The sequence below is a fragment of the Gossypium hirsutum genome, chromosome A11 (assembly GCF_007990345.1).
Source record: "Gossypium hirsutum isolate 1008001.06 chromosome A11, Gossypium_hirsutum_v2.1, whole genome shotgun sequence".
NCBI lineage: Eukaryota > Viridiplantae > Streptophyta > Magnoliopsida > Malvales > Malvaceae > Gossypium > Gossypium hirsutum.
The window spans coordinates 45,184,316-45,328,494 of record NC_053434.1 but is presented as its reverse complement, the minus strand read 5'-3'; positions in this window follow the sequence as shown (position 1 = coordinate 45,328,494).

Here is a 144,179-nt window from a genome sequence, read left to right as displayed (position 1 = left end):
CAACTATATCGATTTAGTCCACTATCTTTTTCTTTCCCCGGTCTAACTCCGGATTTTTTTCTTCTTGATCTATAATAAAAAAATTAGCTTATTTAATACTCACATTTATTAAAACAGTCCTTGACCCCAAACTTTGGCAAAATTACATTTTTCCCCTAAACTTTCACATATTTGTACTTTTCCCCTAAGGCTCGTAAATTAAACTTCATCCTATTTTCTTATGTTTTATGACTTGCTGATATTTTTCCCTTCTATGACAACATCAAATTCACACTCTAACATGTACTTATGACTATTAGGTATTTTTACCGATTAAGCCCTTTTACTCGTTTTCACTTAAAACCGAGTAGCACAAGTTGTCTAACATAATTTAAAACCTCATATTCTATCATAAAACAACAAAATACAAAATTTCACCTATGGGTATTTTTCCAAATATGAACCCTAGGTTGAATTATTGCTAGAATAAGCTTAATCAAGTTATCGGGACTCCAAAAACGTAAAGATCATTAAAAACGGGGCTTGGAATCACTTACTATGGAGTTTGAAAGCTTGAAACAAACCCTAGCTATGGAGAACCCTATAAATTTCTTCCTAATGAAGAAGATGGACAAAAATCGGCTTTTAATTTTGTTTTTCATTCATTTTAATAACTAAATGACCAAAATGCCCTTACTACTAAACATTCCAAAATTCCATCCATGTCCAATTTTTGTCCACAGACTTAGAAATTGGTCAAATTCTATTTAAGACCTCCTCATTAATATTCCAAAGCAATTTCATACTAAAAACTTCTAGAATGCAAGTTTTGCAAATTATTCGATTTAGTCCTAATCTCAACTTAAGCACTTTATGCATAGAATTTCATCACGAAATTTTCACACAATCATGCAATCATATCATGAACCTCAAAATAATAATAAAATAAATTTCTACCTCAGATTTGTGGTTTCGCAACCATTGTTTCGTTTAGGCCCTATTTCGGATGTTATATTTCTCCTCCTTTAGGATTTTCGTCCCCGAAAATCTTACTGTGAGAGATTTGGGTACTATTTTCGCATAGCCTCTTCGGGCTCCCATGTAGCCTCGTCTACCCCATGTCTATTCCATAGTACTTTCACAAGTGCAATACTTTGTTCCTTAATGCTTTACCTCTCGAGCTAGAATCTTTACTGGTTCTTCACCGTAAGTCATGTTTGGCTGAATCTCAACCTCTGTCTGAGAATCACATGTGACGGATCTGAACGATAACGACGTAGCATAGACACATGAAATACATTATGAATCTTCTCTAACTTAATGGCAAAGCTAACTGATATGCTAATGGTCTGACTCTCTCAATCACTTCAAACGGTCCAATAAAACGTGGACTTAGTTTGCCTTTCTTGCTAAATCTGAGAACTTTCTTCCACGGGGATACTTTCAAAAACACTTTGTCACCAACTTGATACTCAATCTCTTTTCTCTTCAAATCTGCATATGACTTTTGTCTGTCTGAAGCTGCTTTCAAGCAATCTCTGATGATTTTACTTTCTCTTCTGTTTCCTTAACTAGATCAACCCCGTAAATCTGATTTTCCTTAAGCTCTGTCCAATACAAAGGTGTGCGACATTTACGTCCATACAAAGCTTCATAAGGTGCCATCTTCAAACTCGACTGATAACTATTATTGTAGGCAAACTCTACTAATTGTAAATATTTTTCCCAACTGCCTTGAAATTCTAGTACACACATCTAAGCATATCTTCAAGTACCTGAATAACTCTCTCTGACTGACCGTTGTTTTGAGGATGGAAAGCTGTACTAAAACTCAACTTTATGCCCAAGCCTCCTGTAATTTCTTCTAAAACCATGAAGTAAATCTTGGATCTCTATCTGGAATGATCAATAATGGTACCCCGTGTAGTTTGACTATCTCTGAAATATACAATTCGGCCAACTTGTCAAGTGAATAATCCATACGAACTGGATAAATGAGCTGGCTTCGTTAACTTATCAATCACACCCATATTGCATCTTTCTTTCTTTGTGTCAACGGTAATCCTGTGACAAAATCCATAGTAACTAGATCCCATTTCCACTCAGGGACTAGCATAGGCTGCAATAAACCTGAAGGTACCGATGTTCGGCCTTTACCTACTGACAGATCAAGCATCTAGAAACAAACTCTGAAATGTCCCTTTTCATTCCTACCCACCAGTACATTTTTTCAAATCATTATACATCTTTGTACTACTTGGATGAATAGACAAAGAACTACTATGTGCTTCCTGTAAGATCTTTCAAATAAGGTCATCATTCTTTGGTACGCATACCCTATCTCGGAACATCAAACAACCGTCAGAACTGATCTGAAAATCTTACTCTATATCCGACCCACACTGATCTCTTTTGGCTAACAACTCACTGTCATTTTTTTAGCTTCACAAATTTCTTCAAGAAACATCGGTTTAGCTCTCAACTCAGCTAAGATAAAACCATCATCTGATAAGGCTAGACTAGTGTTCAAAGCTCTTAATGCAAACAAAGATTTCCTACTCAAAGCATTAGCAACAACGTTTGCCTTACCTGGGTGATAATCGATCACTAGCTATAATCTGTAATCAACTTTAACCAGTTTCTTTGCCTCAAATTCAAATCTTTTTGAGTCATCAAATATTTCAAACTTTTGTGATCAGTGAATATGTGGCACTTCTCACCGTACAAATGATGTCTCCAATCTTCAGCGTAAAAACAATGGCAGCTAGCTCTAAATCATGTGTCGGATAGTTCTTCTCATGTGGCTTTAGCTGTCTAGAGGCATAAGCAATTACCTTCCCTTCCTGCATAAGTACACAACCAAGTCCATTCATGGACGTATCACTGTAAATCACAAACTCCTTACTTGGTTCTGGTTGTACTAAACAGGAGCTTTAGTCAACAATGCTTTTAACTTGTCAAAACTCTGTTGACACTTCTCAGTCCATTCAAACTTGATATCCTTTCGCAGCAATCTTGTCAGTGGGGTAGCTATCATGGAAAATCCCTCTACAAATCGTCTATAATATCTGGCAAGACCAAGAAAACTTCTAACTTTTGATACATTTCTACGAGACTTCCAATCAACAATGGCTGAAATCTTGCTCGAATAAACCTTAATACCTTCACCTGAGACAATATGTCCAAGAAAACCAACTTCTCGTAACTAGAACTCATTTTGCTGAACTTGGCATACAACTGATTATCTCTCAGAATCTGTAAAACTGTTCTCAAATGCTCTGCATGCTCAGTCTCATCATGAGAATAATCAAGTTATCATCAATGAGCACAACTACAAACTTGTCCAAGTACGGTCTAAAAATTCGGTTCATTAAGTCCATGAAAATGGCAGGATCATTAGTCAAGCCAAATGGCATCACAAGGAACTCATAATGACCATACCTAGTCCGGAAAGCAGTCTTCAGGACATCTGACTCTTTAACTCGCAACTGATAGTATCCGGATCTCAAATTTATCTTGGAAAACATAGTAGCTCCCTTCAATTGATCAAACAGATCATCAATTATAGGCAATGGATACTTGTTCTTTACTGTTACCTTGTTAAGTTGTCGATAATCTATGCACAATCTCATCGATCCATCTTTCTTTTTCACAAATAGCACTGGTGCACCCCATAGTGAACTACTGGGTCTTACAAAGCCTTTATCTGTTAATTCCTGCAACTGAACTTTCAATTCTTTCAATTCCAGTAGAGCCATTCTATAAGGAGCAATAGAAATGGGCGTGGTACCTGGAATCAACTCAATACCAAACTCAACTTCTCTAACAGGAGGCAAACCTGGTAGTTCTTCTGGAAACACATCGGGAAACTCACATACCACAGGCACTGATTCAATTTTCAATTCTGGATCTTTAGTGTTCAACACAAAAGTAAGATAAGCTTCATACCCTTTTCTCAAACATTTCTGAGCAGACATAACAGAAATTATGGGAAATGAACTAACTGACTCTTCTAAATTAACCCGAAGAATTTCACCATTTTCACACTTCAACTCAATGAATTTCTTTCCACAATTCACTATCACATCATGTGTAGTCAACTAATCCATACCAAGAATCACATCAAACTCATCAAATGGCAATAGCATGAGATCGGCCGAAAAATAGTAGCCTCTAATCATCAAATGACAATTTCTACATACTTTATCTATTAATACATGCTTGCCTAATGGATTCGATACTTTAATCACAAATTCTGTAGATTCTATAGGCATACTTATACTAGGCATAAATTGCATGCAAACATATGAATGGGTTGAACCCAGATCAATCAAAGCAATAACTCTAGTATCATAGAGAGAAAATGTACCCATAATCACATCGGGGGAGGATGCCTCTTCGCGAGTACGGATAGCATAAGTCCTTGCAAGTACTCTAACATCTGGCCTCACTGCTAAATCTCTACATGCACCTCTATTATTTGCCCCAACTCCCAGATTTCTCAGTGGTCTACCTCTGACAAGAGCTTTTCCTGATCTTACATTCAGTATTGCTTCCCTTTTAATCATTTCGAGACACTCCCAAATAAAATGGTCTGGTGCACCACATCGAAAACAACCTGTCTCAGTTGCTCGACACTGACCTGGGTGACATCGACCACATTGGAAACACTCTGGTCTATCAGGCTGAACACTGCCAATGCTTGCAATCGAAGTGGTCTGAGCTTTCAGACTCATAAATCTTCTGCCTCTATTTCGGCTAGAATATCCAGCTGAAAAATTAGATCTAGTGGAGAACTCTCTAGGCCTCTTGGATGTAGACTGAAATGACTTGCTCATTAGTCTTTTCTTCGTGTCTTGCGTCTCAATTTCAACTTTGCTCTTTCTTTTTAACAGTTCCTCTGCCTTACAGGCTCTCTCAACTAGGATAACAAACTCTTTTATTTCTAGGATACCAACAGACAATCGGATATCATCATTAAGCCCATCCTCAAATCTTTTGCACATAATAGCCTCTGTAGACACACACTCTCGAGCATAATTGCTGAGTCTAACAAACTCGCGTTCATATTCAGTCACTGTCATATTTCCCTGTTTCAACTCTAGAAACTCTTTTCTTTTCTAGTCAACAACCTTTGACTGATGTACTTTTTACGGAATTCCTCCTGAAAGAAATCCCAAGTGACTCTCTCTTTCGGTACAACTGATACAAGTGTCTTCCACCAATGGTAGGCCGAATCTCTAAGGAGTGATACAACACATTTCATACATTCCTCAGGTGTGCAGGATAACTCATCAAAGACTCTGATAGTATTCTCGAGCCAAAATTCTGCCTTTTCTGCATCATCATCTTTTGTAGCTTAAAACTCTTCGGCTCCTTGTTTTTTGATTTTATCAACTGGTGATTTTTCTCTTATAACCGAACCTATGATTGGGGGAGCTACATGGGTGGTCTGATGATCATGAGGAGGTGGAGGTCTAACAGCCGGATTCGTTCAAACGAACTCGGCAAACCATTCATTCATAGCTTGGAAGAAGGCTTCTCGAGCCCCTCCTCCTTGAGCCTTTCACTACTATTTGGTGGCACCGTCCCTTCTGCGGGAGCGGGCACGTTACTCTGTACATCATCTACACCAGCTTGTTCGGGATCCATAACTATAAAAGAAAACATTTTAAATCATCAGGAGTCGTCACACTATCAACACATAAGTATGCAATGTATAGCTAGACTTTACTCATACTAAATATTCTAAGAACCAACTAAACCTTTGCTCTGATACCAATAAATGTAACACCCGTACCTGAGACTATCACCGGAGTCGAACACGAGGTGTTAACGGACTTAATTCATTACTTAACAGCTCAAACAATTTATTTTTAAAACTCCAGAGAATTTGGCAATTTGCGTCATAGTCGCTTAAAATTCATATCTTGAGTTACGAAACTAAAAATCCAATTCTGTAAATTTTCCCTGAAACTAGACTCATATATCTATCAAATAATTGTTTTCTAGAATTTTTGGTTGGGCCAACTGCTACAGTTTATTAGTTAAAGTCTCCCCTGTTTCAGTGTTTGACTGCTCTGACCTCTGTGTATTACGAATCAAATATCTCCCTATACAAAGTTCAATTACTATGAAGTTTATTTATCATAAAACTATACTCAATAAGGAATCTTTACATGTAAATAATGACTTCTAATTATCTTTGTACAATTTTTGGTGAATTTCCAAAGTCAAAATAGGGGATCCAAAAATCACTCTGGCCCTGTTTCACAAAAAAATTAAATATCTCATAAAATATATCTCATTTACCTATTTTGTTTCTTCCATTTGAAAATAGACATAATAATATTTGATTTCATAACTTATTCATCATTTAATTCCATTTCTACTATTTTTAGTGATTTTTCAGATTCACGTCACTGCTACTGCCTGATTCTGTTTTGTGCTAATTTCATATTTTTCATGATTTCCATGGAATAACTAGCATTTAGGCATAGATAACACCAAACATGTCTTTGATTAGCCATTCCAACAGCTAATCATTACCAAGAATTTACATACCAATCATTAGTCATATCATAAGATCATACAAACAAAATGGCTACGATGCTATACATGCCATACTCAAAATGAAACGTCTAGCTATACCAAAATAATCCTCGTGATAGTGTGCCTAGACCTCCGACGTACTTTACAATCCCCGAGTTAGCTTGACAAAACTATAAAAAGAAGGAAAATAAAAGGGGTAAGCATTAAGCTTAGTAAGTTTGCATGCAAATAAATAACAACATTCATAAGAATTATCTTACTACTTTGCATGATACTACTTAATGCAACTTCATTAATTGTCATAGACATATTTAAAGCTTCTTCACTTACTCACTTACTTAAATACTTACTTACTTAATCAAATTTATTAATACATTTTACTTACCTTTTTCCTTATCAAGCATACATGGACATTATGTACTTACCTTTACTCTTCTAGCATGAACTTGTCTTACCTTTTTAGTATAACTCGTCTTACCTTACCTTACCTTGATATTCTCTTTAAATTTTCCCGTTGAACCACTTGGAATATTAAGGATACGCGGGTACCTTACCATTACCATGACTTGTCATGGTCTTACGTGGTATCATTTTGAAACTTACCATTGCCATGTCTTGACATGGTCTTACATGGTAGCCTTGCCTTATGAACTCACCAATGCCATGCCTTGGCATGGTCTTACATGGGACCTTTGTCTTATAGTAACTTATCAATGCCATGTCTTGACATGTTCTTACATGATTTCCTTGCCTTAGAAACCTTACCAATTGCCATGCCATGGCATGGCTTACACGTATCCTTAAACCCTAATGTCATGACATTTGTATCCTACACATTCCTAAGGTTCAACCAGGACTTTCTGAAATTTCTTCTCCGTCAATTCATGCTTAAGTCTTCTTTGAGTAATTTCATAAAATAAATATACACATGCTGGAAATTAACAAAATTAACATAAAATAATAGAATATTGCATTTATTTACCGCAAACTTACCTCGAAACAAAATACAATCAACTATATCGATTTAGTCCACTATCTTTTTCTTTCCCCGGTCTAACTCCGGATTTTGTTCTTCTTGATCTATAATAAAAAATTAGCTTATTTAATACTCACATTTATTAAAACAGTCCTTGACCTAAAATTTGGAAAAATTACATTTTTGCCCCTAAACTTTCACATATTTGCACTTTTTCCCTAAGGCTCGTAAATTAAACTTCATCCTATTTTCTTATGTTTTATGACATGCTGATCAATTTTCCCTTCTATGACAACAATAAATTCATACTCTAACATGTACTTATGACTATTAGGTATTTTTACCGATTAAACCCTTTTACTCGTTTTCACTTAAAACCGAGTAGCACAAGTTTTCTAACATAATTTAAAACCTCATATTCTATCATAAAACACCAAAATACACAAATTTCACCTATGGGTATTTTTCCAAATATGAACCCTAGGTTGAATTATTGCTAGGATAAGCTTAATCAAGTTATCGGGACTCCAAAAACGTAAAGATCATTAAAAACGGGGCTTGGAATCACTTACTATGGAGTTTGAAAGCTTGAAACAAACCCTATGTAACACCCCGAACCCGAGACCGACACCGGAGTCGAACACGAGGTGTTAACAGACTTTAAACCCCTTATAAAAAAATTTCCCAGACACTGCCAATCTGCGTACTAGTCGCTTTAAAAATCATATCTTGAGTTTCACAACTCGAAAATCAGTTTCGTGATTTTTCACTGAAACTAGACTCATATGTCCATCTACATATTTTTTTCTAGAATTTTTGGTTTGGCCAATTAGTACAGTTTATTAGTCAAAGTCTCCCATGTTACAGGGATCGACTACACTGACCTTTGTGCATTACGACCTGGATATCTCCCTGCATAGAGCTTCAATACTGATGCCGTTTGTTTCTATAGAAACTAGACTCAGAGAGGAATCTATACATATATGGTATGACTCCTAATTATCTCTGGTTAATTTATAGTAAATTTCCAAATTCGGAACAGGGAATCCAGAAACCGTTCTGGCCCTGTCTCACGAGAACCTGAATATCTCTTAACATACTGTCCGTATGATTGTTTCGTTACTTTCCTATGAAAGTAGATTCATCAAGGTTTGTTTACATAATTTATTCACTATTTAATTCCATTCCTACTATTTTTAGTTATTTTCCAAATCTACATCACTGCTGCTGTCAGCATCTTCCTTTAAGGTAGACTTTACCTATTTCATGGTTTCCATGATTCAACTAGCCCTTTTTGCATAAATAGCACAATTTATGATAGTGATTAACCATTCCTATGGCTAATCCTTGTCAAGCATATCCACACCGAATGATTATAACATTATACTCAAACACATATAAGCCATTTTGCATGGCTATCCAAAATTATACAAGTCCAAAGGGTCCACGACCCACAACATACGGGTAGTCCTATACATGCCATTTCGATGTTCAACCAAAATTGTACCAAAAGGGGGCTTTGATAGTTTGGGCGACTTCGACTTCAAGATCCCGAGTCCGATAGCTGGAGAACCAAATCTATAAAACAGAGGAGCAATGAAACGGAGTAAGCAATTTATGCTTAGTAAGTTTTGAGCAAGGAATTCCAGCACAACAAAAGTATAGCATTCATATAGCTAAACGGATAATTTCATATGCACAAATTTACGATATCGTACTTGCTTCACATTATCAACCCTTATGTACATACACAAAAGATCAACTCAGCCAAAGGCCGGTAGCTCGTTTATCAACTGAGCGAATACTTATTTGTAAGGGCTCAACTAAATTCAAGCACATACGAAACATACCTCAATGTTGGGATGTTTCGAGAGTATTAACTGGAATTTTACAGCAAGTTCATTCATTCCCAAATCACGTACCTTCGGAATTTAACCGGATATAGCTCCTCGTTCAAATGCCTTCGGACATAGCCCGGTTTAGTAATTCGCACAAATGCCTTCGGGACTTAACCCGGATTTAGTAACTCGCACAAATGCCTTCGGGCTTAGCCCGGAATTAGTATCTCGCACAAATGCCTTCGGGCTTAGCCCGGAATTAGTATCTCGCACAAATGCCTTCGGGCTTAGCCCGGAATTAGTATCTCGCACAAATGCCTTCGGATCTTAGTCCGGATATTGTCACTTAGCACAAGCCTTCGGGACTTAGCCCGGACATCATTCAAATAACCATGCACATTTAACAATAAATCATGGCCCATTCGTATTTCATTTTCGTTAGCAAAACTCAAACACAAGACATTTATCATTCTCGCAAATTCGGCTCAATAGCCACACAAAGAGCATGATTTTAATTTGCTTAAAACATGATCTAATCACATCATAATTTAAGCTCTTTACTCAAGAACTTACCTCGGATGTTGTCGAACGATTCCGATGGCTATTCGACCACTTTTTCTTTCCTTTATCGATTTAGTCCCCTTTGCTCTTGAGCTTAATTAAACAAATAAATTGATTTAATCATTTGAGCATCGAAAAGAGGAACAAAGGCACTTAGCCCATATTTATACATTGACTTTAAAGTCACATACATGTGAAATCATGCATCAACTCAACATATTAACCCACACCCCCTTTAGCCGATTGTCCTAACCAAGATATAGGCATCAATATGTTTGCCTCTAACCGAATTCATGCAACGCCAATCCATCTCATGTGGCCGAATATGCATGTCTACTTTGAGGCCAAATTATATTCTTAGTACCACATATAAATGACATACATTTTACTAACTAATGCATTACATATTATAACTCAATATGCATCCATCATTTAGTCCATAACTAAACCACCACCATATATAAACATATACTTTGGGGTGATATATATTTGTATCATACCAATACATCATGTGCATATATATATATATACAAGAGCCGAATCACAAGGCTAATTATAGCCATCTCATATATTTTCATCCCATACCCGAATGTACAAGTACATTATAATAGCTTCCAACTTAATTCATCATAAATTTCCCCCTTTTTTTTTTTCTTCATGGCCGAATGCTCCTTCTACTCCTTTTACCTTCACAAAGCATGAATTTCATCATCCAACTTACAAGCTTACAATCTCATGAAGTTTAACCTCATGGTACCTATCAAACTCTCACTCATTAGCTTCTATCATAAACCTCCAACAACACCCAATAAACATATACTTTGGGGGTCTATGGTAGAACCAAGAAAGGAACTCATAGATATCAAGATGTGAGCAACTACCATTATTCATCTAAGTTTAGCATGAAACACAATCATCACCCTTATTAATCTTTTATAGCCGAAAACCATACTCACCCCCAAAATCGAAATTTCAACATGGTTTACAAAAATCACTTGATAACTCACTCAATATCAACTAAAATTTCAAAAGCTAGTACAAACTTCCTTACCTTAATAGTGACCTAAGATGACCGATTGCTTCACTCCCTTCTTCTTCCTTTCAATTCGGCCAAGAAGAACCAAAGAACACAACTTGTTTTTCTTTCTTCCTTAGAACATTCGGCCAAGGGGAAATGAAGAAAGATGGACACTTTTTTTTCTTTGTTTTCTTTCTTACTTTCACGGCAATGGGGAGGGGAAGAAACAATTACACACATCCTTTCCTTTTTCCATTTCTTTATTCCCCATACTTCTTATTATATTTTATCCTACATACCTCACTAGGCCAACATGTTCCCAACATGTTTCCACCCATAGCATGGCCGGCCACTACTTATTAGGGGGGAATTTGACATGCAAGTCCCCCCTTTTTTCCACATGCACTAATAGGTCCTTACGCATTGACCTATCACATTTTAAAATTTTCTCACATAAGTCCTATTGACTTAATTCACATGCAATCGACTAAATCGAAGCTTGAAATTTCACACATTCATAATTACATATTCTAGACAATAAATATCACATTCAAACATTTCGGTGACTCGTTTAACGGTCCCGAAACCACTTCCCGACTAGGGTCAATTTTGGGCTGTCACAACTCTCCCCCACTTAAGAAATTTTCGTCCCCGAAAATCTTACCGGTAAATAGGTTTGGGTATCGTTCTTTCATCGAGCTCTCGGTTTCCCAAGTAGCTTCCTCGATCCCGTGTTTGAGCCATAACACCTTCACTAACGGAACCCTTTTGTTCCGCAACTCCTTTACTTCACGAGCTAGGATACGCATCGGTTCTTCTTCATAACTCATATCGGCTTGAATTTCAACCTCTGATGGGCTAATTATGTACGATGGATCAGATCGATAGCGTCGAAGCATCGAAACATGAAAGACGTCGTGAATCTTTTCAAGCTCAGGGGGCAAAATCAATCTATACGCAACCGGACCAACTCGTTCGGAGATTTCGTACGGCCCAATGAATCTCGGTCAACTTGCCCTTACGGCCAAACTGAGTACCTTTTCCAAGGCGAAACTTTAAGAACACTTTATCTCCCACTGATATTCAATGTCCTTTCGTTTCAAATCCGCATACGATTTTTGACGATCTGTGGCTGCTTTCAGACTTTCACGGATTACCTTTACTTTCTGTTCGGCATCCTTAATCAAATCAACTCCGAAAATTTTACTTTCACCGAGCTCGGTCCAAAACAATGGTGTACGGCATTTACGACCGTACAAAGCCTCGTAAGGTGCCATCTTAATACTTGATTGAAAACTATTGTTGTAAGCGAATTCAATCAAAGGTAAATACCGTTCCCATGAACTACTGAACTCGAGGATGCAACATCTCAACATATCCTCAAGTATCTGAATTATCCGCTCGGATTGACCATCGGTTTGGGGGTGAAAAGCAGTGCTTAAATGCAGCTTGGTACCCAAGCTTCTTGCAATTTCTTCCAAAATCGTGAGGTGAATCTCGGATCTCTATCCGACACGATAGAAATAGGTACCCCGTGTAATCTCACGGGGATAAGGTGAGCCGACTTAGTCAGTCTATCAACAACAACCCAAATCGCATCCTTCTTACTTGTTGACCATGGCAGTCCGGACACAGAGTCCATTGTGACTCGATCCCATTTCCACTCGGGTATCATGATCGGCGAAGTAATCCTGAAGGCACTTGATGTTCCGCTTTCACTTGTTGACATATTAAACATCTCGAAACAAAGTCGGAGATGTCTCGTTTCATACCATGCCACCTAAAACCAACGTTTCAAATCGTTGTACATTTTCGTACTCCCCGGGTGAATTGACATTCGGCTACAATGGGCTTCGTTCAGAATCATCGAAATGAGTTCCAATTCCTTGGAACACACAAACGACTTCTGAACCTCAAACAATCATCATCATCAATTTGAAACTCCGATTCCTTGTTCAGAGCACACTCAGCCCGTTTTGCAACCAATTCATCATCAACTTTCTGGGCTTCACGAATTTGATGAATCAATAATGGTTTGGCTTTTAATTCAGCTATTAACACATTGTCGGGTAGAACAGACAAGTGCACATTCATCGCTCGTAAAGCAAACAATGATTTCCGGCTTAAGGCGTCCGCAACCATATCAGCCTTTCCCGGGTGGTAATCAATGACAAGCTCGTAATCTTTCAACAACTCAAGCCAACGTCTTTGTCGCAGATTTAAGTCTCTTTGAGTCATCAAATTTTTGAGACTTTTGTGATCCGAAAATACATGGCACTTCTCACCAAATAAGTAATGTCGCCATATTTTAAAGCAAATACGATGGCAGCTAGTTCAAGATCATGGGTCGGATAATTTTTCTCATGTGGCTTTAATTGTCTCGACGCATAGGCCACCACTCGACCTTCTTGCATCAATATGCAACCCAACCCAAGTAGGGATGCGTCACTATAAATGACAAACTCTTTGCCTGATTCGGGTTGCACTAAAATTGGAGCTTCAGTCAAATAAGTTTTTAGTTGATCAAAACTTTTCTGACATTTCTCCGTCCATTCGAACTTAACATCCTTTTGAAGTAGCTTCGTCATTGGTGTGGCTATCATCGAGAAACCTTTGACAAATCGTCGGTAATAACCGGCGAGTCCCAGGAAGCTCCGAACTTCGGTAATATTTCTTGGAGGCTTCCAGTTAAGTATGGCTGAAATTTTGCTCGGGTCAGCTCGAATACCCGATGCGGATACGACATGACCCAAGAAGCTAACCTCTCTTAACCAGAACTCACACTTACTGAACTTGGCATATAACTGCTTATCCCGCAAAATTTGCAATACTAGCCTCAGATGCTCAGCATGTTCGGTCTCATCTCTTGAATAGACCAAGATGTCATCAATGAACACAACTACGAACCGATCCAAATATGGTCTGAAGATCCGATTCATCAAATCCATAAATACCGCAGGGGCATTTGTGAGCCCAAACGGCATCACTAAGAACTCGTAGTGACCATATCCCGTTCCGAAAGCAGTTTTGGGTATGTCCGAATCTCGAATTCGCAACTGATAATACCCGATCTCAAATCTATTTTTGAGAACATTGAGGCTCCCTTCAGTTGGTCGAACAAATCATCGATACACACGGTAACGGATATTTGTTCTTTATGTCACTTTATTCAGTTGACGATAGTCAATGCACAACCTCATGGTTCCGTCCTTCTTTTTCACGAACAATACTGGTGCACCCCAAGGTGAGAAACTTGGTCGAGCAAAACCTCTATCCGTCAATTCTTGCAACTGAGCTTTCAACTCTTTTAACTCGGTTGGTGCCATACGATACGGAGCTATCGAAATCGGCGTAGTCCCAGGTACAAGCTCAATACCAAACTCTACCTCTCGAACAGGTGGTAAACCCGGTAATCCTTTAGGAAAAACATCCGGGTATTCACAAACCACCGGCACAGATTCGGGTTTCTTGTCTAATTCTTTGTCATCCAGTACATACGCAAGGTATGCTTCGCACCCTTTTCTTACATATTTCTGGGCCAACATTGCTGATATTACAGCTGGCATCCCCTCCAAGTCCGTAGACTCAACTCGGATTACTTCGTTATTTGCGCACCTCGAATCAATAGTCTTACTTTTGCAATTCACAACCGCATCATGCGCGGTCAACCAATCCAAACCAAGAATAACATCAAATTCATCAAACGGCAAAAGCATCAATCCGCCGGAAAACAGGAACCTCGAATTTCTAGGGGACATTTCTTACACACTTTGTCGACAAGCACGTAACGACCCAAGGGATTTGACACTCGAATTACGAACTCAGTAGACTCAATAGGTAAAGTCTTACTAGATGCTAAGGTTTCACATATGTAAGAATGAGTAGAACTGGGGTAATCAAAGCAATTACATTAGTATCAAAGAGAGTAAAAGTACCGGTAATAACATCAGGCGAAGAAGCATCCTCGCGGGCACGTATAGCATAAGCTCTAGCAGGCGCACGAGCCTCGGATCTGGTCGTAGCATCTCTAGATCCTCTCTGACCACTACCAGCATTGCCCGTATTTCCAGATGGTCTACCTCGAGTAGTGGTAGCACCCGGTTTCCCACTCTGATTTTCATTCTGTTCAGACAACCTCGGGCAATCTTTAATGAAGTGGTCAACTGATCCGCACTTGTAACAGGAGCGGTCAGGGAATCTACAACTCCCCGAATGCCATTTACTGCAATATCGACATTTCGTTCTATCTCGATGTTCATTCCCAACACTGGCGACCGAAGTGCCTCGTGTACCCACAGGGGGTCGATCACGATCTCGTCTAAAAAGGCCCGAAGTGCCTCTCGACCAGCCCACATCATCTCGAAATTTCTTCGATGCCTGTTGAAGAGACTTTCCCGAAGATCTTTTACGAAACTCTCCAGTTCCCTCATCAACTTTTTGTTTTTCTTTTCTAAGCTCTTCGGCTTTACAAGCTCGCTCGACAAGTACTACAAACTCTCGTATTTCAAGAATGCCAACGAACATTTTTATATCTTCATTCAGCCCATCCTCGAAGCGTTTACACATGATAGCCTCGGACGAAACACATTCCCGAGCGTATTTGCTAAGTCTAACAAATTTTCGCTCGTAATCAGTAACCGACATGGAACCTTGCTTAAGCTCAAGAAATTCCTTCAGTTTTTTATCAACAAATCTGTGACTGATATACTTTTTCCGAAACTCAGTTTGGGAAAACTCCCAAGTTACTTGCTCTCGGGGCACAACAGAAGTCAGAGTACTCCACCAATAGTAGGCAGAATCACGTAGCAAGGAGATAGTACACTTTAGGCATTCATCGGGTGTACAAGATAGCTCATCGAGTACCCGGATAGTGTTGTCCAACCAAAATTCAGCTTGCTCGGCATCGTCGCTATCCGTAGCCTTAAATTCAGTAGCCCCATGTTTTCGGATTCTGTCAACTGGGGGCTTATTTGACCTTATTTGGTCAGTTACCGGAGGTATTGTAGGTGCGGGGGTGGTATTAGTCGGGAATGGAGGTTGTGGAACAGCCGTATTAGTTCGAATGTATTGGTTGAACCAATCATTCATCACGCTATAGAAAGCTTGTCTAGCTTCATCATTCGGGTTACTAGCATTAGGTTGAGAGTCCGCCGGCGCTGTCCCTTGTGCGGGAGCAGGCGCTACACTCTCAAGATCATCAGCTACCTCTCGGTTGGGATCGGGATCCATTACTATAAATAAACACATTTACAGTTGTCAGAAATCACCACACTATCAAGTAATCACATAAAATGGCATGTATAGCTAGACCCAACGCATTACGGTAGTCCTAGAATCGACTAAACCGTAGCTCTGATACCAATCAAATGTAACACCCCGAACCCGAGACCGACACCGGAATCGAACACGAGGTGTTAACAGACTTTAAACCCCTTATAAAAAATAAATTCCCAGACACTGCCAATCTGCATACTAGTCGGTTTAAAAATCATATCTTGAGTTTCACAACTCGAAAATCAGTTTCGTGATTTTTCCCTGAAACTAGACTCATATGCCCATCTACATATTTTTTTCTAGAATTTTTGGTCGGACCAATTAGTACAGTTTATTAGTCAAAGTCTCCCATGTTACAGGGATCGACTACACTGACCTTTGCGCATTACGACCTGGATATCTCCCTGCACAGAGCTTCAATACTGATGCCGTTTGTTTCTATAGAAACTAGACTCAGAGAGGAATCTATACATATATGGTATGACTCCTAATTATCTCTGGTTAATTTATAGTGAATTTCCAAAGTCGGAACAGGGAATCCAGAAACCGTTCTGGCCCTGTCTCACGAGAAGCTGAATATCTCTTAACATACTGTACGTATGATTGTTTCATTACTTTCCTTTGAAAGTAGATTCATCAAGGTTTGTTTACATAATTTATTCACTATTTAATTCCCTTCCTACTATTTTTAGTGATTTTCCAAATCTACATCACTGCTGCTGTTAGCATCTGCCTTTAAGGTAAACTTTACCTATTTCATGGTTTCCAGGATTCAACTAGCCCTTTTTGCATAAATAGCACAATTTATGATAGTGGTTAACCATTCCTATGGCTAATCCTTTGTCAAGCATATCCACACCGAATGATTATAACATTATGCTCAAACAGATATAAGCCATTTTCGCATGGCTATCCAAAATTATACAAGTCCAAAGGGCCACGACCCACAACAAACGGGTAGTCCTATACATGCCATTTCGAAGTTCAACCAAAATTGTACCAAAAGGGGACTTTGATAGTGTGGGCGACTTTGACCTCAAGATCCCGAGTCCGATAGCTGGAGAACCAAATCTATAAAACAGAGGAGCAATGAAACGGAGTAAGCAATTTATGCTTAGTAAGTTTTGAGCAATGAATTCCAGCACAACAAAAGTATAGCATTCATATAGCTAAACGGATAATTTCATATGCACAAATTTACGATATCGTACTTGCTTCACATTATCAACCCTTATGTACATACACAAAAGATCAACTCAGCCAAAGGCCGGTAGCTCGTTTATCAACTGAGCGAATACTTATTTGTAAGGGCTCAACTAAATTCAAGCACATACGAAACATACCTCAATGTTGGGATGTTTCGAGTGTATTAACTGGAATTTTACAGCAAGTTCATTCATTCCCAAATCACGTACCTTCGGAATTTAACCGGATATAGCTCCTCGTTCAAATGCCTTTGGGACATAGCCCGGTTATAGTAATTCGCACAAATGCCTTCGGGACTTAACCCGGATTTAGTAACTCGCACAAATGCCTTCGGGCTTAGCCCGGAATTAGTATCTCGCACAAATGCCTTCGAGCTTAGCCCGGAATTAGTATCTCGCACAAATGCCTTCGGGCTTAGCCCGGAATTAGTATCTCGCACAAATGCCTTCGGATCTTAGTCCGGATATTGTCACTTAGCACAAGCCTTCGGGACTTAGCCCGGACATCATTCAAATAACCATGCACATTTAACAATAAATCATGGCCCATTCGTATTTCATTTTCGTTAGCAAAACTCAAACACAAGACATTTATCATTCTTGCAAATTCGGCTCAATAGCCACACAAAGAGCATGATTTTAATTTGCTTAAAACATGATCTAATCACATCATAATTTAAGCTCTCTTACTCAAGAACTTACCTCGGATGTCGTCGAACGATTCCGATGGCTATTCGACCACTTTTTCCTTCCCTTTATCGGATTTATTTCCCCTTTGCTCTTGAGCTTAATTAAACAAATAAATTGATTTAATCATTTGAGCATCGAAAAGAGGAACATAAGGCACTTAGCCCATATTTATACATTAGACTTTAAAGTCACATACATGTGAAATCATGCATCAACTCAACATATTAACCCACACTCCCCTTTAGCCGATTGTCCTAACCAAGATATAGGCATCAATATGTTTGCCTCTAACCGAATTCATGCAACGCCAATCCATCTCATGTGGCCGAATATGCATGTCTACTTTGAGGCCAAATTATATTCCTAGTACCACATATAAATGACATACATTTTACTAACTAATGCATTACATATTATAACTCAATATGCATCCATCATTTAGTCCATAACTAAACCACCACCATATATAAACATATACTTTGGGGTGATATATATTTGTATCATACCAATACATCATGTGCATATATATATATATACAAGAGCCGAATCACAAGGCTAATTATAGCCATCTCATATATTTTCATCCCATACCCGAATGTACAAGTACATTATAATAGCTTCCAACTTAATTCATCACAAATTTCCCCCTTTGCTCTCTTTTTTTCTTCATGGCCGAATGCTCCTTCTACTCCTTTTACCTTCACAAAGCATGAATTTCATCATCCAACTTACAAGCTTACAATCTCATGAAGTTTAACCTCATGGTACCTATCAAACTCTCACTCATTAGCTTCTATCATAAACCTCCAACAACACCCAATAAACATATACTTTGGGGGTCTATGGTAGAACCAAGAAAGGAACTCATAGATATCAAGATGTGAGCAACTACCATTACTCATCTAAGTTTAGCATGAAACACAATCATCACCCTTATTAATCTTTTATAGCCGAAAACCATACTCACCCCCAAAATCGAAATTTCAACATGGTTTACAAAAATCACTTGATAACTCACTCAATATCAACTAAAATTTCAAAAGCTAGTACAAACTTCCTTACCTTAATAGTGACCTAAGATGACCGATTGCTTCACTCCCTTCTTCTTCCGTTCAATTCGGCCAAGAAGAACCAAAGAACACAACTTGTTTTTCTTTCTTCCTTAGAACATTCGGCCAAGGGGAAATGAAGAAAGATGGACACTTTTTTTTTCTTTGCTTTCTTTCTTACTTTCACGGCAATGGGGAGGGGAAGAAACAATTACACACATCCTTTCCTTTTTCCATTTCTTTATTCCCCATACTTCTTATTATATTTTATCCTACATACCTCACTAGGCCAACATGTTCCCAACATGTTTCCACCCATAGCATGGCCGGCCACTACTTATTAGGGGGGGAATTTGACATGCAAGTCCCCCCTTTTTTCCACATGCACTAATAGGTCCTTACGCATTGACCTATCACATTTTAAAATTTTCTCACATAAGTCCTATTGACTTAATTCACATGCAATCGACTAAATCGAAGCTTGAAATTTTCACACATTCATAATTACATATTCTAGACAATAAATATCACATTCAAACATTTCGGTGACTCGGTTTAACGGTCCCGAAACCACTTCTCGACTAGGGTCAATTTTGGGCTGTCACAACTCTCCCCCACTTAAGAAATTTTCGTCCCCGAAAATCTTACCGGTAAATAGGTTTGGGTATCGTTCTTTCATCGAGCTCTCGGTTTCCCAAGTAGCTTCCTCGATCCCGTGTTTGAGCCATAACACCTTCACTAACGGAACCCTTTTGTTCCGCAACTCCTTTACTTCACGAGCTAGGATACGCATCGGTTCTTCTTCATAACTCAAATCGGCTTGAATTTCAACCTCTGATGGGCTAATTATGTACGATGGATCAGATCGATAGCGTCGAAGCATCAAAACATGAAAGACGTCGTGAATCTTTTCAAGCTCAGGGGGCAAAATCAATCTATACGCAACGGACCAACTCGTTCGGAGATTTCGTACGGCCCAATGAATCTCGGGGTCAACTTGCCCTTACGGCCAAACCTGAGTACCTTTTTCCAAGGCGAAACTTTAAGGAACACTTTATCTCCCACCTGATATTCAATGTCCTTTCGTTTCAAATCCGCATACGATTTTTGACGATCTGTGGCTGCTTTCAGACTTTCACGGATTACCTTTACTTTCTGTTCGGCATCCTTAATCAAATCAACTCCGAAAATTTTACTTTCACCGAGCTCGGTCCAAAACAATGGTGTACGACATTTACGACCGTACAAAGCCTCGTAAGGTGCCATCTTAATACTTGATTGAAAACTATTGTTGTAAGCGAACTCAATCAAAGGTAAGTACCGTTCCCATGAACTACTGAACTCGAGGATGCAACATCTCAACATATCATCAAGTATCTGAATTATCCGCTCGGATTGACCATCGGTTTGGGGGTGAAAAGCAGTACTTAAATGCCGCTTGGTACCCAAAGCTTCTTGCAATTTCTTCCAAAATCGTGAGGTGAATCTCGGATCTCTATCCGACACGATAGAAATAGGTACCCCGTGTAATCTCACGGGGATAAGGTGAGCCGACTTAGTCAGTCTATCAACAACAACCCAAATTACTTTACCTGTTAAGTCTACTCTCTTTTCGTTTTTGATCAATGAACCTCTGGCTGATGTACTTTTTTCGAAACTCTGTCTGGAAAAACTCCCAAGTTACTTGCTCTCTGGGCACAACAGAAATCAACGTATTCCACCAATAGTAGGCAGAATCACGTAGCAAGGAGATCGTACACTTTAGGCATTCATCAGGTGTGCAAGATAGTTCATCAAGTACCCGAATAGTGTTGTCCAACCAAAATTTAGCTTGCTCGGCATCGTCGCTATCTGTAGCTTTAAATTCAGTAGCCCCGTGTTTTCGGATTCTGTCAACTGGGGGCTTATTTAACCTCAGCTGGTCAGTTACCGGAGGTATCGCAGGTGTGGGGGTTGTATTAGTCGGGAATGGAGATTGTGGAATAGCCGTATTAGTTCGAATATACTGATTGAACTAATCGTTTATCACGCTATAAAAAGCTTGTCTAGCTTCATCATTCTGATTAGTAGCAATAGGTTGAGAGTCCCCCAGCGCTATCCCTTGTGCGGGAGCAGGCGCTACACTCTCAAGATCATCAGCTACCGCTCGGTTGGGATCGGGATCCATTACTATAAATAAACAAATTTTTAACTGTCAGAAATCTCCACACTATCAAATAAACACATAATGGCATGTATAGATAGACCCGGATGTATTACGGTAGTCCTAGAATTGACTAAACCGTAGCTCTGATACCAATAAAATTGTAACGCCCCGAGCCCGAGACCATTGCCGGAGTCGAACACGAGGTGTTAAAGGACTTAATTCATTTACTTACACAGTTCATTTTAAAATTTCCAGACAAGCTAGCTAACTGCATCACAGTCACTTTAAAAATCATATCTCGAGTTCCAAAACTCGGAAACTGATTCCGTAAATTTTTCCAGAAAATAGACTCATATATCCATCTATAAATATTTTTCTAGAATTTTTGGTCAGGCCAATTAGTACAGTTTATTAGTTAAATTATCCCCTGATTCAGGGTTCGACTACTCTGACCTTCATGCAATACGACTTAGATATCTCCCTGTACAGGGCTTCAATACTTATGCAGTTTGATTCTAATGAAACTAGACTCAGAAAGGAATTGTACATATGAAGAATGACTTCTAATTATCTCTGGTTAATTTATGGCGAATTTCCAAAGTCAGAACAGGGGATCCAGAAATCGCTCTGGCCCTATTTCACAAAAACATAAACATCTCATAAAATACGGCTCATATGGTCATTTCGTTTCTTCCATGTGAAACTAGACTCATCAAGATTCGATTACATAATTTATTCATTATTTAATTACATTTCTACTATTTTTAGTGATTTTTCAAACTCACACCACTACTGCTGTCAGCATCTACTTTAAGGTAAATCTCTCCTATTTCATAGTTTCCATGATTCAACTAGCCATTTGACATACATAGCACCAAATATGATCGTGATTAACCATTCCAATGGCTAATCATTGCCAAGCATTTCCACACCTCTCATTAACCATATATATATACACAAAATGATTATAACGCTACGCTCAAAATATATAAGCCACTTTCGCATGGCCATCCGAATATATATACATTACCAAAAAGGTACTTAATTAACAACAAAGGTCAGTCCCATACATGCCACTATCGAAGTTCAACTAAAAAAAGATACCAAAAGGGCTTAGATAGTGTGGACGACTTTGACTTTGACAATCCCGAGTCCAATAGCTGACGAACAAAATCTATAAAACAGAGAATTAAAGAAACAGAATAAGCATTTAATGCTTAGTAAGTTTGAGTAATGAAATTATTTACGACCAAAGTATAGCGTTCATATGACTAAATGAATAATTGCATATATGCATGTTCTCAAAATCATACTTACTTCACGCTTCAACCATTATATTCATACACAGGGAATCAAACCTAACTAGAGGACGGAAGTTCGTTAATCAATTGAGCGAATACTATTTAAAAGGAATCAATCTTTCCGATGCATATACGAAACATACCTTATCGTTTGGATTTTATGAGCGTATTATTTGAAATTATTACAGCAAGATCGCTCACTTCCAAACCCAAGTACCTTCGGGATTTAGCCGGATATAGCAACTCGCACACATGCCTTCGGGTCTTAGCCCGGATATAGTCACTAGCACAAATGCCTTCGGGACTTAGCCCGGGTATATCAACTACTCGCACAAATGCCTTCGGGACTTCACCCAGATATAGTCACTAGCACAAATGCCTTCGGGACTTAGCCCGGATATGGTCACTAGCACAAATGCCTTCGGAACTTAGCCCGGATATCATCCGAATAATCATGCACATATATCAATAAATCATGACACATCTATATTTCATTTTCATAACTAGAATTCAAACACAAGACACTTATCAACCATTACCATTTTCGGCTCAATAGCCACATACAAAGAGCATGATTTTGATTTGCTTATTAACATGATCTCTATACGTATTCGGCTGCCCGTCATAAGTATAAACTAATCACCTCAATTTATAATTCAAGTAGAATCATTATATCTCCGTTTATTTGTTATGCTATATGTCATGACTTAATCAAATCATAAACTAAGTTCCATTACTCGAAAACTTACCTCGGATGTTGCCGAACGACTTCAACGGCTATTCAATTACTTTTTCCTTTCCTTTATCAGATTTAGTTCCCCTTTGCTCTTGAGCTTAATTTAACAAATAAATTGATTTAATCATCTTGAACATCAAGAGAAATTCAGGGTACTTAGCCCATATATATATTAGACATTAGAGTCATATATATGAAATCATGAATCAAATTCAACATTTTAGCTAATATTCTCCTTTAGCCGATTATCTAAGTCAAGATAGAATCATCAATATGCTTACCTATAGCCGAATATATGCAACACCAATCTATGTATTCATTCATGTGGTCGAGTATACATATTCCAATATGATATCATTTCCATTTCATTTAACACTTAACATTTACTACATATCAATTAACCCATTTTTTTATAATTACAAAACTCTTCATCTATTCATGCTCTCATATTCGGTTATCCATACCTATACTAACCATATAACTAAAAATTCTAAGTTTAAACACAATACAACATTTTAGCACCATGGCCAAACTCTTCGTGAAGTTTCTAAGACCCATCCTTTTCAAATTGTCACACACACTCACATCCAATCCTTTTTATTAAGCACTCAAACTCTATCATCTTCATACCTCATCAACACAACATCAAACACCAACCAAGAAAGACAACATCCATGGCCGAGTATCATCTCCATCAAATAGCAAAGATTTAAACCATGGGCTAGGTAGAATTCAAACTAACAACTAAAAATAGGCATGACTTTCATGGAATAACATCAAACATACCTCTTCCTAATCATCAACCAACCGAACATGAAGTAAGAGAATTCTTTTCTTCTTCCTCCCTCAAGTCACGGCAATGGAGGAGCAAGGATGAAACAACTTTGGTTTCTCCTCCCACTCACCTCATGTTTTATTATTCTTAATTCATTATTTTATTTTGTAACTAAAAAAATGTTAATAGAAAAATACATATTACCATTAATAGCCCATACCATGGTCGGCCACTATCCAAGATTTGGCTAATTTGACATGCAAGTACCCTCTTTTTTGACATCATGCACTATTAGATCCTTATGGATTAACCTATCACATTTCAAAAGTGTCACACCTAAGTCCTATTAACTAAATTCACATGCAATCGACTAAATTGAAGCTTAAAACTTTCACACATTCATATCCACATATTTTAGACAAGAAATATTATATTCAAATACTTCGGTGATTCAGTTTAGCGATCCCGAAACCGCTTTCCGACTAGGGTCAATTTAGGGCTGTCACACCATACCTTTCTTAAATGTATGTTTTAGGTTTCGTAGACCTTCTTAATGGATGAATTGTTGATGAATTCCTAAGTATCATTGTTACATAATATTTTTGATTCTATATTTTTCTGAAATGTTCTGTCCATCCGGTGATGCTCCTTACCTATTCTGGTAACAGTTAGGGATAGGGGTGTTACAATTTTATTGGTATCAGAGCTATGGTTTAGTCGGTTCTAGGACTACCATAGCGTATTTGAGTCTAGCTATACATGCCATATATCTAAATCTGTGATAGTGTGATGTCCCCTGACATTGAAATGTGTTTTTAGATAGCCAAAATGGATCCCAATAGAGTTGTAGCTGACGATGTAGAAAGTAATGCGCCTGCTCCCATGCAAGGGACGGTGCAAGCTAATTTTAGACTAGCTACGAGTAGCCGTGATGGTGAGGCTAAGCAAGCCTTCCATCAGATGATGAATGATTGGTTCACTCAGTATATAAGAACCAATCCAACTGTACAAAAACCTCCACCCTCGGTTAATCCTTCTCAAACTCCTGATATGCCACGAGTGAATCCGGTTCAGTCTAGTAAACCATCAGTTGATAAGATTAGAAAGTATGGGGCCGAAGTGTTCTGAGCTACAACAAATGATGACGCTGAAAGAGCCAATTCTAGTTAGAGAATACAATATGAGTGTTTGATGAAATGTCTCTAAATCCTAAGGAATGTGTGAAATGTGTCGTTTCACTTCTGAAAGATACGGCATACAATTGGTGGAAAACTTTAATATCTATGGTTCCGAGAGAACGAGTTACGTGGGATTTCTTCCAAGCTAAATTCTGAAAGAAATATATCAGTCAAAGATTCATCGATCAGAAACGCAAAGAGTTTCTCGAGTTTAAACAACGTCGTATGTTTGTCACTGAATACAAACGTGAATTTGTGAGATTGAGTCAGTATGCTCGAGAATATGTATCGAATGAAGCAATAATGTGTAAAAGGTTTGAAGATGGACTAAACGAAGATATTCGTTTGTTAGTTGGGATATTGGAGATTAAAGAAATGGTAGGGCTTATTGAGTGAGCTTGTAAAGCTGAAGAATTAAGTAAAGAGAAAAGAAAAGCTGATTTTAAAACTAAAGATGCTAGAAAGAGATCTTCGAGTAAGCCATTTCAGTCTGTGTCAAAGAAATTCTGAGATGATCAAAGCCATCCAAATGCTCAAGTGGGACATTCGAATCGAGATCGAGCTAGATCGCATTCGAACTTTAGAGTCCCTGCTAATTCTGTTCCAAGTGTCGGGAATGTCTGATCTGAGAGACCTGAATGTAAACACTGTGGTAAAAGACATCCGAGAAATTTTAGATTGAATGACCGAGCCTGTTTTCGATGTGGACCTTTGGACCATTTTGTAAGAGATTGTTCTGAACTTGCTGAGCAAGAGAATGTACAGAATCCAAGACCAAGCAACACCTCAATTAGAGGTAGACCATTTAGAAATACGGGAAATGTTAGGAGTGGTCAAAGAGCTACTAGGGATACTGCTGTTAGATCTGAGGCCAGAGCACCTGCCAAAGCTTATGCTATCCGAGCTCGTGAGGAAGCCTCGTTTCCAGACGTGATTACTGGTACTTTTACTCTTTATGATACTTTTGTGATTGCATTGATACACCTGTGGGCCCACTCGAAATTAATCATATAAAACTGTGGTTACTATTGGGCTAGAACAACATGGCTAAGGCCAATTTGGGCTATGTGGGCCATACGAGCGTGTAGGGCCACATGAGCCCGTAATATGGGTCGTGGGCCCATTATCATCAATTGACTATTAAGGTTGCACGGGTCACCCAAGACGACTGTGGACCTACTATTGGGCCGATAAGTGTACTGGACCCTTATTTTTGGTAAGATGATTGTTTTACCCCTATGTGATGTATGACTATTTAAGCATGCCATTTTTACTGTATGTACATTTATATCATGTTTCAGTGCATGCGGTGGGATATATGATTTTGGAGGAAGTGTACTAAAAGGCTATAAGCCTATTACTAGCAGCTCTGCTGCAAATACTATTTTAATAGCGTAACCGGCACGACTTGGTGTGTAGGGTTGGGTGGGTCGATTTTATCCCCACATGGTGTGTAGGGCTGGTACGGAGATGGTGTGTAGTGGATGGATTAGGTAGAATTCTATGTTTTCATACTGTACTGAAATAGGCTATGGCCTAGACTACCACTGTAACACCCCAAACCCGGCCCAGACGTTACGGCCGAATTCGACGTGCCACATTGATGTTAAAAATCCACGTTTCGTTTTAGTGCTTTAAAACCAACTTTTGTTCAGCTTAACCAAGTGAATGGAAGCTGGGCACCAGGTAGGAATCCGTAACAAAGGAGGTGATGCATGAAGGCTGCTTAAGTACCAAGCTCTTTGATTGGATCCAATCCTAGACATGCCCATAACCATTGCCACACTTGGGTATAACGGGTTGAAATCTCAAGAGCCTTGTGTTCCTCTTTTCGATGCTCAAATGATTAAATCAATTTATTTGTTTAATTAAGCTCAAGAGCAAAGGGGAACTAAATCCGATAAAGGGAAGGAAAAAGTGGTCGAATAGCTATCGGAATCGTTCGACAACATCAGAGGTAAGTTCTTGAGTAAAAGAGCTTAAATTATGATTTGATTAGATCATGTTTTAAGCAAATCAAAATCATGCTCTTTGTGTGTGGCTATTGAGCCGAAATTGCAAGAATGATAAGTGTCTTGTGTTCGAGTTTTGCTAATGAAAATGAAATACGAATGTGCCATGATTTATTGTTAAATGTGCATGGTTATTTGAATGATGTCCGGGCTAAGTCCCGAAGGCTTTGTGCTAAGTGACCATATCCGGACTAAGATCCGAAGGCATTTGTGCGAGATACTAATTCCGGGCTAAGCCCGAAGGCATTTGTGCGAGTTACTAAATCCGGGTTAAGCCCCGAAGGCAATTGTGCGAGTTACTATAACTGGGCTATGTCCCGAAGGCATTTGAACGAGTAGCTATATCCGGTTAAATTCCGAAGGTACGTGATTTGGGAATGAATGATCTTGCTGTAAAAATTTCAGTAAATACTCTAGAAACATCCCAACATTGAGGTATGTTTCGTATGTGCTTGAATTTAGTTGAGCCCTTACAAATAAGTATTCGCTCAGTTGATAAACGAGCTACCGGCCTTTGGGTAAGTTGATCTTTTGTGTATGTACATAAGGGTTGGTAATGTGAAGCAAGTATGATATTGAAAAATTGTGCATATGAAATTATCCGTTTAGCTACATGAATGCTATACTTTTGTTGTGCTGGAATTCCTTGCTCAAAACTTACTAAGCATAAATTGCTTACTCCGTTTCTTTGATCCTCTGTTTTATAGATTTTGGTTCTCCAGCTATCGGACTCAGGATTTTGAATACAAAGTCGCCCACACTATCAAAGCCCCCCCTTTTTGGTACAATTTTGGTTGAACTTCGAAATGGCATGTATAGGACTACCCGTTTGTTGTGGGTCATGGACCCTTTGGACTTGTATAATTTTGGATAGCCATGCGAAAATGGCTTATATGTGTTTGAGTATAATGTTATAATCATTTGGTGTGGATATGCTTGACAAGGATTGGCCATGGGAATGGTTAATCACTATCATAAATTGTGCTATTTATGCAAAAAGGGCTAGTTGAATCATGGAAACCATGAAATAGGTAAAGTCTACCTTAAAGGCAGATGCTGACAGCAGCAGTGATGTAGATTTGGAAAATCACTAAAAATAGTAGGAATGGAATTAAATAGTGAATAAATTATGTAAACGAACCTTGATGAATCTATTTTCATAGGAAAGTAACGAAACAATCATACGGACAGTATGTTAAGAGATATTCAGGTTCTCGTGAGACAGGGCCAGAACGGTTTCTGGATTTCCTGTCCCGATTTTGGAAATTCATTATAATTTAACCAGAGACAATTAGGAGTCAAGCCATATATGTATAGATTCCTCTCTGAGTCTAGTTTCTACAGAAACAAACGGCATCAGTATTGAAGCCCTGTACAGGGAAATATCCAAGTCGTAATGAACAAAGGTCAGTGTAGTCGATCCCTGTAACATGGGATACTTTGACTAATAAACTGTACTAATTGGCCCAACCAAAAATTCTAGAAAAAAATATGTAGATGGGCATATGAGTCTAGTTTCAGGGAAATTTTACGGAACTGGATTCCGAGTTTCTGAACTTAAGATATGATTTTTAAATCGACTATTACGCAGATTAGCAGTGTCTGGAAAATTTTTAAAGTCTGTTAACACCTCGTGTTCGACTCCGGTGACGGTCTCGGGTTCGGGGTGTTACATTTGATTGGTATCAGAGCTACGGTTTAGTCGATTCTAGGACTACCGTAATGCGTTGGGTCTAGCTATACATGCCATTTTATGTGATTATTTGATAGTGTGGTGATTTCTGACATTTGCAAATGTGTTTATTTATAGTAATGGATCCTGATCCCGACCGAGCGGTAGCTGATGATCTTGAGAGTGTAGCGCCTGCTCCCGCACAAGGGACAACGCCAGTGAACTCTCAACCTAATGTTAGTAACCCGAATGATGAAGCTAGACAAGCTTTCTATAGCGTGATGAATGATTGGTTCAACCAATACATTCGAACTAATACGGCTGTTCCACAACCTCCCTTCCCGACTAATACAACCCCCGCACCTACAATACCTCCGGTAACTGACCAAATAAGGTCAAATAAGCCCCCAGTTGACAGAATCCGAAAACATGGGGCTACTGAATTTAAAGCTATGGATAGCGACGATGCCGAACAAGCTGAATTTTGGTTGGACAACACTATCCGGGTACTCGATGAGCTATCTTGTACACCCGATGAATGCCTAAAGTGTACTATCTCCTTGCTACGTGATTCTGCCTACTATTGGTGGAGTACTCTGACTTCTGTTGTGCCCCGAGAGCAAGTAACTTGGGAGTTTTTCCAAACTGAGTTTCGGAAAAGAATATCAGTCAGAGATTTGTTGATCAAAAACGGAAGGAATTTCTTGAGCTTAAGCAAGGTTCCATGTCGGTTACTGATTACAAGCGAAAATTTGTTAGACTTAGCAAATATGCTCGGGAATGTGTTTCGTCCGAGGCTATCATGTGTAAACGCTTCGAGGATGGGCTGAATGAAGATATAAAAATGTTCGTTGGCGTTCTTGAAATACGAGAGTTCGTAGTACTTGTCGAGCGAGCTTGTAAAGCCGAAGAGCTTAGAAAAGAAAAACAAAAAGTTGATGTGGGAACTGGAGAGTTTCGTAAAAGATCCTCGGGAAAGTCTCTTCAACAGGCATCGAAGAAATTTCGAGATGATGTGGGCCGGTCTAGAGGCACTTCGGGCCTTTTTAGACGAGATCGTGATCGACCCTCTGTGGGTACACGAGGCACTTCGGTCGCCAGTGTTGGGAATGAACGTCGAGACAGAATGAAATGTCGATATTGCGGTAAATGGCATTCGGGGAGTTGTAGATTCCCTGACCGCTCCTGTTACAAGTGCGGATCAGTTGACCACTTCATTAAAGATTGCTCGAGGTTGTCTGAACAGAATGTAAATCAGAGTGGGAAACCGGGTGCTACCACTGCTCGAGGTAGACCATCTGGAAATACGGGCAACGCTAGTGGTGGTCAGAGAGGATCTAGAGATGCTACGACCAGATCTAAGGCTCGTGCGCCTGCTAGAGCTTATGCTATACGTGCCCGCGAGGATACTTCTTCGCCTGATGTTATTACCGGTACTTTTACTCTCTTTGATACTAATGTAATTGCTTTGATTGACCCCGGTTCTACTTATTCTTACATATGTGAAACCTTAGCATCCAGTAAGACTTTACCTATTGAGTCTACTGAGTTCGTAATTCGGGTGTCAAATCCCTTGGGTCGTTACGTGCTTGTCGACAAAGTGTGTAAGGAATGTCCCCTAGTAATTCGAGGTTCCTGTTTTCCGGCGGACTTGATGCTTTTTCCATTTGATGAATTTGATGTTATTCTCCGGTTAGATTGGTTGACCGTGCATGATGCGGTTGTGAATTGCAAAAGCAAGACTATTGAATTGAGGTGCGCAAATAGCGAAGTAATCCGAGTTGAGTCTACGGACTTGGATGAGTTGCCAGCTGTAATATCCTCAATGTTGGCCCAGAAATATGTAAGAAAAGGGTGCGAAGCATACCTTGCGTATGTCCTGGATGACAAAGAATTAGAAAAGAAACCCGAATCTGTGCCGGTGGTTTGTGAATACTCGGATATTTTTCCTGAAGAATTACCGGGTTTACCACCTGTTCGGGAGATAGAGTTTGGTATTGAGCTTGTACCTGGGACTACGCCAATTTCGATGGCTCCGTATCGTATGGCACCAACCGAGTTAAAAGAGTTGAAAGCTCAGTTGCAAGAATTGACGGATAGAGGTTTTGCTCGACCAAGTTTCTCACCTTGGGGTGCACCAGTATTGTTCGTGAAAAAGGACGGAACCATGAGGTTGTGCATTGACTATCGTCAACTGAATAAAGTGACGATAAAGAACAAATATCCGTTACCGTGTATCGATGATTTGTTCGACCAACTGAAGGGAGCCTCAATGTTCTCAAAAATAGATTTGAGATCGGGCTATTATCAGTTGCGAATTCGAGATTCAGACATACCCAAAACTGCCTTCAGAACGAGATATGGTCACTACGAATTCTTAGTGATGCCGTTTGGGCTCACTAATGCCCCTGCGGTATTTATGGATTTGATGAATCGGATCTTCAGACCATATTTGGATCGGTTCGTAGTTGTGTTCATTGATGACATCTTGGTCTATTCAAGAGATGAGACCGAACATGCTGAGCACCTGAGACTAGTGTTGCAAATTTTGCGGGATAAGCAGTTATATGCTAAGTTCAGTAAGTGTGAGTTCTGGTTAAGAGAGGTTAGCTTCTTGGGTCATGTGGTATCCGCATCGGGTATTCGAGTTGACCCGAGCAAAATTTCAGTCATACTTAACTGGAAGCCTCCAAGAAATATTACCGAAGTTCGGAGCTTCCTGGGGCTCGCCGGTTATTACTGACGATTTGTCAAAGGTTTCTCGATGATAGCCACACCAATGATGAAGCTACTTCAAAAGGATGTTAAGTTCAAATGGACGGAGAAATGTCAGAAAAGTTTTGATCAACTAAAAACTTATTTGACTGAAGCTCCAATTTTAGTGCAACCCGAATCAGACAAAGAGTTTGTCATTTATAGTGACGCATCCCTACTTGGGTTGGGTTGCGTATTGATGCAAGAAGGTCGAGTGGTGGCCTATGCGTCGAGACAATTAAAGCCACATGAGAAAAATTATCCTACCCATGATCTTGAACTAGCTGCCATCGTATTTGCTTTAAAAATATGGCGACATTACTTATTTGGTGAAAAGTGCCATGTATTTTCGGATCACAAAAGTCTCAAATATTTGATGACTCAAAGAGACTTAAATCTACGACAAAGACGTTGGCTTGAGTTGTTGAAAGATTACGAGCTTGTCATTGGTTACCACCCGGGAAAGGCTAATGTGGTTGCGGATGCCTTAAGCCGGAAATCATTGTTTGCTTTACGAGCGATGAATGTGCACTTGTCTGTTCTACCCGACAATGTGTTAGTAGCTGAATTAAAAGCCAAACCATTATTGATTCATCAAATTCGTGAAGCCCAGAAAGTTGATGATGAATTGGTTGCAAAACGGGCTGAGTGTGCTCCGAACAAGGAATCGGAGTTTCAAATTGATGATGATGATTGTTTGAGGTTCAGAAGTCGTTTGTGTGTTCCAAGGAATTCGGAACTCATTTCGATGATTCTGAACGAAGCCCATTGTAGCCGAATGTCAATTCACCCGGGGAGTACGAAAATGTACAACGATTTGAAACGTTGGTTTTGGTGGCATGGTATGAAACGAGACATCTTCGACTTTGTTTCGAGATGTTTAATATGTCAACAAGTGAAAGCAGAACATCAAGTGCCTTCAGGATTACTTCAGCCGATCATGATACCCGAGTGGAAATGGGATCGAGTCACAATGGACTTTGTGTCTGGACTGCCATTGTCAGCAAGTAAGAAGGATGCGATTTGGGTTGTTGTTGATAGACTGACTAAGTCGGCTCACTTTATCCCCGTGCGTACGGATTTTTCATTGGATAAACTAGCCGAATTGTATGTTTCTCAGATTGTGAGATTACACGGGGTACCTATTTCTATCGTGTCGGATAGAGATCTGAGATTCACCTCGCGATTTTGGAGCAAATTGCAAGAAGCTTTGGGTACCAAGCTGCATTTTAGCACTGCTTTTCATCCCCAAACCGATGGTCAATCTGAGCGGATAATTCAGATACCTGAGGATATGTTGAGATGTTGCATCCTCGAGTTCAGTAGTTCATGGGAACGGTATTTACCTTTGATTGAATTCGCTTACAACAATAGTTTTCAACCAAGTATTAGATGGCACCTTACGAGGCTTTGTACGGTCGTAAATGCCGTACACCATTGTTTTGGACTGAGCTCGGTGAAAGTAAAATTTTCGGAGTTGATTTGATTAAGGATGCCGAACAGAAAGTAAAGGTAATCCGTGAAAGTCTGAAAGCAACCACAGATCGTCAAAAATCGTATGCGAATTTGAAACGAAAAGACATTGAATATCAGGTGGGAGATAAAGTGTTTCTTAAAGTTTCACCTTGGAAAAAGGTACTCAGATTTGGCCGTAAGGGCAAGTTGAGCCCGAGATTCATTGGGCCGTACGAAATCTCCGAACGAGTTGGTCCGGTTGCGTATAGATTGATTTTGCCCCCTGAACTTGAAAAGATTCACGATGTCTTTCATGTTTCGATGCTTCGACGTTATAGATCCGATCCGTCACATGTGATTAATCCCTCAGAAGTTGAAATTCAATCTGACTTGAGTTATGAAGAAGAACCGATTCGTATCCTAGCTCGTGAAGTGAAAGAGTTGCGAAACAAAAGGGTTCCGTTAGTTAAGGTGTTATGGCTCAAACACGGGATCGAAGAAGCTACTTGGGAAACCAAGAGCTCGATGAAAGAACGATACCCAAACCTATTTACCAGTAAGATTTTCGAGGACGAAAATTTCTTAAGTGGGGGAGACTTGTGACAGCCCAAAATTGACCCTAGTCGGGAAGTGGTTTCGGGACCGCTAAACCGAGTCACCGAAATGTTTGAATGTGATATTTATTGTTTAGAATATGTAATTATGAATGTGTGAAAATTTCAAGCTTCGATTTAGTTGATTGCATGTGAATTTAGTCAATAGGACTTATGTGCGACATGTTTGAAATGTGATAGGTCGAAGCATAAGGACCTATTAGTGCATGAAATAAAAAGGGGGGACTTGCATGTCAAATTTCCCCCCTAATTAGTAGTGGCCGGCCATGACAAGCATGGTAGACCAAGTGTGATGGGCAAGACATGTCATAGACATGTTGTGTTGGTGCATCATGGGTGGAAAAAAATAAAATAAGGAGAATGGGCATAAAATAATGAAAGGGAATATGATGGAAACAAAAAAAGTGTGTGGTTGTCTTCCCCCCCCCATTTTTCCGAAACTAGAAAGAAAAACAAAAAAAAAAGTGCTCATCCTTTGGTTCATCTTTGGCCAAAAATTTTAAGGAGGAAGGAAGAAGAAAGGTTGAAGAGGTTCGGCCATGCATGTAACTAGGCTAAGGTATGTTTGACGATGTTCCATGAGATGCATGCATGTTTTAGTTGTTAGCTTGAGTTCTACCTAGCCCATGGTCTAAATCTTGCTATGTGATGGAAATGACACTCGGCCATGGATGCATCATTCTTGCTTGGTGTTGATGTTGTGTCGGTGAGATACCAATTTATTTTCGTGACCAAGTTGAGATTTGAATTTTGGAATAAGTAAGGTTTTCGGCTATAGAGATTAATAAGGGTGATGGTTGTGTTTCATGCTAAATCTAGATGAAAAATGGTAGTTACTTACATCTTGATGATTATGAGTTTCTCTCTTGGTTCTACCTTAGATCCATGAAGTATATTTTTATTTGGTGTTGTTGGAAGTATCGGCCATGGTATATCCATGAGTGTGATTTATGCTTATTGCATGGTAGGTAAGATTTATGTTTTGGATATATGTTTAAATTTGGTTATAATCAAAATTTGGGATTCGGCTCTTGCACATATATATATATGATTGCACATGATGGTGCTTCAGTTATGGATTAAATGATGGATGCGTATTGAGTATAATATGGAATGCATTAGTTAGTAAAATGTATGTCATTTATGTGTGGTATTAAGTATATAATCAGCCTCAACATAGACATGCATATTCGGCCATAGGAAGAAGATTGGTGTTGCATGTATTCGGTTAGAGGCAAGCATATTGATGCTTTTGTCTTGGCTTAGAAAATTCGGCCAAGGGGGAAAATTAACTAAAATGTTGAGTTTGATTCATGATTCCATACATATGTGACTTTAATGTCTAATGTATAAATATGGGCTAAGTGCCTTGTGTTCCTCTTTTCGATGCTCAAATGATTAAATCAATTTATTTGTTTAATTAAGCTCAAGAGAAAAGGGGAACTAAATCCGATAAAGGGAAGGAAAAAGTGATCGAATAGCTATCGGAATCGTTCGACAACATCAGAGGTAAGTTCTTGAGTAAAAGAGCTTAAATTATGATTTGATTAGATCATGTTTTAAGCAAATCAAAATCATGCTCTTTGTGTGTGGCTATTGAGCCGAAATTGCAAGAATGATAAGTGTCTTGTGTTCGAGTTTTGCTAATGAAAATGAAATACGAATGTGCCATGATTTATTGTTAAATGTGCATCGTTATTTGAATGATGTCCGGGCTAAGTCCCGAAGGCTTTGTGCTAAGTGACCATATCCGGACTAAGATCCGAAGGCATTTGTGCGAGATACTAATTCCGGGCTAAGCCCGAAGGCATTTGTGCGAGTTACTAAATCCGGGTTAAGTCCCGAAGGCAATTGTGCGAGTTACTATAACCGGGCTATGTCCCGAAGGCATTTGAACGAGTAGCTATATCCGGTTAAATTCCGAAGGTACGTGATTTGGGAATGAATGATCTTGCTGTAAAAATTTCAGTAAATACTCTAGAAACATCCCAACATTGAGGTATGTTTCGTATGTGCTTGAATTTAGTTGAGCCCTTACAAATAAGTATTCGCTCAGTTGATAAACGAGCTACCGGCCTTTGGCTAAGTTGATCTTTTGTGTATGTACATAAGGGTTGGTAATGTGAAGCAAGTATGATATTGAAAAATTGTGCATATGAAATTATCCGTTTAGCTACATGAATGCTATACTTTTGTTGTGCTGGAATTCCTTGCTCAAAACTTACTAAGCATAAATTGCTTAGTTCATTTCTTTGATCCTCTGTTTTATAGATTTTGGTTCTCTAGCTATCGGACTCGGGATTTTGAAGTCGAAGTCGCCCACACTATCAAAGCCCCCCCTTTTTGGTACAATTTTGGTTGAACTTCGAAATGGCATGTATAGGACTACCCGTTTGTTGTGGGTCATGGACCCTTTGGACTTGTATAATTTTGGATAGCCATGCGAAAATGGCTTATATGTGTTTGAGTATAATGTTATAATCATTTGGTGTGGATATGCTTGACAAGGATTGGCCATGGGAATGGTTAATCACTATCATAAATTGTGCTATTTATGCAAAAAGGGCTAGTTGAATCATGGAAACCATGAAATAGGTAAAGTCTACCTTAAAGGCAGATGCTGACAGCAGCAGTGATGTAGATTTGGAAAATCTCTAAAATAGTAGGAATGGAATTAAATAGTGAATAAATTATGTAAACGAACCTTGATGAATCTATTTTCATAGGAAAGTAACGAAACAATCATACGGACAGTATGTTAAGAGATATTCAGGTTCTCGTGAGACAGGGCCAGAACGGTTTCTGGATTTCCTGTTCCGACTTTGGAAATTCATTATAATTTAACCAGAGACAATTAGGAGTCAAGCCATATATGTATAGATTCCTCTCTGAGTCTAGTTTCTATAGAAACAAACGGCATCAGTATTGAAGCCCTGTACAGGGAAATATCCAAGTCGTAATTAGCAAAGGTCAGTGTAGTCGATCCCTGTAACATGGGAGACTTTGACTAATAAACTGTACTAATTGGCCCAACCAAAAATTCTAGAAAAAATATGTAGATGGGCATATGAGTCTAGTTTCAGGGAAATTTTACGGAACTGGATTCCGAGTTTCTGAACTCAAGATATGATTTTTAAATCGACTATTACGCAGATTGGTAGTGTCTGGAAAATTTTTAAAGTCTGTTAACACCTCGTGTTCGACTCCGGTGACGGTCTCGGGTTCGGGGTGTTACAGTAATCAGTTCGGAAAGGTATGAAATGGGCAGATTTTGTGAGCCTATCCACAATTACCCAAACTGAATCCTTCTTGGAAGGTGTCAACGGCAACCCACTTACAAAATCCATAGTTACCCTTTCCCACTTCCAAAGTGGTATCTTTACTGGCTGTAACAATCCTAAAGGTAGTTGATGCTCGGCCTTTACTTGTTGACACGTCAAACATTTCCGCACAAATTCGATCACTTCTCGCTTAAGTCCAGGCCACCAATATAGCTCTCGCAAGTCTCAGTACAACTTACTCCCTCCTGGATGCATAGCATAAGGTTCATTCTGTGACTCTTTTAAAACCATCAATCTCAAGTCAGAATCCTTCGGCATACAAATTCTTCCTTGAAAACAAAGAACCCCATCATTATTTAACCCAAAATCTGGATTTTCCCCCTTCTCAACTTGCTGAAACTGAGAAACCAACGACTCATCCTCCAACTGTTGCTTCTTAATCTGCTCCACTCAAGTCGGTCTCACTTGTAACTCTGCCAATAAGCTTCCATCGTCATACAAATTTAAACGAGCAAACGTTGCCTTCAATTTCGCCACAGTCCTTCGACTTAACGTATTAGCCACGACATTTGCCTTACCTGGATGGTACTCAATCGAACAGTCATAGTCCTTTAACAACTCTATCCACCTTCGCTATCTAAGATTCAACTCCTTTTGAGTTAACAAGTACTTAAGTCTCTTGTGATCCGTATAAATAATGCATCTCTCCCCATCAAGTAGTGCCTCCATATTTTAAGCACAAAGATCACTACTGTCAACTCCAAGTCATGCGTAGGGTAGTTTACCTCGTGAGGCTTAAGCTGTCGTGAAGCATAAGCGACCACTTTACCCTCTTGCATCAACACGTAGCCCAAACCTACATGTGACGCATCACTGTACACAGTGAAATCCTTACCAGATTCTGGTAGAATCAACACTAGCACTTCTGTTAAAACCTTCTTTAGCTTCTCAAAAGCCTATTACTGCTTATTCATCCAAACAAATGGTGCTCCCTTCCTTATAAGTTTCATTAACGGTGCTGCCAACACAGAAAATCCTTCCACAAATCTCCAATAATAACTTGCCAACCCTAGAAAACTTTGAATTTCTATTACTGACCTCGGTGGCTTCCATTCCAGAATTGCCTCAATCTTTCGAGGGTCCACCTTGATTCCCTCAACAAACTCAACATGCCCCAAGAAAGTGACTTCCTTAAGCCAAAACTCGCACTTACTAAACTTTGCATAAAGTTACTTTTCCCTTAGCACTTGCAGCACAATACGAAGATGCTCATCATGCTTCTCTTCCCTTTCCGAATACACCAAGATATCATCGATAAATACGACCACAAACCGATCCAAGTACGACTGAAACACCCGATTCATTAAATCCATGAATGCTGTCGGTGCATTAGTCAAACCAAAGGGCATAACCAGAAACTCGTAATGACCATATCGAGTTTTGAATGTCGTCTTGTAAATATCCACTTCTTTGACTCTCAGCTGATAATATCCTGATCGAAGGTCGATCTTAGAAAATACCGAGGCTCCTCTTAGTTGGTCGAACAGATCGTCGATTCTTGGTAACGGATACTTGTTCTTGATCGTCAGTTTATTCAACTGTTGATAGTCAATACACATTCGCATGGCCTCATCTTTCTTCTTTACGAACAACACTGGTGCGCCCTATGGGGAAACACTCGGTCTTATAAACCCTGTATCCAATAGTTCCTGAATCTGTGCTTTCAATTCTACCAACTCCTTTGGTGCCATCCTATAAGGTGCAATGGACACAGGAGCTGTTCCAGGTAACAAGTCGATTCCGAACTCGACTTCTCTATTTGGATGTAATCCAGGAAGTTCCTCCAGAAATACATCTTGAAATTCTTTAATGGTCCCAACTGACTCCACAGTTATCCCCTCAGGTTCAACTTGACTTACAAATGCCAAGTACGCCTCACAGCCTTTCTGAATCAACTTCTCAGCTCTTAAAGCCGAAACAACATTGGAAAAATAATTCCTTCGTTCCCCTATGACCATTATCTCCTCATCTTTGGCAGTTCTTAGCACCATTCTCTTAGCAGCACAATCCAACGTCGCCCTATGCTTAGCTAGCCAGTCCATTCCTAATATAAGATCAAAATCCCCACATGGCAGCTCCATCAAATCTCCTACAAATATCTTATCTTGTGTCTCTAAAGTCACCGCCCTAAAGAGTTTATCTACCTTAACCGAGTGTCCTAAAGGGCTTATTATCAATACCACACTCACCGTCTCCTCGGGAAGCAAACCCAAAGTCCCAGATACATCACAAGCAACATACGAGTGTGTGGAACCCACATCAATCAAAGTAGTGTAAGGCGTGCTATGAATGAATAACGTACCGGTTATAACATCAGGAGCGTCACCCTCCTCACGACGTCGTGCAGCATAAACCAACACCGACTTTCGAGCTTCAGCATGTCTAGCACCCCTGCCAGGTGCCCCACGTCCTCGTCTATTTCCATTGCCACCTCTACCTTGCCCACGACCTCTCTATGATTGTGCTCCTCCTCGCTGTGGTTGGACATCCCTTTGCTCCGCAGCTAGTTCCTGAGCTGCTTTCCGAGGAAATTCTCTGAACTTATGCTCCTTTGACCCACAACGAAAACATGCTCCAGTACGTTTCCAGCACTCCCCCATATGCACCCTACCACAGTCCCTGCAAGCCTGCGGTCTAAAAGTATTCACTGGAACTGCTCCAATCGGTTCCTCCATTCTAGCTCTTTTAACATACCTATTTGTAGCACTCGAGGGTCCAGAATCCCTCCTAAATCTGGGTCGATCCTTCTCACGATTTTGCCATTCAGTTCTCTTTACTTCCTCGGCTATCTTAGCCTTTTCTACCAACGCAGCGAAATCACGCTCCCTCTCTGGAGCTATCAGTATCCTAAGCCCATTGCGGAGGCCATCCTCAAATCGAGCACTGCGCTCATATTCAGTCGCAACTATCCCGCTGGCATATCGACTCAGCTTCAAAAATTCTGCCTCATACTCCGCAACAGTTTTATTACCTTGAGTCAGATTCAAAAATTCCTTTCGACGGGCATCCACATAACTAGCTCCAATATACCTCCCCTTAAAAATAGTCTTGAACAATTCGCAGGTTACTCGTTCAATCGGGGTACTCTCCCTCACAATGATCCACCACCGATATGCCTCGTCTCGTAGCAACGACACAACCCCCTTCAGCTTTTGCTCCACACAGCAATCTAAATCGTCCATAATCCGCTCTATTGCCTCTAGCCAATATTCAGCCACATTTGGGGCTACTCCAGATACGCCCCTAAAAACTTCTGCTCCATTAGCCTGGAGTCGCTCCGAGATGGATCCCCTATTTACTGTCCCGGTGCTCGCTCCAGCAACCCTTTCCAAAACCCTTAACATTGCTTGGGACAACGCATCATCCCCTGCAACTCGATTTTTAGACCCAGTCTCAGTTGCTTGTGGCACAGATGCCTCCTCAGCTAGCCTATTCCCCGAGGATGAAGATTCCGCTTGCACCCTTTCGCGACCACGTCCATGGGCTCATCCACGAGTTCCTCTTGTACTCATATCAAATTATCTGATTCTGAATTTTATAATATTAGTATAATGTTCAATTGTTTATTATGAGATGTCTTATGGAAATATAGCAGTTCAAGGATTGTTTTCGCAACGTCATAGCCTAGCTACAGTCTCATTCCTACCGTTTTACAGCTCTACCCTATCTAAAGTATCATAGTAGGGTCTCAGTTCTATTCATAGCATCATATCATTATCACGTAAAAGAGAGTATACTTACAGACTTGGTGTCGAGGATTCAGTGTGCCACTTCTTTCTCAAAAAATAAAAAAAACATGCATTTGGTCACAACAAGTAGAAATTTTAATTTTGACTTGACATACCCCTGTTTTGAAACTCTTGATTTTAGCCCCGTTTTAAAAAAAAACCAGAAAAACTTGAATCATGTATACCTTGTAAAACATCTTTGAAAAGAACTTTTCGAAACCATTTCCAAAAATACCCCTCTTAGGCCTAAGTTTCGAAAAGATTTTCGGACCTGATCCACAGCCGAGTTGTTGCAACCAAGGCTCTGAACCACTAAACGTAACACCCCAAACCCGGCCCAAATGTTACGGCCGAATCTGACGTGCCACATTGAAGTTAAAAATCCACGTTTTGTTTTAGCACTTTAAAACCAACTTTTGTTAAGCTTAACCAAGTGAATGGAAGCTGGGCACTAGGTAGGAATCCGTAACAGAGGAGGTGAGCCATGAAGGCTGCTTAAGTACCAAGCTCTTCGATTGGATCCAATCCTAGACATGGCCACAACCATTGCCACACTTGGGTATAACAGGTTGAAATCTCTTTGAGTAGATATCTTTGATAGATCGAATGATTGTGACGTTGTGTTATTTTGAACATAAGTATCGTTTTGAAACCGCATTCTAAGTCTAGCCCATTCAAATTATTATCAACCAGTTTAAAGTTATTAAAAATAAAATGATCCCAGAAAAGGAAAAAAATAAAGTTAAAATGGCCTTATTACAACCCAAAAATAAATAATAAATAAGGTAGACTACAGAAAACCAATCACTTATTTCAAAAGCCCAGAAGCGATCACTGTGGCCACTCTAAATCCCCTCCGGCTCCAAGTCCCCAAATCAAGGCTCCCCTACAAGGTTAAGGAAAGGGGTGAGTTTGGAAACTCAGTGTGCAACAAGCCCCTTTCAGAGCCCAAAACAATATCAGCCTGCTGGGCCTAAGCCCAAATTCAATCTCAATATATACTGGGCCGAAGCCTTTACATTATTCATGTCGCTGGGCCGAAGCCTTTTCATTATTCATATCACTGGGCCGAAGCCTTTACTGTAACAATATGGCCCATAGGCCCTTTTCAATAATACATGCAACATCAATGAACATATGCAAGCCCATTTGAAGAGACTACTCAACCCACCAACCGCTACTCTCCACCCGTACCAACCAAGCTCTCCATGTGGGAAATAACTCAACCCACCCAACCAAACTCTCCACTGGCAGCATAGCTAATTTATCATATAACTGGAGGCGTAACCTCCTTTAATAACTAGGGCAAAAGCCCTTTTCGATAAACTGGGGCAAAAGTCCTTTTCGGTAAACTGGGGCATAGCCCTTTTGCACTTCCTCCATCCATATAAACCCAACCCATGCATAAATGAATACATCATGTACATATCATACATATCATGTGCATATCGTATCAAATCATATATATATCAAAATCTCATGCATCAAACTCATAATTAAACCCTAGGGGTAAAATGGTCATTTTTACCTAGGGACAAAATAGTCATTTTCATATTATAAGGGTAATTTCGTAATTTTACCAAATATTAGGGTTCTCCGTGTTCATTATCAGTTACTAACAATTTCATGTGTTTTGATAGCGATTCTAGCCCATTATTAGCGAAACCGAGTTATTGGGCCAAAAACCCCTAATGGGGCATACCTAGCCGGATTAGTCATCTAGGCCCATTTAGTCCAATTCCATAACGGTCTTAGCCGTATTAATGCACAAACTGACAAGATTCTAATTTCTACCAAATTTACCCAAATGGCTTAGAAGCCCATTGGGCCCGATTTCAACCCCTCGAGACCCAACTTACCATCGTGCCCCAAATCGTGGCCTTACCTGTTCCAATGATCCCGACCATCAAAATTAGTGAATCTAACTAACCTATGAGTGTTCGCATGCTCACGAGTCCTCGAAATGCCAGAATTTTGGCATTTTGGCTTTTCGGCAAATATCGAGTTAAGCTACGAAAGAGGGTTCGTTACACACCTGTTTTGTGACGTTCACTAGCAAAGTCTCCCACGCCAACCTAAAATTAACCATCACCATACTTAGTGTACAAATCATGCTTATCAAACCCAAAATCCACCTTACCATATTCGACCAAAGAAGCCCCTAATGGCCATAGCTCACTTACCTTCACCGAGTCTGACGCTCGATCCAAGTTATCCAAATCGATACCCCAAGCCTTGCTGCTCCACCAAAGTTATCTACTCCACTATACAAACCATAAGAATCAAATGAAAAAGCCCAATAAGGCCTATATTTGAAATCGGCAACCTCCCTAAACTCTAGGGGGCTTTCGGCTTTTGTCAACAGTTACTACTGGATCGATTAGAGTACGAATACTTACCACCCTTTTCCTTTGTACCACTTAAAGTTAGACAAAAGAAGGAATTGGCCACCAAAAAGTGAAGAGAAAAGAATGTTGCTGGTCAACAATGGAATCGGCACAACCAAGCTTCACGGGTTTCGAATTTTGTGGCTTTTTCGGCAAAGGTGAAGATAAGAAAGGGAGTAGTAGATGAAGCGAAAGGGAATAATGGACTGGTTTCAAAAAAGAAAAGAGAGAAAGATGAATGGGAAGGGTGGCGTTTTGGTTAGAGAAGAAAATAAAAAGAAAAGAATGGTTCTACGGTGCTCAAATAGAGGAAAATCGGCACAACTATAGCCTAATGCCGAATATACAACCCTCAAATTCCCCCTAGCCAATTTCTCCTCCCTAATCCCCCCTATTCGGCCAAATCTAATCCCTCTTTCAAATCCCTAAAATCTCTCCCCTTATCACTCCTTAATCCATGCTTTTGACTGATTCAAACTCTCTCCCACAGAGTTCCATTCGGCTACAACTCCTGCATGCTCAAAGCATAAAAATTAACATCACATTTGCCATCACAGGGAATCGAACCCAGGTCTTCCCCCAACCACTTACACGCCACCTTTTTTTCTCCCTAGTGGCGTCACTTAGCCACTTTACCAGAGGATCTTTTGTAATACATTTTACCCACAATTTTTAATCAGACCACCTATCCAAATCCCCTAACTTCTTAGTCCAAAATTCAAAAATACTACCGAGTTTTGGCCAACACATGGGCCTTCCATAAGCCCATTTACACCCTCCAATTATGAATTTCACAACCAAATACCAAATTTAAAAAAAAAACACTTTACCAAAATCTTGAAAATCATGAAAAACCCGAAAATCAGGATATTACAACCACTGATATTAAAATGGGCTTAGGCCCAGACTGTTACTGCTACTGAAAGAGGGGTTAAGGCCCCTAACTGAAACTGAGGACTTAGGCCCAAATTGTGTTACGTTAATGTGACATCGCCAGATTTGGCCATAATGTCTAGGCCGGGTTTGGGGTGTTACATTTAGTGGTATTAGAGCCAGGTTATAAAACTCGGCTGTGGGTTTTGGGCTTCTACAAAAATGTGGAAATTTTAACAGAATTGTTTCAAATGGTTTAAAATGGTTGATAAAATTTGGAAATATTTTATTGAATGAGTGGTACACTGAGTCTCTACATCGATCCTGTAAGTCTTCTGACTATTTATACTGAAACGTTTTTACTGAGACTACTTAGGGTAGTAAAAACTATACTAAAACTCTCTAGTTAGAGTAAACTACAAACTGTAGCAAGACTGCAAACTGCGAAAACAAACTCTGAGATAATATTGTTTATAAGATGTCTGTAATAAATATTGGAACAATAAAATGACTGGCATAAAACTATTACTACAGACTAAGAGCATTTGATAATGAGCACCAGAGGTACTCGTGGAAGAGGCCGCAACAGAGGCCGTGGGAGTGCTCGGGCTAAGTCTTCGTCAGCTGGACACCATCCTAATGAGGAAGCTAGAGAGGCACCAGCTTCACCAATGACAAGGACGGGGTCTCAAAATCAAGTGGTTGGGGACGACTCACTATCCCAAGCGATGTTGAGGATTCTGGAAACGGTCACTATGTAATATCCCGAATTAGGGCCTAATTAGAATAGTGGTTTCGTGACCACAAATCTGAGATAGAAATAATTATTTTATAATTATTTTGAGGTTTATGATATGACTGCATGATTGTGTGAAAATTTCTTGATGAAATTCTATGCATAAAGTGCTTAAGTTAAAATTAGGGACTAAATCGAATAATTTGCAAAACTTGTATTCTAGAAGTTTTTAGTATGAAATTGCTTTGGAATATTAATGAGGATGTCTTAAATAGCAATTTGATCAATTTCTAAAATTTTGGACAAAAATGGGCTTGTACATGAAAATTTTCAAAGAAAGGTATTAAGGGTATTTTGGTCATTTTGTAATTAAAATTAATTAAAAGGGAAATTAAGGCCAAAATGTGTTCATCTTCTTCTTACCTTGGCCGAACCTTACCTCTCTCCATAGCTAGGGTTTCTTCAACTTCCAAGCTTCATAGTAAGTGATTTCAAGCCCTGTTTTTAATGATTTTTATGTTTTTGGAATCCAGTAGCTCGATTTAGCTTATGCTAGTAAGAATTCAACCTAGGGTTCATATTTGGAAAAATACCCAAAGGTGAAATTTGTGTATTTTTGTGTTTCATGATATAATATGAGGTTTTAAATTATGCTAGACAATTTGTGCTACTCGGTTTTAAGTGAAAACAAGTAAAAGGGCTTAATCGATAAAAATACCTAATATTCAAAAGTACATGTTAGAGTGTGAATTTGATGTTGCTATAGAAGGGAAAAATGATCAGCATGTCATAAAACATAAGAATATAGGATGAGGTTTAATTTACGAGCCTTGGGGCAAAAGTGTAAATATGTGAAAGTTTAGGGGCAAAATGGTAATTTTGCCAAAGTTCGTATTAGGGGCTGTTTTGATGAATGTATGTATTAAATAAATCAATTTGGTATTATAGATCAAGAGAAATAAGATTCAAGTTGTGATCGAGGGAAAAACAAAGTTTACAAGGAATAGGCTCGATTGCTAAAATTTTGTATCGAGGTAAGTTCATGTGTAAATAAAGTAACATAATTTTTATTTTAAGTGATTTAATGTTATTTATATGATATGATATTTATTACCATGAAATATTATGCTTTGTGAATTATTGTTTGGTAATATGCAATTTATATGAATAACTTGATAAGTATGAGATGCTAGCAAATATCGGTTTTTATATTTCGAAGAAGGCGATCAAAATGTGTAATTGAGAAGAATCCCGTTTGAACCCTGGGAATAGATTAGGGTACGAGTGACATGTCACTAGGATGGTTGAGTTTTGAGCTCGTTGAGTTAAGTCCAAGTTCGTGAGATGTAACTAGGCATCCGAGCTCGTTGAGTTGAGTCCGAGTTCATTTATGGGTGGGTTACATGGTAGCTTGACTACATAGATTTCAAAATCTATTGAGCTTGTTTAGCTATGAGTATAGCACTTACGTGCACACTATCCGCTTATCCGAAATTATATTCCGATGTGTTCAATGGGAGAATCCTAAGAGAATAGTAAGAGTACTTAAAATGAAAGTGATTCGACGATGAATGTGTTTGAAGAAGTGAAAATGGACAGGTATGAATTTAATCCTTGGTTGAGAATTTAGTAAGACAAATATTTTGGTAAGATAGTAAGTATTCTTATGATATGAGTGTCGTAATGATATTTATGTTGGATTGCATGATCATGTTACTTCTTATTTGCATGTGAACTTACTAAGCATTAATGCTTACTCCCTCCTTTTCATTTATTGTAGTTTTGACCAGCCGGCTTGAGAATCGGGATAGGTCGAAGGCTCATTCACACTATCCGAAGCCCTAAATTGGTAAAATGGCTTGTATATTTTGAGTGTGGCATATATAGCACTATACTCACTTTGTGTAAATGATATTATGATATGGTTATGGTTTGGTAAGAAAGGGGTTTGTAAATGATTAGCCATTTGAATGGCCAATCTAAATCATATTTGATGTCATGTATATTTAAAAGGCTATTTAGTCCATGAAAATCTATAGTAAAGTAAAATTTGCTATAAAATAGAATATTTCCGCAGCAATGACGTGAATTTGAAAAATCATTAAAAATAGTAGAAACGGAATTAAATGATGAATAAGTTATGGAATCGAAGCTTGATGAGTCTATTTTCATATTGATGAAATGAAATAGGTAAATGAGTTATATTTTATAAGATATTTAATTTTTTGTGAAACAGGGCCAGAGTAATTTCTAAATCCCCTGTTCTGACTATGGAAATTTACCAAAAATTCTAGAAAAAAATTCTAGGTAAATGAGTCTAGTTTCAGGGAAAATTTACGGATCTTAATTTCGAGTTTCGAAACTCGAGATATGAATTTTTTTAAGCTACTGTGTCGCAGATTGACAGTTTATTGCAAAAGTTGGAATAAATGATTTAAAATTATTTAAGTGATAAATTAAGTTTAGTAACACCTCAAGCTCAACTCTGGCGACGGTCTCGGGAGTGAGGGAATTACACGCTGGGCCTAGTGCTGGCACAGTCGGCCGTGGGTCGATTACAGAATGACTCAGGTCTAATGGGGCTGAGATATTCAGGGGTATTGCAGGAGTGGCCCCTATTGTGGCTGAATATTGGATCGAGGCCATAAAGAGGATCATGGATGACCTCGACTGCACCCCCGAACAGAAACTAAACGGTGCAGTATCACTACTGAGAGATGAGACTTACCAGTGGTGGCTTACTGTCAAAGAGGGCCCTCAAGCCGATCATTTGACTTGGGAGTCTTTCAAGACTAATTTCTAGGCTAAATATGCGGGTGCCAGCTATACAGAGCTGGCACCCCGTAGGAGTGAATTTTTAAATTTAACTCAGGAAGATAAGACAATGGCTGAATATGAAGCTGAATTTTTGCGACTTAGCCATTATACGCGGGGGATGGTGGGAACTGAATATTAGTGTTGTGTTCATTTCAAAAATGGCCTCAAAGATATTCTACGGGTTTTAATAGCTCCATAGAGGGAGCAAGATTTTGCTACTTTGGTGGAAAAGGTTTTAATAACGCCAGAACCGTGAAAAGGAAAGGGGTAGGAACAAGAGGGATTCAGAGCCCCCGAGTTCATTAATGTTGCTATTACTGGACCACAACCTTGTGCTAATTGTGGGAGGCGTCATCAAGGTGAGTGTTGGCGAAGGATTGGGGCATGTTTTAGGTGTGAATCTTTGGAGCACTGTATTAGAGTGGTTAGGCAAGGGTTGGAATGGTTTGGGCCGTGTCGTGAAGCAGAGGGCAGAGGTGCTATTTATACTGAGGCAAGGCAGCTATCACTGGTTTATGCTGCACGTCGCCGAGAGGATGGAGATGCCCTAAATGTTGATATGGGTATGTTCTTTATCCATAATGTACCTTACTCTGCACAGATTGATGTTGGGCCTATGCATTCCTATATGACATGTATTGTACTTGAAACCTCAGGTTAAATGTCGTAGGTTTTGGAATTAGAGTGCGCAACGAGAGCGTATTAGTGTAGTCTGTGTTATGCGACTAATCTAATAGTTGGAAATTTCGGGGACGAAATTTCTTTTAAGGAGGGATGAATTGTAACGCCTCGAAGTTTGGGCCTAGAAGTATTAGGTCATGAGTGTGGGTGCAGTTAGGCGACTGCACATAAATATTTTGTTGTGCAAGAAAGTGACACAAACGCATGTTTGACTTAATGGTTGTGTGCTCTAGAAGTGTATGGGAAGTCATGGGTTCAGGCCTTGGCTTCCACAAAATTTTACTTTTTAAGGATAAAACCCCTATCTTTGGCCAGTAGGGTCATAAGTTTATTTCGGTAAAAACATGAGAGAATGGGCTTGCCGGTCTAGTGGATAGTAGCGTGTGGAGTATGCTAGTGGTCTGAGGTTCGAATCCCTACTTGTGCAAATGGAGATTATTTTTGCTGGTGGCCTTGGGAGGAAGTTGTGTTTGACCGAAACACCAAGAGTTTAAACAGATTTGAAAGGGGCTGTTGTTAGCCAAATTTGAAGAGATGGATGGGAGGAAATTAAGGAGAAAAGTAAGCAAGTTCGAATTTGGAGAAGAGTCTTGCCGAGTTTGAACTCTGGCACTGAGTGTTTCGATTGTGTAGGGATGTTGTAACACCCCAAACCCGGCTCAGACGTTACGACTGAATCTAGAGTGTCACACTGAAGTGTTATTAGAAAAGTCATGTTTTATCTATAGTCTTTCTTAGTGTTTAAAGAAAATCTTCGTTATAGATTAAAGTGAATGGAAGCTGTGCACCAGGTAGGATGCCAGAAAAGAGGAGGTGAGTCAATTAGACTGCTTAAGTACCTAGCTCTCCATAGACCCAATCCTAGACATGCCCACAACCATTGCCACACTTTAACTGAGTGACTGTTCAAGGGTAAAATCAGTTCGTTTAAAACCATTTGAGTAAGGTTATTAATTTTGAAAAAGTTTTTGTTGCGGAAGCTTTGCTTTGTTATCACGATATTTTCAAATCAAGTTAGCTTTTTAAAACGCGCCCTAGAGCTATTCATTTTCAAACAATTAAAGCAATATCATGCCTAAGATAGCAAAACATACTAAAACAATTAAAAATAATTAAAGTGGCCTTATTAAAACTTAAACCCAAAACAATTAAGGTAAATAAGTGTTGATTAAAACACATGAAGAAAACCGAATTTGCAGAGCATGTGGCCACTCCGAATCCCTCACGGTTCCAAGTCCATTATGGTTGGGGATTACCTGCATGGATGGAGACAAGGGGTGAGTTTGGAAAACTCAGTGTGTAAAATAACCCAACCATAGTCCAGATTAGTTCAAACCACAGAAATAGGTCAAGTTGGGCCTTATCCCTATACAGAGTTCATAATGAAGCCCATAGGCCCATAACAGATACAGAACAGATATATCATGTATGCAGAAAACCAAACCCATATCCATCCGTATACACCCCCGTACCAACCTTACACCATGTGGAGAGACTACTCGACCTACCCATCCGCTACACGCCACAGAATTTGCAGCATGGCTGCCAGAATAGATATTGTGATAGAGTTACCAGATACAAATATTGTGGCAGAGCCACTAGAACAGATATTTGTGGCATAGCCACCAGAAACAGATAATTTTGGCATAGCCACTAGAACACTTCCTCCATCAATATAACCCATATCCCATGCAATAGATATACATGTCATGGCATACCACAAACAGAATCAGAATATCATGCATTTAAGTCAAAATTAACCCTAGGGGTATAACAGTCATTTTACACTTAGGGGTATAATGGTTATTTCATTCTTGGGGGTAGTTTAGTAAATTTACTATTTTAGGGTTTTCATGAATATTACAGCTATTAACGTATTAACAAAAACACTTACCAAGCGTTTTTACTGAATTGGGCCCGTTGGCCTATTAACCCATTTTCGGCCCATTAAACCCAAATATACCGAAGTGCACAAAATTGCGCACTCTGCATCTTATCGCTTGAGATTACTAGGATTTACAAACAAACCATCTCACGAGCGCTCGCACGCTCACACGCTCGCAAGTCCACAAATTACCGGCTCTTTGGCATTTCTGCTTTTATCGAACTAGTCTATGAGTGGTGTTGTTTACACACCTAATCTGTAACGATACGCTGGTGAGATCCACACGCAAGTTGCCTACAATTGAGTTACTAAAACATCAGTCTACATATCAAAAACAAACTACGTACTAGTCCCCTAACCATATTCGGCCAACATTACCTTAGACCCTAAAGTTCTTACCTTTCTGCCGAAATATGGACTAGATCTAGATGTCCAATCGAGTTAGCCTTCAATCACTTCGCTGTACGTCCCCTTGTCCACGCTAGCGCATACAAAACCAAAGAAAGAGGAAAAATTGCCCTTAGTCCCAACGTTAGCCACCCTTAAGGGGTTTCGACTTTTACCTTAAATCCTGAGTAACTAAAGAAAGATTCGAACATTTACCTATATCATTATGACACTACTCCTAATCTACTGTAGATCCATCCACTGTACAAGAAGGGAAAGTTACACTCAAGGATTCGGCTTCTGAAGTACCTCGGTGTAGAAAAGTTTTGGTTCTGAAAGAAAGAATGAGAGGTTCGGCTTTAATAGAGTTTCGGCTAACTAGTTCTTGACAAGGGTTTATGAGGGAAAAGAAGAAGAGAAATATGAACGATTTAGGTTTGGCCAAGAGGTAATCGGCAGCAGGTACTTGTTTTGAGAGGAAAAAAAGATAAAGAAGATAAGAGTCGACAAGAAAAGAAAAGAGAAAAGAAGAGGGGAGGAGATGAGAGAATTCAGTTCTTGAAGAAGAGAAGTCGGCACATGTGTAGGGTGTAGGTTCGGCTTCTAGCAAAAGAAAGAAAAAGAGAAACCCTAGGTACACCACCCTATTTCGGTAAAATAGCAGAATGACCAACCTAGTCCCTAAAATACAAAAAGAATTCGGTAGCCACAAGTCCAAATGCCGAAATTCCCCATACTAAATGACCTAGCCGAATTTACGTTTACTAAAGACCCTTGGCCGGCTAACTCTTGCTCCTCAAGAGTCCAACATTCGACCAACACCAAGCTCCTTGATCAGCTCCTAAATTTCCTCCCTTATCTCTCCCTTACCCAATCCCCTGAACAGCTCAAACTCTTCCTAACATTTTTCCACCTATGTTCTAATACCTACCTTTTCTGTTTACAAAAATAAATACCCTTTTTAACTTACCTTGTGACTTGAACCTTGGCTCCCCTAAACATCCACACGCCACTTCCCAAACAACTATGTGGCGTCACATGCCACTTTACCATGGATCTTCTTGTTTCTTATTTTACCACCTTTAATTTAAAAGCCCACAATGCTAGAACCCTCTCTCTCTAAAATCGAAAATTTAGAAATTGCCTCGAATTAAATTTACTCTTGGGCCTTCTAAAGGCCCACTAACATACTCAGACCTACATGAAACAGTCAAAACATAGAAATTCTGAAATTCATTGAAAATCACAGAAATCCCGAAAATCTCAAAAATTGGGGCATTACAACTCTACCCTTTTTAAAGAAATTTCGTCCTCGAAATTTACCTTACTCAAACAGATGAGGGTGTTGTTGTCGCATCACCTCTTCTGGCTTCCAAGTAGCTTCCTCTCCGCCATGATTACGCCAAAGCACTTTTACCAAGGGAACTAACTTCCTTCTTGGAACCTTAACATCATGATCCAGTATCTGCACAGGCTCTTCCTCGAAAGTTAAATCAGGCTGCACTTCAATCTCTGCAAGCAGCACGACATGAGTACAGTTAGAACGATATTGCCTTAACATGGAGACGTGAAAAACATCGTCAACCCTGTCCAACCCTAGAGGTAATTCTAATTGGTAAGCCACTGAACCTACTCATTTAAGAACCCTACGGCCCAATGAACGGCGGACTAAACTTGCTCTTCTTACCAAACCTTAATATCTTCTTCTAAGGTGAAACCTTCAAGAAGACCATATCATCCACTGAGTACTCAATCTCCTTACACTTCAAATCTGCATACGACTTTTGCCTATCAGATGCTTCTTTTAACCGATCTCTAATTATTCTGACCTTATATTTAGTATTTGCTACCAACTCAGGTCCAAGATCCTGTCATTCTCCCAACTCAGTCCAACAACTAGGTGTACGACACCTACGTCCATACAGAGCTTCATATGGTGCCATTTGGATACTTGCCTGATAACTGTTGTTATACGCAAATTCCGCCAACGGCAAGTAATCTTCCCAACTACCTCGAAAGTCAATAACGCATCCCCTCAATATGTCTTCCAAAATCTGAATAACTATTTCCGACTGACTATCAGTCTGAGGATGAAAAGCCGTGCTAAAGCTCAATCGCATTCCAAATGCCTCATGCAACTTTTCCAGAATCGAGATGTGAACCTAGGATCCCGATCAGAAATAATCGATACTGGCACTCCATAAAGTCGCACAATCTCCGCCATGTACAATTCGGCTAACTTCTGAAGTGAATAATCAGTGCGGATAGGTATGAAATGTGCAGATTTGGTCAACCTATCCACAATCACCCAAACCGAGTCCTTCTTCATCGATGTCAAGGGTAGCCCACTCACAAAGTTCATGGTTACCCTCTCCCACTTCCAAAATGGTATCTTCACTGGTTGGAAAAGTCCGGAAGGTAGTTGATGCTCAGCTTTCACTTGCTGGCATGTCAGACATTTCCCCACAAACTCCGTTACTTCTCGCTTAAGCCCAGGCCATCAATACAATTCTCGCAAGTCGTGATACAACTTATTCCCTCTAGGATCTATAGCACAAAGTCCTCTATGAGCTTCTTTCAGTATCGACTGCCTTCAATCAGAGTCCTTCGGAATGCAAACTCTCCCTTGAAAACACAGAATTCCTTCACTATTCAACCCAAACTCAGAAGTTTCCCCTTTCTTAACTTGTTGGAATCGAGAAACTAAAGGCTCATCCTTCAACTACTTTTCCTTAATCTGATCCACCTAGATTGGCCTTACTTGCAACTCAGCCAACAGACTACCATCATCATATAGACTCAAACGAGCAAACATTGCTCTCAGATTAGATATAGCTCTACGACTTAGGGCATTGGCTACCACATTAGCCTTTCTTGGGTGATACTCAATCGAACAGTCATAATCCTTAAGCAACTCTATCCATCTTCGTTGCCTAAGGTTCAGCTCCTTCTGAGTCAGCAAGTACTTATGGCTCTTATGATCCATGTATATGACACACCTTTCTCCGTACAAGTAGTGTCTCCAACTCTTAAGTGCAAAGATTACTGCTGTCAATTCTAAATCGTGAGTAGGATAGTTCACTTCATGAGGCTTAAGCTATCGCGATGCATAAGCAACCACCTTACCCTCTTGCATCAACACATAGCCCAAACCCATATGCGATGCGTCACTATACACAGTATAATCCTTCCCAGACTCTGGCTGAATTAATACAGGTGCCACGGTCAGAACTTCCTTCAATTTCTCAAAAGCTTCCTGCTGCTTCCCAGTCCAAACAAACGGTGCTCCTTTCCTTATAATTTTTGTCAAAGGTGCTGCCAGCACAGAAAAAACAAACCTTCTGTAGTACCCTGCCAAACCCAAGAAACTCTAAATTTCTGACACCGACCTAGGTTGCTTCTATTCCAGAATCGCTTCAATCTTTTGAGGGTTCACCTTGATCCCCTCAGCAGAGACAACATGACCTAAGAAGGTTACCTCCCTCAACCAGAATTCACACTTACTGAATTTCACATAAAGTTCCCTCTCCTTCAATACTTGCAGCACAATGCGGAGATGTTCATCATGCTTCTCTTCAGTTTTAGAATATACCAGAATATCATCAATAAAAAAACTACGAATCGATCCAAAAATGGTTGGAATATACGATTCATTAAATCCATAAATGATGCAAGAGTGTTCGTCAGTCCAAATGGCATAACCAAAAACACATAATGACCATACCGAGTCCTGAATGTCGTCTTATGAATATCTACCTCCTTGACCTTTAACTGATGATATTCAGATCGAAGATCAATCTTGGAGAATACCGAAGATCCTCTAAGTTGGTCAAATAGATCATTGATTCTTGGCAGAGGGTACTTATTCTTAATCGTTAGTTTGTTCAACTGCCAATAATCGATGCACATCTGCATCGTCCCATCCTTCTTTTTCACAAACAACACCGGTGCTCCTCATGGAGACACACTCGGCCTAATAAAGCCTCTATCCAACAACTCTTGAATCTGTGCTTTCAGCTCCACTAACTCCTTTGGTGCCTTCCTGTATGGTGCGATGGACACTGGTGCCGTTCCAGGCAACAAGTCAATTCCAAACTTGACTTTTCGGTTCGTAGGCAATCCCGGAAGCTCCTCTGGAAAAACATCTTGGAACTCATTAACGGTTCTAACTTTATCCATTGTCAGACCCTCAGTCTCTGACTGACTTACAAATGCCAAATAAGCCTCACAACCCTTACAAATCCACTTTTTGGCTCTCAACGCCAACACCACATTGGACAAATAATCCCTTCGCTCACCTATCATCATAACCTCCTCACCCTTCACGGTCTTTAACACCATTTGCTTAGCTGTACAGTCCAAAGTTGCCCCATGCTTAACAAGCCAGTCCATTCCCAGAATGAGGTTAAATTCTCTGAACGGTAACTCCATCAAGTCTCCAGAGAAAATCTTACCTTGAGTTTCTAAAGGCACGTCTCTATACAATTTGTCTATCCTAACCAAGTGACCTAAAGGTCTCAGTACCGATACCTTACTCACATTCTCCTCAGTGTACATACCCAACGACCCAGATATGGTACATGCAACATACAAATGAGTAGATCTAATATCTATCAAAGCAATGTACGGCATGCTAGAAATCAAAAACGTACCAGTTATGACATCGGGTGCATCACCCTCCTCTCGACGATGAGCTACATACACCAATGTTGACTACCGAGCATCAGTATTTCTGGCCTCCAGCCAAGTGCTCCTCGACCCCGACCATTTCCATTACCGCCCCTACCTTGTCCACGTCCTCTCGGTGGTTGTGGTCCACCTCTCACTGGTTGTGCAACCCTTTGTTCTGCAACTTGCACCTAATTTATTTTCTGAGGGCAGTCCTTGACTTTATGCTCCACAGATCCGCACTGAAAACAAGCATCAGAACGTTTCCTACACTCGCCCAGATGTACCTTACTACAATCCCCACAAACTTGTGGTCTAACAACAGCCACCGAAACTGTTCGAACAGGCTCTTCTACTCTTGCTCTTTTAACATTCCAACTTGCCCCGCCCGAGGGTCCTGAATCCCTCAGAAAGCAGCTTTGATCCTTTTCATGATTCTGCCTTTCAGTACGCTTCACCTCCTCAGCTATCTTAGCTTTCTCCACCAAAGAAGTAAAGTCACGCTCCCTCTGCGGAGCAATTAGCACCCTAAGTTCATCTCTAAGACCATCCTCGAAACGCACACTACGTTCATACTCTGTACTGACTATCCAAACAGTGTATCGGCTCAGCCTCTGAAACTCAGCCTCGTACTCAGCAACTGTCTTACCCCCTTGAACCAGAATGTAACACCTCCTTGAACCAGATTCAAAAATTCTTTCTTGCGGGCGTCCACATAACTCGCCCCAACATACTTTCCCTTGAAGGCCGTTTTAAACAGCTCCCAAGTCACCCTGTCTGCTGGGGTCCTATCTCTCACAGTGAGCCACCACTGATAAGCCTCATCCCGTAGCAATGATATGGCTCCCTTAAGCTTCTGCTCTATGGAACAGTCCAAATCATCCATAATTCGTTCCGTGGCCTCTAACCAATATTCAGCCACATTCGAGGCTACACCAGATACGCCCCCTAAAGATCTCCACTCCATTGGCCCGGAGTCGTTTGAAAATAGATCCTCAAATTTTGTTACCCGTACTTGCCTGGGCAATCATTTTCAGAACACGAAGCATTTCCTGAGATAGAGCGTCATCCCCGGCACCTCGATCATGAGACTCCACTTCTGTTGCCAGTGGTTCCAGTGCATCTGCTGCCGGAGCTGCTCTTGTACTCATGTTGTATTATCTGATTACGAATTTTATGATTCAATTAAATATTTCAGTGTTTATTACAGATGTTTTATGAATAGACAGTAATTCAGAGTTTTGGTTTTCATAGCATCGTAGCCTAGCTACAGTATTTAGTCTACTTATCAAAAATTCCTACAGTTCCATCATCACCCTAACTAGAGTATCATAAGGTTTTAGTACAGGCATATAGCTGATAATTCAGAAACATTCAGAAAAATTCAGAATGATACTTACAGACTTGGGTCGGAAATTCGGCGTGCCACCTTCTCAAAGTCCAAATTAAAAAAAACCCAGATATGCAACCTTTGAAATCATTTATTATAGGAAGAAAATCAAAAGAAAAATAAATTTCCAAAGCAATTTTTGAAAAATTTTTTTAAAGAAAACCCATTCCACAGCAGAGTTGTTGCAACCGGGCTCTAATACCACTAAATGTAACACTCCAAACCCGGCTCAGATGTTACGACCGAATCTGGTGTGTTACATTGAAGCGTTACTAGAAAAGTCATGTTTTATCTAAAGTCTTTCTTAGTGTTTAAAGAAAATCTTCGTTATAGAATAAAGTGAATGGAAGTTGTGCACCAGGTAGGATGCCAGAAAAGAGAAGGTGAGTCAATTAGACTACTTAAGTACCTAGCACTCCACGGATCCAATCCTAGACATGCCCACAACCATTGCCACACTTTAATTGAGTGACTGTTCAGGGGTAAAACCAGTTCGTTTAAAACCATTGGAGTAAGGTTATTAATTTTGAAAACGTTTTCGTTGCGGAAGCTTTGCTTTGTTATCACGATATTTTGAAATCAAGTAATCTTTTTAAAATACGCCCTAGAGCTATTCATTTTCAAACAATTAAAGCAATATTATGCCTAAGCTAGCAAAACATACTAAAACAATTAAAAATAATTAAAGCGGCCTTATTACAACTTAAACCCAAAACAATTAAGGTAAATAAGTGCTGATCAAAACACATGAAGAAAACCAAATTTGTAGAACATGTGGCCACTCTGAATCCTTCACGACTCCAAATCCACTAAGGTTGGGGATTACCTGCGTGGATGGAGACAAAGGGTGAGTTTGGAAAACTCAGTGTGTAAAATAACCCAACCATTGTCCAGATCAGTTCAAACAATAGAAATAGGTCAAGTTGGGCATTAGCCCTATACAGAGTTCAGAATGAAACCCATAGGCCCATAACAGATACAGAACAGATATACCATGTATGTAGAAAACCCAACCCATATCCATCCGTATACACCCCCGTACCAACCTTACACCATGTGGGGCGACTACTCGACCCACCCATCCGCTACACAGCACAGAATTTGCAGCATGGCTGCTAGAACAGATATTGTGACAGAGTTACCAGATACAGATATTGTGGCAGAGCCACCAGAACAGATATTTGTGGCATAGCCACCAGAAACAGATAATTGTGGCATAGCCACCAGAAAGCTTCCTCCATCAATATAACCCATATCCCATGCAACAGATTTACATGTCAGGGCATACCACAAACAGAATCAAAATATCATGCATTTCAGTCAAAATTAACCCTAGGGGTATAACAATCATTTTGCACTTAGGGGTATAATGGTAATTTCATACTTGAGGGTAGTTTAGTAAATTTACTATTATAGGGTTTTCATGCATATTAAAGCCATTAACGTATTAACAGAAACACTTACCGAATGTTTTTACCGAATTGGGCCCGTTGGCCCATTAACCCATTTTCAGCCCATTAAGCCTAAATATACTGAAGTGGATGAAATTTTGCACTCTGCATCTTACCGCTTGAGATCACCAGGATTTACAAACAAACCATCTCATGAGCGCTCGCGTGCTCACAAGTCCACAAAATGCCAGCTCTTCGGCATTTCAGCTTTTCCGCTTTTGCCGATCTACTCTATGAGTGGGTGTCGTTTACACACCTAATCTATAACGATACGCTGGCGAGATCCACACATGATTTTCCTACAATCGTGTTACTAAAACGTCAATCTACATATCAAAAACAAACTACATACTAGTCCCCTAACCATATTCGGGCAACATTCCCTTAGACCCTAAAGTTCTTACCTTTCTGCCGAAATATGGCCTAGATCAAGATGTCCAACTGAGTTAGGCTTCAATCCCATCGCTGTACGCCCCCTTGTCCATGCTAGCGCATACAAAACCAAAGAAAGAGGCAAAAATGTCGTTAGTCCCAATGTTAGCCACCCTTAAGGGGTTTCAGCATTTACCTTAAATCATGAGTAACTAAAGGAAGATTCGAACACTTACCTATATCATTATGACACTACTCCTGATCTACTGTATATCCATCCACCGTACAAGAAGGGAAAGTTACACTCAAGGATTCGGCTTTTGAAGTACCTCGATGTAGAAAAGTTTCAATTCTGAAAGAAAAAATGAGAGGTTCGACTTCAATGGAGTTTCGGCTAACCAGTTCCTGACAAGGGTTTATGAGGGAAAAGAAGAAGAGAAATATGAAGGATTTAGGTTTGGCCAAGGGGTAATTGGCAGCAGGTACTTGGTTTTGAGAGGAAACAAAGATAAAGAAGATGAGAGTCGGCAAAAAAAGAAAAGAGAGAATAAGAGGGGAGGAGATGAGAGAATTTGGTTCTTGAAGAAGAGAAGTTGGCACAGGTGTAGGGTGTAGGTTCGGCTTCTAGCAAAAGAAAGAAAAAGAGAAACCCTAGGTACACCACCCTATTTTGGAAAAATAGCAGAATGACCAACCTAGTCCCCAAAATACAAAAAGAATTCGACAGCCACATGTCCAAATGCCGAAATTCCCCATACTAAATGACCTAGCCGAATTTGCCTATACTAAACACCCTTGGCCGGCCAACTCTTGTTGTTCAAGAGTCCAACATTCAGCCAATGCCAAGCTCCTTGATCAGCTCCAAAATTTCCTCCCTTATCTCTCCTTTACCTAATCCCCTGAACAGCTCAAACTCTTCCTAACAGAGTTCCACCTATGTTCCAATACCTACCTTTTCTGTTCACAAAAATAAATACCCTATTTAACTTACCTTGCGATTTAAACCTTGGCTTCCCCTAAACATCCACACACCACTTCCCAAACACCTATGTGGCGTCACATGCCACTTTACCATAGATCTTCTTGTGTCTTATTTTACCACCTTTAATTTAAAAGCCCACAATGCTAGAACCCTCTCTCTCTAAAATCGAAAATTTAGAAATTGCCTCAAATTAAATTTACTCTTGGGATCTCTAAAGGCCCACTAACATACTCAGACCTACATCAAACAGTCAAAACACAGAAATTCTAAAATTTATTGAAAATCACAGAAATCCCGAAAATCCAAAAAATTAGGGTGTTACAGATGTTCGGAGAGGTGTTTAGTGTGTGGAAGGTTGAATGAAATTGGGGAGTTCTTTTGGGGTAAAATTCAACTATGTATTGGTAATTGGTCATTTAAATTCAGGATTTCGCTAAATTGTGGTTTTGCTCACTCTTTGTTTTCTGAAGCCTATTGCTGGGAAGTCCTTAGGTATCAGTTGTTTCATGCTAGTGCTTTCGGGTACTTTCATTTTGGGACCATATCGATTGTTGTCTTCTCATTCTACTCTTTGACAATTGTCTTCCCTTGATACCTTTTGTAGCCGAATAACCTCCTTTCTTTTCTCTCTCTGATCTTTTCGATTTTTAGCCTTAGTCTTGATTGAATCTCTCCTTCTTCTCCCAAACTCTTTGATTGAATAATTTTTTTCATCCCTCTTTCAAATCTTTTTGTTCTTGCTTTGGCCAATTCTCCTTAATTGATTATTGCCGAAAGTCATTTGAGTTATTGGTAAGGGTAAGTACAATCGCTTCATTATTACTTTTTTAGCTGAATCTCTGTTCGCTCTACTGCCATGTTTCTACTACAAAGGCTGAAAAGCCGAAAAGTCGAAAGGCTGGAAACCCAAAAAAATAGGTTGACGTCACCACATGGGGGTGTGGGCACCCTTGTGGTAGGTCGTGTGACAAAACATGGTCGTGTGGTCGATGAGATGGCTATGAGTGTCTTCATGGGCCAAAACGATACTAGGCCATTTTGGGCTAAATTGGGCCATGTAGGCCCAATGGGCCTGTAAGCCACACACGAAATTAATCACATAAAAATGTGGTTACTATTAGGCTAGGCTATGTAAACCATACGGCTAAGGCTCATTTGGGTTATGTGGGTCATACGAACGTGTGGTCCCACATGGGGCTACAATATGGGCCATAGGCCCATTATCATCGATTGACTGTTAAGGTTGCACGAGTCACCCAAGACGACTGTGGACCTACTATTAGGCCAGTAAGTGTACCTGGACCCTTATTTTTGGTAAGATGACTGTTTTACCCCTGTGTGATGTATGACTATTTAAGCATGTCATTTTTACTATATGTACATTTATATCATGTTGCAGTGCATGGGTTGGGATATGTAATTTTGAAGGAAGTGTACTGAAAGGCTATAAGCCTATTACTGGTAGCTCTACTGCAAATACTGTTTTAATTTCGTAGTCGGTATGACTTGGTATGTAGGGTTGGGTGGGTCAATTTTATCCTCACATGGTGTGTAGGGCTGGTACGGAGATGGTGTGTAGCAGATGAATTGGGTAGGATTCTGTGTTTGCATACTATACTGAAATGGGCTAAGGCCCAGACTACCACTGATACTGAAATGGGCTCAGGCCCAGACTGTTACTGTTACTGAAGGAGGGGCTAAGGCCCCTAACTGAAACTGAGGGCTTAGGCCCAAATTGTGTTTACTCTGATTGCATGCTTTTATAGGATTTCTCACACTGAGTTTTCGTAAACTCACCCATCTATTAACTACGTAGGAAATCCCTAGGCTTAGACAGATTGGGGTGATAAAGGACTCAAAGATGGCCACTCGATGAAGTTTCTTTTAATATTATAATTAAAATTTTATTTTGGGTTTTATTATGTAATAAGGCCTCTATAATTTTTAATTTTTGGGGTTTATTTATTTTTTATTTATATCTGTGAGTAGTACGATACAGGTTTTCAAAAGGTATGCATGATTTAACAATATACCACGAATACGCAAAATCATTTCAAAAGCTTTCGCAATAAACGAGATTTTTGAATTAATAAGTTTTAAAGTGAATACTTTTGATAGTGACATAAATTTTAAAATCATTTTCTAGTTCACACAAAGAGGCTAAATAAACAGTGGGCTTTTCAAACAATTTCACGCTTTACAGAAAACACTTCAACATGACATTGCCAGATTCAGCCATAATGTCCAGGCCGGGTTTGGGGTGTTACATATGGGCTTAGATGAATACTATGAGAATTCAACCTAACATGAGTATATGGAAATTTTGTATATTTTGTGATTTTTATGATTAAGGACTAAAGTGGAAAAATGTGAAAATGTGGGGGCTAATTTGTAAAATCCCATAAATGTGTGTTTGTGGATTGATTTGAATTATTTGGTGAATAAAAGAGTTAAATTTTAATTTATATAGATCAAGAACTAAAGAGAACAGAATTAGATCGGGGAAAGTCTAAAGTCGTCGAGTAGCTGATTTTGTCTATCCGAATCCGTACGAGGTAAGTCGGTATACAAACAAATGTATTTTGAATTGAAATATTAATGTTAATATGACATTTAACATTGATGAATGGTTATATGAGTTGAGCATAAGACATCCGAGAAAGTATCGATAAATTTTCGACGTTCGAAAAGCCCCGTACGAACCTTAGGAATAGTTAGGATACATATGTCATGACATAGGATCTGATATGTGTTATCATGTAAGACCACATCAGGGACGTTGGCATTGACTTATGATTCACTTGTAAGACCACGCCTGGGACGTTGGCATCGTATTTGATTTCGTGTAAGACCCTGTCTAGGACAGTGGCATCAGTATTTGATTACATGTAAGACCACGTCTGGGATGTTGGTATTGTATGAGCTTTCTAAGCTATTCACATATCCTTATGATTTCAAACGGTTCAATGGGCATTTCGAGAAACGAATGAATATATGAGATGTGTATCTGATTCAGGTATGTCTGAAATGTATACTATGTTTGAGAATAAAGGTAAGTATATGTACACGTGATGATATGTGATATAAGTATGAGAAAGTAAGTTATTTGTGCAAATGAATTGAGTATATGGAAATGTACATGAATTATGTGGTTTGTGATAGTGTCTTGGCCATGGAGTATATGTGTTTTTTATGTTTATATGCTTAAGTTTATAAGCTTATTTGTATATGGCTTACTAAGCTTTTGGAAGCTTACTTTGTGTGTGTTTACATTGTTTTATAGATATCGTAGCTATCGGGAGCTCGAGGATCGTCGAAGATCGTCACTACACTATCGAACTATATTATGGTACCTTTTGAAAATGTATATATTGAAGTATGGCATGTATAGGCTAGAAGGTTGTGAATATATTTTGTAATGTGTATATCCAGCCATGTGATATGGCTTGGTTTTGGGTGTGATTATGAATAAATTTTGGTATATGCTTTGTGTTCAAAAATTGTATATTTTGATGTACTCTTGAATGACCAAATGAAATAGTCAATTTTCCTAAGTTTTGGTATGTGCATATTTGAGGAATTGGTAAGTTTATGGCATGAGATTGAATGAAGTAAATTGAGGTTATGAAACATAAGTTCTGGTATGACTTTGAATTATGTTTTGGCATGATTTTGGTATGGTTATAAGCATAAATTTGGTTGTTTATGATATAGCATGAATGGTGTATGTTTTAGTGTATGAATTGGCTGGAAATTGATATGAATATGCTTGGTTTTATGCTTGTAGGGATGACCAAAATGGGGTGGCAAATTGGCCTTTCAAATGGCCTATTTTTGTCCACATGGGCGTGTGTCTCAGCCGTGTGTGACACACGGTCATGTTGAATGGCTGTGTGTCCCTTGGGGTACCTTATTATTTTAAGTCAATCTTGAGCACAACCAAGGCACACGGCCGTGTGGCTAACTGTGTGACCCGAGTTAGTTTTGACCACAGCCAAGGCACACAGGTATGTCTTGTGGCCATGTGATTAAGTCAATATGTATGCCCTGATTTGAGACGGTCCAGACACACGGGCGTGTCTAACCCCGTGTGAGTTACACAGCCTGTTCACACGGGTGTGTGATCTCTGTAACTTAGAAAATTTGCTTAAGTTTCGAAAAGTTTTGTATGTATTTGATTTAATCTTGACCCCTTTCTAAAGCATGATTAAGGTCTTGATGACCTATATAAGGGACTTTATAATGATGTTTGACTATGTTTGTGGATGAAGTTATTGAAATGTTCGTGAAATGTTTCGATTTGTCCGTTAATGCTTTTAACCCTAGTCCGGCGATGGGTATGGGTTAGGGGTGTTACATTTTATTGGTATTAAAGCTACGATTTAATCGATTCTAGGACTAACGTAGCATATGTGAGTCTAGCTATACATGCCATATTTATGAACGATGATAGTGTGATGAGTCCTGACAATGAAAATGTGTTTTTATATAGAAAATGGATCCCGAACGAGCTGTAGCTGATGATATCGAGACTAATACGCCTGCTCCTTCGCAAGGGATGGCGCCATCCGACTGTAGACCGGCTACGAGAATGTAACAGCCTGATTTAGACCCTAATCGAAATGGTATTTTTGGGGCCACAAATCCAAGTCAGAAAAATATTTTTAAATTATTTTATGTGTTTATTATGTGTGAATTTATTTGTGTGAAATTTTTGTGCTTTAATTTTGTTGTTTGAGTGTCCGATTAAATAAAGGACTTAATCGTGTAAAATGAAAATTTTGTGGTTATTTCTAACAAGGGTCGAATTGATGATATTTTTATTTCATGATGTATGTATGTTGTAAATAAACCATATTTATAAGCTAAGGACGGTAGTAACCTTAATGAACATGACTTTATTATTATATGTCAAAGGTTAAATATGTAAATTATGTAATAATATGTATATAATAAAACATATAATTAAAAATCAATGTTCATATTCTTATTTCATGACCGAAACACATAAATAAATAAAAGAAAAAGAAGCTAGGATATTCGACACATTGGAAGTTCAATCAAGGTATGTAACTAGCTCGGTTTTTTATAATTTTTACGTTTTTGAGATCGTTGCTAAGTCATCTATAAAATCATGCTTGAATTTTTGGTATTGATGAATATTTTGTGACAGCCCAAAATTGACCCTAGTCGGGAAGTGGTTTCGGGACCGCTAAACTGAGTCACCGAAATGTTCGAATGTGATATTTATTGTCTAGAATATGTAATTAGGAATGTGTGAAAATTTCAAGCTTCGATTTAGTCGATTGCATGTGAGTTTTAGTAAATAGGACTTATGTGAGAAAATTTTGAAATGTGATAGGTCAAAGCATAAGGACCTATTAGTGCATGTTGAAAAAGGGGGGACTTGCATGTCAATTCCCCCCCTCTATTAGTAGTGGCCGGCCATGACAAGTAAGGTAGACCAAGTGTGATGGGCAAGACATGTCATAGACATGTTGTGTTGGTGCATCATGGGTGGAAACAATAAAATAATGAGCATGGTAATTAAATAATGAAAGGGAGGAGTGATGAAAAAAAATGGTCTCATCCATGCCCCCCCATTGCCGTGAGTAAAAGAAAAGAAAAGAAAAATTTTGTTCATCCTTTTTCATCTTCTTTTGGCCAAAAATTCTAAGGAAGGAGGAAGGAGTTCTTGCTTCATGTTTGGTTTGGAAGAGGATTAGGAGGAGGTTTGGCCATACTTGTATCTAGATCAAGGTATGTTGGAGGTTGTGCCATGAGATTCATGCATGTTTTTAGTTGCTAGCTTGAGTTCTAATTAGCCCACGGTTCAAATCTTTGCTATGTCATGGGGATGATATTCGGCCTAGGTGGATTTTGTGTTAATGCCATTGCATGCTAAATATGAAGCTTGTTAATGATGCATGTGATGGTGGATTGATGATTCTTGAATCTTCTTTTTAGCATTTTTGAGTGAGCACATATGTGCATTAGTTGCTAGATGGAGAAGAATCGGCTAGCAAGTTGTGTGCTAAGGCCGAATATAATTTTTGTATATTAATGAGTAATGCATGTGTTAAATTGATGGAAAGGGAGAGGATGCTTTACTAGTGTATATATGTGTGTATTAGCCAAGTTTTGAACTTGAAACAAAATGGTGTTTAGTCAATACAAGTGACCATACTTGTAGAATGTATTAAGTGTTGCAATCGGCCCCAACATAGACATGCATATTCGGCCATAGGAAGGAGATTGGTGTTGCATGTATTCGGTTAGAGGCAAGCATATTGATGCTTTTGTCTTGGCTTAGAAAATTCGGCCAAGGGGGAAAATTAGCTAAAATGTTGAGTTTGATTCATGATTCCGTACATATGTGACTTTAATGTCTAATGTATAAATATGGGCTAAGTGCCTTGTGTTCCTCTTTTCGATGCTCAAATGATTAAATCAATTTATTTTTTTAATTAAGCTCAAGAGCAAAGGGGAACTAAATCCGATAAAGGGAAGGAAAAAGTGGTCGAATAGCTATCGGAATCGTTCGACAACATCCGAGGTAAGTTCTTGAGTAAAAGAGCTTAAATTATGATTTGATTAGATCATGTTTTAAGCAAATCAAAATCATGCTCTTTGTGTGTGGCTATTGAGCCGAAATTGCAAGAATGATAAGTGTCTTGTGTTCGAGTTTTGCTAACAAAAATGAAATACGAATGTGCCATGATTTATTGTTAAATGTGCATGGTTATTTGAATGATGTGCGGGCTAAGTCCCGAAGGCTTTGTGCTAAGTGACCATATCCGAACTAAGATCCGAAGGCATTTGTGCGAGATACTAATTCCGGGCTAAGCCCGAAGGCATTTGTGTGAGATACTAATTCCGGGCTAAGCCCGAAGGCATTTGTGCGAGTTACTAAATCCGGGTTAAGTCCCGAAGGCATTTGTGCGAGTTACTATAACTGGGCTATGTCCCGAAGGCATTTGAACGAGTAGCTATATCCGGTTAAATTCCGAAGGTACGTGATTTGGGAATGAATGATCTTGCTTTAAAAATTTCAGTTAATACGCTTGAAACATCCCAACATTAAGGTATGTTTCGTATGTGCTTTGAATTAGTTGAGCCCTTACAAATAAGTATTCGCTCAGTTGATAAATGAGCTACCGGCCTTTGGCTAAGTTGATCTTTGTGTATGAATAAAAGGGTTGGTAATGTGAAGTAAGTATGATATTGAAAAATTGTGCATATGAAATTATCCGTTTAGCTACATGAATGCTATACTTTTGTTGTGCTGGAATCCCTTGCTCAAAACTTACTAAGCATAAATTGCTTACTCCGTCTCCTTGATTCTCTGTTTTATAGATTTTGGTTCTCCAGCTATCGGACTCGGGATTTTGAAGTCGAAGTCGCCCACACTGTCAAAGCCCCCCCTTTTGGTACAATTTTGGTTGAACTTCGAAATGGCATGTATAGGACTACCCTTTTTGTTGGGGGTCATGGACCCTTTGGACTTGTATAATTTTGGATAGCCATGCGAAAATGGCTTATATATGTTTGAGTATAATGTTATAATCATTTGGTATGGATATGGTTATTGAGAGGTGTGGAATGCTTAACAAGGATTGGCCATGGGAATGGTTAATCACTATCATAATTTGTGCTATTTATGCTAAAAGGGCTAGTTGAATCATGGAAACTATGAAATAGGTAAAGTCTACCTTAAAGGCAGATGTTGACAGCAGCAGTGATGTAGATTTGGAAAATCACTAAAAATAGTAGGAAGGGAATTAAATAGTGAATAAATTATGAAAATGAACCTTGATGAATCTATTTTCATAGGAAAGTAACAAAACCATCATATGGACAGTATGTTAAGAGATATTCAGGTTCTCGTAAGACAGGGCCAGAACGGTTTCTGGATTCCCTGTTTCGAATTTAGAAATTCATTATAAATTAACCGGAGATAATTAGGAGTCATACCATATATGTATAGATTCCTCTTTGAGTCTAGTTTCTATATAAATAAACGACATCAGTATTGAAGCCCTGTACAGGGAGATATCCAAGTCGTAATGCGCAAAGGTCAGTGTAGTCGATCCCTGTAACATGGGAGACTTTGAATAATAAAATGTACTAATTGGACCAACCAAAAATTCTAGAAAAAAATATTTAGATGGGCATATGAGTCTAGTTTCAGGGAAAATTTACGGAACTGGATTCCGAGTTTCTGAACTCAAGATATGATTTTTTAAGCGACTAGTACACAGATTGGTAGTGTCTAGGAAATTTTTTTTATAAGTGGTTTAAAGTCTGTTAACACCTCGTGTTCGACTCCGGTGACGGTCTCGGGTTCGGGGTGTTACATTTTTTGAGTTATGCCATTGTTGAAAGCTTGTGATTTTTGTTGTTTGATGATGAAATATGAAAGATATGTTTTGGATTAACATGTTTTGTATTGGAGTTTTTGATGATTTTGAGTAATCAAGACTAAATTGCAAAAATAATAATTTAAGAGTCTAAAATGTGAAAAAAATGAAATATATGGACTTGTATGAACACTAGGAACATTTAGCCTAACATTTGTATGTTGAGATTTTGCATGTTTTGTGTTTTGTGCAATTTGGACTAAATTGTAAAAAGTATAAAATGTCAGGGGTAAAATGATAATTTGCCCATTTATGTGTTTTTGGATGAATTTGATTGAATATTTGGTTAAATAAGTTTAATTTATATTAATTTAGATCAAGACAAGAGAAAATCTGATTTGGATCGGGGGAAAACTTAAGTTGTCGACTAGCCGGTCCGTTCCGTTTTACATTGTCCGAGGTAAGTTTATAAGCAAATAGACGTACTTAATTTTAATTAAATGTGAACTATATATGCTGAATTGAAATATGTAAATGTATATATGCAATAGCCGAATGTGATTAAGTGTGGCAGAAATATTTATGAATTTGTTTCAACCAAGTTACGACGTCCGAAAGCCCCATATGAACCTTAGGAATAGCTAGGATACATATGTTATGACATAGGATTCTAATATGTGATGTGCGAGTAAGACCATGGCATTGATATATGTGTGCGATAAGACCCTGTCTCGGACAGTGGCATCGATATGTAATTACATGTAAGACCACGTCTAGAATGTTGGCATTGTACGATATATGTGATTATCCGAGTGTCCTATCTAATTTTGAATGGTTCACCGGGCAACGATAAGTGTGATCGAATGTGTAAATTGAGCTAAAAATGATCAGGTATGAATTAGTTTATTTCCTACTTGAAATAAGGTAAGTAATTTACTTGATATTTGTTGTAAGTCTTGTATGAAGTAAAGGAAAAATGTATGTGAACATGGTAAGCATATTTTGCTTTGTGAATAAATGATATGAAAATTCTGGAATTCATTCTTAAATATGTGTATATATGACCATGTATATTCAACCACATAAGTAGTATATGTACATGATGTTTTATTATGATTATTGAGCTTGTGCATATGGGTATTTGTATATTTGGTTATATAATGACATTTTGGTTTTGAAAGTTGAATAATAATTTGTTACTTTAATTATATGAGCATTCGACCAAGGTAGCATTTGTGTATGAAAATGTATTATTTATGGAATTTGTAAGTTTGAGATTAATTGTGGTAATGATAATATAATTTGGTTTAGTTTATTTGAGTTGATTATATCATTGAGTTGTTTATTCGCTTATGACTTTCTAAGCTATGTTAGCTTATTGTATGTGATTGTGTTTGCCTCTGTTTTATTCTCGGGGATCATCAATAAAGTCTATCACACTATCGACTATCTTTGGTCTTTTATAAGCTAAATTTTCGAAATTATGGCATGTATAGGCTGGATTATACTTTTGAAATGTTGTATTTTGGTCTATGTATAATTTGAACCATGCAAAAATGGCTTAACTTCTATGCTTGAGTTCGGTTTCGGTTTAATTATGGTTTAAGTCCATTTTGGTTATTATGCTATGTGCCATGGTTGATTAGAATTTGTGATATGTGTTTGTGTATTTAGGTTGGTTGATGATTTCGAATGTGGTAAGAATGAATTGGTTATGATCTATATTTGGTCTTGGTTTGAGCTTATATTAGGAGTGTATCCAAGATATATGATGTTTGTGAAGTTTGTTATGTGTTTCGGTTATATGGTATATAATGGTTGTTAATTGAACTAAGATATATCACGTATTAGCTAGATAAAAATCAAGATATATGCGTGGGGTAAATTCAGTGTTCACTTATGGACTATATTAATGATATGTATGATACTTGATTTGTTGTTATGGCAAGTCGAACATATTGGGACTTAGATTTATATAAGAAGATTGGATTAATGACTAAAGGATATGTGTGCTTTGGTATTTGATCATGACACGTTAGTTGAGCTCTTATATGTTTTTACATGCATATATATATGCGCTTAAATTATGGTTGATATGTATATGTGTATGGCTATACAAATTTGTTAGTTATGTGTAAGCTTACGAATATGTACAAATAAATTGTGTTAGCCATATAGATAAGGAAATGAAATTGGTTTTATATATAACCTTTGGTAATGTTGGTTTTGCTTATGAAGTTGGGTTATTAATTTGTACGGGTATGATATGAATTATTTGAGTGTAATGATACTAATTAATTAAATAAGGTAACTTGTGTGATTCATAGTTATAATTTTGAATACCATAGTTATTAAATAACTATATGAGTTGATTGTTGATAATTATGGAGCATGCACAATTTGTTGTTAAAATGTACATGAGTATTAGCTATAAAATTGTTTTGATACTCAGATAATAAGTAAGTTGGTTGATATACGCTCGGTATATGATATGTATTTCAGATTAATAATTTGAAATTTTAAATAAGATGAGAGTATTCATGTGATTGATTTACAAAGTATAAATTTTTTAATTGTCTATTTTGAGCTGCGTTTGATCAGTAATGCCTCGTAACCCTAATCTAGCGACGGATACGGGTTAGGGGTGTTACATTTTATTGATCAGAGCTATGATTTAGTTGATTCTAGGACTAACGTAGCACGTGTGAGTCTAGCTATACATGCCATTTTATATACTGAGATAGTGTGATGACTTCTAACATTTGAATATGTGTTTTCATATAGTAAATGGATCCCGATAGATCTATAGCTGATGATGTCGAGAGTATAGCACCTGCTCTCGCGCAAGGGACAGTACCGGTTGATTCTCGATTGACTTTGAGTAATCAGGAGGGAGAGGCTAAGCAAGCCTTTTACCAAATGATGAATGACTAGTTTACTAAATATATCCGAACTAATCCAGCTGCACAACAACCTCCACCCTCTACTAATCCACTTCAATACCTGCTATACCTCAAGTGAGTGATCCGTTGAGATTGCTTAAGCCTCCTGTTGATAAAATCAAAAAACACGGGGCTGAAGAATTCAGAGCTACTGATGATGATGATCCTAAGCGAGCTGAATTCTGGCTTAATAATACTATTCGTGTGTTTGATGAGTTATCTTGTATCCCGGATGAATGTTTAAAATGTGCCATATCTTTGCTACGAGTAGGGTCAAAAGATATCGCCTTAACATGGAGATGTGAAAAACATCATGAACCCTGTCTAATTCCGGAGGTAATTCCAATTGATAAGCCACTGGACCTACTCGCTTAAGAACTCGATAAGGCCCGATGAATCGCGGACTCAACTTGCCCTTATTACCAAACCTTAATATCTTCTTCCAAGGAGAAACCTTCAAGAAAACCATATCACCTACTGAGTACTCAATCTCCTTACGCCTCAAATCCGCATACGATTTTTGCCTATCCGATGCTTCCTTTAACCGATCTCTGATTATCTTGACCTTATCTTCAGTATCTGCTACAAACTCAGGTCCAAGAACCTGTCGTTCTCCCAACTCAGTCCAACAACTAGGTGTACGACACCTACGTCCATACAGCACTTCATATGGTGCCATTCGGATACTCGCCTGATAACTGTTGTTATACGCAAACTCTGCCAACGGCAAGTAATCTTCCCAACTACCTCGGAAGTCGATAAAGCAACCCCTCAACATGTCTTCCAAAATCTGAATAACCCTTTTCGACTGACCATCCATCTGTGGATGAAAATCCGTGCTAAAGTTCAGTCGCGTTCCTAACTCCTCATGCAACTTTTGCCAGAACCGATATGTGAACCTAGGATCTCGATCAGAAATAATCGATACTGGCACTCCATGAAGTGGCACAATCTTTGCCACGTACAATTTGGCTAACTGCTGAAGTGAATAATAGTGCGGATAGGTATGAAATGAGCAGACTTGGTCAACCTATCCACGATCACCCAAACCGAGTCTTTCTTTGTCGGTGTCAAGGGTAGCCCACTCACAAAGTCAATGGTTACCCTCTCCCACTTCCAAAGTGGTATCTTTACTGGCTGTAAAAGTCCGGAAGGTAGTTGATGCTCAGTTTTCACCTGCTGGCATGTCAGGCATCTCCCAACAAACTCTGTTACTTCTCGCTTAAGCCCAGGCCACCAATACAATTCTCGCAAGTCATGGTACAAATTATTTCCTCTAGGATGCATAGCACAAAGTCCTTCATGAGCTTCTTTCAGAATTGACTGCCTTAAATCAGAGTCCTTCGGAACGCAAATTCTCCATCGGAAACACAGAAATCCTTCACTATTCAACCCAAACTCGGAAGTTTCCCTTTTCTCAACTTGCTGGAACCTACCAACCAAAAACTCATCCTTCAACTACTTTTCCTTAATCTGATCCACCCAGGTTGGCCTTACTTGCAATTTAGCTAACAGACTACCATCATCATACAGACTCAGACGAGCGAGCATTATTCTCAGATCAGATATAGCTCTAAGGCTTAGAGCATCGGCTACCATATTAGCCTTCCATGAGTGATACTCAATCGAACAATCATAGTCCTTAAGCAATTCTATCCATCTTTGTTGCCTCAGATTCAACTCCTTCTGAGTTAGCAGGTACTTGAGACTCTTATGATCCATGTATATGACACACTTTTCTCTATACAGGTAGTGTCTCCAAATCTTAAGTGCAAAGATTGCTGCTATCAATTCTAAATCGTGAGTAGGATAGTTCACTTCGTGAGGCTTAAGCTATCGTGACGCATAAGCAACCACCTTTCCCTCTTTCATCAACACACAGCCCAAACCCATATGTGATTCGTCACTATACACGGTAAAATCCTTCCTAGACTCCGGCTGAATCAAGATAGGTGCCTTGGTCTGAACTTCATTCAACTTCTCAAAAGCTTCCTGTTGTTTCTTGGCCCAAAAAAATGGTGCACCTTTCCTTATAAGCTTTGTCAATGGTGCTGCCAATACAGAAAAACATTCCACAAACCTTCTATAGTACCCTGCCAAACCCAAGAAACTCCAAATTTCTGACACCGACGTAGGTGGCTTCCTTTCCAGAATTGCTTCAATCTTTCGAGGGTCCACCTTGATCCCCTCAGCAGAGACAACATGACCTAAAAAGGTTACCTTCCTCAACCAAAACTCACACTTACTAAATTTTGCATAAAGTTCTCTCTCCATCAAAACTTGCAGCACAATGTGGAGATGTCCATCATGTTTCTCTTCAGTTTCAGAATACACCAGAATATCGTCAATAAAAACGACTACAAATTGGTCCAAGAATGGTTGGAATACCCGATTCATCATATCCATAAATGTTGCAGGAGCGTTTGTCAACCCAAATGGCATAACCAAAAACTCGTAATGACTATACCGAGTCCTGAATGTCGTCTTATGAACATCCACCTCCTTGACCCTTAATTGATGATATCCAGATCGAAGATCAATCTTGGAAAATACCGAAGCTCCTCTAAGTTGGTCGAACAAGTCGTCGATTCTTGGAAAAGGGTACTTATTCTTAATCGTTAGTTTGTTCAACTGTTGATAATCGATGCACATCCGCATCGTCCCATCCTTCTTCTTCACAAACAACACCGGTGCTCCCCATGGGGACACACTCGGCCTAATGAAGCCTCTATCCAATAACTCTTGAATCTGTTCTTTCAGCTCCACTAACTCCTTCAGTGCCATCTTGTATGGTGCGATGGATACTGGTGCTGTTCCAGGGAACAAGTCAATTCCAAACTCAACTTCTCGGTTCGGAGGCAACCCCGGGGGTTCTTCTGGAAAAACATCTTGGAATTCCTTAATAGTTTTGACTTTATCCACCGTCAAACCTCCAGTCTCTGACTGACTTATAAATGCCAAATACGCCTCACAGCCTTTACGAATCCACTTCTCGGCTCTCAACGCCGACACCACATTGGACAAATAATCCCTTCGTTCACCTACCATCATAACCTCCACACCCTCCGCGGTTTTTAACACCATTCGCTTAGCTGCATAGTCCAAAGTTGCCCTATGCTTAACAAGCCAATCCATCCCTAAGATGAGATCGAATTCTCTAAACGGTAACTCCATCAAGTCTCCAACGAATATCCTACCTTGAGTTTCTAGAGGCACATTCCTATACAGTTTGTCTACCCTAATCGAGTGACCCAAAGGACTTACTACTTATACCCCACTCACAGTCTCCTCAGAGTGCACACCCAACGACCCAAATATGGCACATGCAACATACGAATGAGTAGATCCAATATCTATCAAAGCAGTGTACGACATACTAGAAATCAAGAACGTACCAGTTATGACGTCAGGTGCATCACCCTCCTCTCGACAAGGAGCTGTATACACCAATACTGGCTGTCGAGCCTCAGCATTTTCAGCACCCCTGCCAGGTGCTCCTTGTCCCCGACCATTTCTGTTACCGCCCCTACCTTGACCACATCCTCTCGATGGTTGTGGTCCACCTCTTGCTGGTTGGGCAACCCTCTATTCCGCAACCTGAACCTGATCTATTTTCTAAGGACAGTCCTTAACTTTATGCTCCATAGACCCACACCAGAAAAAAGCACCAGAGCATTTCTTACACTTTCCTAGATGTACCTTACCATAGTCCCTACAAACCTGTGGTCTAACAACATTCATCGGAACTGCTCGAACTGGCTCTTCTACTCTTGCCCTTTTAGCACTCCTATTTGCACCACCCAAGGGTCTTGAATCCCTTCAGAAACGGTTCTGATCCTTTTCACGATTCTGTTTTTTGATGCGCTTTACCTCATCTGCTATCTTAGCTTTCTCCACCAAGGCAACAAAGTCACGCTCCCTCTGCAGAGCAATTATGACCCTCAACTCATCTCTAAGACCATCCTCGAAACGTACACTACGTTCATACTCCGTACAGACTATCCCAACAGCATACCAGCTCAGCCTCAGAAACTCAGCCTCGTACTCAGCAACTGTCTTACCTCCTTGAACTAGATTCAGGAATTCTTTCCTGCGGGTGTGCACATAACTTGCCCCAACATACTTTCCCTTGAAGACCGTCTTAAACAGCTCCCAAGTCACCCTGTCAACGGGGGTCCCATCTCTCATAGTGAGCCACCACTGATAAGCCTCATCCCGTAGTAATAAGATGGCTCCCTTCAGCTTCTACTCCACAGAGCAGTCCAAATAATCCATAATCCGTTCCGTGGCCTCCAACCAATAGTCCGCCACATTTGGGGCTACACCAGATACACCCCTAAAGATCTCCGCTCTGTTAGCCTGGAGTCGCTCAGAAATAGATCCTCGAACTCCATTACCTGTGCTTGCCCCGGCAACCCTTTCCAGAACTCGAAGCATTGCCTGTGATAGGGCGTCACCCCCTGCACCTCGATCATGAGATTCCACTTCTGTTGCCGGTGGTACCGGTGCATCTGCCATCAGCATATGCCCTGAAGACGAAGATCCAACTCGTGTACTACCTTGGCCACGTCCACGGCCCCTTCCACGTGCTGCCCTCGTACTCATGTCGTATTATCTGATTACGAATTTTATGCATCGAGTAAATATTTCAGTGTTTATTACAGATGTTTTATGAATAGACAGTAATTCAGGGTTTGTTTTTCGCAGAAACGCAGCCTAGCTACAATCTTTAGTCCACTTATCAAAAGTTCCTACAGTTCACATACCATCCTAACTAAAGTATCTTAGGATTTTAGTACAATTGTATTGCTGATAATTTAGGAATATTCAGAAAAATTTAGAGCAATATTTGCAGACTTGGGCCAGAGATTCGGTGTGCCACCTCTTCGGTTGTCAAATTTCAAAAACCTAGAAAAACTTAAACTATTTTCAGTTTAAACCTTAAAACGTGTACACCTTGTAAAATGTCTTTGAAAAGAACTTTTCAAAACTATTTCCAAAAATACCCTTCTTGGGCCTAAGTTTTTCAAAAAGCTTTTTGGACCCAATCCACAGTGGAGTGATTGCAACCAGGCTCTGATACCACTAAATGTAACACCTCAAACTTGGCCCAGACATTACGGTCGAATCCAGCGTGTCACGTTGAAGCGTTACTGAAAAACTCATGTTTTATCTAAAATCTTTCTTAGCGTTTAGAGAATATTTTCGTTATAGGTTAAAGTGAATGGAAGTTGAGCACCAGGTAGGAAACCGAAAAAGAGGAGGTGAGTCCATCAGACTGCTTAAGTACCAAGCTCCTTTCAGATCCCAATCCTAGACATTCACACCACCATTGCCACACCTTAACTTAGTGTATGTTCTTAGGAAACCAATTCAATTAAGTCCAGTTTAAGGAAAAATGATTAATTTTGGAAAACGTTTTCGTTGCAGAAGTTTTGCTTTGTTGCCGTGATATTTTGAAACCCATTACTATTTTTATTTTGAAAATACGCCCTAAAGCTAATCAGTTTCAGCGATTAAGATAATATCATACCTATTCTAGTAAAACACATTAAAACCATTCAAAATAATTAAAGTGGCCTTATTACAACTTAAAACCCAAATCATAAAAGTAAATGAAAACTAATTAAATTATAAGAAGAAAATCAAGTTTGCAGTACATGTGGCCACTCCGAATCCCTCACAGCTCTAAGTCCACTATGGTTGGAGGTTACCTGCATAGATAAAATTAAGGGGTGAGTTTGGGGAAACTCAGTGTGTAAATTAACCCAACCATAGTCCAGATCAGTTCAAACCACAGAAACAGATTAAGTTGGGCCTTAGCCCTATACAGAATTCAGAATGAAGCCCATAGGCCCATAACAGAAATAGAATAGATATATCAAGCATGCAGAAAACCCAACCCATATCAATCCGTATACACCCCCGTGCCAACCTTACACCATGTGGGGAGACTACTCGACCCACCCATCCGTCTACACGTCACAAGTACGCAGCATGGTTGCCAGAACAGATATTGTGACTGAGTCACCAAATACAGATAATTGTGGTAGGGCCACCAGAAACAGATATTTGTGGGAGAGCCACCAGATCAGATATTTGTGGCAGAGCCACCAGAACGCTTCCTCCATCATTATAACCCATATCCCATGCAACAAATATATATGTCATGGCATACAACAAACAGAATTAGAATATCATACATTTCAGTCAAAATCAACCCTAGGGGTATAATGGTCATTTTGCACCTAGGGGTATAATGGTAATTTTTATACTTAGGGTATTTTAGTAAATTTACCTATTTTAAGGTTTACATACATATTACAGCCATTAACGCATCCACAGAAACACTTACCAAGTGTTCTTACCGAATTGGGCCCGTTGGCCTATTTACCCATTTTTGGCCCATTAAGCCCAAATATACCGAAGTGCACGAAATTGCACACTCTACAATCATATCACTTGATATTATCAGGATTTACAACCAAACCAACTCACGAGCACTCGCACGCTCATAAGTCCACAAAATACTGGCTTTTTTGCATTTTTGCTTTTCGGCTTTTGCCGATCTAGTCCATGAGTGAGTGTCGTTTACACACCTATTCCGTAATGATACATTGGCGAGATCCACACACAAGTTTCCTACAATCGTGTTACTAAAACGTTAGTCTAAATATCAAAATCAATCTATGTACTAGACGCCTTACCATATTCGGCCAACAATGCCTTTAACCCCAAAGTTCTTACCTTTCTACCGAAATATGAGTTAGATCTAGATGTCCAACAGAGTTAATCTTCAAGCCCTTTTTTTTACGCCCCTTGTCCACGCTAGCACATACAAAGCCAAAAGAAAGTGGCAAAAATGCCCTTAGTCCCAACTTAGTCACCCTTAAGGGGTTTCGGCTTTTTTTAAACCATGAATAACTAACGAACTTGATTCGAATACTTACCAATCGTTGTTCTACCCAAGAGAGTGTTCTTATCTATGATTCTAATCCTGATCTACCATAGTCAGAAGCGACAGGTTCAAATAGCCAAAGATTCAGCTTCCTTCACCACAGATATGAAGGTTTTCAGCTTTTGAAAGAAAACGGGAAAAGGGGTTCGGCTATAGAAAGATTCGGCTTTTGAGAAATTATGAAGAAAGGAAAATAAGGGAAGAGATAGAAAGAGAAGGGTATGGGTTCGGCTATGGAGAAAATAAAAGATGAAAGAAGAGAAAAGATGAGAAGGGAAGTAATATTCGGTTATGGAGAAACGGCACAGTGAGGGCTCCAAGTTCGGCTATGGGGGAAAAATGATACAGTTGACCGAAAGAAAGGGAAGAAGATGAGGGAATTCAGTTCTTGAAGAGGAGGAGTCGGCAAAGGTGTAGGGTATAAGTTTGACTTCTAGGAAAAAGAAAAAAAAGACAAAAAGAATTCGGTAGCCACCCTTCCCAAAAGCCGAAATTCCCAACACTAAATGACCTAGCTGAATTTCCTATGCTAAAGGCCCTTGGCCGGCCAACTCTTGCTCCTTGATCAACTCCTAAATTTCCTCCCTTATCTTATCCTTACTCAATCCCCTTACCAGCTTAAACTCTCCCTAACAGAGTTCCCCCTTGAGTTCCATCACATCCCCTTTGTGTTCACAAAAAAATAAATACCCTATTTGCTTACCTTATGGCTCGAACCTTGGCTCCCCCTAAACATCTACACACCACTCCCCCTATACCTTATGTGGCGTCACATGCCAATTTACCAACAGGTCCCTTGTGCCGTATTTTACCATCTTTAATTTAAAAGCCCACGAAGCTAGAACCCTCTTTCTGTAAAATTAGGAATTTAGAAATTGCCTCAAATTGGATTTACTCTTAGGCCTTTTAAAGGCCCACTAACATACTCAGACCCACTACAGACAGTTAAAACACAGAATTCCTAAAATTCATTGAAAATCACAGAACTCTCGAAAATTGGGGCGTTACATGAGCTCTTATATGTTTTTACATGTATATATATATATGCTTAAATTATGGTTGATATGTATATGTGTATGGCTATACAAATTTGTTAGTTATTTGTAAGCTTACGAATATTACTGTTAATATGATATTGAACATTGATGAATGATTATATGAGTTGAGCATGAGACATCCGAGAAAGTATCGACAAAGTTTAGATGTCAGAAAGGCCCCGTACGAACCTTAGGAATAGTTAGGATACATATGTCATGACATAAGATCTGATATGTGTTATCGTGTAAGACCACGTCTGGGATGTTGGAATAAACTTATGATTTACATGTAAGACCACGTCTGAGACGTTGGCATTCATATTTGATTTCGTGTCAGACCCTGTCTGGGACAGTGGCATCGATATTTGATTACATGTAAGACCACGTTTGGGATGTTGGCATTGTACGAGCTTTCTGAGCTATCCGTGTATCCTTATGATTTCAAACTGTTCAACGGGCATTCCAAGAAATGAATGAATATATGAGATGTGTATCTGATTCAAGTACATTTGAAATGTATACTATGTTTGAGAACAAAGGTAAGTATATGTAGAAGTGATGATATGTGATATAAGTATGAGAAAGTAAGTTATTGGTGCTAATTAACTGAGTATATGGGAAATGTTGTAACGCCCTAAATTTTAGGCCTAGATGAAATGGACTTTGGGTCTCATAAAATTTTTAAGTGAGTAAGAAAATGACAAAAGACATGTTGGCTTTAAGAGTCTAAGGAATTTTAAGTGTCAAGGTATGTTAGAGAAGTTCTGGGTTCGAGTTTTGTGGTGGAAAGAATTTTAATTTAATTATTAAAGGAATCAGGGTTGGGAGTAGTTAGGCTTTTAAATAAATATAGGGAAAAATGGCATCAAAAAGCCTTATGGAGGAGTGGCTAAGTGACGCCACTTAGGGTGTAGGGAGGTTGCGTTAGTAGATAGCAAGGAGATCTGAGGTTCGAATCCTAGCTTAGTATTTTTTTTAGGTGTTTAATTTTGGCCTTTTAGAAGGTTGGAAGTGGCGTGAAGATGGACTCTAAGGGGAGTGTTCACAAGAGAAAATTTAGGAAATAGATTAGGGAGTTATAAGGGAGAAAAACGAGGAGATGAGAAGAGGGAAGTGATGGAGCCGAATGGGGAATTAAGGGTCAGGCAATTTGGCTATAGGGGCTATAAATAGGTGTCGAGTGAGAGGTTGTCAGGGTAATGCCAAATTTCCCTTCACCCTGTTGTCGAAAACTCTCTTCCCTAAAAGTCGAAAACCCTCTGTTTCTCTTTTTTCTTCCTTGTGCCGATTTCTATTCTTCCTCTACTTCATTACTGACTTTTCTTTCTTTTTCCTTGGAGCTAAATAACCCCCTTTTTCCATACAAAATCCCAAAGGGCTGTACACCTCTTTGGCCGAATACCCTTGGTGCAACTACTACTCCTTCTACTTCGGTCAAATCTATGTAAGTGTTTGTTCTCCGAATCGATTTTGCTAAGAATCTATTACGTTGTTCTTCCCTCACTCTTTCTAATCAACTTTGGTAGGGAATTAGTATCGGATCTTAGGTTTTAACTCTCTTCCGAATTGTTCATTAGGTGTTTTGCGGTTTGGTAAGTATTCCTCTCTTATTAACTAAGGTTGGCCGAATGATCTTAAGTGAGATAAGGTGGTGAATTATGTTGGATGCTAGTCCCCTAGTATTTGGTTCTAATGAGTAAGATTAATGCAAATCTAAGGAGTACGTGATCAAGGAAAAAGTATTAGGGATTGGTGTTCAAGGTAAAGTTAAGGTGAGGTTTCGATTTTTTTGGGTAAAATATGTGTTAAGCATACGATTAATGGAAGGGCGATATCGTTTGTCGGTTGGTGACTAAGGTAATCGTAGCACGCTTGCTTACCAAGTGTGTACTTACACTGCACACACATGTAGATTGGCAAAAGCTGAAATGCCGAAAAGCCAAAATACCGAAAAGCCGAAAGTATGGCTATGGTAGTCTTGCGAGTGTGAGAACACTCGTAAGGAGGAGACCGATAGGTTTTCTGAGGCCCATGGGCGATTCCATGGACTTGGGTTGTGGATAGGCCAAATAGGCCCGAATGGGCTAAATAGGCCCGAAGGGCTGTTGGGCCCATATTATGCAAAATTTGATAAGTGATGTTATGTTATAGAAAATTTGTATGTGAGCATGAATATAATTTGATATTGGCCGGATGGGCAATTTAAATGAGATTGGGGCTAATGGGCCATATGAATGTGAATTGGGCCTGATGGGCCAAATGAACATGAATTGGGCTAGATGGGCTATATAAATGAGATTGGGCCTAGTGGGCCATATGCATGTATGTAGGGGTTTTGGGATTAGTATTTGATGACTACCTAAAACTTAATTAAATTGTTGAGACCGTGGACAAGTCATAGGGTTAAGGTATGGCAACGGGTATATGCATGTCTAGGATTGGATTTAGGAAGAGCTTGGAACTTAAGCGGTCTTAATGACCCACCTCCTCTTCTCTAGAATCCTACCTGGTGCTTAGTATTTGTTCACCTTAGCTCACCGAATTTGTTACGGGCCAAAGTAAGTGAAAACCGTAATAAGGAAAAAATTACCGAAATGCCCCTAAGGGGCGAAAATGACCAAAATACCCTTATGTGTTAAACGTAAGTTTTATGAATGTGACATGCATATCTGCTGCATACATATAATTTTCTGCTTAGGTTGCATATGGGATGGGAAATATGGAACGAAGGAAGTATATGAGGATCGCATGGTTGCTTGACAATCGTGGATCCACCGACGGCTTTTAAGCCCAATAAGTGAATGAACGTAGTTTTGTGAGCGGGCTACCATGGATGTATATCAGTTGGGTGGGTCGAAAATTATATCCCCACATGATGTGTCGGGGGATGGAGCCGGGGTGTAGCGGATGGAATATTGGGATGGGATCGCATTGCATTGCATTACATGTTTGATGTATGGTGTTTATTGAATTCTTGTTACTCGTCGAGGGTTGTACACACTGAGTTTGCGAAAACTCACCCCCCTCTTTTATTTTATTTTCAGGTGATGCTCAATAGAAGGTTCGATGTTAGGAGGGACTCTGGGTGGCCAGCTAGCAAGACAATATGGACTTGTGTTTTTTTTTATTAGCATACAAGATTCTATTTTATTAAGTACTTCTCAGTCCAGATTGTAATAAGGCTTCCTTTTATTATTATTGGGTTTATTATTTTTATGCGATGTAATTATGAGAGGTTAAACATGGTTTCTTAACTTATAGCATGTTATTCTACGTTTCTGCAACTAAATTTTTAAACGATAGGTTTTCTTAAATCAAATGTTTTAAACTAAGTTTACGCAACTGAAAAGAGTGTTTTCATAAGTTAACTAAGGTTTCATATCTTAAGGAAGGGTTTTCAATGAAAACAAGGTTTTCGCTAAAACACTACAATGTGACGCGCCAGATTCGACCATAGCATCCGGGCTGGGTTTGGGGTGTTACATTTAGTGATATTAGAGTCAGGTTGCAAAACGTGGGCTGTGAAGTAGGCCTTATTACTTGATTTCTTTTAAGTGTTTTAATAAATATATCTTTGATTGAATTACAATGTTTTGGAAAAGGGGAAGTCTTACTGAGCGGCACATCGAGTCTTCGACGTCGAACCAAGTAAGTTCTTCTATTCTTAATCCTGTTTAAAAATGTTATACAGTAGATATTTAGAGGGCTACTTTAGACGATTATGTTAGAATGGAATTGAAGCCCGTAGGATTTGAAACTATAGAGGATTTTCGAAAACAATCTTCTCTTAAATTACTTCCATAAAACATCGGGTTAATTATTGAACTAACTAAAACTTCATAAAATTTTTAATCCAAAAAATACGTGAATCGACGATGAGTGCTAGAAGAGGTACGAGGGGCTACGGTCGAGGCCGCGAAAGTGTTAGGACTGAATCACCGGCATCAGGCCATGTGCCTAATGTTAGAGTAGAAGAGGCTCCGGCCTCAACTGTGGCTGAGGATGGATGGTACGATCAGGCCACGGGGGATGATGCATTGTCGCAGGCAATGCTAAGGATTTTCAAGAGGGTCGCTGGGCCCAATAATGGCACTGGAAATCGGGGGTCCATTCCGGAGTGACTCCGATCAAATGGGGCTGAGGTCTTCAAGGGTGTGGCTGGTGTGGCTCCTAACGTGGCTGAATATTGGTTGGAGGCCACTGAAATGAGAATGGAGGATCTGGACTGTTCACCTGAACAAAAGCTGAAAGGGGCAGTGTCACTGCTAAAGGAAGAAGCTTACCAGTGGTGGCTGACAGTGAAAGAGGGCACTCAACCTGAGGAGGTCACTTGGGAGTTCTACGAAGCTACATACCAAGGGAAGTATGTGGGTGCAAGCTATGTGGATGCTAGAAGGAAGAAGTTCCTGAACTTGACCCAAGGAAACAGATCTATGCCGGAGTATGAGGCGGAATTCTTGCGTCTTAGCAGTTATGCAAGAGTAATGGTGGCAACGGACTATTAGCATTGCGTTAGGTTTGAGAATGGACTTAGAGATAGCCTCAGGGTGCTGATAGCTCCACAAAGGGAGTGAGTTTTCTTGGAGTTGGTGGAGAAGGAAAAGATAGCGGAAGAGGGTAAGCGCACTGAGTGCTTAAATCGGGAAAAAGAAAGGGGTAGGAATAAAAGGGAGGCTAAGAATCCTGGGGTTGGACAGAGGCCTAGGGCTAGGGCCGGAGCTAATGGGCCAGTTAGAGCAGGGTCCCCTGCTGCTAATCTGGGGTGCCACATTGTGCTGATTGTGGGAAAACCCATAGAGGCGAGTGTTGAAAGAGAATGGGAGCTTATTTCGCTTGTGGTTCTATGGAGTATAGGATCAAGGATTGCCCCCGAATGCTAGGTCGGGTGCCAAGAGTGGGTCAAGGTGGTGCTCAGCCACCAAGGGGTGGTTAGCTGCCACCAAGGGGTCGTGGGCAGGCCAGAGGCGGTAATGGCAATGGACGTGGAAATGGAGCACCAGGTAGAAATGCAGGCCATGCTGAGGCGAGACAACCAGCTTTGGTTTATGCTACTCGTCACCGAGAAGACAGGGATAACCCAGATGTGATAATAGGTACGTTCTTTATTTATGAGTTACCTTACACTGCATTGATTGACATTGGATTGATGCATTAGTATGTTGCATGCAATATGACTGAACCTTTGGGTGATATGTTTGTGATTACTGCGAATGGGATGACTGTGATAAGTCTGCTAGGTCAGTTAGTGGGAGTGAACAAGTTGTTTAGGGAGGTGCCCTTAGTAGTCTAAGGGATTACCTTTTTAGCAGATTTGATGGAGCTTCCGTTTAGCAAATTCGAGTTATCTTAGGTATGGATTGGTTGGTGAATAACCGAGTCACCTTGGATTGAACTACAAAGCGAATGATATTAAGAACGGCGGAGGATAAGGAGGAGGTGGTGATTGGTGAACGCAAAAAATTACCTGTCGAATGTGATTTCAATGTTGAAGGCTGAGAAGTTAGTATGAAAGGGACGCGAAGCCTTTTTGGCTTATATTAGTGATACAGAGGCTAAGAGCCCTATTGTTAAGGAGTTGAGAACAGCTAGGGAATTTCCTAATGTCTTTCCGGAGGAGCTGCCTGGGTTTCCACCTAGCAGGGAAGTAGAATTTGGAATCGAATTGTTACCTGGTACGACTTCGGTGTCCATCGCTCCTTATCGGATGGTACCAAAGGAGTTGGTGGAACTTAAGGCACAGATTCAGGAATTGTTGGATCGACGATTCATCCAGCCAAGTGCGTCTCCGTAGGGAGCCCCGGTGTTATTCGTAAAGAAGAAAGATGGGACATTGCGAATGTGCATCGACTATCGATAGTTAAACAGGTTAACTATTAAAAACAAGTAGCCTCTACCGAGAATTGATGATCTTTTTGATCAATTTAGTGGAGCTTTCGTTTTCTCGAAGATTGACTTGCGTTTGGGATATCACCAATTGAGGTTTAAGGAGGCAGATGTTTATAAGACAGCTTTCAGAACTTGTTATGGGTACTACAAGTTATTGGTGATGCCATTCGAGCTGACAAACACACCGACCGCTTTCATGGATCTCATGAATCGGGTTTTCCAATCCTACTTGGATCGGTTCGTGGTAGTCTTTAAAGGTGACATTTTGGTGTACTCAAGAGATGAGGATGAGCATGATGCGCACTTAAGGATTGTGTTGCAGACTTTGAGGGAGAAGCAGCTTTATGCAAAATTCAGTAAGTGCGAATTTTGGCTAAGGGAGGTTACTTTTCTAGGACATGTTGTGTTAACTGAGGGGATTAAGGTGGGTCCGCGAAAAATCGAGGTAGTGTTAGAATGGAAAACACCTAAGTCAGTGTCTGAAATCTGAAGTTTTCTGGGCGTGGCAGGATACCATAAACGGTTTGTTAAGGGCTTTTCAGTAATTGCTGCACCGTTAACTAAGTTGTTAAGGAAGGGGGTACCGTTTGTTTGGACGGATAGGCAGCAAGAGAGTTTTGGAAAACTTAAGGAAGTTTTAACTGAGGCCCCTGTGTTGATTTAGCCGGTGCTTGGGAAGGAGTTTACGGTTTATAGTGACGCGTTGTATGTGGGCTTAGGATGTGTATTGATACAAGAAGGAAAGGTGGTTGCGTATGTGTCACAGCAACTTAAGACTCACGAGGCGAATTACCTAACCTATGATTTAGAGCTAGCTATAGTGGTTTTCGCAGTAAAGATATGGAGGCGTTACTTATACGGGGAGAAGTGTATAATTTATTCGGACCATAAGAGCTTGAAGTACCTCCTTACCCAAAAGGAGCTTAACCTTAGGCAGCGTAGGTAGGTGGAATTATTGAAGGATTATGATTGCACGATTGAATACCACCTTGGGAAAGCAAATGTGGTAGCCGACGTGTTGAGTCGTAGGGTTAAGTCGGACTTAAGGGCCTTGCTCGTCTGATTAAGCTTGTTAATTGATGGTAGCTTGTTAGCTGAGCTTTAAGTAAAACCGGTGTGGATCGAGCAGATAAGGAGTAAGCAGCTAGTGGATGAGACTTTGGGTCTCGTTTTAAAGAAATAGAGAGTGGGGAGACATCAGACTTTGGGATAAATAGTGAAGGAGTATTATGTTTCCGTGAGAGAATGTGTATACCAAAGGACGATGATCTAAGGCAGTCCATTCTGCGGGAAGCACATAGCTGTCTCTATGCAATGCATCCTGGTGGAAACAAGATGTATAGGAATTTTCGTGAGCTTTATTGGTGGTCTAGACTTAAGCGCGAGGTTATGAAGTTCGTAAGCAAATGCTTAGTTTGTCAAAAAGTGAAAGCAGAACATCAGTTGCCTTCAGGGTTACTTCAGCCAGTGAAGATTCCACTCTGGAAGTGAGAAAGGATCACTATGGACTTTGTTAGTGGGCTACCCTTGACGCCTATTAGAAAAGACTCGATATGGGTTATAATGGATCGGCTAACCAAGTCTGCCCATTTTGAACCGGTTCGCACCGATTACTCATTGCAAAAGTTGGGGAGGTTGTTTGTGGCGAAGATTGTAAAATTGCATGGAGTGCCAATCTCTATAGTATCTGATAGGGACCCACGTTTCACTTCGCGATTTTGAAAGAAGCTACATGAGGCGCTAGGTACTGGGTTGAACTTCAGTTCGGCGTTCCACCCTCAAACTGATGGACAGTCAGAAAGGGTGATCCAATTATTGGAGGATATGATGAGGGGATGTGTGATTGAGTTCCGAGGTAGTTGGGAGGACTATTTGCTGTTGGCCAAATTCACGTACAATAATAGCTATCAAACAAGTTTTGGGATGGCTCCGTATAAGGCACTGTATAGGGGAAGGTGTCGAACTCCAACATGTTGGACGGACGAATAGTTTTGGGTTTTGAGTTGGTGGCAGATACTGAGGATAAAGTGAAGTTGATTCGTGATCAATTGAAGGAGGCCTCGGATAGACAGAAATCGTATGCTGACCTTAAGCATCGTGAGATGGAGTATGTAGTAGGGGACTTAGTTTTCCTTAAGGTCTTTCCATAGACAAAGGTGTTAAGGTTTGAACGGAAGGGGAAGCTAAGCCCAAGGTTCATTGGGCCATATCGGGTTGTGAGGCGGCTTGGGCCAGTCGCCTACCAACTAGAGTTACCTCCTGACTTAAGCCAGATCCATGACGTGTTTCATGTTTCCATGCTAAGGTAGTATCGCTCGAATCCTTCACATGACGTAGCGGTTGAAGAAATCGAGGTCAGGCCAGACCTAACTTTCGAGGAAGAGCCCACACAAATAATTGATTGTGATGTTAAGATACTAATAAGGAAGTCTGTTCCATTAGTCAAAGAACTTTGGTGGAATCACAAAGCTGAGGTGGCTACTTGGGAACCTGAGGAAGAGACGAAACGTCAATATCCTCAACTGTTTGAATCAGGTAAAATTTCGAGAATGAAATTTCTTTTAGGGGTAGAGTTGTAATGCCCCGAATTTTGGGCCTAGATGAAAGGGGCTTTGGGTCTCATAAAATTTTTAAGTGAGCAAGAAAATGAAAAATAACAATGTTTGCTTTAAGGGTCTAAGGAATTTTAAGTGTCGAGGTATGTTAGAGGAGTTCAAGGTTCGAGTTTTATGGTGGAGGAATTTTAATTTAATTATTAAAAGAATCAGGGTTGGGAGGAGTTGGGCTTTTAAATAAAGATAGGGGAAAACGAAATAAAAAAGTCTTGTGGAGGAGTGGCTAAGTGACACCACTTAGGGTGTAGAGAGTGGCGTTAGTAGATAGTAAGGAGATCCAAGGTTCGAATCCTAGCTTAGTATTTTTTTAGGAGTTTAATTTTGGCCTTTTAGAAGGTTGGAAGTGGCGTGAAGATGGACTCCAAGGGGAGTATTTAGAAGAGAAAATTTAAGAAATAGATTGAGGAGTTATTAGGGAGAAAAATAAGGAGATCAGAAGGGGGAAGTAATGGAGTCGAATGGGGAATTGAGGGTCATGCAATTCAGCTATAGGGGCTATAAATAGGTGCCGAGTGGGAGGTTGTCTGGCTAATGCCGAATTTCCCTTCACCTTGTTGCCGGAAACCCTCTTCTCCAAAAGCCAAAAACTCTCTGTTTCTCTTTTTTCTTCCTTGTGCCGATTTCCATTCTTCCTTTACTTCATTGCCGACTTTTCTTTCTTTTTCCTTGGAGTCGAACAACCCTCTTTTGCCATTCAAAATCCCAAAGGGTCGTACACCTCTTTGGACGAATACCCTTGGTGCAACTACTACTCCTTCTACTTAGATCAAATCTAGTGTAAGTGTTTGTTCTCCCAATCGATTTTGCTAAGAATCTATTACGCTGTTCTTCCCTCACTCTTTCTAATCAACTTTGGTAGGGAATTAGTATCCGATCTCGGGTTTTAGCTCTCTGCTGAATTGCTCCTTTGGTGTTTTATGGTTTGGTAAGTATTCCCCTCTTATTGACTAAGGTTGGCCGAATGATCTTAAGTGAGATAAGGGGGTGAATTATGTTGGATGCTTGTCCCCTAGTATTTTGTTTTAATGAGTAAGATTAATGCAAATCTAAGGAGTACATGATCAAGGAAAAACTATTAGGGATTGATGTTCAAGGTAAGGTTAAGGTGAGGTTTCAGTTTTTTGGGTAAAATATGTGTTAAGCATACGATTAATGGAAGGGTGATATCGTTTGTAGGTTGGTGACTAAGGAATCGCAGCACGCATGCTTACCAAGTATGTAATTACATTGCACACACAAGTGGATCGGCAAAACCCAAAATGCTGAAAAGCTAAAAGTTTGGCTACAGTAGTCTTGCGAGTGCGCAAACACTCATAAGGAGGAGACCGATAGGTTGCCCGAGGCCCATGGTCAATTCCATGGACTTAGGTTGTGAATAGACAAAATGGGCCGGAATGGGCTAAATGGGCCCGAGGGGCTATTGGGCCCATATTAGGCAAAATTTGGTAAGTGATACTATGTGATAGAAAATTTGTATGTGAGCATGGATATAATGTGATTTGGCTGGATGGGTCATATAAATGAGATTGGGCCTAATGGGCCATATGAATGTGAATTGGGTCTGATGGGCCATATGAACCTGAATTGGGCCAGATGGGCCATATAAATGAGATTGGCCTAGTGGGCCATATGCATGTATGTAGGGGTTTTGGGCTTAGTATTTGATGACTACATAAAACTTAATTAAATTGTTGAGACCATGGACAAGTTATAGGGTTAAGGTGTGGCAACTGGTATATGCATGTCTAGGATTGGATCTAGCGAGAGCTTGGTACTGAAGCAGTCTTAATGAGCCACCTCCTCTTCTCTAGAATCCTACCTGATGCCTAGTATTTGTTCATCTTAGCTCACTGGATTTATTATGGGCCAAGGTAAGTGAAAACCTTAATAAGGAAAAAAGTTACCAAAATGCCCCTAAGGGCGAAAATGACCAAAATACCCCTATGTGTTAAATGTAAGTTTTATGAATGTGACATGCATATCTGTTGCATACATATAATTTTCTACTTAGGTTGCATATGGGATGGGAAATATGGAATGGAGGAAGTATATGAGGATCGCATGGTTGCTTGACAATCGTGGATCCACCGACAGCTTTTAAGCCCAATAAGAGAATGAAGGTAGTTCCGCAACTGGGCTACCATGGATGTGTATCGGTTGCGTGGGTTGATAATTATATCCCCACATGATGTGTCGGGGTATGGAGCCGGTGTGTAGTGGATGGAATATTGGGATGGGATCGTATTGCATTGAATTGCATGTTTGATGTATGGTGTTTATTGAATGCTTGTTACTCGTCGAGGGTTGTACACACTGAGTTTGCGAAAACTCACCCCCCTCTTTTATTTTATTTTCAGGTGATGCTCAGTAGAAGGTTCGATGTTTGGAAGGACTCTAGGTGGCCATCTAGCAAGACATCATGGACTTGTGTTTTGTTTTTTTTAGCATACGAGATCCTATTTTATTAAGTACTTTTCAGTCCGGATTGTAATAAGGCTTCCTTTTTATTATTATTGGGTTTATTATTTTTATGCGATGTAATTATGAGAGTTTAAACATGGTTTCTTAAATTATAGCATGTTATTCTACGTTTCTGCAACTAAATTTTTAAACGATAAGTTTTCTTAAATCAAATGTTTTAAACTAAGTTTACACAACTGAAAAGAGTGTTTTCGTAAGTTAACTAAGGTTTCATATCTTAAGGAACGGTTTTCAATGAAAATAAGGTTTTCACTAAAACACTACAATGTGACGCGCCAGATTCGGCCATAGCGTCCAAGCCAAGTTTGGGGTGTTACAAATGTACATGAATTATGTGGTTTGTGATAGTATCTTGGCCATGAAGTATATGTATTTTTTTATGTTTATATGCTTAAGTTGATAAGTTTATTTGTATATGGCTTACTAAGCTTTTGAAAGCTTCCTTTGTGTGTGTTTTCATTATTTTAAAGATATCATAGTTATCAGAAGCTTGAGGATCGTCGAAAATTGTCACCACACTATCGAACTATATTTTGGTACCATTTGAAAATGTATATATTGAAGTATGGCATGTATAGGCTAGAAGGTTGTGAATATGTTTTGTAATGTGTATATCTAGCCATATGATATGGCTTGGTTTTGGATGTGATTATGAATAAATTTTGGTATATGCTTTGTGTTCAAAAATGGTATGTTTTGATGTACTCTTGAATGACCAAATGAAATAGTCAATTTTGGTAAGTTTTGGTATGTGCCTATTTGAGGAATTGGTAAGTTTATGGCATGAGATTGAAAGAAGTAAATTGAGGTTATGAAACATAAGTTCTGGTATGACTTTGAATTATGTTTTGACATGATTTTGGTATGGTTATAAGCATGAATTTGGTTGTTTATGATATAGCATGAATGATGTATGTTTTAGTGTATGAATTGGCTGGAAATTGATATGAAATATGCTTGGTTTTATGCTTGTAGGGATGACCAAAATGGGGTGGCAAATTGGCATTTCAAATGGCCTATTTTTGTCCATACGGGCGTGTGTCTCAGCCGTGTGTCACACAAGGTCATGTTGCACGACCATGTGTCCCTTGGGGCACCCCACGATTTTAAGTTAGTCTTGAGCACAGCCAAGGCACACGAGCGTATGGCTAGCTATGTGACCCAAGTTAGTTTTGACCACGGCCAAGGCACACGGGAATGTCTTGTGACCGTGTGATTAAGTTAGTATGTATGCCCTAATTTGACACAGTCTAGACACACAAGCGTGTCTAATGCCGTGTGAGGTACACAGCCTGTTCACACGGGCATGTGATGTAACACCCCAAACCCAGCCCGAACGTTATGGCCGGATCTGGTGCATCACATTGAAGTGTTTTAGCGAAAACCTTGTTTTCATTGAAAACCCTTCCTTAAAAAAATATGAAACCATACTATGAAAAACCTATCTATAACATATGATTTTATGAAAAACCTTTCATTTTAAAATCTAGTTGTGGGAACGTGGAAAACATACTATGATTTAGGAAATCTATGTTCAATTTCTCATAGTTACAATGCAGAAAAATAATAATCCAAATAATAACAAAATAGAAGCCTTATTACATTCCGATCTAAAAAGTACTTAATAAAATAGAAACTTATATGCTTCTAAAAGAAAAACAAGTCCTAGTTGTCTTGCTAGCTGGCCACCCAGAGTCCCTCCAAACATCGAACCTTCTACTGAGCATCACTTGAAAATAAAATAAAAGAGGGGGTGAGTTTTCGCAAACTCAGTGTGTACAACCCTCGACGAGTAACAAGCATTCAGTAATCACCATACATCAAACATGCAATACAATGCAGTGCAATCCCATCCCAATAATCCATCCGCTACACACCAACTCCGTCCCTCGATACACATCATGTGGGGATATAAATATCGACCCACCCAACCGATACACATCTATGGTAGCCCGGTTGCGGAACTACCTTCATTTATACATTGGGCTTATAAGCCGTCGGTGGATCCACGGTTGTCAAGCAACCATGCGATCCTCATATACTTCCTCCGTTCCATAATTCCCAACCCATATGCAGCCTAAGCAGAATATCATATGCGTGCAACAGATATGCATGTAACATCCATAACTCTTACATTCAACACTTAGGGGTAATTTGGTCATTTTCGCCCTTAGAGGCATATCAGTAATTTTTCCTTTACCACGGTTTTCACTTACCTTGGCCCTTAACAAATCCCATGAGCTAAGATGAACAAATACTATGCACCAGGTAGGATTCCTGAGAAAAGGAGGTGGGTCATTAAGACTGCTTAAGTACCAAGCTCTCCCTAAATCCAATCCTAGACATGCATATACCCGTTGCCACACCTTAACCCTATGACTTGTCCACGGTCTCAATAAATTAATTAAGTTTTATGCAGTTATCATATACTAGGCCTAAAACCTCTTACAAAGTCTAGACAAACTCAAATACCTGTATATGGCCCACTAGGCCTAATCACATTCCTATGGCCCATTAGGCCCAGATCACATTTATATAGCCCATTAGGCCCAAATCACATTTATATGGCCTATTAGGCCCAAATCACATTATATTCATGCTCACATACGAATTTCTATCACATAGCATCAATTATCAATTTTGGGCCTATTATGGGCCCAACAACCCATCGAGCCTGTTACGCCTATTCTGGCCCGGTTGGCCAATTCACAGCCCAAGTCCATGGAGTCACCCATGGACCCTAGATAACCTATCGGTTTTCTCCTCATGAGTGCTCGGGCACTCGCAAAACTCTTGTAGCCAAACTTTTAGCTTTTCGACATTTCAGCTTTTACCGATCTACTTGTGTGTGCAGTGTATGTACACATCTGGTAAGCAAGGCTACTGCGATTCCCTTAGTCACCAATCCTACAAACGATATCACCCTTCAATTAATCGTATACTTAATACATATTTTACCCAAAAACTGAAACCTCACCTTAACCTTAGCTTGAACACCAATTCCTAATAGCTTTTTCCTTGATAACGTACTCCTTAGATCTGCATTAATCTTACTCATTAAAACCAAATACTAGGGGACTAGCATCCAACATAATTCACCCCCTTATCTCACTTAAGACCATTCGGCCAACCTTAGCCAATAAGAGAGGAATACTTACCAAAACTGCAAAACACCTAAGGAACAATTTTGGCAGAGAGCTAAGATCCGAGATCCGATACTAATTCCCTAGCACAGTTGATTAGAAAGAGTGAGGAAAGAACAGCGTGATAGATTCTTAGCAAAATCGATTGGAAGAACAAACACTTACACTAGATTCGGTCGAAGAGTATTTGGCCCTTGGAAGATTTGGCTTTTCAGCTTTTAAACTTAGTATGGTGAATAATGTTTCTTTGGTGCAGATTAAAGAAGAAGAGTAGAAGAAGAAATCGGCAAAAAGAAAGAAAAACAAAAAGGTTTTCGGCTTTTTGGATCTTGAAACGAAAAGGGTTTCCAGTAGCAAGGTGGAAAAGATTTCGGCATTAGCCTGATACCCTTGCATTCGGCACCTATTTATAACCTTTATGGCCGAATTCCTCAAGCCCAAGTTCCCATTTTGGCTCCACTTGCTCCTCTCTTCTCCTCTCCTTATTTTTCTCCCTGATAACCCCTTGATCCTTTCCTCAAATTTCTCTTCTGATCACTCCCCTTGGAGTCCATCTTCACGCTACTTCCATCATTCTAGAAGGCCAAAATTAAACTTCTAAAAATACTAAACTAGGATTCAAACCTTGGATCTCCTAGATAGCCACTAATGCCACCTCCCTACACTCTAAGTGGCGTCACTTAGCCACTCTTCCATAAGGCTTTTTGATGCCATTTTTCCCTATCTTTATTTAAAAGCCAAACTACTTGCCAACAATGTCCTTTTAATAATTAAACTATAATTTCATTTACCCCTAGGTTCGAACTCAAACCTTAATTAAAACTTACTATAATTATCACATGGCTAGGAACATAAAACACAATTTTTATCAAAACCGAAAACAAAAAAAGTTTGGGATTTTAGGATTTTTGGGTTTCGGGATTTTTAGAGCGTTACATGTGACCTCTGTAACTTAGAAAATTTGTTTAAGTTTCGAAAAATTTTGAATGTGTTCGGTTTAGTCCTGACCCTTTTCTAAAGCATGATTAAGGTCTTGATGACCTATATAAGGGACTCTATAATGATGTTTGACTATGTTTGTGGATGAAGTTATTGAATTGTTCATAAAATGTTTCGATTTATTTGGTAATGCCTTTAACCGTAATTTGGTGACGGATACGAGTTACGGGTGTTACAACTATTCCTAAACAATCTCGATTTCAATCGTTCCATTCCCTTTTGAGTCACACTGAAGGCTCCTCATCAGGAGCTGATCTGTGTCCCTTTCACATCATTTCACCCGTAGGAGACTTAAGTCGCCATAGCTGAAAAGCTTTAAAAGATAGGTTGAAGAATTATACTCCCCAAAAAGCCTCTCCTTTTGTTTCTTTTTTACATGAATATTACTATTTACCAAATAGCATAGGTGTACTTTCATCAAAATTATGCTGCCTCTGTATTTACAAGTTGGTTGTACCTGGCTAGACAACTCACACATTTTTTTTCTTATCCAGAAAGCTATCAAGTGCAGCGACAATTCTAGGTGCAATCTAGAAATACTCATACAGCACATCAGTACCAAAACAAGACAAAATTAAGGATAAATAGGCTAAGATCCACTGAGTTATAAAATGAAATTTACTAAACTGAAAATGCTAAAATATGTGCTACATATAACTAAATGGGGACAAATTAACCAATAAGTAGGGAAAAAATATGTGTTCTTTCTATTACTATCACACACCCCCAAACTTGAGTTTTTACTTGTCCTCAAGTAAAAGAGAAGCTAGCAAGGCTACACAAGAATTCACTAAGACAAATGATCATCCTAGCAACTTGAATCACCTAAAGTTCCAATGAATGAGTCACATTCAGATGACAGAATATTGCATGGCATCGACAATACATAAGTAAGAATGAATAAGATTGCAACTTCATCAAAAGCAGCATCATGCTTTAAATCCTAAATTCTATCTACCAATACAACATTTATTGTACAATGTATTTCTCATTTTTTGTGAATAAGGGATGTCGTTGCATTATTGTACCCTTGTTCCTGAGAAGTAATGACGTAGTGCAGCAAATCCCTAGGAAGTACGTAATTGCCCCAATACACACTCATGCAACGATAGCCTTTGGCCAAATTCATTTTTCTAATGCTTGCATTGGAGTGTTCCCTCTTTAACATTTCAAAATACACCCACTTTGGAGTGTCTCTTATTCATAACTATATATATATAAGCAACTGTAAAAGGCAGATTCATTCAAGATTCAAGGAATGCTACTAGTCATCCATTACTAATGCAACCTAAATCATTCATCAAAGAATTAAAAATACAATATTCAGTCAAATTTATCCAATTCATTCATTGATAATTCACATGATTCAAGAATTAAGCATCGAGTGTAACAAAAATTTTCAAACACACTTGCATTATCCACAAATAAACCTTGCATGCTTCATTAAACTCAATTTTTTTTGAAATGTGGGTGTATTTCCAAACCCTATATGCATTCCCCCCAACTTAAAGTTTGCGTTGTCCTCAATGCACTAAAATTAAAATGCAATGACAATAAAAATGCAATGACAATGTGCACTAACAAAATAAAAATTACAGCTATGTGCAATGCATGAACACTATAGTTTAAAATAAACTGAAAATAAACTAAGCCAGAAATGTGGCTGCACAATGTTTCTTCTTCCTCCTCTTTTTCTCCTCCTTCTTGTGCTTTTTGTCTTTGGAGCGCTTTGTTTTCTTTTCTTTGATCTTCTCACGATCCTCGAATCGCTTCTCAGGTGATATGCCCCCATTCTTGATGAGTCATAAGTGACAGTACAATAGTACAAACTGCGTTGACAATAAAGCCCAAGTGTGTCAACAATGGTACCTAATTATTCTGCAAAAAAAAAAAAGAAGAAGAAGTAAAACAAAATTCAACAAAAAAATAAAATAAAATCACATAATAATAAATTCAATAAAAATTAAAATGTTTTGACTAATTTAATGGTCTCTACTTACTTTTGATTAATATTCCCAAAATTGTGTTTCAACCGCTATCCATTCACTTTGGACTAGTGTTCATCATGTAAATCTCTTATTGTGACTGCACCATGAGGAAATACATCGACAACTTCGAAAGGTCTAGACCGACATGAGTGCAATTTACCCGAGTGCAAATTCAGTTTGGAATTAAATAATAAAACTTGTTGACCCGTGATAAATTGTCCCTACAAAATAATTCTGTCATGCCATCGTTTGGTCCTTTCCCTATAAATTGCAACGTTTTCATAGGCATTTTGTCTAATCTCCTCTAGTTCAATGATATCCAATAGCCTTTTTCTTTCTAGCAGCTTCATAGTCCATGTTCACTTGCTTAATTGCCCATATTGCTTTGTGGTCTAGTTTAACTGGCAAGTGAGATGCTTTCCCAAAAACAATTGATATGGCGACATCCCTAATGGAGTTCTGTATGCTGTCTACAATGCCCATATAACGTCATCCAGTCTGGAAGACCAATCTTTTCTCAAAGTGTTCACAACCTTCTCAAGAATGTTTTTAATTTGTCGATTCGATACTACAGCTTGTCCATTAATTTGTGGATGATAAGTGGTATCCATTCTATGATTAACTCCATATCTCTTCAGGGAGGCTGCCACTTGGTTGCAATGAAAGTGTGTACCCTGATCATTAATCAATGCCTTTGGTGTGCCAAAACGTGTGAGTATATGCTTGTGAAAAAATTTAAGCACTGTCTTTGCATCATCCTTTGGGACTGCAACAGCTTCAACCCACTTCAAGACATAGTCAACAATTACTAATATATAAAGATTTCCAAATGAACTTGGAAATGGTCCCATAAAATCCATACTCAAAACATCGAACAATTCAACCTCCATAATTGGATGCTGCAACATTTCATTGCATCGGGATATAGAACCAATGTACTGACACCTATCGTATTAATTCACAAAATTGTAGGCATATTTGAATAATGAAGGCCAGTAGAATCCTAATTGGAGAACCTTAGAAGTAGTTCGTATACCACCGAAATGACTTCCATAAGAAGAATCATGATAGTGCTTCAGGATTGAAAGCATCTCCTCTTCTGGAACACAATGCCAAATGATGTTGTCATTGCATAACTTGAATAAATACTGCTCGTTCCAATTATACTTCACTACTCCACAAAGAAATCTTTCTTTTTTATGGCCTGTGATACCTAATAGGAGTTTTCCACACACTAGATAATTAACCAAATCCGCAAACCCAGGGGTTGCATCGACAGCAAATAACTTCTCATCTGGGAATGCATTGACAATTTGAAGTATGTTTCTATATTTGCTGATAACTTCCAATTGAGACAGATGGTCTAAAACTTGATTCTCTGAAACTTTGTGGTCTTTTATCTCGATGTCGAATTCTTCCAACAATAAAATCCAGCGTATTAGTCTTGGTTTTGCATCCTTCTTCGCAAAAAGATATCTCAATGTTAAGTGATCAGTAAATACGGTAACCTTTGCGTCGACAATATAAGAACAAAACTTGTTGAAAGCAAAGAATACAACCAAAAATTCTTTAGCAAAGATTACAACCAAAAATTCTTTCTCTGTAGTGGTATAATTGATTTGATCCTCTATAAGAGTTTAGCTAGCATAATAGATGGCGTGAAATATTTTTCCATTGCGTTGTCCTAGAACAACACCCATAGCAAAGTCGCTTGCATTGCACATAACTTTAAAAGGTTGAGACCAATCTGGTGCAAGGAAAATGGGTGCATTTACTAGCTGCTTCTTTAATTGAATAAATACATCCAGAATGCATCGTCAAAGAAGAATTTTTTATTCTGTTCCAGCAATGAGCATAAGGGTTTTGTAATTTTCGATAAATCTCTAATAAATCTTCGGTAAAACCCTGCATGCCTAAGAAAACTATGAATACCTTTCATATTTGTTGGTGGAGGTAGTTTCTCAATGATTTCTACTTTAGCTTTATCTACTTCAATGCCTTGACTAGAGATGTGATGGCCTAACACAATGCCTGCAGTTGCCATGAAATGGCATTTTTCCTAATTTAGAACAAGATGTGTGTCTTCACATCGCTTTAATACTTTATCCAAATTGTTAGCACAATGGCCAAAATCATTCCCATAGACTGAGAAATCATCCATAAAAACCTCTAATGAAACTTCAATCATATTCGAGAATATTGCCATCATGCACCTTTGAAATATGGCTACTGCATTGCGAAGACCGAAAGGCATACGGTGAAAAGCAAAAGTACCAAAGGGATAGGTGAAAGTTGTTTTCTCCTGATCCTCTAATGCAATAGCAATTTGATTGTACCCAGAATAGCTATCTAAGAAGTAGTAGTAGGCTCTTCCAGAAAACTTGTCCAACATTTGGTCAATGAAAGGAAGTGGGAAGTGGTCCTTCCTTGTGGCAGCATTCAGTTTACGATAATCTATACAGCCTCGCCATCCCATAGGAATGTGTGTAGGAATTAATTTGTCTTTGTTGTTGCTAACCACAGTGATGCCACTCTTTTTAGGAATGCATTGCACTGGACTTACCCAATTTCTATAAAAAAAATAATGTAAACAATTCTAGCATCAAGCCATTTTATAATTTCTTTCTTAACAACTTCGTTCATCTTATTGTTTAATCTTTTTTGTTTCTCAATTGATTGCTTGCCTTCATCTTCCAACTTGATCTTGTGCATACAAAAATATGGACTAATGCCTCGAATATCTACAATATTACAAGAAATAGCTCGTTTATGTTGCTTAAGAATATAGGCCAATTTCTCTTATTGAGTTACATCCAGTGTTGCGGAGATAGTAATTGGGACAGTACTATTAGCACCAAGAAAGACGTATTTAAGATAAGTAGGTAGTGGTTTCAATTCTAGAGTAGGAGCTTCATTAATAAATGGCTTGAAAGTTGGAGTTGTTTTGTTGGCTAAGTGTAACACCCCTAATCCATATCCGTCACCGAAACAGGGTTACAAAATATTACCGGAGTTTATAGTACAAACAAATAGAATTTCAATCATTTCATAACTTATCAATATTCATAATAGAACCAAACAAAATCATACATATTTCCCTTATACGAGCCCTCAAGGCCCTAATACACGTTAGAAATAAGTCGGGACTAAATCAAAAACTCGTAGAATTTTTCAGAAAACATTGCAAATTTTTTTAAAGCTATAGGGGTCACACAGCTAAGGGACACGCTTTTGTTTTAAGCTGTAACACCCCGAACCCGAGACCGTCACCGGAGTCGAACACGAGGTGTTAACAGACTTTAAACCACTTATAAAAAAATTTCCCAGACACTGCCAATCTGCGTACTAGTCGCTTTAAAAATCATATCTTGAGTTCAGAAACTCGTAATCTAGTTCCGTAAATTTTCCCTGAAACTAGACTCATATTCCCATCTACATATTTTTTTCTAGAATTTTTGGTTGGGCCAATTAGTACAGTTTATTAGTAAAAGTCTCCCATATTACAGGGATCGACTACACTGACCTTTGCGTATTACGACTTGGATATCTCCCTGTACAGGGCTTCAATACTGATGTCGTTTGTTTCTATAGAAACTAGACTCAAATAGGAATTTATAAATATATGGCATGACTCCTAATTATCTCTGGTTAATTTATAATGAATTTCCAAAGTCGAAACAGAGAATCCAGAAACTGTTCTGGCCCTGTCTTACGAGAACCTGAATATCTCTTAACATACTGTCCATTGGATCATTTCGTTACTTTCCTATGAAAATAGATTCATCAAGGTTCATTTACATAATTTATTCACTATTTAATTCCATTCCTACTATGTTTAGTGATTTTCCAAATCTACATCACTGCTGCTGTCAGCATCTGCCTTTAAGGTAGACTTTACCTATTTCATAGTTTCCATGATTCAACTAGCCCTTTTAGCATAAATAGCACAATTTATGATAGTGATTAACCATTCCCATGGCCAATCCTTGTTAAGCATATCCATACCAAATGATTATAACATTATACTCAAACATATATAAGCCATTTTCGCATGGCTATCCAAAATTATACAAGTCCAAAGGGTCCATGACCCACAACAAAAGGGTAGTCCTATACATGCCATTTCGAAGTTCAACCAAAATTGTACCAAAAAGGGGGGGCTTTGATAGTGTGGGCGACTTCGACTTCAAAATCCCGAGTCTGATAGCTGGAGAACCAAAATCTATAAAACAGAGAATCAAGGAGACGGAGTAAGCAATTTATGCTTAGTAAGTTTTGAGCAAGGGATTCCAGCACAACAAAAGTATAGCATTCATGTAGCTAAACGGATAATTTCATATGCACAATTTTTCAATATCATACTTACTTCACATTACCAACCCTTTTATTCATACACAAAGATCAACTTAGCCAAAGGCCGGTAGCTCATTTATCAACTGAGCGAATACTTATTTGTAAGGGCTCAACTAATTCAAAGCACATACAAAACATACCTCAATGTTGGGATGTTTCAAGCGTATTAACTGAAATTTTTACAGCAAGATCATTCATTCCCAAATCACATACCTTCAGAATTTAACCGGATATAGCTACTCGTTCAAATGCCTTCGGGACATAGCCCGGTTATAGTAACTCGCACAAATGCCTTCGGGACTTAACCCGGATTTAGTAACTCGCACAAATGCCTTCGGGACTTAACCCGGATTTAGTAACTCGAACAAATGCCTTCGGGACTTAACCCGGATTTAGTAACTCGCACAAATGCCTTCGGATCTTAGTCCGGATATGGTCACTTAGCACAAAGCCTTCGGGACTTAGCCCGGACATCATTCAAATAACCATGCACATTTAACAATAAATCATGGCACATTCGTATTTCGTTTTCGTTAGCAAAACTCAAACACAAGACACTTATCATTCTTGCAATTTCGGCTCAATAGCCACACACAAGGAGCATGATTTTGATTTGCTTAAAACATGATCTAATCAAATCATAATTTAAGCTCTTTTACTCAAGAACTTACCTCGGATGTTGTCGAACGATTCCGATAGCTATTCGACCACTTTTTCCTTCCCTTTATCGGATTTAGTTCCCCTTTGCTCTTGAGCTTAATTAAACAAATAAATTGATTTAATCATTTGAGCATCGAAAAGAGGAACACAAGGCACTTAGCCCATATTTATACATTAGACATTAAAGTCACATATGTACGGAATCATGAATCAAACTCAACATTTTAGCTAATTTTCCCCCTTGGCCGAATTTTCTAAGCCAAGACAAAAGCATCAATATGCTTGCCTCTAACCGAATACATGCAACACCAATCTCCTTCCTATGGCCGAATATGCATGTCTATGTTGGGGCCGATTGCAACACTTACTACATTCTACAAGTATGGTCACTTGTATTGACTAAACACCATTTTGTTTCAAGTTCAAAACTTGGCTAATACACACATATATACACTAGTAAAGCATCCTCTCCTTTCCATCAATTTAACACATGCATTACTCATTAATATACAAAAATTATATTCGGCCTTAGCACACAACTTGCTAGCCAATTCTTCTCCATCTAGCAACTAATGCACATATGTGCTCACTCAAAAATGCTAAAAAGAAGATTCAAGAATCATCAATCCACCATCACATGCATCATTAACAAGCTTCATATTTAGCATGCAATGGCATTAACAAAAAATCCACCTAGGCCGAATATCATCCCCATGACATAGCAAAGATTTGAACCATGGGCTAATTAGAACTCAAGCTAGCAACTAAAAACATGCATGAATCTCATGGCACAACCTCAAACATACCTTGATCTAGATACAAGTATGGCCAAACCTCCTCCTAATCCTCTTCCAAACCAAACATGAAGCAAGAACTCCTTCCTCCTTCCTTATAATTTTCGGCCAAAAGAAGATGAAAAAGGATGAACAAAATTTTTCTTTTCTTTTCTTTAACTCACGGCAATGGGGGGGCATGGATGAGACCATTCTTTTTTTTTCATCACTCCTCCCTTTCATTATTTAATTACCATGCTCATTATTTTATTGTTTCCACCCATGATGCACCAACACAACATGTCTATGACATGTCTTGCCCATCACACTTGGTCTACCATACTTGTCATGGCCGGCCACTACTAATAGAGGGGGGAAATTGACATGCAAGTCCCCCTTTTTCAATATGCACTAATAGATCCTTATGCTTTGACCTATCACATTTCAAAATTTTCTCACATAAGTCCTATTTACTAAAACTCACATGCAATCGACTAAATCGAAGCTTGAAATTTTCACACATTCATAATTACATATTCTAGACAATAAATACCACATTCGAACATTTCGGTGACTCAGTTTAGCGGTCCCGAAACCATTTCCCGACTAGGGTCAATTTTGGGCTGTCACATAAGCTGTGTAGGCATTCAAAATAGGGACACATGGCCATTCCTAGCCCATGTCCTTACTTGTGTAACTCACTGACTTGGGTTACACGGCCAAGCCACACGCCTGTGTGCCAGGCCATGTACCCTTCGAAGTAGCCTCACACGCCTGTGTGCCAGGCTGTGTGCTAGGCCGTGTAATAGCCTGACTTGCAACCCTTTGAAAGATACAAGGGATACACGACCGTGTCACCTAGCTGAGTGTCACACACAGCCATGTCACCTGGCTTTGTGTCACACACGGCTGAGACATACGCCCATGTCTCTACCCGTGTGAACGAAAATAAGCCATTTTACAAGCAATATTTCTCACCTAAAATGGTATAACCCTGCACCAAAAATGCACATATACACAATCTATAATAAGGTATCCAAAATAAGCATAATCAAGCCTTATACAAATGGTATGAACAAATACAACCAATATTCCCTTAGGCACCTCAAATGAAAACTATAAACATGTTTAACCATGTAATCAATATAACCAAATGTTCAACTAAATAAAAAAATTTGTGGAATTTTTTGACTTTAGATTTGAACTGGAGTGTCAGGTAACTCTGTCGGGACTAAATCAGAAACTCGTAGAATTTTTCAGAAAACATTGCAATTTTTTTAAAGCTACAAGGGTCACACGGCCAAGGGACATCCCCATGTCTTAGTCCATGTGGGCATTCAAAATAGGGACACACAAGCATGTCCCAGCCCGTGTTCTTATCGGTGTAACTCATTGACTTGGCACATCCGAATCCTTGACTCTCAGCTGATAATAGCCTAATCTCAAGTCTATCTTTGAGAACATTGTTGCCTCTTTCAACTAATCGAACAAATCATCAATTCTTGGTAAAGGATACTTGTTCTTTATCGTAACCTTGTTAAGTTGATGATAATCAATACAAAGTCTCATAGATCCATCTTTCTTCTTGAAGAATAACACTGGTGCACCCCAGGGCGAAAAACTCAGTCTTACAAATCCCTTATCTATCAACTCTTACAATTGAGACTTCAATTCTTTCAATTCAGTCAGAACCATTCTATACGAAGCTATCAATATTGGTGAAGTTCTCGGCACTAAATCAATAGTAAATTCAACCTCTCTGATCGGTAGTAATCCTGACAATTCTTCTAGAAACACATCTGGGAATTCACAAACTACAAGCACAAATTCAATCTTCAACTCAGACACTTTCATATTTAGTACATACATAAGATAAGCTTCACAACCTTTTCTTACATACCTCTGAGCTGACATTGATGATTTCACAATAGGTAACTCACCTGACTCATCTGGTTCAATTCGAAGAATTTCATTATTTTGACATTTTAATTCAATAATGTTTGGTCTACAATTCAGTACATCATCATTTAGAGTCAACCAATCCATTCCAAGAATTACATCGAACTCATCAAATGGTAAAAGCATTAAGTCAACCCAAAAATAGTGACCCCGAATCATTAGAGGACAACCCTTGCAAACTTTATCAACTAGAACATATTTGCCTAAGGGGTTCGACACCTTAATCACATATCCAGTAGACTCAATAGGAAAATTCTTACTAGATAACAAATTCATACAAATATAAGAATGAGTCGATCCCAAATCAATTAATGCAACTACATTAGTATCATCAAGAGAAAATGTATCAGTGATAACACCAGGGGATGATGCATCTTCGCGAGCGCGAATAGCATAGGTTCTAGCAGGTGCTCTAACCTCTAATCTTGAAGTTAACTCTTTAATCACACCTCTGTTACTGTTCCTACTTCCAATATTTCTCGGTGGCCTCCCTTTAGTGGCAGTGTTACTCAGCCTTGCATTCTGAAAATTATCTTTCTTAGTTATTTCAGGGCAATCTCAAATAAAGTGATCTTAGAAGCCACATTTAAAGTAAGCCCGGTTATTCATCCTACATTCACAGGGATATCGTCTACCACAGTGTTGACATTCAGGTCTATTGGACCTAGCCTAAGAAATAAATTGAGTCCATTGCTGGCAGGTGCTCTAGCCTCAAATATCACTGTAGAGTATTCTGTCGCGCCTCAACTTCCACTCACATTTCCAACATTTTTTTGTGGTCTTCCTCTAGTCGACATTTTGCTCGGTCTCACATTCTGAGGTCTATCTTTCTCAACCATCTCAGGATAATCTTTAATAAAATGATCCTATGAGCCACATTTGAAACAAGCTTTATTACTCTTAATCTAACATTCTCCGAAATGTCTAACCTCCCACAATGTTGGCACTTAGGTTTGTTATTTCTAACACTACCCACACTAGAAACAGAAGTAGCTTAAGTTTTAGGACTCACATACTGATTTCCACAATCTCTATTCTGGTATCACACTGATGCATTCAATCGGCTATGTGAATCTCAGGATTTTTTTTGTTGAAGATTGATACGGCTTATTCATCGATCTTTTTCTTGAGTCTCTAGCTTCTGAATCTGTCTTTCTCTTTTCTTTGCTAAGATATTTGGCTTTACAAGCCCTTTCAATCAGAACGACAAATTCTTTTAACTCTAGAATCCCGACTAATAGTTTTATATCTTCATTCAACCCATCAACAAATCGCTTGCACAATATTTCTTCAATAGACACATACTTTCGAGCATACTTGCTTAACCGTACAAATTCTCTTTCATACTCAGCGACAGTTATACGACCCTATTTTAACTTTAGAAACTCTTTATACTTTTGATCAAAGAATCGCTGACTTATATGTTTCTTTCAGAACTCCATCTGAAAGAATTCCCAAGTCACTCGTTCTCTCAGTACTACTATACCAAGGTATTCCACCATTGATATGCAATGTCTCTCAGCAACGATACTGCACATTTAATGCATTCATCAGGAGTACAAGATAATTCATTGAATACTCGAATCTTATTTTTGAGCCAAAACTCAGCTCTCTCAGCATCATCATCTACAGTAGTGCGAAACTCTTCAGCCCCATGTTTACGAATCTTGTCCACAAGCGGTTTGTTCAATTGTATCAGATCCACAACTTGAGGAACAACAGGAATTTGTTGAGGAATAGGTAGGGGTGGGGGTTGTTGAATAGCCAGATTCATCGAGACATACTGAGTGAACCACTCATTCATCACCTGGATAAAAGCTTCTTTAGCCTCACCTCCGTGACTACTTGACACAGGTCTAGATTCAGTAGGCGCTATCCCTTGAGTAAGAGCGGGCACATTAATCTCTACATCATTAGCTACAGCTCGTTCGGGATCCATTACTATACGAAAACACAATTTAACTTGTCGAGAATCATCACCCTATCATAGAGTATATATGGCATGTATAGCTAGACTCTCACACACGCTACGTTAGTTCTAGAATCGACAAAACCTAGCTCTGATACAAAAAATGTAACACCCCTATTATGCATGTTCATCAAGAATCACTTAATAAAACATGTAAAACTATCATCAAGCTTTCATAATCTATCATCAAACATCAAAGAACTCATAGATTCAACAATGGCAACTCTCAAAATCTTTTATAATTTCGATATTAAAGGTACAGGCTAGCTAGATTGAGCTGCAACGATTACAAAAACATAGAAATCATCAAAAATCGATCTAAAATCGTACCTTAATCAAGCTAAGAGTGGGCCGAACATCTCAAGCGCTAAAATGGCTTTCTTCTTCCTTTTGTTTGGGTGGAAAAGATGATAATATGAACAAATTTAGCTTTTTTTATTTAATATTTGTTTATTAACATTTTTACTAAATTAACTTTAGTTAATAAACTTTAAAAACACATAAACCATGTCCATTAATGTCCATTAACACTACCAATGGTCTAATATCATTATAAGGACTTTTAATTTATTAAATCCTAGCAATTAAGCACTTTAACAAATAGTATGCAACTTTTGCATTTTACACGATTAAGTCTTTTTTCTCAAATTAAGCAATAAAATGATAAAATTAGTTCATGAAAGTTTCACACATACATGCTATCATGCTATAAACACATATAATAATATTAAAATAATTTTTGGACATCGAATTTGTGGTCCCAAAACCATTGTTCTGATTTAGCTAAAATCAGACTGTTACAGCTTTGACTTGTTGACAAACCAAGCATCTCAAAACAAATTCTAAAATGTCTCATTTCATGCCTGACCACCAGTACATCTATTTCAGATCACTGTACATCTTAGTACTCCCTGGATGAACAGATAAACAACCACTGTGTCCTTCATGTAGAATTTTCTAAATAAGCTCAAAATTTCTCGGCACACAAACTCTACCACAGAACAATAAACAGTCATCGGATCTGATCCGATACTTTGAATCAGCCGTCGACTCACACTGTACTCTTTTAGCATGCAATTTATTATTACATTTCTGAGCCTCGTAAATTTACTGAAAAACCACCGGTTTAGCTTTTAACTCAGCTAAAATCGAACCGTGATCAAACAATGTCAATCATGTGTTCATCTTTCAAAGCAAACAAAGATTTTCTACTCAAAGCATCGGCAACTACATTTGTTTTCCCTAGATGATAATCAATCACTAACTTATAGTCTTTCAACAGCTCGAGCCATTTTTGTTGTCGCAAATTCAAATCTTTTTGAGACATTAGATACTTCAAGCACTTGTGGTCTGTAAAAATATGGCATTTTTCACTGAAAAAATGATGTTGCCAAATTTTCAATGCGAATACAATAGTGGCCAATTCTATGTTGTGCGTCGGATAATTCTTTTCATGCAGTTTTAATTGTTTTAATTGTCTGGAAGCATAAGCTATCATTTTTCATTTTTCCATTAAAACACATCCCAAACCATTCAACGACACATCACTAAAAATCATGAACTCTTCATCGGACTCAGGCTGAACTAACATTGGTGCTTCAGTTAACAGTGCTTTCAACTGTTCAAAACTCTGTTGGCATTTCTCATACTATTCAAACTTCACATCTTTTTGTAATAATCGAGTTGTAACACCCCGTACCCGAGACCGTTGCCGGAGTCGAACGCGAGGTGCTAACAGACTTAATTACTTTGTTTTCACAGTCCATTTAAAAAAAATTCCAGACAGGCTGGCTAACCTCGTCACTGTCGCCTTAAAAACCATATCTCGAGTTCCAAAACTCGAAAACTGATTCCGTAAATTTTCCCTGAAAATAGACTCATATATCCATCTGTGGATTTATTTCTAGAATTCTTGGTCGGGCCAATTGGTACAGTTTATTAGTTAAAGTCTCCCCTGATTCTGGGTTCGACTACTCTGACCTTCACGTATTACGACTTGGATATCTCCCTGTACAGAGCTTCAATACTCATGCCGTTTATTTATAATGAAACTAGGCTCAAAGGGGAATCTATACATATAAGGAATTACTTCTAATTGTCTCTGGATAATTTATGGTAAATTTTCAAAGTCGAAACAGGGGATCCAGAAACCGTTCTGGCCTTGTTTCACGAGAACTTTAATATCTCTTAATATACTGTTCATATGATCGTTTCGTTACTTTCATATGAAAATAGATTCATCAAGGTTAGATTACATAATTTATTCACTATTTAATTCCATTCCTACAAATTTTAGTGATTTTTCAAATCCACACCACTGCTGCTGTCAGCATCTGTTTTCAAGGTAAACTTTACCTATTTCGTGGTTACCATGGACCAACTAGAGTTTTGTCATACATAGGTCCACATATGATCATATTTAGCCATTCCAATGGCTGATCATTTGCCCAACACTTCCATTCCAGTCCATAGTCACATCATGAAACCATATATATATACATAAACACAAATGGTCTAATGCCATACTCCACTTCTACGAGCCATTTTCGCATGGCTGTACACACATACATCACAAAAAGTACTTAAAAAACAACAAAGGGTAGTCCTATACATGCCATATCCAGAGTTCAACTAAAAGAGTACCAAAAGGGCTTTGATAGTGTGGATGACTTCGACTTCGATGATCCCGAATCCGATAGCTAACGAACAAAATCTATAAAACAGAGAGCCAAAGCAACGGGGTAAGCATTTTAAAGCTTAGTAAGTTTCAAGTAATGAAATCGGCTTTGACTAAAGTATTAAATTCACATAGCTAAATGAATCACTTTATTAATACACATTCTCATAATCATACTTACTTCACACTTCATCAACATATACACACACAAGGCATCAACCTATCTAAAAGCCAAAAGTTCGTTAGTCGATTGAACGAATACTATTTAAAATGAATCGACTTTTCTGATGCACATGCAAACATACCTTATCGTTTGGGTTTTTTGAGCGTATTAATTGAATTTATTACAGCACCAAAACGCTCACCTTCAAACCCAAGTTTCTTCGAAATTTAGCCGGATATAAACACAAGCACAATTGCCTTCGGGTCTTAACCCGGGTATAGCAACTCGCACAAATGCCTTCGGGTCTTAGCCCGGATATATCAACTCGCACAAATGCCTTCGGGTCTTAGCCCAGATAAAATCACTAGCATAAATGCCTTCGGGACTTAGCCCGGATAAAATCACTAGCATAAATGCCTTCGGGACTTAGCCCGGATATCATTCAAATGCTCATGCACACATATATCAATAATCATGACACATCCATATTTCATTTTCGTTACTAAGGCTCAAACACAAAACATTTATTAAACCTTTCCAATTTCGGCTCAATAGCCACACACAAAGAGCATGATTTCAATTGGCTTTATAACATAGTCTCTATGCACATTCAGCTATCCGTCATAGTATGACTAATCATTTCAATATAATTCAAGCAGGGTCATTACTCGAAGACTTACCTCTGATGTTGTCGAACGGTTTCGACGGCTATTCGATCACTTTTTCCTTCCCCTTATCCAACTTTGGTCCTCTAAGCTCTTGAGCTTAATTCAAACAAATAGAGCTTATTTAATAATTTATCAATTTAACTATTCGATTAAATACATTTATATTATACAATTAGGTGCGAATAATTTTATTGACTAGTTATTCAAGCATTATACATGTGCTCTACTCATGCACCACCGAATAATAGGACTAGCTTAATACCTTTCATTTTCGAATTCATATACATCATTTAGTTCCTCATAACATACATTTTGTCCCTAACCAACACAAGAGCCCAAAGCATCACTTACAATGCCGAATTCCAATTAAGTCTACCATCATAGCATTATCATATTTATGCACTTGGTAAGTTGCGTTTGAACACATTCGGCACTAGGTGTCCAAACCAATGTTCCTCGAACACTAAACCCAATTTATAACCAACTCAAAACTCCTTAACAACAAGCATTTAATAACAATGTACTTAACCAATTCCTTAAACATGCATTCGGCAATTACACCAAGACCATCTTAACTCGTTTCTCATCTTGCTAACAAAACATAGTAAAGAAAATCTTCATACACAATGGTTATCAATTCATCCATTCACTAGGGACATGACCTAATGTTCAATAAGAACCCCTCCTTTACCAAGTACACATTCGGCCTTGGTACATAATAAGGTAGCCGATTTCTTTCCCTTTAGCACCCATTGCTCACATATGATTATTTGTATAGTTCAAACACTCATCTATCTTTGCTCATCTAAATTTAACATGGAACAACAAAATTCACCATTGTCAAATACCATAGCCGAAAGCCCTAGTCCATAACACAAATCAAAATTTCTACATGGGTTACAAAAGTAGTTTGATATCTTACTCAAGATTAACCAAAATTTCATGAACTAATATAAACTTCTAACCTTGCTATTAGCCTAGGATGACCGAATGCCTCCCTCCCTACTTCCTCTTCACAATCGGCCAAGAAGAACAAAATGAGAAAGATTTTTTGTTCTTTTTTTTCCCATTTCCCCCTTCTACACGGCTAAAAAGAACTAAAGTATGAAGCCTTTCCCTTCTTTTTTTTTTCGGTCATGCATGAGAATGATGAACACACATTTTTTTTCTTTGTTTTCTTCTTTCAATTTCTTATTAGTTTATTGCCCATGCTTCTTCTTTTATTTTTCCATTAACACAACATGTTTGATGACATGTTTTGCCCATCATCCCTTGTCATGGCCAGCCACTAGTACTTAAATGGGGGGAAATTGACATGCAAGTCCACCCCTTTGATTACATGCACTATTAGGCCACTTGCATTTGCCTAGCACATTTCTAAATTTTCTCACATAAGTCCTATCAACTAAATTCACATGCAATTAACTAAATCGAAGCTTAAAACTTTCACACATTTATATTCACATATTTTAGGCAATAATTATCACATTCAAATAATTTGGTGACTCGGTCTAGCGGTCCCGAGACCGCTTTCCGACTAGGGTCACTTTAGGGCTGTCACACGAGTCATCGGTGTAGCAATCATCGAGAAACTTTTTACAAAATGCCAATATTAGCCAGCTAATCCTAGAAAACTTCTGACTTCAGATACCTTTCTTGGTGGTTTCCAGTCAACAACTGCTAAAATCTTACTTGGATAAACTCGCATTTGCTAAATTTAGCAAATAGTTGCTTATCTCTTAATGTTTGTAACACAACCCTCAAATGATCGGCATGCTCAGATTCATCTCGAGAATAGATCAGAATGTCATCAATGAATACAACTACAAATCTGTTCAAATACGGTCTAAAGATTCAATTCATCAAATCAATGAATACTGCAGGAGCATTAGTTAATCCAAATGGCATAACAAGAAACTCATAATGTCTATACCTGGTTCTGAACGTAGTTGGCAGCACGTCTGAATCTTTAACCCGCAATTGATAATAGCTAAATCACAAATCAATCTTTGAAAATATTGTTGCTTCTTTCAACTAATCGAACAAATCATCAATTCTCAGCAAAGGATACTTAATCTTAATTGTAACCTTGTTAAGCTGACGATAGTCTATACACAGTCTCATAAACTAGGTCGTGAAAAACTCTATCTGTTAACTCTTGCAACTGAGCCTTCAATTCTTTCAATTCTGTTGGAGCCATTCTTTCAACTCTTGCAAAACCTTTAACAGATTCACAATTTAGTCCCCAGGCTAGCTAGATTAAGTTACAACGACTCCAAAAACATAGAAATCATTAAAAACTGAGATCAAAATCACTTACATGCTAAGGAAAAGGCTTGACCTAATGAAGAACCCTAAAAATGGCTTCTTTCTCTTCAATATTTCAGTGGAGAAGATGGACTAGAAGTTAACACATTTGTTTTCTTTATTTTTGTTTTATGTTAATTTTACTAATTACAAAATTAAACTTGGCTTTTAAAATTAAATTTACTTAATCTTATGTCCATCTTTGTCCAGTTACACTATAAATGGTCTAATTACCATCCAAGTCCACTCACATTTAAATTTTATAGCTAATTGATACTTTTAACTAATAAAACTCCACTTTTGCACTTTAACAATTTACTCCTTTTGTAACACCCCTTACCCATATCTGAATTCATGACAGGGTTCGAGGCGTTACTGGACTTAAACATTCACAAACATGTAAAACCGAGCCATAAAATTTTCATCCAATTTAAAACTTTTCAAACACATGTATATCTTCCCTTATACAGGCCTTCGAGGGCTAAAACATACATCGGGGTGGTTTGGGACTAAACTGAGAACTTTCGATAACCTTTGGACAACTTCACAAATTTTTTGCTTTGGAGAGTCACACGCTCGTATGTGTTGAACCGTGTGGTCACAAATGCCCATCTCCTCAGCCCGTGTAACTCTCTGTTTGTGACATCAGTAAAATAATTTGAACTACACGGCCAGGCCACACGCTCGTGTGCTAGCCCGTGTCCTCCACATAGCTGAGACATGTGGCTGTCTCTCTGCTCGAATGGCTAACACTTACGCTATTTTCCAAGCCTTCATGTTTCCCATAAACTCTTACAACCTTCTACACATCAAAATCACAACTCATGGCATCATTTTAGTGATTAAACACCCTTTATAAGAAACATTCAACATTAGCTCGTCATTATACATATGTTCCACCTACTCATGATAAACTAGTCTAGCCACATTATTACACATTCATTTGACCTTGTCATCTCATTAATCACTTATACCATTAAACTACGGTTACTAACTTATACATCAAACATCCATGTTCAAGGCACTATCATCTTATTACCATATTACACGTTTAATTCATGATCATGACCACATTGATTGGTCATAAAACATGCATTCAATACATATGACATATTACCAACCATGCATGGCAAACAAACATATTCATATCATCACATCATATGCATTAAAACGTAACATGATTAGCTAGACTTACAAACCATAATCAATATGAGCCACCTCTCATGGCCATATACAATAGCTCGATATAGGCCAATACATTTAGCCAATTCGTAATAACACATGTCATAGAACTAGGTGCCTAAACATGCCACTCACTTGACATTTCTAACATATGTATCAATACTCCAAAGGTATTGGCTTGATAGTGTGATGGTGCCTCCGACGATCTCCAACACCGAGTAGACCTGACAACACTAAAAGAAATGGAAAGAAGGGAGTAAGCTTTACGCTTAGTATGCTCGCATGAAAAATAATAAGCAACATTTTAACATGTTATTTTTCAATTCCTCTCTATTTATTCAAAGTCCAGTTAAGTTGTTTTCTCAAGTCACGGTCACTAAATTATTTATATCCAGAGCTACGAGACTCCAAATTGAGAACCGCTAATTTTCCTAGAAACTAGGCTCACATATCTTTTTACCATAAAATTTTCAAAATTTTTCGTCATGCCAATAAGTATAGTTTATTCTTTAAAGTTACCACTGTTTCATTGTCTGACAGTTCCGACCTCTCTTCACTACGAATTAATTATCTCATAGTACGAAACTCAGATGATGCTCCTGCCTATTTCCCTTGAAAATAGATTCATTAAGGATTTTAAGCATATAATTTTTTTTACAATTTTTAGTGATTTTCCCAATTCGGAACAGGAGATTCTGAACTCATTTTGACTCTGTCTCACAAGAATTCAAATATCTCATAATATGAAATTCTTTTTCTTACATTGTTTCCTTTATATGAAAATAGACTCAATAAAAATTTATTTCATATCTTATTGAACTTCTAATTCGATTTCCACCATTTTTGGTGACTTTTCAAAGTCACACAACTGCTACTGTCCAAAACTATTTTATTACTAAATTTCACTCTTTCATGTTTTCTTTGTAGTAACTTTCATTGTAACACTTACTCCATATCAATCTTACCAAAGTTCGATCACATACCGAGCACATTGATCATAAGTTTACACACACAAACCTTCACTTATTCATCACATAGTCATGTTCATATGTATTTTCACATAGTAAATTTCTCGTTGAACTCATCGGAGTAATAAAAAATACCCAGTGGCCTGTACATATTACCACCCTTGTAACCGAAGCTCTCTGGTACGCATAGTCACCTGCACTTAGTACTACACATGGAACCGAACAATCTGGTACACGTAGTATCCTGCACTTAGTACTACACATGTGACCTAACCATCGGATACACGTAGTAACCTGCACTTAGTACTACACACGTAGTAGCCGATTTAGTCCATAATCTCATTCATTTCCAATCTATGCCTGAATCTCATTTTCTTTGATCTATAATATCACATTTAGCTTAATAATTAATCACATTATTCATATGGGTCCAAAAATCATATTTTTACAAATTTTCATTTTGACCCCTAAACTTTCACATATTTGCACTTTTTCCCCAAGGCTTGTAAGATGATTTGACAATGGTGAACTTTTTCCCCGAAGTTTGGGCCTAGAAGTATTAGGTCTTGAGTGTGGGTGCAGTTAGGGGACTGCACATAAATATTTAGTTGTGCCAGAAAGTGACACAAATGTATGTTCGGCTTAGTGGTTGTGTGTTTCCGGAAGTGTCTAAGAATTCATGGGTTCAAGCCTTGGCTTTCAAAAAAATTTTCTTTTTAAGGATAAAACCCCTATCTTTGGCCAGTAGGGTTATAAGTTTATTTTGGTAAAAACATAACAGAATGGGCCTACTGGTCTAGTGGATAGTGGCGTGTGGAGTGTGCTAGTGGTTTGAGGTTCGAATCCCTGCTTGTGTAAATGGAAATTATTTTTACTGGTGGCCTTGGGAGGAAATTGTGTTTGACCGAAACACTAAGAGTTTGAATAGATTTGAATGGGGTTGTTGTTAGCCAAATTTGAAGAGATAGATGGGAGGAAATTAAGGAGAAAATCAAACAACTTCAAATTTGGAGAAGAGTCTTGCTGAGTTTGAACATTGGAACTTAGTGTTTCGGTTGTGTAGGGATGTTGGGGCAGGTGTTTAGTGTATGGAAGGCTGAACGAAATTTGGGAGTTCTTTTAGGGTAAAATTTGACTATGTATTGGTAATTGGTCATTTCATTTTGGGATTTTTCCAAATTGTAGTTTTGCTCACTCTTTGTTTTCTGAAGTCGATTTGTGCTAGGAAGTCTTTCAGTATCGATTGTTTCTGGCTAGTGGTTTTGGATACTTTCGTTTTGGGACTATCTCAGTTGCTGTTCTTCTCTTTCTACTCTTTGACAATTGTTTTCCCTTGATACCTTTTGTAGCCAAATAACCTCCTTTCTTTTCGCTCTCTAACCCTTTCGATTTTTAGCCTTAGTCTTGATTGAATCTCTCATTCTTCTCCCTGACTAAATTGATCACCTCTTTGATCGAATACATTTTTCTTCCCTCTCTCAAATCTTTCTGTTCTTCTTGCTTGGGACAAATCTCCTTGATTGACTATTGCCGAAAGTCATTTGAGTTATTGGTAAGGGTAAGGACAATCACTTCATTATTACTTTTCTAGCCGAATCTCTATTAGCTCTACTGCCAAGTTTTGACTTTCCCCTTCTCTTTCTCTTTGGGGTCGAATGTATGCTTTTAGTCTAAACATCTTATGATCTATCTAATCTTGCTAGGAGTGTGAATTCTATTTTGGAAGTTCAGGCCAATTATTCTTCTCATTACAAATGGTCTATTCACTTTTGGGGTAAGCGCTTTAAATGAGATGTGTTTTTATTGGACTTTAAATACTTATGAATTGATTGAAGGTTTCTTATGAAGGTCAAAGTTTTGGAGTGGTACGTGCGTGTTAAGTCAGTAAGGATCTGCGATTGTTGGTTTGGTAAGTGACAGTGGATCGAACGAGTCCTTTTCGATATTGTGGTATGGATTAACGATGGTTTTAGGCTAATGAGGGATTGTTGTTAATCTTAGGTGCATTGATCTCGGAAGCGTTTAGGTTACAACCCCATAACAAGTGTGTGTAACACTGCCATTGGATGTGAAACTGCAAAGGCTGAAAAGCTGAAAAGCCGAAAGGCTGAAAATCAGAAAAAGTGGGTTGACGACACCACACAGGCATGTGGGCGCCCGTGTGGCAGGCCGTGTGACAAAACATGATCGTGTGGTCGACGATATGGCTATAAGCATCTTCATGGGCCGAAACGATACTGGGCCATTTTGGGTCGAACTAGGCCATGTAGGGCCTGTGGGCCCCACACGAAATCAATCACATAAAAGTGTGGTTACTAGTGGGCTAGGCTATGTAAACCACATGGCTAAGGCCAATTTGGGCTATGTGGGCCATAAGAGCATGTGCGCCCACATGGGCCTACAATATGGGTTGTGGGCCTATTATCATCGATTGACTATTAAGGTTGCACGGGTCGTCCAAGACGACTGTGGACCTCCTGTTGGGCCAGTAAGTGTACCTGGACCCTTATTTTTGGTAAGATGATTGTTTTACCCCTATGTGATATATGACTGTTTAAGCATGCCATTTTTACTGTATGTACATTTATATCATGTTGCATTGCATGGGTGGGATATATGATTTTGGAGGAACTGTACTGAAAGGTTTTAAGCCTATTACTGGCAGCTCTGTTGCAAATACTATTTTAGTTTTGTAACCAGTACGACTTGGTGTGTAAGGTTGGGTGGGTCGATTTTATCCCCACATAGTGTGTAGGGCTGGTACTGTAACACCCCCACGCCTGAAACCGTCACCGGAGTCAAGCTTGAGGTGTTACTAAACTTATCTTGCCTTTTAAACAACTCTAAACCACTTATTTTAATATTCACATTTATCAAAATAGTCCTTTACTAAAACTTTTCAAAAATTACATTTTTGCCCCTAAACTTTTGCATATTTACACTTTTGCCCCTATGCTCGGGAATTAAACTTTATCCCTTATTCTTATGTTTTATGACATGCTGATCATTTTTCCCTTCTATGGCAGCATCAAATTCACACTCTAACAAGCACTTATGACTATTAGGTATTTTTACCGATTAAGCCCTTTTACTCGTTTTTACCTAAAATCGAGTAGCACAAGTTGTCTAACATAATCTAAGACTTCATATTATATCGTAAAACATCAAAATAAACACTTTTCATCTATGGGTATTTTTCCAAATATGAACCCTAACTTAAATTATTGCTAGCATAAGCTTTATCGAACTACCGGGACTCCGAAAATGTAAAGAACATTAAAAACAGGGCTTGGAATCACTTACTATGAAGCGTGAAAATTGAAGAAAGCCTAGCTATGGAGAGAGCAAAAATTCGGCAGCAACTAAAGAAGATGATAACAAATTTTGTGTTATTTTCCCTTTTTAATTCATTTAATATCCAAATGACCAAATTGCCCCTCCTTACTAAACTTTAAAAAATTTCCTTCCATGTCCTAATTTTTGTCCATGAACTTAAAATTGGTCAAATTGTTATTTAAACCATCCTAATTAATATTCCAAAGCAATTTCATACTAAAAACTTCTAGAATGCAAGTTTTGCAAATTATTCTATTTAGTCCCTAACCTCAACTTAAGCACTTTATGCATAGAATTTCATCACGAAATTTTCACACAATCATGCAATCATATCATGAACCTCAAAATAATATAAAATAAATTTTTCTACCTCGGATTTCTGGTTTCGCAACCACTATTCTGTTTAGGCCCTATTTCGAGATGTTACATTTCTCCCCCCTTTAGGGATTTTCGTCCCCGAAAATTTTACCTGTGAAGAGATTTGGGTACTGTTTTCGCATAGCCTCTTCGAGTTCCCATGTAGCCTCGTCTACCCCAAGTCTATTCCATAGTACTTTCACAAGTGCAATACTTTTGTTCCTTAATTGCTTTACCTCTCGAGCTAGAATCTTTACCGGTTATTCACCGTTAGTCATGTCTGGTTGAATCTCAACCTCTGTCTGAGAAATCACATATGACGGATCTGAACAATAACGATGTAGCATAGGCACATGAAATACATTATGAATCTTCTCTAACTCAATCGGCAAAGCTAATCGATATGCTAATGGTCCGACTCTCTCAATCACTTCAAACGGTCCAATAAAACGTGGACTTAATTTGCCTTTCTTGTCAAATCTGAGAACTTTCTTCCACGGGGATACTTTCAAAAAAACTTTGTCACCAACTTGATACTCAATCTCTTTTCTCTTCAAATTTGCATACGACTTTTGTCTGTCTGAGGCTGCTTTCAAGCAATCTCTGATGATTTTTACTTTCTCTTCTGTTTCCTTAACTAGATCAACCCCGTAAATCTGATTTTCCTTAAGCTCTGTCCAATACAAAGGTGTGCGACATTTACGTCCATACAAAGCTTCATAAGGTGCCATCTTCAAACTTGACTGATAACTATTATTGTAGGCAAACTCTACTAATGGTAAATATTTTTCCCAACTGCCTTGAAATTCTAGTACACAACATCTAAGCATATCTTCAAGTACCTAAATTGTGACAGCCCAAAATTGACCCTAGTCGGGAAGTGGTTTCGGGACCACTAAACTGAGTCATAAAAATAATTAACCGTCATAATTGATGCTCATTATATGTACATGTGCATGTGTGAAAATTTTGTGTTTGAATTTTGTTAATTGTAAGTGAATTTTATCAAATAGGACTTATGTGAGAAAATTTTGAAATGTGCTAGGCAAATGCAAAGTGGCCTATTAATGCATATTGTGAAAATGATGGGTTTGCATGTCAATTTACCCAAATTAAGGCATAGTGGCCGGCCATGCTATGAGTGGAAACATGTCACAAACATGTTATGTTAGTGAGGTATGTTAGGAAAAATAAAATAAGGAGTATGGGTAATAAAGAAATGGAAACAAAAAAAAATTGTGTGGTTGTTTCCCCCCCATTGCCGTGAGTTAAAGAAAAGAAAAGAAAAATTTTGTTCATCCTTTTTCATCTTCTTTCGGCCGAAAATTCTAAGGAAGGAGGAAGGAGTTCTTGCTTCATGTTTGGTTTGGAAGAGGATTAGGAGGAGGTTTGGCCATACTTGTATCTAGATCAAGGTATGTTTGAGGTTGTGCCATGAGATTCATGCATGTTTTTAGTTGCTAGCTTGAGTTCTAATTAGCCCATGGTTCAAATCTTTGCTATGTCATGGGGATGATATTCGGCCTAGGTGGATTTTGTGTTAATGCCATTGCATGCTAAATATGAAGCTTGCTAATGATGCATGTGATGGTGGATTGATGATTCTTGAATCTTCCTTTTAGCATTTTTGAGTGAGCACATATGTGCATTGGTTGCTAGATGGAGAAGAATCGGCTAGCAAGTTGTGTGCTAAGGCCGAATATAATTTTTGTATATTAATGAGTAATGCATGTGTTAAATTGATGGAAAGGGAGAGGATGCTTTACTAGTGTATATATGTGTGTATTAGCCAAGTTTTGAACTTGAAACAAAATGGTGTTTAGTCAATACAAGTAACCATACTTGTAGAATGTATTAAGTGTTGCAATCGGCCCCAACATAGACATGTATGTTCGGCCACATGAATAAGTACATAAGCTATGTGTATGTTCGGCCATAGGTAGCCTATTGATGGCTTTAGCTTGACTTAGAAAATTCAGCTAAGGGGAAATATTAGCTAGTATGTTGAATTCGATTTGTGATTTCGTACACATGTGACTCTAATGTCTAATGTATATATGGGCTAAGTACCTTGAGCTTCTCTTTTGATGTTCGAATGAATTGTATTAAATTGCTTGATGTGATTAAAAATGCGTATGACCATTGTGTATTTGAGCTAAAAGGGTGGCCATATGACCTATCAAACTCCTTGTCATATTCGGCCATAAGCTAGCAAAATGAGACTTTAATGAGTTAAATTTGTTTGAATTAGCTCAAGAGCTTAGAGGACCCCAGTTGGATAAGGGAAAGGAAAAAGTGGTCGAGTAGCCATCGGAATCGTTCGACAACATCCGAGGTAAGTTCTTGAGTAAAAGAGCTTAAATTATGATTTGATTAGATCATGTTTTAAGCAAATCAAAATCATGCTCCTTGTGTGTGGCTATTGAGCCGAAATTGCAAGAATGATAAGTGTCTTGTGTTTGAGTTTTGCTAACGAAAACGGAATACGAGTGTGCCATGATTTATTGTTAAATGTGCATGGTTATTTGAATGATGTCCGGGCTAAGTCCCGAAGGCTTTGTGCTAAGTGACCATATCCGGACTAAGATCCGAAGGCATTTGTGCGAGTTACTAAATTCGGGTTAAGTCCCGAAGGCATTTGTGCGAGTTACTAAATCCGGGTTAAGTCCCGAAGGCATTTGTGCGAGTTACTATAACCGGGCTATGTCCCGAAGGCATTTGAACGAGTAGCTATATCTGGTTAAATTCCGAAGGTACGTGATTTGGGAATGAATGATCTTGCTGTAAAAATTTCAGTTAATACGCTTGAAACATCCCAACATTGAGGTATGTTTCGTATGTGCTTTGAATTAGTTGAGCCCTTACAAATAAGTATTCGCTCAGTTGATAAATGAGCTACCGGCCTTTGGCTAAGTTGATCTTTGTGTATGAATAAAAGGGTTGGTAATGTGAAGTAAGTATGATATTGAAAAATTGTGCATATGAAATTATCCGTTTAGCTACATGAATGCTATACTTTTGTTGTGCTGGAATCCCATGCTCAAAACTTACTAAGCATAAATTGCTTACTCCGTCTCTTTGATTCTCTGTTTTATAGATTTTGGTTCTCCAGGTATCGGACTCGGGATTTTGAAGTCGAAGTCACCCACACTATCAAAGCCCCCCCCCTTTTGGTACAATTTTGGTTGAGCTTCGAAATGGCATGTATAGGACTACCCTTTTTGTTGGGGTCATGGACCCTTTGGACTTGTATAATTTTGGATAGCCATGCGAAAATGGCCTATATATGTTTGAGTATAATATTATAATCATTTGGTATGGATATGGTTATTGAGAGGTGTGGATATGCTTAACAAGGATTGGCCATGGGAATGGTTAATCACTATCATAATTTGTGCTATTTATGCTAAAAGGGTTAGTTGAATCATGGAAACTATGAAATAGGTAAAGTCTACCTTAAAGGCAGATGCTGACAGCAGCAGTGATGTAGATTTGGAAAATCACTAAAAATAGTATGAAGGGAATTAAATAGTGAATAAATTATGTAAATGAACCTTGATGAATCTATTCTCATAGGGAATTAACGAAACGATCATATGGACAGTATGTTAAGAGATATTCAGGTTCTCGTAAGACAGGGCCAGAACGGTTTCTGGATTCCCTGTTTCGAATGTGGAAATTCATTATAAATTAACCAGAGATAATTAGGAGTCATGCCATATATGTATAGATTCCTCTTTTAGTCTAGTTTCTATAGAAACAAACGACATCAGTATTGAAGCCCTGTACAGGGAGATATCCAAGTCGTAATGCGCAAAGGTCAGTGTAGTCGATCCCTGTAACATGGGAGAATTTGACTAATAAACTGTACTAATTGGCCCAACCAAAAATTCTAGAAACAAATATGTAGATGGGCAAATGAGTCTAGTTTCAGGGAAAATTTACGGAACTGGATTCCGAGTTTCTGAACTCAAGATATGATTTTTAAAGCGACTAGTACGCAGATTGACAGTGTCTGGGAAATTTGTTTATAAGTGGTTAAAGTCTGTTAACACCTCGTGTTCGACTCCGGTGACGGTCTCGGGTTCGGGGTGTTACATTTGATTGGTATCAGAGCTACGGTTTAGTCGATTCTAGGACTACCGTAATGCGTTGGGTCTAGCTATACATGCCATTTTATGTGATTATTTGATAGTGTGGTGATTTCTAACAATTGTAAATGTGTTTATTTATAGTAATGGATCCCGATCCCGACCGAGCGGTAGCTGATGATCTTGAGAGTGTAGCGCCTGCTCCCGCACAAGGGACAGCGCCGCGGACTCTCAACCTAATGCTAGTAACCCAAATGATGAAGCTAGACAAGCTTTCTATAGCGTGATGAATGATTGGTTCAACCAATACATTCGAACTAATACGGCTGTTCCACAACCTCCATTCCCGACTAATACCACCCCCGCACCTACAATACCTCCGGAAACTGACCAAATAAGGTCAAATAAGCCCCCAGTTGACAGAATCCAAAAACATGGGGCTACTGAATTTAAAGCTACGGATAGCGACGATGCCGAGCAAGCTGAATTTTGGTTGGACAACACTATCCGAGTACTCGATGAGCTATCTTGTACACCCGATGAATGCCTAAAGTGTACTATCTCCTTGCTACGCGATTCTGCCTACTATTGGTGGAGTACTCTGACTTCTGTTGTGCCCCGAGAGCAAGTAACTTGGGAGTTTTTCCAAACTGAGTTTTGAAAAAAGTATATCAGTCAGAGATTTGTTGATCAAAAACGGAAGGAATTTCTTGAGCTTAAGCAAGGTTCTATGTCAGTTACTGATTACGAGCGAAAATTTGTTAGACTTAGTAGGTACGCTCGGGAATGTGTTTCGTCCGAGGCTATCATGTGTAAACGCTTCAAGGATGGGATGAATGAAGATATAAAAATGTTCGTGGGCATTCTTGAAATACGAGAGTTCATAGTACTTGTCGAGCGAGCTTGTAAAGCCGAAGAGCTTAGAAAAGAAAAACAAAAAGTTGATGTGGGACTGGAGAGTTTCGTAAAAGATCCTCGGGAAAGTCTCTTCAACAGGCATCGAAGAAATTTCGAGATGATGTGGGCCGGTCTAGAGGCACTTCGGGCCTTTTTAGACGAGATCGTGATCGACCCCCTGTGGGTACATGAGGCACTTCGGTCGCCAGTGTTGGGAATGAACGTCGAGACAGAACGAAATTTTGATATTGCGGTAAATGGCATTCGGGGAGTTGTAGATTCACTGACCGCTCCTGTTACAAGTGCGGATCAGTTGACCACTTCATTAAAGATTGCCCGAGGTTGTCTGAACAGAATGTCAATTAGAGTGGGAAACCGGGTGCTACCACTGCTCGAGGTAGACCATCTGGAAATACGGGCAATGCTAGTGGTGGTCAGAGAGGATCTAGAGATGCTACGACCAGATCCGAGGCTCGTGCGCCTGCTAGAGCTTATGCTATACGTGCCCGCGAGGATGCTTCTTCGCCTGATGTTATTACCGGTACTTTTACTCTCTTTGATACTAATGTAATTGCTTTGATTGACCCCGGTTCTACTCATTCTTACATATGTGAAACCTTAGCATCCAGTAAGACTTTACCTATTGAGTCTACTGAGTTCGTAATTCGGGTGTCAAATCCCTTGGGTCGTTACGTGCTTGTCGACAAAGTGTGTAAGAAATGTCCCCTAGTAATTCGAGGTTCCTGTTTTTCGGCGGACTTGATGCTTTTGCCGTTTGATGAATTTGATGTTATTCTTGGTTTGGATTGGTTGACCGCGCATGATGCGGTTGTGAATTGCAAAAGCAAGACTATTGATTTGAGGTGCGCAAATAACGAGATGATCCGAGTTGAGTCTACGGACTTAAAAGGGTTGTCAGCTGTAATATCCTCAATGTTGGCCCAGAAATATGTAAGAAAAGGGTGCGAAGCATACCTTGCGTATGTACTTGATGACAAAGAATTAGAAAAGAAACCCGAATCTGTGCCGGTGGTTTGTGAATACCCGGATGTTTTTCTTGAAGAATTACCGGGTTTACCACCTATTCGGGAGATAGAGTTTGGTATTGAGCTTGTACCTGGGACTACGCCGATTTCGATAGCTCCGTATCGCATGGCACCAACCGAGTTAAAAGAGTTGAAAGCTCAGTTGCAAGAATTGACGGATAGAAGTTTTGCTCGACCAAGTTTCTCACCTTGGGGTGCACCAGTATTGTTCGTGAAAAAGAAGGACGGAACCATGAGGTTGTGCATTGACTATCGTCAACTGAATAAAGTGACGATAAAGAATAAATATCCGTTACCGCGTATTGATGATTTGTTTGATCAACTAAAAGGAGCCTCAGTGTTCTCAAAAATAGATTTGAGATCAGGCTATTATCAGTTGCGAATTCGAGATTCGGACATACCCAAAACTGCCTTCAGAACGAGATATGGTCACAACGAATTCTTAGTGATGCCGTTTTGGCTCACTAATGCCCCTACGGTATTTATGGATTTGATGAATCGGATCTTCAGACAATATTTGGATCGGTTCGTAGTTGTGTTCATTAATGACATCTTGGTCTATTCAAGAGATGAGACCGAACATGCTGAGCACCTGAGACTAGTGTTGCAAATTTTGCGGGATAAGCAGTTATATGCTAAGTTCAGTAAGTGTGAGTTCTGGTTAAGAGAGGTTAGCTTCTTGGGTCATGTGGTATCCGCATCGGGTATTCGAGTTGACCCGAACAAAATTTCAGCCATACTTAACTGGATACCTCCGAGAAATATTACTGAGGTTCGGAGCTTTTTGGGACTCGCCGGTTATTACCAACGATTTGTCAAAGGTTTCTCGATGATAGCCACACCAATAACGAAGCTACTTCAAAAGGATGTTAAGTTCGAATGGACGGAGAAATGTCAGAAAAGTTTCGATCAACTGAAAACTTATTTGACTGAAGCTCCAATTTTAGTGCAACCCGAATCAGGCAAAGAGTTTGTCATTTATAGTGACGCATCCCTACTTGGGTTGGGTTGCGTATTGATGCAAGAAGGTCGAGTGGTGGCCTATGCGTCGAGACAATTAAAGCCACATGAGAAAAATTATCCGACCCATGATCTTGAACTAGCTGCCATCGTATTTGCTTTAAAAATATGGCGACATTACTTATTTGGTGAAAAGTGCCATGTATTTTTGGATCACAAAAGTCTCAAATATTTGATGACTCAAAGAGACTTAAATCTGCGACAAAGACGTTGGCTTGAGTTGTTGAAAGATTATGAGCTTGTCATTGATTACCACCCGGGAAAGGCTAATGTGGTTGCGGACGCCTTAAGCCGAAAATCATTGTTTGCTTTACGAGCGATGAATGTGTACTTGTCTGTTCTACCCGACAATGTGTTAGTAGCTGAATTAAAAGCCAAACCATTATTGATTCATCAAATTCGTGAAGCCCAGAAAGTTGATGATGAATTGGTTGCAAAACGGGTTGAGTGTGTTCCGAACAAGGAATCGGAGTTTCAAATTGATGATGATGATTGTTTGAGGTTCAGAAGTCGTTTGTGTGTTCCAAGGAATTCAGAACTCATTTCGATGATTCTGAACGAAGCCCATTGTAGCCGAATGTCAATTCACCCGGGGAGTACGAAAATGTACAACGATTTGAAACGTCGGTTTTGGTGGCATGGTATGAAACGAGACATCTCCGACTTTGTTTCGAGATGTTTAATATGTCAACAAGTGAAAGCAGAACATCAAGTGCCTTCAGGATTACTTCAGCCGATCATGATACCCGAGAGGAAATGGGATCGAGTCACAATGGACTTTGTGTCCGGACTGCCATTGTCAGCAAGTAAGAAAGATGCGATTTGGGTTGTTGTCGATAGACTGACTAAGTCGGCTCACTTTATCCCCGTGCGTACGGATTTTTCATTGGATAAACTAGCTGAATTGTACGTTTCTCAGATTGTGAGATTACACGGGGTACCTATTTCTATCGTGTTGGATAGAGATCCGAGATTCACCTCACGATTTTGGAGGAAATTGCAAGAAGCTTTGGGTACCAAGCTGCATTTTAGCACTACTTTTCACCCCCAAACCGATGGTCAATCTGAGCGGATAATTCAGATACTTGAGGATATGTTGAGATGTTGCATCCTCGAGTTCAGTAGTTCATGGGAACGGTATTTACCTTTGATTGAATTCACTTACAACAATAGTTTTCAATCAAGTATTAAGATGGCACCTTACGAGGATTTGTACGGTCGTAAATGCCGTACACCATTGTTTTGGACCGAGCTCGGTGAACGTAAAATTTTCGGAGTTGATTTGATTAAAGATGCCGAACAGAAAGTAAAGGTAATCCGTGAAAGTCTGAAGGCAGCCACAGATCGTCAAAAATCGTATGCGGATTTGAAACGAAAAGACATTGAATATCAGGTGGGAGATAAAGTGTTTCTTAAAGTTTCGCCTTGGAAAAAGGTACTCAGATTTGGCTGTAAGGGCAAGTTGAGCCCAAGATTCATTGGGCCGTATGAAATCTCCGAACGAGTTGGTCCGGTTGCGTATAGATTGATTTTGCCCCCTGAACTTGAAAAGATTCACGATGTCTTTCATGTTTCGATGCTTCGACGTTATAGATCCGATCCGTCACATGTGATTAATCCCTCAGAAGTTGAAATTCAATCTGACTTGAGTTATGAAGAAGAACCGATTCGTATCCTAGCTCGTAAAGTGAAAGAGTTGCGAAACAAAAGGGTTCCGTTAGTTAAGGTGTTATGGCTCAAACACGGGATCGAGGAAGCTACTTGGGAAACCGAGAGCTCGATGAAAGAACGATACCCAAACCTATTTACCGGTAAGATTTTTGGGGACGAAAATTTCTTAAGTGGGGGAGAGTTGTGACAGCCCAAAATTGACCCTAGTCGGGAAGTGGTTTCGGGACCACTAAACCGAGTCATAAAAATAATTAACCATCATAATTGATGCTCATTATATGTACATGTGCATGTGTGAAAATTTCGTGTTTGAATTTTGTTAATTGTAAGTGAATTTTATCAAATAGGACTTATGTGAGAAAATTTTGAAATGTGCTAGGCAAATGCAAAGTGGCCTATTAATGCATATTGTGAAAATGATGGGTTTGCATGTCAATTTACCCAACTTAAGGCATAGTGGCCGGCCATGCTATGAGTGGAAACATGTCACAAACATGTTATGTTAGTGAGGTATGTTAGGAAAAATAAAATAAGGAGTATGGGTAATAAAGAAATGGAAACAAAAAAAAATTTGTGTGGTTGTTTCCCCCCCCCCATTGCCGTGAGTTAAAGAAAAGAAAAGAAAAATTTTGTTCATCCTTTTTCATCTTCTTTTGGCGAAAATTCTAAGGAAGGAGGAAGGAGTTCTTGCTTCATGTTTGGTTTGGAAGAGGATTAGGAGGAGGTTTGGCCATACTTGTATCTAGATCAAGGTATGTTTGAGGTTGTGCCATGAGATTCATGCATGTTTTTAGTTGCTAGCTTGAGTTCTAATTAGCCCATGGTTCAAATCTTTGCTATGTCATGGGGATGATATTCGGCCTAAGTGGATTTTGTGTTAATGCCATTGCATGCTAAATATGAAGCTTGTTAATGATGCATGTGATGGTGGATTGATGATTCTTGAATCTTCTTTTTAGCATTTTTGAGTGAGCACATATGTGCATTGGTTGCTAGATGGAGAAGAATCGGCTAGCAAGTTGTGTGCTAAGGCCGAATATAATTTTTGTATATTAATGAGTAATGCATGTGTTAAATTGATGGAAAGGGAGAGGATGCTTTACTAGTGTATATATGTGTGTATTAGCCAAGTTTTGAACTTGAAACAAAATGGTGTTTAGTCAATACAAGTAACCATACTTGTAGAATGTATTAAGTGTTGCAATCGGCCCCAACATAGACATGTATGTTCGGCCACATGAATAAGTACATAAGCTATGTGTATGTTCGGCCATAGGTAGCCTATTGATAGCTTTAGCTTGACTTAGAAAATTTGGCTAAGGGGAAATATTAGCTAGTATGTCAAATTCGATTCGTGATTTCATACACATGTGACTCTAATGTCTAATGTATATATGGGCTAAGTACCTTGAGCTTCTCTTTTGATGTTCGAATGAATTGTATTAAATTGCTTGATGTGATTAAAAATGCGTATGACCATTGTGTATTTGAGCTAAAAGGGTGGCCATATGACCTATCAAACTTCTTGTCATATTCGGCCATAAGCTAGCAAAATGAGACTTTAATGAGTTAAATTTGTTTGAATTAGCTCAAGAGCTTAGAGGACCCCAGTTGGATAAGGGAAAGGAAAAAGTGGTCGAGTAGCCATCAGAATCGTTCGACAACATCCGAGGTAAGTTCTTGAGTAAAAGAGCTTAAATTATGATTTGATTAGATCATGTTTTAAGCAAATCAAAATCATGCTCCTTGTGTGTGGCTATTGAGCCGAAATTGCAAGAATGATAAGTGTCTTGTGTTTGAGTTTTGCTAACGAAAACGGAATACGAATGTGCCATGATTTATTGTTAAATGTGCATGGTTATTTGAATGATGTCCGGGCTAAGTCCCGAAGGCTTTGTGCTAAGTGACCATATCCGGACTAAGATCCGAAGGCATTTGTGCGAGTTACTAAATCCGGGTTAAGTCCCGATGGCATTTGTGTGAGTTACTAAATCCGGGTTAAGTCCCGAAGGCATTTGTGCGAGTTACTAAATCCGGGTTAAGCCCCGAAGGCATTTGTGCGAGTTACTATAACCGGGCTATGTCCCGAAGGCATTTGAACGAGTAGCTATATCCGGTTAAATTCCGAAGGTACGTGATTTGGGAATGAATGATCTTGCTGTAAAAATTTCAGTTAATACGCTTGAAACATCCCAACATTGAGGTATGTTTCGTATGTGCTTTGAATTAGTTGAGCCCTTACAAATAAGTATTCGCTCAGTTGATAAATGAGCTACCGGCCTTTGGCTAAGTTGATCTTTGTGTATGAATAAAAGGGTTGGTAATGTGAAGTAAGTATGATATTGAAATATTGTGCATATGAAATTATCCGTTTAGCTACATGAATGCTATACTTTTGTTGTGCTGGAATCCCTTGCTCAAAACTTACTAAGCATAAATTGCTTACTCCGTCTCCTTGATTCTCTGTTTTATAGATTTTGGTTCTCCAGCTATCGGACTCAGGATTTTGAAGTCGAAGTCGCCCACACTATCAAAGCCCCCCCCTTTTGGTACAATTTTTGTTGAACTTCGAAATGGCATGTATAGGACTACCCTTTTTGTTGGGGGTCATGGACCCTTTGGACTTGTATAATTTTGGATAGCCATGCGAAAATGGCTTATATATGTTTGAGTATAATGTTATAATCATTTGGTATGGATATGGTTATTGAGAGGTGTGGATATGCTTAACAAGGATTGGCCATGGGAATGGTTAATCACTATCATAATTTGTGCTATTTACGCTAAAAGGGTTAGTTGAATCATGGAAACTATGAAATAGGTAAAGTCTACCTTAAAGGCAGATGCTGACAGCAGCAGTGATGTAGATTTGGAAAATCACTAAAAATATTAGGAAGGGAATTAAATAGTTAATAAATTATGTAAATGAACCTTGATGAATCTTTTTTCATAGTAAAGTAACGAAACGATCATATGGACAGTATGTTAAGAGATATTCAGGTTCTAGTAAGACATGGCCAGAACGGTTTCTGGATTCCCTGTTCCGACTTTGGAAATTCATTATAAATTAACCAGAGATAATTAGGAGTCATGCCATATATTTATAGATTCCTCTTTGAGTCTAGTTTCTATAGAAACAAACGACATCAGTATTGAAGCCCTGTACAGGGAGATATCCAAGTCGTAATGCGCAAAGGTCAGTGTAGTCGATCCCTGTAACATGGGAGAATTTGACTAATAAACTGTACTAATTGGCTCAACCAAAAATTCTAGAAAAAAATATGTAGATGGGCATATGAGTCTAGTTTCAGGGAAAATTTACGGAACTGGATTCCGAGTTTCTGAACTCAAGATATGATTTTTAAAGCGACTAGTACGCAGATTGACAGTGTCTGGGAAATTTGTTTATAAGTGGTTAAAGTCTGTTAACACCTCGTGTTCGACTCCGGTGACGGTCTCGGGTTCGGGGTGTTACATTTGATTGGTATCAGAGCTACGGTTTAGTCGATTCTAGGACTACCGTAATGCGTTGGGTCTAGCTATACATGCCATTTTATGTGATTATTTGATAGTGTGGTGATTTCTGACAATTGTAAATGTGTTTATTTATAGTAATGGATCCCGATCCCGACCGAGCGGTAGCTGATGATCTTGAGAGTGTAGCGCCTACTCCCGCACAAGGGACAGCGCCGGCGGACTCTCAACCTAATGCTAGTAACCCGAATGATGAAGCTAGACAAGCTTTCTATAGCGTGATGAATGATTGGTTCAACCAATACATTCGAACTAATACGGCTGTTCCACAACCTCCATTCCCGACTAATACCACCCCCGCACCTACAATACCTCCGGAAACTGACCAAATAAGGTCAAATAAGCCCCCAGTTGACAGAATCCGAAAACATGGGGCTACTGAATTTACGGAACTGGATTCCGAGTTTCTGAACTCAAGATATGATTTTTAAAGCGACTAGTACGCAGATTGACAGTGTCTGGGAAATTTGTTTATAAGTGGTTAAAGTCTGTTAACACCTCGTGTTCGACTCCGGTGACGGTCTCGGGTTCAGGGTGTTACATGAATAACTCTCTCTGACTAACCGTCGGTTTGAGGATGGAAAGCTGTACTAAAACTCAACTTAGTGCCCAAAGCCTTCTACAATTTCTTCCAAAACCGTGAAGTAAATCTTGAATCTCTGTCTGAAATGATCGATAACGGTACCCCGTGTAGTCTGACTATCTCTGAAATATACAACTCGGCCAACTTGTCAAATGAATAATCCATACAAACTGGGATAAAATGAGCCGACTTCGTTAACTTATCAATCACAACCCATATTGCGTCTTTCTTTCTTGGTGTCAACGGCAATCCTGTCACAAAATCCATAGTAACTCGATCCCATTTCCACTCAGGGACTAGCACAGGCTACAATAAACCTGAAGGTACCTGATGTTCAGCCTTTACCTGCTGACAGATCAAGCACCTAGAAACAAACTCTGAAATATCCCTTTCCATTCCTACCCATCAGTACATTTTCTTCAAATCATTATACATCTTTGTACTACCTGGATGAATAGACAAATAACTACTATGTGCTTACTGTAAGATCTTTCGAATAAGCTCATCATTCTTCGGTACGCATACCCTATCTCTGAACATCAAACAACCGTCAGAACTGATCTGAAAATCTGACTCTATATCTGACTCACACTGATCTCTTTTGGTTAACAACTCACTATCATTTTTTAAGCTTCACAAATTTCTTCAAGAAACATCGGTTTAGCTCTCAACTCAACTAAGATAAAACCATCATCTGATAAGGCTAGACTAGTATTCAAAGCTCTTAATGCAAATAAAGATTTCCTACTCAAAGCATCAGCAACAACGTTTGCCTTACCTGGGTGATAATCGATCACTAACTCATAATCTTTAATCAACTCTAACCATCTTCTTTACCTCAAATTCAAATCTTTTTGAGTCATCAAATATTTCAAACTTTTATGATCAGTGAATATGTGGCACTTCTCACCGTACAAATGATGTCTCCAAATCCTCAATGCAAAAATAATGGCAGCTAGCTCTAAATCATGTGTCGGATAGTTCTTCTCATGTGGCTTTAACTATCTAGAGGCATAAGCAATTACCTTCCTTTCCTGCATAAGTACACAACCAAGTCCATTCATGGATGCATCACTGTAAATCACAAACTCCTTACCTGGTTCTGGTTGTACTAAAACAGGAGCTTTAGTCAACAATGCTTTTAACTTGTCAAAACTCTATTGACACTTCTCAGTCCATTCAAACTTGACATCATTTCGCAGCAATCTTGTCAGCGGGGTAGCTATCATGGAAAATCCTTCTACAAATCATCTATAATATCGGGCAAGACCAAGAAAACTTCTAACTTCTAATACATTTCTAGGAGACTTCCAATCAACAATGGCTGAAATCTTGCTGGGATAAACCTTAATACCTTCACCTGAGACAATATGTCCAAGAAAACCAACTTCTCGTAACCAGAACTCACTTTTGCTGAACTTGGCATATAACTGATTATCTTTCAGAATCTGTAAAACTATTCTCAAATGCTCTACATGCTCAGTCTCATCATGAGAATAAATCAAGATATGATCAATGAACAAAACTACAAACTTATCCAAGCACGGTCTGAAATTTTGGTTCATTAATTCCATGAAAATGGAAGGAGCATTAGTCAAGCCAAATGGCATCACAAGGAACTCATAATGACCATACCTAGTCCGGAAAGTAGTATTCAAGACATCTGACTCTTTAACTCACAACTGATAGTATCCGGATCTCAAATCTATCTTGGAAAACACAGTAGCTCCCTTCAATTGATCAAACAGATCATCAATTCTAGGCAATGGATACTTGTTCTTTACTGTTACTTTGTTAAGTTGCCGATAATCTATGCACAATCTCATCGATCCGTCTTTCTTTTTCACAAATAGCACTGGTGCATCCCATGGTGAACTACTTGGTCTTACAAAGCCTTTATTTGTTAATTCCTGCAACTGAGCTTTCAATTCTTTCAATTCCAATGGAGCCATTCTATAAGGAGCAATAGAATTGGGCGTGGTACCTGGAATCAACTCAATACCAAACTCAACTTCTCTAACAAAAGGCAAACCTGGTAGTTCTTCCGGAAACACATTGGGAAACTCACATACCACAGGTGTGACAGCCCTAATTCGACCCTAGTCGGAATGTGGTTTCGGTACCACAAAATCGAGTCATAAAATTTAGTTAAAATTTTATTTGCATATCTTATATGTGTGATAGTACTTGTACAAAAATTTGATGTTTTAATTTTATATTAGGAATGTGAATTTTGCTTGAAAGGATCTAGTTGAAAGACTTGGAAAATTATGATAGGTAAATAAGTAAGGACCAAATAGTATTAAAGTGGGAAAGTGTTGTCCTTGCATGTCAAATTAGCCAAACTAAAGCATAGTGGTCGGCCATGCTATGGGTGGAAACATGTCTCCTACATGTTATGCTAGTGATGTATGTTAAGAAAAATAAAATAATGAGCATGGTGATTAAATAATGAAAGGAAGGGTGATGAAAAAAAATAAAATAATATGGTCTCATCCATACCCCCTTGCTGCCGTGAATTGAAGAAAGAAAACAAAAAAAAAGTGTTCATTCTTGAACATCCTTGGCCGAATAGAGGAAAGAAAGGAAGGGGAAAAGCTTGAGAAAATCGGCTATGGTGGTTTGCTAGACTAAGGTATGTTTGATGTTGTCCTTGAGATGCATGCATGTTTTAGTAATTGACTTGAGTTCTAAATAGCCCATGTTCAAATCTTGAATCTTGTTGATAACATGAGCAATCGGTCATGAGAAAGTGTTCAAGAAATGGTTGTTGTTCATGTTATTTAGATGAGAAATGGTGAGTTTTGTTGTTTCATGTTAAAGTTAGGTGAATGATGATAGAGGAGTGTTTGAAATGTAAAAAGAATCGGCTACCTTGTTATGAGCTAGGGCCGAATGTGAGTTTGGTTGTGTTTGAATATTACATGCTTGGTAGAATGGTGGATGAAGGTGCCGAATGTATGTTGGATTGATAAAGTCTCCAAATTGATTTTATGTGTGTATGCATGACCGAATATACGTGGTCACATGAGTAAGGAAATGAGTTATTTGATATGTGGTAAAAGTTAAGTACTAAATCGAAGGTTGCTAAAATTGCCATTTCTTTAGCCGAATATGTGTTTGATCAATGAAGGAATTGTTGAAGAACATAGGTGAACTTGGTGAGAGTATTCGGCTTAGTGTATAAATGATATAAAGATTTTAGGAAATTGTTTTGGTTAGGTGTATGTATGATTAAGTATATTCGGCAATATACTTAAAGTGGGTACATGATATTACATTATAATTATTGAGCTTAAGTATATGGATATGTGTATATGTGGTCATATAATGACATTTTGGTTTGAAAATTTAATGATATGTGATTGCCGAATGTGATAAATAAATTCATGTTATTGGGTTAAATATTGAATACTCTTATTTGTATTATTTAAGCTCAAGAACCTAAAGGAGAGGCGTCCAACAAGGGGAAACCGAAGGTCATCGAGTAGTCGACTCGGAATTATTTTACCCAACATAAAGTAAGTCATTAAGCATATAGTTGGTATTAATTCAAATGGTCATAACGTTTATGTAATGATGCTGAATGGAATGAATAAATATATATATGCATGTACGTATGTGATGATGAAAGTGTTGAATGAAAAGAAAAGAGGTGAGATGTATTGAGTTGTTGATCTCGACACTAAATGTGCGGGTATAAACATTTATGACCATGAGATTGGCGCTACGTGTGCGGGTTTAAATTGTGCAGCACTAAGTGTGCGAATTGACTATGTAGCACTAAGTGTGCGAGTTTGACTATGTAGCACTAAGTGTGCGAGTTTGACTATGTAGCACTAAGTGTGCGAGTTGACTATGTAGCACTAAGTGTGCGAGTTTGATTATGTAGCACTAAGTGTGCGAGTTGATTATATAGCACTGAGTGTGCGGACTTAATATATATTCTTGAATCATTATGGACACTAAGTGTGCGACGCTATTGAGTCGATCACGGACAGCGGATCGGGTAAGTATCTTGAGCTCATGGCTAATAGGTGCTATGTCTATATTTGGAGTTGAGCTTGGTAAGTTTGAACCCATGTGACGAATATACTTGAAGTCACGTACATAGGATTTATCGTGGAATGGGTGAAAGGCCGTTTAGTTGTATGATTGTAACGAAAATAAAATGATTTATGAAAATGCCTCGAATATCCTATTGATGAGTATATGGAATGTGAATGCATGATTTGGTATGAGATTGAACCGATAGGTCGGAGGAACTATGGTATGGTTCGGTATGGATGGAGTAACTAGCCTCGTTCCATTTTGTTTCCTCTTGTGATAATGTTATTAATGGATGGTAGTGTATTGCTTATGACTTACTGAGTTATAAACTCACTCGGTGTTTCCTTGTCACCTATTCTAGGTTTCTTGGACTCGTCTCTTTTTGCGTGGTCGGGCCGTCATCGAAGTCATCACACCGGATAGCGAGTTTTGGTACTTTCTTCTTAGTTGGCTTAGGAGAACATTTCGGCATGTACAGGCTATTATGTTGTGTTTGAACTTTGGTATGTAATCTTTTAGCCATGCGAAAATGGCATAAATGTTCGGTTGGGTTTGGATTCATAACGTTAGGTCGCAAATCTTGATAATTCGACCTTTTTATGCCATACGTCATGGTTGATTATTTTGGTGTTAAAATTCATGATATGGCAATAGTGTAGTAGGGGGAAGTTTGACAATGATTAGCCTTTGGCATGGTTAGTCATGATCATAATTTGTGATATGCATGATGAATTATTAGTTAGATCAAGGAGTAAACACGAAGTGGGCATAGTTGCTTTCGTAACAGATGCTGGCAGCAGCAGTGACATGAGATTGAAAAATCACTAAAAATAGTAGGAGTGGAATTAATTGATGAATAAATTATGTAATCGAAGTTCGATGAGTCTATTTTCATATAGAAGTAACGAAAGGATCATATGGACAGTATGTTAAGAGATAATCAGGTTCTCGTGGGACAGGGCCAGAACGGTCTCTGGATTCCCTGCTCCGACTTTGGAAATTCATTATAAATTAACCAGAGATAATTAGGAGTCATACCATATATGTATAGATTCCTATCTGAGTCTAGTTTCTATAGAAACAAACGGCATCAGTATGGAAGTTCTGTACCGGGAGATATCCAGGTCGTAATGCGCAAAGGTCAGTGTAGTCGACCCCAGTAACATGGGAGACTTTGACTAATAAACTGTACTAATTGGCCCAACCAAAAATTCTAGAAAAAAATATGTAGATGGGAATATGAGTCAAGTTTCAGGGAAAATTCACGGAACTGGATTTTGAGTTCCAGAGCTCAAGATATGATTTTTAAAGAGACTAGTACGCAGATTGACAGCTTGTCTGGAAAAATTTTAATAAGTGGTTTGAAGTCTGTTAACACCTCGTGTTCGACTCCGGCGACGGCCTCGGGTTCGGGGTGTTACACTTGATTGGTATCAGAGCCATGGTTTAGTCGGTTCTAGGACTACCATAGCGCGTATGAGTCTAGCTATACATGCCTTAATGTTAATGTTTAAATGTGTGATGACTTCTGACGGTTAAAATGTTTTTGTTTTGATTAGTAAATGGACCCCGGTGTAGAAGGAACCTTAGCGGATGACGTTGAGAGCGTAGCGGCTGCTCCTGCACAAGGGACGCCGCCTGTTGAACCTCAGTCATCTGCGAATAATCAAGGTGAGGGGGCTAAACAAGCCTTCTTTACCATGATGAATGAATGGGTCGCGCAGTATGCCCGAACCAATCCGGCTGTCCAACAATTCTCGAATTTGAATAATCCACTCCCGAAGCCAGTAATGCCATCAGTTACTGATCCTGTGAGGCTGAGTAAGCCACCTGTAGACTTGATTAGGAAGCGCGGGGCTGAGGAGTTCAGGGCCATAGTTACTGATGATGCTGAAAGGGCCGAGTTCTGGCTTGATAACACCATTCGGGTGTTTGATGAACTGTCATGCACACCCGATGAATGTCTAAAGTGTGCTATATCCTTGTTGCGGGACTCAGCCTACTATTGGTGGAGGACCCTGATTTCCATAGTCCCAAACGAACGAGTAACTTGGGACTTCTTTCAGACGGAATTTCGAAAGAAATATATTAGTCAACGGTTCATTGATCAAAAGCGTAAGGAATTCTTGGAACTCAAGCAAGGCCGTATGACAGTATCTGAATACGAACATGAATTCGTAAGACTCAGTAGGTATGCCCGGGAGTGTGTAGCTGATGAGGTTGCTATGTGCAAAAGATTCGAAGAAGGATTGAATGAGGATTTAAAGCTACCAATGGGTATTTTGGAAATAAAAGAATTCGTAACACTAGTCGAACGAGCTTGCAAGGCGGAAGAACTTGGAAAGGAGAAGAAGAAGGCTGAATTTGAAGCTAGAGACTACCGTAAAAGATCGACGGGTAAAGCCCCGTTCTCAGCCGTAAAGAAGTTCAGGGAGGACACTAATAAGTCGAGGACGACTGCGGGAATTTCCATCAGAGCAAGACCATCGACGGACTCCCGAGCTACTTCGGTAGCTAGTGTGGGCAATAATCGTCTAGAGAAACCTGAATGTCCCCTAGTAATTCGAGGTTCTTGTTTTCCGGCGGACTTGATGCTTTTGCCGTTTGATGAATTTGATGTTATTCTTGGTTTGGATTGGCTGACCGCGCATGATGCGGTTGTAAATTGCAAAAGCAAGACTATTGATTTGAGGTGCACAAATAACGAGGTAATCCGAGTTGAGTCTACGGATTTGAAGGGGTTGCCAGCTGTAATATCAGCAATGTTGGCCCAGAAATATGTAAGAAAAGGGTGCGAAGCATACCTTGCGTATGTACTTGATGATAAAGAATTAGAAAAGAAACCCGAATCTGTGCGGGTGGTTTGTGAATACCCGGATGTTTTTCCTGAAGAATTGCCGGGTTTGCCACCTGTTCGGGAGATAGAGTTTGGTATTGAGCTTGTACCTGGAACTGCGCCAATTTCGATAGCTCCGTATCGTATGGCACTAACCGAGTTAAAAGAGTTGAAAGATCAGTTGCAAGAATTGACGGATAGAGGTTTCGCTCGACCAAGTTTCTCACCTTGGGGTGCACCAGTATTGTTTGTGAAAAAGAAGGACGGAACCATGAGGTTGTGCATTGACTATCGTCAACTGAATAAAGTGACGATAAAGAACAAATATCCGTTGCCGCGCATCGATGATTTGTTCGACCAACTGAAGGGAGCCACAGTGTTCTCGAAAATAGATTTGAGATCGGGCTATTATCAGTTACGAATTCGAGATTCGGACATACCCAAAACTGCCTTCAGAACGAGATATGGTCACTACGAATTCTTAGTGATGCCGTTTGGGCTCACTAATACCCCTGCGGTATTTATGGATTTGATGAATCGGATCTTCAGACCATATTTGGATCGGTTCGTAGTTGTGTTCATTGATGACATCTTGGTCTATTCAAGAGATGAGACTGAACATGCTGAACACCTGAGATTAGTGTTGCAAATTTTGCGGGATAAGCAGTTATATGCTAAGTTTAGTAAGTGTGAGTTCTGGTTAAGAGAGGTTAGCTTCTTGGGTCATGTGGTATCCGCATCGGGTATTCGAGTTGACCCGAACAAAATCTCAGCCATACTTAACTGGAAACCTCCGAGAAATATTACTGAGGTTCGGAGCTTTTTGGGGCTCGCCGGTTATTACCGACGATTTGTCAAAGGTTTCTCGATGATAGCCACACCAATGACGAAGCTACTTCAAAAGGATGTTAAGTTCGAATGGACGGAGAAATGTCAGAAAAGTTTCGATCAACTGAAAACTTATTTGACTGAAGCTCCAATTTTAATGCAACCTGAATCAGGCAAAGAGTTTGTCATTTATAGTGACGCATCCCTACTCAGGTTGGGTTGCGTATTGATGCAAGAAGGTCGAGTTGTGGCCTATGCGTCGAGACAATTGAAGCCACACGAGAGAAATTATCCGACCCATGATCTCGAACTAGCTGCCATCGTATTTGCTTTGAAAATATGGCGACATTATTTGTTTGGTGAGAAGTGCCATGTATTTTCGGATCACAAAAGTCTCAAATATTTGATGACTCAAAGAGACTTAAATCTGCGACAAAGACGTTGGCTTGAGTTGTTGAAAGATTACGAACTTGTCATTGATTACCACCCGGGAAAGGCTAATGTGGTTGCGGACGCCTTAAGCCAGAAATCGCTGTTTGCTTTACGAGCGATGAATGTGCACTTGTCTGTTCTACCCGACAATGTGTTAGTAGCTGAATTAAAAGCCAAACCATTGTTGATTCATCAAATTCGTGAAGCCCAGAAAGTTGATGATGAATTGGTTGCAAAACGGGCTGAGTGTGTTCTGAACAAGGAATCGGAGTTTCGAATGGATGATGATGATTGTTTGAGGTTTAGAAGTCGTTTGTGTGTTCCAAGGAATTTGGAACTTATTTCGATGATTTTGAATGAGGCTCATAGTGGTCGAATGTCTATCCACCCGGGTAGTACTAAAATGTCCAACGATCTGAAACGTCAATTTTGGTGGCCGGGCATGAAACGAGACATTTCGGAATTTGTTTTAAGGTGTTTAATATGTCAACAAGTGAAAGCGGAACATCAAGTGCCTTCGGGATTACTTCAGCCAATCATGATACCTGAATGGAAATGGGATCGAGTCACGATGGATTTTGTATCTGGGTTACCATCGTCGACGAGTAAGAAAGATGCGATTTGGGTTGTTGTCGATAGACTGACTAAGTCGGCTCACTTTATCCCTGTATGTACGGATTTTTCATTGGATAAACTAGCCGAATTGTATGTTTCTCAGATTGTGAGATTACATGGAGTACCTATTTCTATCGTGTCGGATAGAGATCCGAGATTCACCTCGCGATTTTGGAAGAAATTGCAAGAAGCTTTGGGTACCAAGCTGCATTTTAGCACCGCTTTTCATCCCCAAACCGATGGTCAATCCGAGCGGATAATTCAGATACTCGAGGATATGCTGAGATGCTGCATCCTTGAGTTTAGTGGTTCATGGGAACGGTATGTACCTTTGATTGAATTCGCTTACAACAATAGTTTTCAATCAAGTATTAAGATGGCACCTTACGAGGCTTTGTACGGTCGTAAATGCCGTACACCATTGTTTTGGACCGAGCTCGGTGAAAGTAAAGTTTTCGGAGTTGATTTGATTAAAGATGCCGAACAGAAAGTAAAGGTAATCCGCGAAAGTCTGAAGGCAGCCACAGATCGTCAGAAATCGTATGCGGATCTGAAACGAAAGGACATTGAATATCAGGTTGGGGATAAAGTGTTCCTTAAAGTTTCGCCTTGGAAAAAGGTACTTAGGTTTGGCCGTAAGGGCAAGTTGAGCCCGAGATTCATTGGCCGTACGAAATCTCCGAACGACTGGGGCCAGTTGCGTATAGATTGATTTTGCCCCCTGAGCTTGAAAAGATTCACGATGTCTTTCATGTTTCGATGCTTCGACGCTATCGATCTGATCCATCGCATATAATTAGCCCATCAGAGGTTGAAATTCAAGCCGATATGAGTTATGAAGAAGAACCGATACGTATCCTAGCTCGTGAAGTGAAGGAGTTGCGAAACAAAAGGGTTCCGTTAGTGAAGGTGTTATGGCTCAAACATGGGATCGAGGAAGCTACTTGGGAAACTGAGAGCTCGATGAAAGAACGATACCCAAACCTATTTACCGGTAAGATTTTCGGGGACGAAAATTTCTTAAGTGGGGGAGAGTTGTGACAGCCCTAATTCGACCCTAGTCGGAATGTGGTTTCGGGACCACAAAACCGAGTCATAAAATTTAGTTAAAATTTTATTTGCATGTCTTATATGTGTGATAGTACTTGTACAAAAATTTGATGTTTTAATTTTATATTAGGAATGTGAATTTTGCTTGAAAGGATCTAGTTGAAAGACTTGGAAAATTATGATAGGTAAATAAGTAAGGACCAAATAGTATTAAAGTGGGAAAGTGTTGTCCTTGCATGTCAAATTAGCCAAACTAAAGCATAGTGGCCGGCCATGCTATGGGTGGAAACATGTCTCCAACATGTTATGCTAGTGATGTATGTTAAGAAAAATAAAATAATGAGCATGGTGATTAAATAATGAAAGGAAGGGTGATGAAAAAAATAAAATAATATGGTCTCATCCATACCCCCTTGTTGCCGTGAATTGAAGAAAGAAAACAAAAAAAAAAGTGTTCATTCTTGAACATCCTTGGCCGAATAGAGGAAAGAAAGGAAGGGGAAAAGCTTGAGAAAATCGGCTATGGTGGTTTGCTAGACTAAGGTATGTTTGATGTTGTCCTTGAGATGCATGCATGTTTTAGTAATTGACTTGAGTTCTAAATAGCCCATGTTCAAATCTTGAATCTTGTTGATAACATGAGCAATCGGTCATGAGAAAGTGTTCAAGAAATGGTTGTTGTTCATGTTATTTGGATGAGAAATGGTGAGTTTGTTGTTTCATGTTAAAGTTAGGTGAATGATGATAGAGGAGTGTTTGAACTATAAAAAGAATCGGCTACCTTGTTATGAGCTAGGGCCGAATGTGAGTTTGGTTGTGTTTGAATATTACATGCTTGGTAGAATGGTGGATGAAGGTGTCGAATGTATGTTGGATTGATAGAGTCTCCAAATTGATTTTATGTGTGTATGCATGACCGAATATACGTGGTCACATGAGTAAGGAAATGAGTTATTTGATATGTGGTAAAAGTTAAGTACTAAATCGAAGGTTGCTAAAATTGCCATTTCTTTAGCCGAATATGTGTTTGATCAATGAAGGAATTGTTGAAGAACATAGGTGAACTTGGTGAGAGTATTCGGCTTAGTGTATAAATGATATAAAGATTTAGGAAATTGTTTTGGTTAGGTGTATGTATGATTAAGTATATTCGGCAATATACTTAAAGTGGTACATGATATTACATTATAATTATTGAGCTTAGTATATGGATATGTGTATATGTGGTCATATAATGACATTTTGGTTTGAAAATTTAATGATATTGATTGCGATGTGATAAATAAATTCATGTTATTGGGTTAATATTGAATACTCTTATTTGTATTATTAAGCTCAAGAACCTAAAGGAGAGGCGTCCAACAAGGGGAAATCGAAGGTCATCGAGTAGCCGACTCGGAATTATTTTACCCAACATAAAGTAAGGCATTAAGCATATAGTTGGTATTAATTCAAATGGTCATAACGTTTATGTAATGATGCTGAATGGAATGAATAAATATATATATGCATGTACGTATGTGATGATGAAAGTGTTGAATGAAAAGAAAAGAGGTGAGATGTATTGAGTTGTTGATCTCGGCACTAAATGTGCGGGTACAAAAATTTATGACCATGAGATTGGCGCTACGTGTGCGGGTTTAAATTGTGCAGCACTAAGTGTGCGAATTGACTATGTAGCACTAAGTGTGCGAGTTTGACTATGTAGCACTAAGTGTGCGAGTTTGACTATGTAGCACTAAGTGTGCGAGTTGACTATGTAGCACTAAGTGTGCGAGTTTGTTTATGTAGCACTAAGTGTGCGAGTTGATTATATAGCACTGAGTGTGCGGACTTAATATATATTCTTGAATCATTATGGACACTAAGTGTGCGACGCTATTGAGTCGATCACGGACAACGGATCGGGTAAGTATCTTGAGCTCATGGCTAATAGGTGCTATGTCTATATTTGGAGTTGAGCTTGGTAAGTTTGAACCCATGTGACGAATATACTTGAAGTCACGTACATAGGATTTATCGTGGAATGGGTGAAAGGCCGTTTAGTTGTATGATTGTAACGAAAATAAAATGATTTATGAAAATGCCTCGAATATCCTATTGATGAGTATATGGAATGTGAATGCATGATTTGGTATGAGATTGAACCGATAGGTCGGAGGAACTATGGTATGGTTCGGTATGGATGGAGTAACTAGCCTCATTCCATTTTGTTTCCTCTTGTGATAATGTTATTAATGGATGGTAGTGTATTGCTTATGACTTACTGAGTTATAAACTCACTCGGTGTTTCCTGTCACCTATTCTAGGTTTCTTGGACTCGTCTCTTTTTGCGTGGTCGGGCCGTCATCGAAGTCATCACACCGGATAGCGAGTTTTGGTACTTTCTTCTTAGTTGGCTTAGGAGAACATTTCGGCATGTATAGGCTATTATGTTGTGTTTGAACTTTGGTATGTAATCTTTTAGCCATGCGAAAATGGCATAAATGTTCGGTTGGGTTTGGATTCATAACGTTAGGTCGCAAATCTTGATAATTCGACCTTTTTATGCCATACGTCATGGTTGATTATTTTGGTGTTAAAATTCATGATATGGCAATAGTGTAGTAGGGGAAGTTTGACAATGATTAGCCTTTGGCATGGTTAGTCATGATCATAATTTGTGATATGCATGATGAATTATTAGTTAGATCAAGGAGTAAACACGAAGTGGGCATAGTTGCTTTCGTAACAGATGCTGGCAGCAGCAGTGACATGAGATTGAAAAATCACTAAAAATAGTAGGAGTGGAATTAATTGATTAATAAATTATGTAATCTAAGTTCTATGAGTCTATTTTCATATAGAAGTAACGAAAGGATCATATGGACAGTATGTTAAGAGATAATCAGGTTCTCGTGGGACAGGGCCAGAACGGTTTCTGGATTCCCTGCTCCAACTTTGGAAATTCATTATAAATTAACCAGAGATAATTAGGAGTCATACCATATATGTATAGATTCCTCTCTGAGTCTAGTTTCTATAGAAACAAACGGCATCAGTATGGAAGTTCTGTACAGGGAGATATCCAGGTCGTAATGCGCAAAGGTCAGTGTAGTCGACCCCAGTAACATGGGAGACTTTGACTAATAAACTGTACTAATTGGCCCAACCAAAAATTCTAGAAAAAAATATGTAGATGGGAATATGAGTCTAGTTTCAGGGAAAATTTACGAAACTGGATTTTGAGTTCCAAAGCTCAAGATATGATTTTTAAAGAGACTAGTACGCAGATTGACAGCTTGTCTGGAAAAATTTTAATAAGTGGTTTGAAGTCTGTTAACACCTCGTGTTCGACTCCGGCGACGGCCTCGGGTTCGGGGTGTTACAACAGGCACTGATTCAATTTTCAATTCTTGATCTTTAGTGTTTAACACAAAAGCAAGATAAGCTTCATACCCTTTTCTCAAACATTTCTGAGCAGACGTAATAAAAATTATGGGAAATAAACTATCTGACTCTTCTGAATTAACCCGAAGAATTTCACCATTTTCACACTTCAACTCAATGAATTTTTTTCCACAATTCACTATCACATCATGTGTAGTCAACCAATCCATACCAAGAATCACATCAAACTCATCAAATGGCAATAGCATGAGATCGGCCAGAAACAGTAGCCTCTAATCATTAAAGGACAATTCTACATACTTTATCTACTAATACATGCTTGCCTAATGGATTCGATACTTAATCACAATTCTGTAGATTCTATAGGCATACTTGTACTAGACATCAATTTCTTGCAAACATATGAATGAGTTGAACTCGGATCAATCAAAGCAATGACATTTTCTCATAAATGTAACACCCCTACGCCCGAAACCGTCACCGGTGTCAAGCTTGAGGTGTTACTAAACTTATCTTGCCTTTTAAACAACTCTAAACCACTTATTTTAATATTCACATTTATCAAACAGTCCTTTACTCAAACTTGCAAAAATTATATTTTTCCCCCTAAACTTTTGCATATTTACACTTTTGCCCCTAGGCTCGGGAATTAAACTATATCCCTTATTCTTATGTTTTATAACATGCTGATCATTTTTCCCTTCTATGGCAGCATCAAATTCACACTCTAACATGCACTTATGACTATTAGGTATTTTTACCGATTAAGCCCTTTTACTCGTTTTTACCTAAAACCGAGTAGCACAAGTTGTCTAACATAATCTAAGACCTCATATTCTATCATAAAACATCAAAATAAACACTTTTCACCT